Source organism: Saccoglossus kowalevskii, chromosome 9, assembly GCF_978046115.1.
Source record: "Saccoglossus kowalevskii chromosome 9, keSacKowa6.1, whole genome shotgun sequence".
NCBI classification, from domain to species: domain Eukaryota; kingdom Metazoa; phylum Hemichordata; class Enteropneusta; family Harrimaniidae; genus Saccoglossus; species Saccoglossus kowalevskii.
The window spans coordinates 15932814-16076992 of record NC_140649.1 but is presented as its reverse complement, the minus strand read 5'-3'; the positions used below and the strand labels follow the sequence as shown (position 1 = coordinate 16076992).

Below are 144179 nucleotides of genomic sequence, written 5' to 3'. Positions count from 1 at the left end.
TATGTCAGTAGTCAGTTAAAACAATTATGGTGAAGAAACACTCGACTTGAAGAGACATCATCTCCTCAATCGAAATAAATAATACTATTAGTAGTCTTAGATATCATTTCATCCATCACCCATCCCTTGTTATCACGCCTCTGTCGCCGGAGTGTCTTCCAGATAAGACGGGCGAAATGTACAACAAATTGCTTCAGAAACTTTATAGTTTTTTGGCAGGTTCTGGTTCTTGATAAAAATAACTTATTGAATCTGTTTGTACTGATATTTTTACCTTGATACCTAGATGTGATTCAGTGATTAGCAGAAAGGTTGTGGGATCGATTCCTCTCAGTCAACTGTCCATGCAACTATCACAAAATAAATTAGAATACATTCCGACTAGACCACAAAACACACAGTATTAGGGTCAATAGAATGACGTCATATCGGATGGGGGAAACTGAACTCAGTCTCAGTGTGTGCTATCATCCCCAGCGTATTATCGTTCACCGAAGCCATTGGATGATCATGATTGTCAGCCAATCATCACAATATCCATCGCCTGTTGATTTAATTAATAACTAATCTGTAAACAAATAAACAATTTTGTCGACATGCGGGTGATTTCAATTGTATGTGAAAGATGGGTTTATTGTTTGATTATCCGCTGAGTTGTTTTAGCTCGATTCTCACATCATAATTCTGTCGTTGAGTTTATCCTCTTATGTAAATTTTATTGTTTCAAGTTTTGACTAAATTATTCCTTTTTTTAAATACAGAGCCAAATTTATCAAGTGAGGTCAATTCCTCAAATATTGATAAAAATTGTGTTAATCAGTCCATTGGCGGAAGTAGGCGACCGAGGGGAACAGTGATGATATATTGCACTCAGTGATAATAAATAACACAGCCCGCTGTGACCTGTCACCTGCACAGTTAATACTAGAACAGAGTTGTTTTTATCACCTCATGTACGTTGTTTCCCAGATAAACAGTGTGTTTATTGAAATCGTCTTTCAAGATTATTCAATTTGGAGATACTCGTCAAAAGTGTAGGAGTTCTTTCTTTCTTTCTTTCTTTCTTTCTTTCTTTCTTTCTTTCTTTCTTTCTTTCTTTCTTTCTTTCTTTCTTTCTTTCTTTCTTTCTTTCTTTCTTTCTTTCTTTCTTTCTTTCTGTCTGTCTGTCTGTCTGTCTGTCTGTCTGTCTGCCTGCCTGCCTGCCTGCCTGTCTGCCTGCCTGCCTGCCTGCCTGTCTGCCTGCCTGCATGTCTGTCTGTCTGTCTGTCTGTCTGTCTGTCTGTCTGTCTGTCTGTCTGTCTGTCTGTCTGTCTGTCTGTCTGTCTGTCTGTCTGTCTGTCTGTCTGTCTGTCTGTCTGTCTGCCTGCCTGTCTGTCTGCCTGTCTCTCTGTATGTCTGTCTCTCTGTCTGTGTCTCTGTTTGTCTCTATGTCTTTGTGTCTGTTTCTTTGTTTGTCTCTGTGTCTTTCTCTCTGCCTGTCTATGCCAAGCCGGCTATATTCACCTCACTCTACGCATGCAGGTATGATCACTAGTATTTACAAATATTATTATTATTATTTATCTCATTTGTAATAATTAATATATGAGGACATTGGATTAAAATTTGATTTATCAATCGGCAACAACGGCTACATGTGCACATCTTATTTTATCAACCGGGAGATCTTCGTTTGAGAACATTCACAGAATAGATAAATCACATCAAGTACACTTGCAATTTGTGAAACAGTAAACCAACAAGAACGAGAGTTGCGTAATCTGTCGTTGAAAGGGGTGTGGCAAGAAACAATATTGTCATGACCATGAGGGGCATGGATTGTTCAGTAAAGGCAAAGGGGGGGGGGTTCAAATCACGTCACTAAACATTACACAATGTCATTAATTATTCATGAAAAGGTTCGATAAGTTAACAAAAACTGTAATAGAGTCAGCCGAAATTATTATATCTGTAGTGGCGTTGAATGAAATATATCTTAGCAATACGTATTTCGGCAATAAGCTACTGTGCCCTAAAGACTTTTCCGGGGAGTAGGTCCCCCTCCCCCTCTCGAGGAGCTTTTAACGACTCGCATTTCGGTTACCAATTTCCTGAACATTGATAATTTATTTTTAAAAATGTAAAATTCGTTTTCGGTATTTTATAGCTTTCTGAGAACAAATACGTTCTTGTGCTGACACGTGACCTCAATATGTAAAAATGACACTTCACAATGACAATTACTTCAAGTACGCAGCAACACAGGCTAATAGGCATAACTTCTTCTTTAGAAAACTTTAATATTGAAGACACTCTTGCATTTGAAACTCATTGACGCGAAAGTCCAGCAATTACAAGTGTAATTGGGGCGCAATTTGGGATTTCCGCAAGAAGAGACGCCATCGCATTGCAATCACGGTGATTGTTGCCGTTGTCCGATAAATATTTATAATAGTTCAGTAGTCGTGGGGATGAATCGGAGCGTTATACTCCTGGCGACTCCATGCGGGTGAGAACTGTAAACAAAGTCGCCGTTGTCCGCGTCGTTTTAGTGGACAGACTCGTACTTCATACGTACACAATGGAGCGAAGTGGGGGTGCTATAATTACTGGCTCAGTTCCACGGGAACGCATTATGTTTGAAACCTAAAAGGTGCGTATAGGGCATACTTTATGGAATGGTCACCCACGAGTGATAATTCGACTCGAAGATTCGTCTAAATTGGATCAAGGTCATTTAAATGTTTCTTTGTATTGCAAAACCATCGTTGTGTGTGTATAAACGGAACTATTGATAGAAAGTTTGACTTCATTCAAAGTAACAGTACATCAGGTAGAGTTTGTTATACGATGTCTTATAATTTGTCCGTACCCTCACTGTTACGAAGCTTTTAAAGCGGGGGAAGTCGTCACCTGCGCATGCGTCAGGTGGCCATAGCGTGTCATTGTTTACAAACAAGCGTCTACCCATGAACCTTTGTGTTTTTAGCTTTTGCTGTTATCGTCGCTTGGGACTCAATTCCCGCGCGTGCGCAGGTGACGACCCTCCCGCTTTAAACCATACTAATGGGCGTCGTCTGCTGGTAATATCATTTTTTTTTACCAAATATTGCAAAAGTAAATCTGATAAAAATCCCCATCGTACGTTTCAATGACAAAATGACAAAAAAAAAATCCAAATCACAATTGAAGACCCGTGCTTACGTATCGAAGCAATCGGGCCTATTCTTGACCAAACTTATTCGCCAAAAATAGAGAATTGGAGATACTGTCACGAAATACACAAATTGGAATGAGGTCAAGCCACAGACACCTACATACCAAAAATCATGGAAGAAATTCATTTGAGTACTAGTTTAGGAGACGTATACAAATCATTTATACAAGTTTCAGTCATAAAAGCGGCGGTTTATGGCGGCGCCTACAGACAGCGAAGATAATACTGTGGCGAGCGTCATACTTGTATTTGTAAGTTATCAGAAAAGACAAAGTTCAATGAGAACTGTGAAAAATGTGGAAATTTCAAAATTAATACAAATTCTTGATATTATGAAAGGTTCCATTGAATAAATGACAAATAACAAATGCAACAATAATTTTGCCATACCTCTCCCCTATTGCGTAAATCTTATTTTGGTGGCCCTTTTGGGTTACCGTAAATCGGGCAAAATACATATAACAGAGGTTCGTAATTCAAAAAACTGTTTCAGTATCCCAAGTTTATTTCTGCGGATTTTAAAACGGCCACTAGTCACAACAAATAATTTAGCAAAGTTTCAGGTAATTCCTCTCCCAAAAGTGTGTTAGCCGCGACCATCGTTAATAAAGACCTCATAGTTATGCTGAAAAAGTATCAGCGTTCCGCTCTGCCTGTTTATTTTCTTATTTCACCGTAGAGATCCACGAACACGACATCCGTACTAGTTATCTGTCTTCCTGTTTTACTCGGAGATTTTACGGCCTCGCAGTGAATCACGTTTTATTGCGATGCTGATCTGTGACGTCATCACATATTTGTCGTATCGCAACGGCAAACAGATAAGACGTCTTTTGTGAAGAGAAAAAAAAACAGTATTGTCCGTCAATCTTTAGAAATGTGGCAAACAGACAACGACACAACGTAACTGTTTCTTTGCATTGTCGTACGTGTCAATAGTGTGCAGGTATGACCCTGGTGGCACGACCCAAGGATATTAAATAGCATTTCACGTTTACATGTTTGGTATTTTAGTTGAGCGGGGTTTTTGTATGTACATGTCAATTAACAAAATAGGGACGTTAGTTAACATTACTCTTCAAATAAACATTTGTGTTATTTGTTGTATGTGTTTACGTTACACTGCATTTACAGTGGCCATTTTAGCAACCGGCTACGGGACGATGACCCTCGTTAAATGACCAAGATAATATTTCTTAGCGTAACACTTCATGAGTTCGACTTAGCTTGGTCGATTCACTAGCGAACACAGTTAAATACGAAACCACGCTGACCCGCTGTATGGGTGTCACGTCATCATTTTTATAAAGTATGGTCCGATTTCGGTCCGAAACACGCATTGCCAATTTACCTTATTCAGTTGTGAGACACCATTAAAACATTATTTTCTTTTTTATTCCCACTGTATATTGTTCGTTTCACGGTGTCAGCCGCAAGCATGTCATTACGATCTTTATGTGATTCGTGTAGCGATGAAAGGAAAAGAAAATAATAATAAAACAATTATTGCTTGTCACGGACTCCCGTTTCAATGGTAGACAATTCCAGTTACTAGTAATATATACACCGTATATACTTGGGATGATCTATAGCCACCGTTATAAGCAACACGCCGAGGTGAGTCGTAAGATAGGTATGGACACGACATACATGGGGTGTTTGGACCGTCGATATGTAGTTAAATTGAACATTTCTGCAATAATGTCACGCGGTGTACATCATTATTATCATGATCATTTTTTGTTCTGCGTACGTTGGTACGTGATCATGTGTCGGGTCATATGTGTGTATGTAAAGATATGTACGACAACGTTTCCAAACTGATCCTAAAGATTGTCAATCAGGATATTCCCGGGAGGAAAACAGTCTTTGGAAAGGGACGCTCAATATGACAAATTTAAAACGTTTCATATAAGAGAAAATGTGTGTAAATTATTGCCGTGATAGTTTTGTTTAACCGTAGGAGATTGTCAGAATGTGGAGCTCTTTGTGGTCGTGAATCTTAGCTTTCTAACAGCGAGTACTGATGGACATAAAAGAATCCGAAAGAAAAGTGAACCTACAGTTTGATTTCATGATTAAATTACCTGTACAATGTATATTATAGACACATAGTTTGTTAAGCCCCTCGGGAAGGGTGGGGCTGATATTAAGCGGATCAACAATAACTGTTAAAAGTGCACGTGGCCTTGCTCAGTTAACACGTACCTGTTACCTCCATTTAAATGGTCAATTACCGCCTCGTTCTCGGCCGATTCCTCGTCGAAATCTTCACGGCAACAACACGTGCGGAAATTGTATGTCATTTACCCAATGTATCCGACTGACATGAAACAATACGGCGTAAAGTAGCATTTTATTTAATCTACAATTGACTCTCAATTGCGACCGTCGGGGGTCAGCAATATGACAATTTTCGTTTCCACAGAAACATACACCCCATCTTTTTTGGTATTATGTTAACAGACTGTTTGGTTACTTTAAATGTGAAACTTAATGCCCCGGTGTCGAAAGCCTCCTGTGAACAGATTAACCCCGCAAAGACGAGGGCGCCTCTAGCCTGAAGAAATGTTAGTGACTGTTTTCTAACCTAAAATTTTTGTTTGCGTATATTCCTAGTCACGACAGAATCCGTCATTCGTAGTTTCTGGTTATATTTTACGGCTGGAATTAATTTTACGGTTTATGCTCAGTCGTAGTAATATCCTGTTAGTTGATAATTAAACAGGTCAATGAATGAGTCTCCTACGAAATAGTGTATTAAGGGTTTAATGCCGTATTACGTTTCGTATACGTCATCGCTTATATTGAGAAACCACACCGTGTGGATTTTTTTTTTTATTTTAACTTGTTCATACTTTACAACATGGTTATGTATTATTTGTGAGGACGCGTACAGACGTTATTTTGTTGGACACTATCATAACTTACCTGGACGAAAAGAAAATGACTGGGATGACAACGACTGCAAGGACACCTAGTAGTACACAATCGAACCTCTATGTTTTCGATCATGTTGAAACAGGTAACAGAGCCCGCGGTATCTTGGCAACTTTAAAACTTTGTTGGGGGATTTGTTTTCTTGGGAAATGGGGCTTAACATATTTCAGATCGCTAATCTGGTGCAATTCGCATCGTTTTACGAACGAGTTAATTTGAAATCATTACGAGTCCACTCAGCTCCTCTGTTTAATATACTCTACTGTCAACGACATATCGCCTCAATCCAAGATATTCACAGATAAGGGGTGAAATTCCATCAACAACTTTATTTTGAATACGATTCAAGTTAATGAAATGGAAATAACGGCTGCTGACTAGATGATTGATACTTAGTAAGTCGTGTTATCATCGTCGCCCTAAGACCATGTCCGCTGAAAGGTCACGATGGTGACAGCTTTGCAGTGTGCGTTCTAGTTCATCGGCACTCTGCTATAGGCATGATGTCCCAGGGCAATGCTTTACGCCCTGAAACTGATAAATAAATGCTGTCTTTTGAAGTAAATGAATACTTTCTAGAACGAGGCTAAATCAAGCGTGAAGCACTCCTCGACATTTTGTCGTTTCTGTTCCCGTTCTGAACCAACTGATTCTCTCTGTCATGTGACATGGTTGCAGTGGTCGTGGTCGAAAATTGCTACTTTTTTTAAAATGTATTCCCGAAATTTAAAAATATGTGACTTTAACACTGTTTGATGTTTACTAAAATAAGACGTATGATGGCTCCGTCCGCTCATTACCAGACGGGATCATATTCTGATCAGCAACCAATGCATCGACGCATTGATGAAGTTTATCGATACAATTAGTTCACCATGACAACGTATGTCACTATATCCGCTGCGGACAAATGAGCTAACTCGTGACTCCTTCTGCCGGGAAGCAGTGAAGATATCGCTGAAGCACGCACACCATAGCGATTCGATTAAAATTATCGTGTTGCTAAGATCCAAGTTTGACTTCCAATTGTTTGCAAAAGTTGAGGCATCTCGAATACTCGATTTTTTTCTGTTTTCATTAACAATATGAGTCGAATAAATACATACATATTACATTGTCAATTTCCCCGTTGTACTCGGTGCAATTTAAATTACACGCCAACATCCATTCGCCATGGAATCTACTCAGGTTCACGGACAATAGGATTTTTTTATGATAGGATATGGGGCTCATTAGTTGCCATGGTACTAATTCATCATAGTTGACACTGATTCGCGTCGTGTTCTACAGGGTCCCATGCAACGAATTACGTCGAACGCGAGTATAATTAAAAAAAAAATATTTTCAGAAAGTTCATTAGCGCACTGCGTGGCGACTGTATTGGCAACTTAAAAGAGATTTGCGATTGAAAATTTGGCCAATTCTCAAGTTAATATTAAAGTCAATATAAAAAAGATACGTGCTTTGGCCTTAGGTTTAGAGTTTAGGTTGATGCACATACCGTGTTCCCGCTAGAAAAAGTTACGTCGACGTAGTTGCGCCAGGTAAAAACAGATAAAGATTTTAATATATTGCGTTCACACCTACAATTCTTACAAGATGCGTAAAGATGGCAGTCACTTGATAAGGCACGCAATGGCACTGACTTGTAGATAGACAATATATCGTCTCACCATATATTTATTAATGTGTTTTTTATCATTCGATCGGTAGTAATTGACAACAAAGACCATATAAGAACCTAAACTGACTTAAAAATTGACACACGTTGCGTGCCTACTTTGAAGTAGATAAGTTAAGCTTAAATACAATTGCCCGAGCAGTAAAATTCAGTTTAGGACGCCAATGAACATCCTTTTCGAATGGTCTCCGGTATTTCATCCGCCAATTACGTCGGTGTAACGTGCTTTCATCAGTCTTTACGATGATTTTACTATTACGTAACAGTTACGCCGGTGGCGGTGGGGAGAGGGTGAACCCCACTGTTTACGTCGTCGTAACGTGTTCGCGTCTGTTTTCTCTTACGTTGCTAAAGGGGCACGGTACAGATGTAAGCACCGTAATAGTATACCTACCTAGCCCCTCATCAAATGCCAAGATACAGAAGTCTGTGGTTGCGTGCACGCAGTGCGCACTCGAATCTCGCGTGAACAAACAAAGTATTCAACACGCGTTGTGTATACGTCACAGGGGACCCATATTTAATACGACACGGAGCAACAATCACTGCGATTTAACATTTTTTTTTCTTTATGAAACTAAATCGCAAAACTAACACTTTTTCTGGCATGTTCGTGAAAACGGAAATATTTGCGAGTTCGTTAAATCAAATTTAAAGCGCGGCGGTCGTCGCGCAGCGCGTGCTCGAATTTCATGTAAATAAACAATGTATTTTACACGTGTTGTGTACGTCGCTATGAGTCCCATATCGAACAGGACGCGGCACGACGACCACCGTCCTTTAATTTGTGTACTTATGGCACAGCGATCAGCTTGTCGTTTTTGTCTGTCAAAAAATGTTTAACAAGTGAATACCCCGTTAACTTTTGAAGTGAGCTAACAAAAGTAAAGAATGGTTTTTTTGGAGTCCAGGACTTGGCAGTAAACAGCATTGGTGCCCTTGTCCAGTTTGAGCTTCAGCGTTTCGCCATTGCGTTCATCAAACCCAACCAATTGTGACTCCGATGGGAGATCCACAGGCACGTGGTTCATCTTCGAAATCTCACGATCACCACAGGGAGGTGCATTGAGACTATGCATTCAAAAATCAAAAGCATTGTTGGTCGTTCTCGCCTTACATGTTATCCAAGATTGCCAATCTCCGTGTCACGTGACCACAATAAATGCGGCATGTGATTGTGATGCATTGCTACTCCACTTCGAAACTAATTAGTGTTACTAGCTTACATTGTTTCAGTCATGAACATACCTGACGACAGTTAAAAGTTAATTGACAGTATAAGTACATTTAGACAAACACGATCATAGCAGTACTATGTTTACTCTGACCATGACTTGACGGGCAAGTACAAACATCCAAAAGCATTAAATGGCAGCAACAATGTTGACTTAATTTGAAAGTTGCAACCAAGCTAAATTCGCGCATGGTTTCATACTTGAACAAAAACAATCACACACATGCGCACTAGAAAGAAGTATACCAGGTCAGTGTCCTTTCACGACCATCCGTTTTAAATTTGGGACGCATGGACATACTGTGAAGGAGAGCATGGGATCGTAACACAAGGGAAGGGAAAACACAGTCAAAATATTCTTCTTCTTCCTTTATTTTCTTGCTCTTGTAAACTATTTGCCAAAAAAAAATCTTCTGCCCTCGGATTAAAATTAGGAACTCTATCTAATGGAAACTTAAATTTCGACATGTACATGGCAGAGTCAAGGTGTTCTTTATTCAACGAGCGGGTCGTCCAGGTTCAATCACATTTCGTATCAAAGTACGCGACATCAATTTGAATTTGGACAATTGATAATTATGAACTATCGCCAACAACATTAACAACAAACTAGGAGATCGATACTTTTTATCGATTATTGACAGATGTAATAGAGATTTGAGTTCCACGCCCGTGAGTTCATTTCGTTCGATTGTGCCCTAATGACATTATCGCGCAATGTCCTCGGTCACCTGGCAACGGCGATGTCGCGACGATGGCTTGTGGAAACCTGGACAACATCGTCTCAATTCAATCAACCAACTTGGCGTTTCATGATGGATGAGTAATGTTTTTTTTTTTGTGAAACGCGTTATGTACATGGTTCGGCATTGTTAACAATCGCTCTAACGATATCCTTGTGTTTGTCATATTTGGCTTTGGCGGGTTCAGCCAAGACGTTATCTTGTCAGTTGTGATGAGATAGTGAGTTCAATGACTCGTGACCGTTGCTTGAGACGACATTTCTTGATACTAGTACTTATTGTTTATGGGCATAATTGAAGCCACATTTTCAAGATTGGGTACCCAAAATTTGGCTGAATTCATACTGAGATGGCATGAACGACACCATTGCGAGAGTAGAATCAACTAAAGGAGTATTAGAAAATCGATGTCAATGTTTCAATAACTGTACAGAATACATACAGTTTTGAGCTTTTTTTACATGATGAATCTGCTGTATTTTTTTTTTATTTTGCGCACTGACTTAGTCAAATACTTTTCCCTTACTGAGATTTGGGCGTGCAGAATTGTTTCCAGGATTTTTTTCCAGTTCGATACACCTCCATAATCACGTGAATAATGGTTTATATGAGGGCGCTAGGACTTTTGTACTACTACCGGCAGTATGTCACTTTTTGATGTGATTTACAACCCGTGCAGTGTATACGATGTGACACCACAAGTCCCCAGAATACCGTTGAGGGCGGTCGACGTACACGGACAAGAAACACAATTACATTACGAGAGATACTGGTTGCAAAACGAGCCCATTTAACCGCGTAGTGGTAACCTTCCACGCCTCAACTCGGATAAAAATCAACGCCCTGTGTTAAAATAAAACAGTTAAATACAGTTAGAATTGTTCAAGGGAGAAACCTATACTCATGAATACAAATATCCAAAATTTACCCATTTTGCGTATCATAAATTAAGATCCCAGTCATACTGACTTTAGGGTCACTAATTTATTTTTATTTTCTGTAAATTGTTTCAAAACCACGATTTTTTTGTTCTCCACCACCGATTTTCTTTCATATTTCACCCCACACACTGAACAGTGTTTTGTGCAAGATTTCTCATGACCACAACTTTAGAATTACTCGGATTAGTGACTGTTGCCAGGTATCAAACAGTAAATAGTGATTAATAACGTAACTTCCAAAAATTATTATTATTCTCTTCGTGTTTTGAAGCGATCTCAGAGTCGAACTCTACAGCACTGTGAATATCTGTTAGTATTCATAAATCACAATCCTATCGTTTTAAAATATTTATTTGATTTACTAATAACCATATTCGTGATGTTTACTTGAGGCTACTTTACTTGAGTGGTTTGTTAACGTACGCCTTGTTCCCTAACACGAGATCCTATATATCACTTGGAGCAAACTCTGATACAAATCTCCCGATCCTGATCCGAAGTGGCACAAACCGGTGCCTTAAGCTGTATCTATTCACGTCTCGTTTATCTGTTGTTATTGAACCAAGCACGTTCAAATATTAATAATAATTTTCAGGGCCAAAATAATATTTATGAAGTCGCTCAAGAGAGAGATTAATGTCCTGCGAAAAGACCTGATTAGTGTATAACGGACCTAGAGCTAAGGCGACCATAATCTGCAGTCAGCATACAGGCGTCATCTCTGTCACGAGATACAGTAAACCTGTATATTTCACCGTTATTAGACCGAAAACTCTTTCATTTTTCGGCAATTGATAACTATGAATATCTTATATATACTGTTAGCACTCTTATTTTGAATAGCAACGCCCCCATAGTTCCGTCCACGGGATTTCGCGAAGGGCTAAACATCACATAGGATTCTGATAATATCCTGCTACATTTGTGCTAATGTTTAATGATGGGGACAACCAGAACGAATATACGTAGTCTTTTGTCTGTCCCATTTATGTTTTCTGCTACCTCGAGTAATATGTGTTGCTTTTGTTCTGTTTCAATTCACGTCAGAATCGCAAGAACAGAGCTTCAATTATTAAATAGGTCCAGTTTCTGAAATTAATAAGAAGCCTTCTAAGGGTATCTCGACAGATAAAGAAACGTAATTGCGCCGTGGCAATTGTGTTGTTTTGTATGATAAGGCCTTTTTGTCGCGAAATTACCATGGCTGATCTATCCTGCTTACGCGGAGTCAGATCAAAATAAAGCGTACTGTCACGTTACACGTGGTGCTTCTGCATGCTAGAGGGCGCAACAGAATACTAGTAGTCCGTTTCACGTCAGAACCAGCGATTACTGTATTGCAATTGAATGATCAGCACATCGCAGGGGCTGAACCGTCACGCCTGATTTATTATCGGGGGTGGAAATAATTTTATTTACTGAATTGTTACTTTCTCCATATTAAATGATATTCATCCTTTTTTTGCTGACTATCTTGCGTGATGAACGATTATGAACTGAATCATGCAACCAAGGTCGCGAGTCGTTCATTGTAAAATACATACGTTATGTACCAATCTATTCGTTTCAGAAAGTGAATGCCGGGGAGCACGTCCTATTTTGGCGTGCTGCGTTTATCGAATAATCGTTCATCGAAAATCGAGATAAAGTCTGTAGTAATGTCTACAAAATAGTCCATTTCCCTGTTTTTATAACTACAGTCCAACTTTCCATTACACATTACATTTCCGCCTCCTTCTGTAGACGAACCGATTTTTTTATCAAACCACTTGTTTAATTTTATTTATTATTATTAAAAAATACGCTCTATTTACTTTATGATATGTGAAGAACAAAATCCGATCACACTTATTCGACTTCTTATTGCGCCAAAAGCGTTTTTCTGAGGCCTTGACAGTGTCGTAATGAACTTAAACATAGGGTTCGTCGGTGGCAATGGTAAATCGGGAGGTCTGAGAATGAATCTACCTTTATTTGGACTTTCGATGAAATGGTCATCGACGAAATTAAGGATTTTTGACAAAACCTCGAGGACCGACCCGTCAATATATTTCTCATCACGCATCTAGACCGTCACGGCACGCGATGATGTTTTCGCAATATACTGTATTCGACGTACCAGCATACGGACTATATCGTTGTCTTACTTAGCACACTACAACAAATATTACCGCAACATGGAGCGATCTTTAGACGTCACGTTTCAAGCGATATATCCGATTTACAAAGATTTTTGTTTTTGAAGAAAAGTGGACAAATTGTATCATTGAATATCATAAACCGGACATGTCAATCCAGTTAAAAAATCAGCACTCTAGTCATTAATCTTTTGAAAATGAAATAACAATAACCACCGTGCGTCAATTTTTAAAACCCTGTTTGTCAAAACCTCGAGGCTTCTAATCTAGCAAAAGCAAGTAGCATCGGGAAGGGATTGAAACGATTAATATATAATTTCCGGAGAGATTTGTTTGTAATATATTACTGAGAAGAACTTCATCATCTGTCAAGCGGTGGTTGCTACTGGAGATTTGACAGGGACGCAGAAGGTCGGAAATGCACCGGAAATGTGTCTTTTACATGTGTTAACAGTACCTGGAACTTGTTATTAAGTTAAACGCGGCTTTTATCACGACGGAAAAGGTATGGGTGTAATATAAAAAAAAGACCAATAGAGGATCCGACGGTAACACATATGCTAACGCTTTGGTTTGCACGGATACGCGCTGTGGAGAAGATTGGCACCATGTGCGTTATTGGTCGTTCGATATATTGTGCGTTTAGTGGAACAAAGTGTGACACGCGTACAGGGCGGAAATGTCATCATTACAGAGTGGTGATACCACGTGCGACAGTGCGACATTTCGAACGCCCCAATTCAATAGATCGCTAACTAATTGCTTATTACCATTCCGGATTAATCCATCTTAAGAACACACGGCGTGGCTACCTCCATTTAATTAGCCACTCCGCGGCTATCAGTAATCGATTTATAAGTAATGAGTTTGAATCTCGGATAACTATAGAGGGCGGCATGGTAGCGAATTATGGATTTCGAACCTATGTTCGAAAACATGTAAATTTGAATATCGTCGTTTGACACTCGATCGTTCGATGAAACAATTGAATTCTCTACTACGCACGCGCACTGATTAGTTTGGTGTGTACAATACTCACTACGCATGCGTAGCATATATTTATCATTGAACAAATACTATACAGTGTGTCTCAAAAGCAGCATTTTTAGTTAATCTAATCCAATTTGGTGATTAAATTGCAGTGTCAAACAACAACATAAAATTCAATTTTTAAATTATACTTGTTTATTGTTTATTAAGCGCTATAAGATGTAAACAAAAACTATTTATAATTTAAAAGCGTGTTGTATAAGTATAAATCTAATCTGTTTGAGTTATGTGTTATTTATTTAAGCTGTAATTAACGATTTTTACCTCGATTTTTATATTTAATATAAATCATTTCCTGTTTGTAACGGCCATCACCGACATGTGGGCACTAACAGCATAGAGTACACGCTATATGCCGACTTGCAAATTTCAAAAAAAAGATGGGGGTTAACGTCCTGGTCTCCAGAGGGCGCCATCTATTAAAATCAAGTTTTGTCAAGCGATCCTCAGGGATTATAGCACTCTCCACACAGAGCACGTTTTCTCTCAGGATGTACTTGAAACATGGTGGGAGGAAACATCCTCTGTGTGGAGTAAGCAAATAACACCGAATAAACGGCAAGGTAAAGACTATGTCTAATTATAGTAAATACGTACTGCGTGCGTGACTCGAACCGGCGCTCGCGTACGGCACCTCCTCCTCCATCTCCTCTGTGTGGAGATGGAGTGCAAACATATTACTTATTCATCTGTGGTCGTACGGAGAATTGTTCACGAGTGCAATTAAAGAGTGGCCGCGGCCTGTTCGATATTTACATTGTTTATTTACATGAAATTCGAACACGCACTGCGCGACGACCACCACGCTTTAAGTCACAATTTACCGAACGAATACAGGGTGGACAAGTAAATGCCGGTCACAGTCCCGTGATTTATTAACTTACTTGAAGTACAGTTTGTACCGACAGATACAAATGTCGGTTTACACATGGTTACTAGAAGAACGCCGATAGTAAACTCTAATTACCCACTGACGTCACTTCGATGCATGTCCAAGCACTATGACGTCATCACTTATATTCATATATTCGTTCGCTTTCCATGTGTGTCAACTAAATTGCAGAATTACAGCTCATTATTAAGCTGAAAGATCGACGTAGAAACATCGCCGACTTCTGTGCGAATGTTGTGTGGTACTTGAGGTTTCTCGAGAAAAAAATGAAACTACCGATAATTTTTTTTTTATTGACAGATTTGCCGTATGTGAATCGAAATTGGCCATTGGATTTTATATTCGTTACTACGTTATTGTTTGGGTATTTTAATGTGGAGCTGCGATTATCATAACTAGTTTCAATCGTAACTTTAGAAAATAACGTTGAGGTTATCGACGTCATACATTTTGTCTGTCTTTGTCATAATAGTTCTGGAAAATTGCTGAATAATCGGATGAAATTGTATTTTTGTACAACGCATTGTTAAATTAGTATTTATAGTTTACATTGTCATAATTTCTGTAGGTTAAATACTAAGTTGTTGTAGAAAATTTTCATCGTTTCAGTAGGAAGATCGTAAGACTGCGTCTGCTGATGTCCAACATGACGACAAAATTTTGTACCCCAAAATGAATCTTGGAACGCAGTTTCACACGTTCATTTTGTACATTGAATCTGTGAGTCTTTCATGAGAGAACTATGATAGTTTAAACAATGTTAGTTTCATTTTCTTTAAGTTTGCAGACATCATTTTTATTCCAGACAGCAATGTCGACCTTTTTTCTAGTAATAATGGTTTACATGATATGTTAGAAGAAACATGAACGTACTAACACGTACGTCCATGAAAGAAACAATGTACAATTGTAATAAGAAGGTGCGTCTATCTAAGGGTGTGTCAGTAACGTCTCGGGATAATGTCACGCTGAACGATGTGTCCATGTTGTGTCGTCTGCTACCCGACCTCCAACGAAGGTTAGTCCTGATGAAGAGCGCCATCAACGTAGTCTTTAACAGGAACCATCGTGAGGCGGCGTCCTTTCACACGCCAAGCCTTTGCGGGGGAAAAATATTCCTAACGACCTCGGTGATTCTCTGTGTTGCCACTTTCTTCTCTCCTCTATGTTACTCGAATTAAGACGCATTGCTAAGCTCATTCAGTAGATTGAACATCGTAATGTTTCGTGGCATAATCATTCGCGACAGACTACGCAGAACAGAATGGATGTCACAAAATACCAGCCAATCACAGTGAGTGAATTACGTCATCAAAGTGAGTCAAAGGTCTTAAATAAAAAAAAAATGTTGGCAACAATATGAGAAACTATTAAAATATAGTCTTTATATAACTTAAATTTAAAGTGTTGATAATGCATTACCTAGCGTAACAATAATCATTCATTTCTCTTCGATAACATTACTGACATGTATAATTTAAAGATACTACTTTGTAAATCTTGTCTCGGGTAAATGTTATAGCCCCCTCTAGAAGACTTGAACACAATATAATCACATGAGGAATACCACTAATCAGAATTATGTATGGCCAGTTAATGTTAGTGTAGTTTACAATTTAGTATAGCTTGCGTATTGTTTTTTTAAAATACATATGTGACGTGGTATTCAGACCCTTTCTTGAAATTTCAGAGCCCATCAAATTCTTGATTGACACCCCTGTTTGTAAAATAGTTATGTCTTTGATATGTAAGAGTGACGTAATGATTTACTCGATTCTCGGTTTTGCCTGCCGGGTCAGAATATTAGAGTTGAGCTAACAGGGCGCGCGGATTTGCGATGCGTCAAGTGGTTTGCATCACTGCTAAAACAACAACGTGTGCAATGGTCATCATCGTCACTGTCGAGTAACATTTATGCCGGACATCTCGAAAATGTGCTTATGACGAGTACTAACACGGTAACAGCTTAATTTTGTAATTACTAGTAAGTTATATTCGTGTGAAGTGAAATAAACAAATGCTCGTTGCTATTACATTCAACGTGTTTAATGGTTTTAAAATGATATCACTTTCGGGGCTATCCGTAGCCAGGAGACTCGAATAACATTCTAGTTTAGCAATATGTGTCATTTCTACCCATTTCCATTTGGGAAAATAACTTTACGAGGAATATATGCCACAATTAGAATTTAGTCATATAATTGTATTGTTTGATACAATATTTAGCAATCAATTATAATAATATATATTATTATTGTTATTGTTTTTTCAAGACTAGTTTTTGTTTTACTTGCTGTCAAGTGTTTTTTATTATAATACTGTATCCCGGTAGTTAAGGCTACAGGTACGATATAGAAAACAACTTAATAACAGCAAGTAAAATAAAAAAAAATAGTCATAAATAAAGAAAAATAGTAATAATATATATAAATTTAAGAGTGGAGCTTACACCTTTTAAATTTTAAACAGATTGGCCTAAGTTGCAAAAACCAGCTTGTTCTGAAATGCCGGACTGAATCGGCTTCATTTTTGTGATTGTCGACATTTGTGTTGATGCCGTTACAATGACTATTTGATTTTTATAACTAGACAAATCTATTTTCAATTTGGGTAAATTTGTGGATACTTTGAGCGTTAAAGTCAACTTCAGTCACCATCATCAAAATAGTTTGATGTATGGTCTGCTCTTTTCGACATAAAATGTTGACGAACATTTTTCAATCATAAACTACATATGTCGTATTTAGCCTGTTTGGTTCAAAATTAAGACTGAATTCAGTGAAAAATGCACAAAATGTGAACAAATTCACACCAATTGTGGGCATGAAGTAACAAATTGGCGCTGAAAAATTTAACTCATTGCTTTTATGTGTAAAATAACATTTAAAGTTTGTAAGTACATTGTCTTCTAATGGGAAGTTTAATGGGAAGTTTAATAGTCTTTTACTGTGTATTGTACGAAGCAACATGTGAAAGTTTGGATAATAGGTTGAATCAAAGTATTGTTCTACTTTCGACTTCCTCAAAAATAATATAAATTAATTTGTTAAAGCACGTGTATTTGTGGGGACAAGTGTATGCCGCATAAACGACTAATTAGTTTTCAATTCAGAGCATGTCTAAGACCGTCAGTTCCCATCACTTTATGGTGTTATGTGTATAGTGGTGATTCTGCTGCATCTTTTGATGATTACAGTTTTGTTCGTAAGAAAGTGTTGTGTATTTTGTCTATTTTTGTACCATGCAACAGTTCCGGACATCGAATGTCACTGTTGTTTTACTTGATTTTGTTACATGTATATTGAAATTGCAAATACTGACACATACTAGTATATAGTACATTTTGCCAGAGAAATCCATTTCATATTTGGTAATAACACATGACAGGGCTGTGTGACCATCTTTCTATTACTAGTAATGCCCTGTTCTGGTGTCAACCAGGCTCGGTCGAATCGAACACCTGTGGACCTTAACATTGGTTCCCCCATAGCCACTCTCGTAAATAAATAAATAAATAAATAAATATCGGTTAGTAGGTTTGGCCTCCCCATTGAGACTGTGACAAACTCTCTGAGGGTCGGGGTCGACTTTTTTTTTGGTGCTCAACCGAGGTTGGATTTGAACACTGGTCTACCGATCATGTAATGTTATGTAATAAAGTTAGAAATGAACAATGTTTATAAACATGTACAAATCTGAGTAGCTTACGGTTTATTCAGAACCATGGAGGCTCTGTTAGTACCTTCCATGTTTAGAACACAACCCTATTTCACCCGACACTGAGGGTCGGCAAGGGGTATTTTCGTGAGCTGTAATCAATTGTTTATATTTTCGTAATAATGTAATAATAAATAATAAGTAAAAAACGTAAATTGGCAGACATGGGCAAGATGTAAAATGTAATCAACTATTTTATTCGTCCGTATTTTGTACAAAAATCTTATTTTTTGTAAGCGTATAAAGCACTTCCACATTAAATGTCGTAATTCGAACGCAATTTCCAATTTTGATTTTTTAAACTAAAATTATCAAATATATTACTAGCGTAACAATGTGAAATGTAATGAGGAATTTGCTTTATCTGTAAAAAAAACACAAAAAAACAACAACTTATTTTTACTGTATATGGAACTTTTTATTTCCTGTAACAACCGAAAATGTCTTTTTTATATTTCCCGTAACCTGTACTAGCTTCCCCCCTTGCCCCCGACACTGGCGGTATTTATGTTATGTTTTCAGTTTCAAGTTCGATCCGTACTTATATGGACACTTACGGGTCGCGAGGCCCTTTCTCTTCATTATATACGCCACACTCTCGACAGTCGAGCTCTGTGGATCTTAACTTAGGTCCAGTGAAAGTCGTACCGATGAGCTTGATCAGTGATTTTCAAGTTAGTCTCACAACATTTGGCGCGCGACATACTAAGCTATGTGGAAAGGAGGGGTGTTATCCGGTTCCGGAGTTCAGGAGGGGAGTTTGTGATTTTATTTTGAAAATACTGAAAATGTGAGCAGTTAAATGACGTACGGAAGAAATTCGCTGCGATTCTGTGTTTTAAGGATCCCGGTGAAACAGCCACTGTTACCAAATTTCTCTCTTTCCTTATTTCCCTAAAGCGGTTTGCAGTAAGCAACGCAAATTCGCCGGTGTGCGGCCCAGCGCATGACGGAAGTCGCTCCCCTCTCAAGTTCGAGGTATACAACGACACGTTCATTCCCATCCCAATATTGAATTTAAAGGTTGCTTCTCATCCATCCGAATCGATGTGATCCCAATTGTCAACACAGACGATTCAATTAGCCGGCTGTTCCCTAAGTGGTCATCCCAGTTGGCGTTCACATCCATGGCGGATACTCTTACAGAAAGGGCATACGGGGCTGGCCGCCCAAAACATTGACCATGAAATACACACTTCACTCCCTATACGAACAAATCGCAGTCGTTGTAAGAATCGCTTATCATGGCCACTGTGTTCCAACATTTAGATTACTAGTCAACATTTAGCCGATTTGCAATTTATTGAAAATATCAAAAGGCCAATTTTAGATGTAGTCTAAAAATCTAAAATTGGTTGTTGATTGATCACGAATGAAACTTGTTAACTCGAACCAGAAAAAAATGTAGTCACGTGGATCGTGTACTTACACAGCCAGTCATTGTGGAGTCTTGACTCCATATCGAAGTTGGTAGTAGCTAGAATAACAATCAGCAAACATACGAGTAATTGTTTATATATCACAACATATCAGTGACACATCCGTACATTGCGTGAATTCACACGACCGAATGCCGAATAATCGCAGAGTTTCGTAACGAAATGCGTAAGCTTGTCGGTTTGTCGGTCTCGTGGGGAATGGAAGTAGTGCTTGGTTTGGGTTTCGTTCGAATGGCTCACCCGATGTACTCCACTTAGGTACAGTTAGTCAGAACAAGCCCAGTTTTTCCGTTACCAGTAAACGAGATACATACAATACGAGAATCGCCGTTGTTATTTAGCAAAGGTGGCGAATGACAAAGAATGTGAGTATGGCAGATCAGCGGATGAAAATACTGGCCCAATTTCTCCGTCGGCGTACGCTGCACCCCGACAAATGAACGGTAACCAAAATTGAGACAAGCGTGTATCATTTTCGACGATTTGTATAACCCTCCAGGTTAAAAAAACCTTAAAATAAAAATGAACACTTTAAAATGTTGTACTTGTGTCGCTATCACTGTCGATAATTTGACTGCTGTGTGTCACCGGATGTTATAGTAATTATACCAAACTTGTCCAGGCAGGTGTCGGGAACAGGACGGACAGGTGGAAATTTACACGCGTAATGCGTGTGTCATGTGAAAAAAACAACAACAACAACAACAACATGGGTACCTTACTATTAATGCATCGTGTACTTTTTATTTGGATCTTGGTAACAGCAATCTTATCAAGTAAAACAAACTAACGCACGATTTACAAAACAAACTGGAAAAGAATACTGCTTATAGCTGATATAAAATAACAAAATAAACGCACACAAATGCATGCTATATACATTTTAAAAGAAATACATGTAGTTAATATTTGTATTATAATAGTAATTATCTTTATAATATTCAGAACTCTAAAATACACTATTTTTGCCAACGTTGTAGCGCTGACTGACAATATCTTCTACTACCTGTGAGTTTAGTTACATTATGTGTGTAAAATTGTTCCTGTGTCGAAGGGAGAGAGAACTTTCTATATAGAGGGAGGCAATATTAAATTAGATAAAAATAAAATAGCTAAACAACAACAAAATACGTGTTTGGTAACATTGGTATATAGCATATATCCTTTGTATTGACTTTTCAATTTGAGAAAAAGAAAAAAAAAAAAAACGAACTGCAAAAATAGAAAATCGTGTTGACATTTCTGATTGAGTTTTACCATGGAATTCCAAACCTGCCACCCACTTGTGGAACGCTACTTGAAAATAAATGGATTTCAGCCTCGAATTCGGGTATAATTAACTCCGTGAACAATCAAACAGTATTCTACTTGGAATAATTCAGTCAGCCTTGATTTAGCTAAGACATAAGAAGTTATAATCCCCATTAACCGTCTCCAAAAAAAAGTGTAAAAAAGAGAAAGTGCTTTTGGATAGGGTGCGACTGTGGGTAGAGACAGGTAGATCGTATTGCATGGCAAACTCGCACTGTCGCCATGTGTCTGTCTTTGCTTCGCAATCCGTAAATCGAATAAAGCGATTTCGACAGCACAATATACCAGGGACCGGATTATGCATAGTCAGTAGGTTTAAAGGAATTTAAGACTCGGACCGAGTCGTACATAACTGAAGGCGGTGTCTGTGTGAACGTTGGGTGTACATATAATTACACGTTAAACTGAGTAACGAGATACAAGATTGTATAATTTAAACTTGTTAAAATGGAAAACCTGTATTTATGAGTGCATATTCGACAAATGGCAATTATTTGTGTATGTACGTTTGTACATATATAATATTATAGTTACAAGTCAGCGACTACTATAAAGCTACTATTGTAAATACTTTGAAATAAAAAAATAAAACTGGAAAAACTATATTATGTTAATAGTCTCTCATTTACCACTCGGTGATAACAGTGTCTTACTCTGCTTAGATTGATGTCTGGGGAATGAGCCTTTCATGCCCAAATGTATTCTGTCGAATAAAATGATGAGACGTGTTAAACCTAGTCGCCGCAGCGTTGGCGGCGAAGGAAAACGCGAAGTCGTTCTCTACGCATGAACCGGGATACCTAGGTGCCGATGACGTGGAGCTCATCGGTATATTGTTCGCAGTGTGAAGTGATGAATTCGTGAAAATATTAGTACTTGTATCCGGTCCCGCACTTTGTATCGTTGCGTAGGGATATGCTGCGTGTGACGCGAAAGTGGTAGTAGCCCGATCAGGGGATATGTTTGACGGAATGACCGGCGAGGAATGAATCGACTGCGGACTTCCACAGGTGCTCCGGCTTTGATCGGAAGTCGACGATCTTGGAGTTAAATCGATGGTTGACGACGCAAACGCGTTTGGTACATATGATGAACTCAGTCCATGGTGGGATGAAAGAGTACCGTTTGCTAATGGCCCTTGACGATCATGGTTAATTATATTATCTATGGTGAAGATGCGAGGTGCAGATGTTGTCGCCATGGCAGGTGGATGTGCTGTGGCCGTAGTCGGATAATGAGATAGCATCGCTGGATGATGCGTTCCCGGCGTATACGCTGTGTTCTGTTGACTGTATAACGTTTGTCCATACATAGCTTGGTAGTGTGCACGGCCAGTGGCGGTCGGTGTGAAGGCACTATCTTGTATGTAACCGTGTCCGTTCAAATAACCACCCTCAGTTGGATCCGATCGCTTGAATCGTTTACGCCGCCTCAAAAAGCTACCGTTGTCGAACATATCTTCGGCTGCTGGGTCCAACGTCCAGTAGTGGCCTTTACCGGGACGACCGGGCTCACGCGGCAACTTCACGAAACAGTCATTCAATGTCAAATTGTGGCGGATGGAATTTTGCCATTTTTTAGAATTGTCTCTGTAAAACGGGAATCGGTCCATGATGAACTTATAGATGCCACCAAGAGTCAGTTTTCGTTCCGGCGAGTTGGCTATCGACATAGCAATCAGTGCGATATAGCTGTAAGGTGGCTTGCCTCGTTGCGCGGGTCTCTTTCGTCTTCTTCCGCCGGTTTTCCCATCTTCAGGTGATGCTTCTTTACTCTTGGTAGATTCTTCGCCGCCGTTGCTTACATGTGACACGTGTTGATGCGGAGTAACTATTGAACTGTTCGATGTGGTCACTGTCGGACCGGCAATTGCGGAGTTGATAACATCCACGTTTTCCATAACATCGCGCTCAACAAAGCTATTAACAGGCATCTCCGCTAAGCACCAATTCGCCACCATCTGAATTTTCTGGCAATCGGAAGATTTCCCCCAAAACACTTAACAGAAATTTCGGAAACACGTCAGACTGGTGTGGAACACGTTCCTTCCCTCTCAGTGTCGAGTAGCGAACTGCGTGTCAGTGCGGGTGATGTCGTATACAAGAGCGGGTGTGTTTTCTCTCCTATTCTAATTTGAAGTGTAACGGGCATTATGCGTCTACAAGGCGATAACTACTACTATAAAGAGTGTCAATTACTTCGCTACGTGACACCGCCCAACTGGGTGACTTGGACCCCAGAGTGGCAGACACGCGCTGAACTAACCCATCCACGCTGTCCTTATTCAATGACAAATACTGGGGCATTGTTGTTTTTATTGTTCTGTCTCCTAGCGTCATGGACCATGAAAGTGGCAAAGAAGCAAAACCAACCACCATAGATGGATGGACGAGTAGCAATTGTTACTAGTAGGAAGCTAGTAAGTCTTTTTTTTTGGCCCCATGTTAACAGGAAATCTGTTGCACTGAACGATGCAAAGTATTCGAAAAGTGGGAACATACGTAATAAAAACAATCTAACAACACTAATTCCATATCACGCCATTACCAGTAAACGCTTAGAACGAAGACGCTCTTTAGCACCCTATTATTTTAAACATCTCTCCACCCTAACTAATAGCTCACCACTCCCATGGAAATAAAACAAGCCGTCTCCACAAATGAAGCCATCACATGTTTGTTTATGCCATTAACATGAACAAAATTCATATTATATTAAAAAACACAAAGTTTGTCGGCCATCATCAGACTCCCTTACGGACTGGCGCTCTGTTCCGGGGCATTGTACATCTGGAATAAGCCGGACACCTGAACAGTGGGTGGAATTCGCCTCCTTTCAATGTATATTTACTGACACATTTCATGATGGTATGTGACCATCATCGGGAAAAAAATCAATGCAAAAATATGCGCATCGAAATACCTCCTTGTATAGCCAATGTTACGGTTCACGTCGTTCTTTAGCCACCGTGACGTCTGTACCACGACGACTACAATTGTAGAAATACAGTCATACATTCATGGCACGGCGATGCGAATCCAAATGACTTTTACAACGCCACTAAATGAACTAAAGTTAAGTTTTTGCAATCAATCTCACATTTCTCACTCATACCGAATACGACAGTATACCATAACATAATTATTGCCCAAAAAGAAAGCCACGAGACAGAAGAGTCAGTGGAACTAATGCAACTACACGTATTGCCAATAGCATTACACGATCTCGAAATTAAATGAATACATTTCTCCGGAATATGTTTAATCGATATTCAGAGCACATATGAGTAAACCTTTCCTGCTGAGTCACACATGGAAAAGATTTCCTGGTTGATATTATAGACTATCATGGATTGATTTCGTTCAAATCGTTGAGAACAATGAACTAATATTAATGTTTGATTTTATGACATACTCAATCTTGACATAAAAAAATAAACAAAAATAATTAAAATGTAAACATGTTTTAAAAAAACACACACATCAAGTTCACACAGATTGGTCTGGGCCGTAAATTGCGCTAATTCGGACAAAGCAGTTTTTCTATAGACTTCACGGTAAGTATTGTGCGAAACGGAGTCCTCGGTATAATACAGTACTAATAGTGTTAAACGCTACAACAATAGGTCGATGATTTAGTTGATACACTGATTTTGTTCGAAATAACAATGGATTCAAATTTGTCGCTATTAATAGTACAAACAGACAAATTTATCCATAATATATTTAAAGCGAAATGTGTTCTTTACTCGAACATTAGTATAGAACAACAACTTCTACAGATGAATCCAACTTTAATTTTTTTCAATAGGCGACGGAAGACTTGGAAATTCATGCCTCGGACCATCGCAAAGTTCCGTTTAGTAGGAGTCATTGGCAACATTTTTTACACAATGCATACAATTATTATTACGAGCACTGCCACAAAGAACGCCAGCAAAAGAAAAATACACCGACTCAAATGGCAACTAGGCCGATTTGAACGAATGCGTGCGTGTGGAGGCACGTGTATAAGGAGGTTGGGAAATAATCATATTCAGTTACAGTTATATACGTTTTTTTTTATAACTCAGTAGAACCCAGTTTGGTTTTGAACAAAGAACAAATATTTGCATTTAGCCTCGTGTACAGATTGTTGGTAAAAATGCGGAGAATTTAAAAGCATTACACATTCTTGTCTAAAGGTTCCATAAAACAGATGATAAATAAATAAAAAAATAGTGTGGACATCCAAACTTGTCAGACTTCGTATAAACATTTACATTGTGGTTTCCCCATAGCTTTAAAATATACATCGTGAAATGAAAATTAATCATAATACATACAATAGGGATTCAGGATAATTCAAAACATTTTTTCTCCATGCTTTCATAATAATTTAGCAATAGTAACCCAGAACATATCTGTATCAAAAAGGCGTAAATAACATTCACGGCTTACGCTAGCGAGAGTGTTTAGATCCTGTTGCGTAATTTCTGGATATTGATTAAATCCCTGTGAACAAGCAGATGTTTTATTTAGTATTGTCATCTAAGTAGATCAATACATGATCAAATACGTTAATAATTTATCAGTGGTAATAACGGCATATATGTCATACACATCGAATTACGATGAAGTATAACAATGGTAAAAATCCCCCAAAACAAACTTGCATTTGTTCGTTGTTTAATACTACAATGAACAAAACTATGTCACCGTTTGAATATTTTCTGATCCACACTTCGATATTAAACAAGATGAAGTGGTTATGCCTCTAGCTACCTGGACACACCTATTGACACACGGATATTGTAGAGTGCGGTAGACTTCTAGGATATCAAGGGAGCATCCCGGGCCTATTACACTAACGGCTGCACACCGCCAAAAGGCCGTGTCGGTTGCAATCACCTTGAAACCATTATCTCAGTACGTCGGCTTCTGTGTACCGCAACAACAACTGCGGCAAACTTTATAGTAATGTGTGTAATATAGTAATTGTGTATTGATCCAGGCTCCCAACCGAGTACATGCACAAACTTAGTGCATAGATAAACGATTTATTTTTCTTTCTTTTAAGAGGTTGATTTCCGGCTGCTTTGAAGATGGCGATTGGAACAAGATGAATGGTGTCTCTAATTGGCATAATTACTTTTGACCCAAATAATGGATTCGTACAAATGTCTAGCATACAGATAGTGTCCATGGACAATGGTCTGAAACAAAGCACACACACAAGCAATTAATGGTGGCAGTTTCACTACTTTCGTCATTAAAAAAACAACAACAATTTAAATGGTCGTGTATTCACTTGTACGTTGCCGAACTAACCGAAATAAATCAGCGCCCAATTTTGTATTACGGTTACTGTCCAGTTAGTTTAATTCTGTCTTGTTTATCTTGCATTCGATACTAGTTTTAGGACATCTTCTTAATATGAAACAGCTTAGGGACTTTTGAAGTAATCCAACGTGAAGATGGTTATCGGTCAAAGTGTGCGTCATGATGCAATCGAAGAGCCACATTGCCAACCACTTGCCATAACGCCATTCATATGGTTATCACTTTCCATACTGCCATTCATATGGTCATCACTTCCCATATTGCCACTCATGTGGTCATCGCTTCCGATATTGCCATTCATATGTTCATTACTTCCCATATTGCCTCATGCGTTCATCACATCCCGTATTGCCACTCATGTATTCATCACTTCCCATATTGCTTCATGCGTTCATCACTTCCCATATTGCCACTCATGTGTTCATCACTTCCCAAATTGCCTCATGCGTTCATCACTTCCCATATTGCCTCATGCGTTCATCACTTCCCATATTGCGCTCATGCATTCATCACTTCCCATATTGCCACTCATATGTTCATTACTTCCCATATTGCCTCATGTGTTCATCACTTTCCATATTGCCACTCATGCATTCATCACTTCCCATATTGCCAATTATGCATTCATCATTTCCCATATTGCCACTCATGCATTCATCACTTCCCATATTTCCACTCATGTGTTCATCACTTCACATATTGCCACTCATGTGTTCATCACTTCACATATTGCCTGTGTTCATCACTTCCCATATTGCACTCATGTGATCATCACTCGCCATATTGCCACTCATGTGTCCATCACTTCCCATATTGCCACTCATGCATTCATCACTTCCCATATTGCCTCATGCATTCATCACTTCCCATATTGCACTCATGCATTCATCACTTCCCATATTGCCACTCATGTGTTCATCACTTCCCATATTGCACTCATGCATTCATCACTTCCCATATTGCCTCATGTGTTCATCACTTCCCATATTGCCTCATGCGTTCATCACTTCCCATATTGCCACTCATGTGTTCATCACTTCCCATATTGCCTCATGTGTTCATCACTTCCCATATTGCCACTCATGCATTCATCACTTCCCATATTCCACTCATGCATTCATCACTTCCCATATTGCCACTCATGTGTTCATCACTTTCCATATTGCCTCATGCGTTCATCACTTCCCATATTGCCACTCATGCATTCATCACTTTCCATATTGCCACTCATGTGTTCATCACTTCCCATATTGCCACTCATGCATTCATCACTTTCCATATTGCCACTCATGTGTTCATCACTCCCCATATTGCCACTCATGCATTCATCACTTTCCATATTGCCACTCATGTGTTCATCACTTCCCATATTGCCACTCATGCATTCATCACTTCCCATATTGCCACTCATGTGTTCATCACTTCCCATATTGCCTCATGCGTTCATCACTTCCCATATTGCCACTTATGCATTCATCACTTTCCATATTGCCTCATGTGTTAATCACTTCCCATATTGCCACTCATGCATTCATCACTTCCCATATTCCACTCATGCATTCATCACTTCCCATATTGCCACTCATGTGTTCATCACTTCCCATATTGCCTCATGCGTTCATCACTTCCCATATTGCCACTTATGCATTCATCACTTTCCATATTGCCTCATGTGTTAATCACTTCCCATATTGCCACTCATGTGTTTATCACTTCCTATATTGCACTCATGCATTCATCACTTCCCATATTGCCTCATGTGTTCATCACTTCCCATATTGCCACTCATGTGTTCATCACTTCCCATATTGCCACTCATGCATTCATCACTTCCCATATTGCCTCATGCGTTCATCACTTCCCATATTGCACTCATGCATTCATCACTTCCCATATTGCCTCATGCATTCATCACTTCCCATATTGCCACTCACGTGTTCATCACTCCCCATATTGCCACTCATGCATTCATCACTTCCCATATTGCCACTCATGCATTCATCACTTCCCATATTGCCACTCATGTGTTCATCACTCCCCATATTGCCACTCATGCATTCATCACTTCCCATATTGCCACTCATGTGTTCATCACTCCCCATATTGCCACTCATGCATTCATCACTTCCCATATTGCCACTCATGCATTCATCACTTCCCATATTGCACTCATCACTTCCCATATTGCCACTCATGTGTTCATCACTTCCCATATTGCACTCATGCATTCATCACTTCCCATATTGCCTCATGCATTCATCACTTCCCATATTGCCACTCATGTGTTCATCACTCCCCATATTGCCACTCATGCATTCATCACTTCCCATATTGCCACTCATGTGTTCATCACTCCCCATATTGCCACTCATGTGTTCATCACTCCCCATATTGCCACTCATGCATTCATCACTTCCCATATTGCCACTCATGCATTCATCACTTCCCATATTGCCACTCATGTGTTCATCACTCCCCATATTGCCACTCATGCATTCATCACTTCCCATATTGCCACTCATGTGTTCATCACTCCCCATATTGCCACTCATGCATTCATCACTTCCCATATTGCCACTCATGTGTTCATCACTCCCCATATTGCCACTCATGCATTCATCACTTCCCATATTGCCACTCATGCATTCATCACTTCCCATATTGCACTCATCACTTCCCATATTGCCACTCAGGTGTTCATCACTTCCCATATTGCACTCATGCATTCATCACTTCCCATATTGCCTCATGCATTCATCACTTCCCATATTGCCACTCATGTGTTCATCACTCCCCATATTGCCACTCATGCATTCATCACTTCCCATATTGCCACTCATGCATTCATCACTTCCCATATTGCCACTCATGTGTTCATCACTCCCCATATTGCCACTCATGCATTCATCACTTCCCATATTGCCACTCATGTGTTCATCACTCCCCATATTGCCACTCATGCATTCATCACTTCCCATATTGCCACTCATGTGTTCATCACTCCCCATATTGCCACTCATGCATTCATCACTTCCCATATTGCACTCATGCGTTCATCACTTCCCATATTGCCTCATGTGTTCATCACTTCCCATATTGCCTCATGTGTTCATCACTTCCCATATTGCCTCATGCGTTCATTATTTCCCATATTGCCACTCATGCATTCATCACTTTCCATATTGCCTCATGTGTTCATCACTTCCCATATTGCCACTCATGCATTCATCACTTCCCATATTGCACTCATGCATTCATCACTTCCCATATTGCCACTCATGTGTTCATCACTTCCCATATTGCCTCATGTGTTCATCACTTCCCATATTGCCTCATGCGTTCATCACTTCCCATATTGCCACTCGTGCATTCATCACTTTCCATATTGCCTCATGTGTTCATCACTTCCCATATTGCCTCATGCATTCATCACTTCCCATATTGCCTCATGTGTTCATCACTTCCCATATTGCTGCTCATGCATTCATCACTTCCCATATTGCCACTCATGTGTTCATCACTTTCCATATTGCCTCATGCGTTCATCACTTCCCATATTGCCACTCATATGTTCATCACTTCCCATATTGCCACTCATGTGTTCATCACTTCCCATATTGCCTCATGTGTTCATCACTTCCCATATTGCCACTCATGCATTCATCACTTCCCATATTCCACTCATGCATTCATCACTTCCCATATTGCCACTCATGCATTCATCACTTCCTTCCCATATTGCACTCATGCATTCATCACTTCCCATATTGCCACTCATGTGTTCATCACTTCCCATATTGCACTCATGCATTCATCACTTCCCATATTGCCTCATGTGTTCATCACTTCCCATATTGCCTCATGCATTCATCACTTCCCATATTGCCACTCATGTGTTCATCACTTCCCATATTGCATTCATGCATTCATCACTTCCCATATTGCCTCATGTGTTCATCACTTCCCATATTGCCTCATGCGTTCATCACTTCCCATATTGCCTGTGTTCATCACTTCCCATATTGCACTCATGCATTCATCACTTCCCATATTGCCTGTGTTCATCACTTCCCATATTGCCTCATGCGTTCATCACTTCCCATATTGTTACTCATGTGTTCATCACTTCCCATATTGCACTCATGCATTCATCACTTCCCATATTGCCTCATGTGTTCATCACTTCCCATATTGCCTCATGCATTCATCACTTCCCATATTGCCACTCATGTGTTCATCACTTCCCATATTGCATTCATGCATTCATCACTTCCCATATTGCCTCATGTGTTCATCACTTCCCATATTGCCTCATGCGTTCATCACTTCCCATATTGCCTGTGTTCATCACTTCCCATATTGCACTCATGCATTCATCACTTCCCATATTGCCTGTGTTCATCACTTCCCATATTGCCTCATGCGTTCATCACTTCCCATATTGCCTCATGTGTTCATCACTTCCCATATTGCCTCATATGTTCATCACTTCCCATATTGCCACTCATATGTTCATCACTTCCCATATTGCCACTCATGCGTTCATCACTTCCCATATTGCCACTCATGCATTCATCACTTCCCATATTGCCACTCATGTGTTCATCACTTCCCATATTGCACTCATGTGTTCATCACTTCCCATATTGCCTCATGTGTTCATCACTTCCCATATTGCCTCATGCATTCATCACTTCCCATATTGCCACTCATGTGTTCATCACTTCCCATATTGCATTCATGCATTCATCACTTCCCATATTGCCTCATGTGTTCATCACTTCCCATATTGCCTCATGCGTTCATCACTTCCCATATTGCCTCATGTGTTCATCACTTCCCATATTGCCTCATGCGTTCATCACTTCCCATATTGCCACTCGTGCATTCATCACTTTCCATATTGCCTCATGTGTTCATCACTTCCCATATTGCCTCATGCATTCATCACTTCCCATATTGCCTCATGTGTTCATCACTTCCCATATTGCTGCTCATGCATTCATCACTTCCCATATTGCCACTCATGTGTTCATCACTTTCCATATTGCCTCATGCGTTCATCACTTCCCATATTGCCACTCATATGTTCATCACTTCCCATATTGCCACTCATGTGTTCATCACTTCCCATATTGCCTCATGTGTTCATCACTTCCCATATTGCCACTCATGCATTCATCACTTCCCATATTCCACTCATGCATTCATCACTTCCCATATTGCCACTCATGCATTCATCACTTCCTTCCCATATTGCACTCATGCATTCATCACTTCCCATATTGCCACTCATGTGTTCATCACTTCCCATATTGCACTCATGCATTCATCACTTCCCATATTGCCTCATGTGTTCATCACTTCCCATATTGCCTCATGCATTCATCACTTCCCATATTGCCACTCATGTGTTCATCACTTCCCATATTGCATTCATGCATTCATCACTTCCCATATTGCCTCATGTGTTCATCACTTCCCATATTGCCTCATGCGTTCATCACTTCCCATATTGCCTGTGTTCATCACTTCCCATATTGCACTCATGCATTCATCACTTCCCATATTGCCTGTGTTCATCACTTCCCATATTGCCTCATGCGTTCAACACTTCCCATATTGCCACTCATGCATTCATCACTTCCCATATTGCCACTCATGCATTCATCACTCCCCATATTGCCACTCATGCATTCATCACTCCCCATATTGCCACTCATGCATTCATCACTTTCCATATTGCCACTCATACGTTCATCACTTCCCATATTGCCACTCATACGTTCATCACTTCCCATATTGCCACTCATGCATTCATCACTCCCCATATTGCCACTCATGCATTCATCACTTTCCATATTGCCACTCATACGTTCATCACTTCCCATATTGCCACTCGTGTGTTCATCACTTCCCATATTGCCTCATGCATTCATCACTTCCCATATTGCCTCATGCGTTCATCACTTCCCATATTGTTACTCATGTGTTCATCACTTCCCATATTGCCACTCATGCATTAATCACTTCTCATATTGCCACTCATGTGTTCATCACTTCCCATATTGCCACTCATGCATTCATCACTTCCCATATTGCCACTCATGCATTCATCACTTCCCATATTGCCTCATGCATTCATCACTTCCCATATTGCCTCATGTGTTCATCACTTCCCATATTGCCACTCATACGTTCATCACTTCCCATATTGCCAGCCATAGTGTCCTTACAACCATATTGCCACTCATGCATTCATCACTTCCCATATTGCCACTCATGTGTTCATCACTCCCCATATTGCCACTCAAGCATTCATCACTTCCCATATTGCCACTCATGTGTTCATCACTCCCCATATTGCCACTCATGCATTCATCACTTCCCATATTGCCTCATGCATTCATCACTTCCCATATTGCCACTCGTGTGTTCATCACTTCCCATATTGCCTCATGCATTCATCACTTCCCATATTGCCAGCCATAGTGTCCTTACAACCATATTGCCTCATGCATTCATCACTTCCCATATTGCCACTCATGTGTTCATCACTTCCCATATTGCCTCATGTGTTCATCACTTCCCATATTGCCACTCGTGTGTTCATCACTTCCCATATTGCCACTCATGCATTCATCACTTCCCATATTGCACTCATGCATTCATCACTTCCCATATTGCCTGTGTTCATCACTTCCCATATTGCCTCATGCGTTCATCACTTCCCATATTGCCTCATATGTTCATCACTTCCCATATTGCCTCATATGTTCATCACTTCCCATAATGCCACTCATACGTTCATCACTTCCCATATTGCCACTCGTGTGTTCATCACTTCCCATATTGCCTCATGCATTCATCACTTCCCATATTGCCTCATGCGTTCATCACTTCCCATATTGTTACTCATGTGTTCATCACTTCCCATATTGCCACTCATGCATTCATCACTTCCCATATTGCCACTCATGTGTTCATCACTTCGCATATTGCCACTCATGCATTCATCACTTCCCATATTGCCACTCATGCATTCATCACTTCCCATATTGCCTCATGCATTCATCACTTCCCATATTGCCTCATGCATTCATCACTTCCCATATTGCCTCATGTGTTCATCACTTCCCATATTGCCACTCATACGTTCATCACTTCCCATATTGCCAGCCATAGTGTCCTTACAACCATATTGCCACTCATGCATTCATCACTTCCCATATTGCCACTTATGTGTTCATCACTCCCCATATTGCCACTCATGCATTCATCACTTCCCATATTGCCACTCATGTGTTCATCACTCCCCATATTGCCACTCATGCATTCATCACTTCCCATATTGCCTCATGCATTCATCACTTCCCATATTGCCAGCCATAGTGTCCTTACAACCATATTGCCTCATGCATTCATCACTTCCCATATTGCCACTCATGTGTTCATCACTTCCCATATTGCCTCATGTGTTCATCACTTCCCATATTGCCACTCGTGTGTTCATCACTTCCCATATTGCCACTCATGCATTCATCACTTCCCATATTGCACTCATGCATTCATCACTTCCCATATTGCCAGCCATAGTGTCCTTACAACCATATTGCCACTCATGCATTCATCACTTCCCATATTGCCAGCCATAGTGTCCTTACAACCATATTGCCACTCATGCATTCATCACTTCCCATATTGCCAGCCAGTGTCCTTACAACCATATTGCACTCATGCATTCATCACTTCCCATATTGCCAGCCATAGTGTCCTTACAACCATATTGACTCAGTGGCCCGGTTTTCTGGATGAATTTAATCAAGAACAAACAAACACCACTTTGGTGGGGCATCCACCCCACAACCCTAACAGCAGGATTGGATGATGGGGTCATCTTTCCCTTTCTAGTCCCAGTTTAACAAAGTGCAAAAAAACGATGATTGATAATTCAGTTTCCTTCCGGAGTCGCATTTCAGAACTACATCTTGTTTTTTTGAAAATGTTGGTATATGCTTTGTCAGTTTTCAATCAAATTTGGTACACATATTATACATGCTGATATACATGTCCGTGATGATTTGTTTTACAATTGGATCCAAAATGGAAAATGTATCAACATATTTTTTATACATGGTAGCTCAATCCCTTAACACCAGACTTAGTTTCACAATCACAAAGATAATCAATTGGCAGCCATTCTTCGTTGATATTTAGGAATGTCATAAATATTTACACGTTCATTTTGTGATTTGGTTAAAGATGGCCATCTGGCTTGGATCAAAGACGGTCTACTTCTGGTAATATTCCTTTTTGTCCATACTACTATATCTCTGATACCCATGTACAGTCTCATATTTTTGTCAAATACATCATAATACACGTCTGTTTATTTGTATAAATATCTACCAAGGGTTATATTAAATGTTCCTACAATGTATGTTATTCACTTGATTGACTCTAGCTCGTTCTCATTGAATTGTAAAGTGCTTTAATTTCCAGTCGTGAAAACATTGTGTCATTGGGTAACTCCACAACCAATAAGCTGATACATGCTTACTATACCGGAAATGAGCATTTTACTCGAGTTTGAATAGAAAAATTACATGAATACTAGAAATAGCAAAACAGTTTGTGACCATAGATTGCAAATTTAGAAGTCATTTATTAAATCTAATTTTTGTTGATAATAGATTAGTCTATTATTCACTCTCAATCACTGACTTTGCATTAAAAACTCATTCAGAAACACATGACCAGCAATATGCATATCCACTTTGATTGCATATTGTGTACATGCAGCAATTCATGTCCATAATTCAATTTGCTTTTTGGCAGTCTTGCTTTATCTGAGGCATGAATAAGATTTCCCTCAATTGCAACAGAGCGTTGTAACATCAAGTTTAATTTTGTGTCCAGGGACTTGTGAAGGAGACTTTTTATCTTGAATTTAATGTTACTTGACAGAGGAAAATTTTGTTTTGTTGTTTGAGCTTAGCTACTTTAAAAGTAAGAGAGTTAAACTGAAGTGTTTTTGGTTCTGTAACTTGTTGAAGCCCAGCTATTCCATAACAATTGGGTAATTAGAAAAAAGGATGGCATTATTTCTTGGTAGTTATCAATTTTTACAATATTTTTTCCTTGGTGAAAAAACAATGATTGGAAAAGTTCTTTTTTTTTTATGTCATCATGGCAACTATCAGACAATGACAAAAAGCCAACAAGGCATTACAGAATTAACTCCTTGAAGAAATGAGACGACATAACAGATATAAAGTATTTGTGCTTGTGTTTAATTGTCTTGGTAATTGTTTCGGACAAAAATACATCACTTTTGGCAATAAATAACACCCCCCCAAATAGCACATGATGCTACCTTTCTTTACCTTGTACCTGGAATCATGGATATCCCACAGTGCACTAGAGGATCTAAGGACAGATCTAAGATACCAATAGTTTACAATACATTCAACACAAATGGAAGTAACATCAAGGTGCATGAGTGAACTGGCCATAAACAAACTGTACAATCAAATAAGTTAATTTAAGAGATTGTAAATATTAATATCAACTGCAAATATTCTCAATACATATATATTGAACATTAACCTTTAAAGTACCATTACTACTTTTTTTTAATAAAGAAAAAAATAATAAAAAAAGAACGGCAAGCACCAACATAGAAACAATTCTATAATGTCAGCAGATACCCGTCATGATTCTCTAAGTCTACTACCATAATACCAGTGATTTAAGCTTTTTTTTTTTTTACAACAGCACATCTCTTGATATCTTAAATCAATCTAATGAAATAAAATCTTTGTGGGTTATTTTTGTAAATTTTACTTTATTATTTATTACTTTTTATTTGCAGAAACAATTTGTTTTTGTTCGCAAAACTCAGATCTAGACAGACTCAAGAAACAAGAATTCTTGTTCAGCTCCCTATCACTGAGGAAACTACCCACCCAATCACAGAACTTCTTACAAATTGGATGAGACCACCATGAGCACATATACACAACTTGATTTAATTGGATGCAGAGTTGACAGAGATTTTCTATTGAGTTGGTCAGATCTTCACGGGCAGTGATATAACAAATAACAGCAACTAAAATATGGATAGATATAATAAGAATAAAACATAAAACAAAGATTTTATTTTTTTTATTATACTTGAACTGACTAGCAGGGCGTCCAATTGTGAAATCTCAATTTGCTACTTTGCGTATCTAACAGTTCCAGACTTCAATTAATTATGCAAATTATGACATCAAAGCGAAAAAGAATTGAAAAGGCACTCAAATATGTTGGCAAGTCATTTTTTACCAGACCGGGATACGGCTTGTCTTGTGACATAGTTTCTCCCTTGAATAGTTTTAAATGCAAGACTCGGCTATACAAACAAACAGACAAATGGACAGGTTAAACAAAAACTCTAGTTTCTCTACTTTATCCAATATATGTATAGAAGCAACATTTTAAAAATTTATTTAATATAGACTTTTTAGGCACAGTTGTTTGAATAATTTTACACAAGAAGGAAAACTATTCTCAAATTAGACATATCATTTTTTTTAACAAAAAAAAAAGTATGTATAAGTATATTTACAAAAGATAACTAAAGTAAATAAATAAAAATAAACTTTTTCTTAGTCAACTAAAATGTCCTTAATAAACTTGGTACAGATACTTCATAATCTCTAAAAGGTACTAAAAATATAGTGCTATTCTCAGCCACCTGAGAAACACCTTTTCCCCTTATTCAAGAAAGGTACTAAAAATAAAGCACTATTCTCAGCCATGTTTCTCCAGACCACTAAATACCAAAATAACACAAATGTTTTTTCTCCCTCAAGCCTATTTACCAAATCCACACAAAATAAAACAAATGTCACTGTATATACTTTATTTTAGCTGAATTGGGTGTTTTGTATGGAATTTATTTTTTCACTGATTCACTGACAAGCTGAATGTAAAATATAGGAAAAAAACTTGTGTTCGCTGGATTTTATTTTCACTGAATCATTCCTTCAGCGAAAATAGTGAAAATTAATTCCACCAAAATAAAATAAAATATTTTACAGTATCTAAAATAAATTCAGACCGGTGATCTGATTCAAATACAACAGCAAAACTGTAATCCTAGTGCCTAACAGCATGGTACCGTCATTTCAAAATAATATTTCAACCCAAAAATAAATTTGTCAACTGATATACTTGTATTTACAAAATGGTTTTACATAATTATTATACACTTAAAAATAAATAAAAATGGCCTATACAAAAATGTTGATGTTATATAACTACTGACAATGTTTATTGTTGATAAAGACAAAGAAGTTGAAAAGAAAGATGTATATCATACTTAACTTTTGGTTCTGTAATTTTTTGCGATTTGATAGTTTTCATAAGACAAATTTTCGCGAGTCCATGTTGTTAAATTTTTTTTCAGTGCCTTAAAGGGTGGTGCTCGTCACGCTGCGCATGTACAACATTTGTGTTGATAAACATTGATTTTTCCACAATCCAATGTGCCCTTCTAATGTAAATCTGAAGTACGAGTTTTGACAAGGGCGCAATGTGAACTAATTACCATCGGTGACTCTTTGACACCCTCCAATCACCGAAGAAAGTACATAGATAAAACTTGGTAACGTCTCAGTTTGTACAGTTAAAGTTGCCATCTTTGTTCATATAAGACCCATATCTCGCGCCTGCGTGGCGCGGCGTAGCGCGACGCGACGACCACCACACTTTAAAATAGAGGCACACATATTAATATACACAAGTTTTGCAAATCCCCACCCATCTCACCCAATCCATCCATTCATCCTACAAAACTGTCTCCTGAAAGAATATAGAACACATGGAAGCCTACATTTCAAAACAATTGACACAAATTGTTAGAGATGGAATAAGACAACTGCCAGTCTTGTGTGTGGGGTTGTTAAGATTACCACTGTAAGGTAAACAACCTGACCTGGCAATTTTCCTACAGCTCAGTACAATGAGCAAATGTACAATATCACACTCAAACACATGAAAAGAATACAAGTATGCAATAAAGAGCCCTATAAAATCACGTGACCTTAGGAACAAGGCGTTCAAAATCTATTGTTTTCAGTTATATAAATAAAATTTTACCCCTCTCCCAATTCCCCTCCCCCTTCCCCTGGCTGGCAAATGGGCACACTTAAATTTTTGTTTATACATTGAAAAAAAAATATTTAAAATTGCACTCGCTAGTTACACCAAAAGTGAACTTGGTTGACAGTTCATAGCGGTTGATAAGATTCCCAAATTTTAAGATGATCAAATAAAAATTATTCAAGTTACTGTAATAACAAGGGAAGTTTTACGACGACAACGGTAACAACAAGGACAGACATTTCCCCCTCATATACCTTGTTTTTCATCTATGATGATATGGACAAGGAAACAAAATGAATCAGAACGTGATAGATGTCATATTATCAGTTACTTTCTACATGAAACTTTGTCTCATGTTGATCTACAATCAGACTAGCAATGGTAATATACAGCTTTACCATTGTCACCCCTGGCATGTGTTCGGATCTTACGCCAACAAACAATGTGCATTACAGACGTTATATACTGTTATACGTAGCATAGAAACACCACTGAAAATGATATGATGTGATATATGGCATTTTAAAGTGAAAAAAATAAGAGTAAAAAAAAACTAATAAATATTTACATATAATTATTTTTTTCACCCAGTAATAAGTACCAGTATGGACATAGTTGTACATCAATAATGCAAAACTGAAGAGAAGAAAACCTATTGGTAATCTTGTGCAATACAGTGAAAAGTTAGCTATTACGCATATTTAATGCATTCACCCTCATTGTCAACCATTGTTACCTCCCACGAAATGATCCAATCCAAAATTTGTTTTTGAAATTACCGGTAGCAATCAAAAATCCATATAGTGACTGTAAATTTATAGTAAACTTTGAAATTTTGAAGAGAGAACATACATTAAAACACTTATGGAGACACCAAAATATTGTTTATTCAAAAATATCTGTGAAATTTGAATATTAAATGAACTCGCCCTACTCCACGAAAAAAAAATCAAACTAGTTTTCTGATGACAGGCACTTTGATTTTGAACTGCGATTTCAGTACTAAATACATTGATAAATTTACACTGACCAAAATTTACATAGTAACAAATAATCAACACAAAAGATTAGTATAAATGGCTCAAAAGATATTTGAAAATACAACATTACTGACAGAGTGGTTGAATGATTGTAATTGTTCATTCATGTGACATTGTGGGGTATTATATAAATAAAGTATTCTTCGTCAGCCCAAAGTACTAAGGATCCAAGATGAATGAGGTCCTGTCCTGTTTCCATGGTAACTCTACTACTGATATTAAAGATATTATAAATAAAAGCAAAAGTAGTGACAGCTAAAAGAGATATACACACACATATATATATATATATATAAAAGACTTTAGCACCCATAAAATGGTTTTCAAATGTATCCAAAAAAACTCTGAGGGTGTATGGGCAGTAGAGGCCATAGTACATGGGTAGCAGAGGGAATTGGCCAGACTACATGGGTAGCAGAGGGATTAGGCCATAGTACATGGGTAGCAGAGGGAATTGGCCAGACTACATGGGTAGCAGAGGGATTAGGCCATAGTACATGGGTAGCAGAGGGAATAGGCCAGACTACATGGGTAGCAGAGGGATTAGGCCATAGTACATGGGTAGCAGAGGGATTAGGCCATAGTACATGGGTAGCAGAGGGAATTGGCCAGACTACATGGGTAGCAGAGGGATTAGGCCAGACTACATGGGTAGCAGAGGGATTAGGCCATAGTACATGGGTAGCAGAGGGATTAGGCCATAGTACATGGGTAGCAGAGGGATTAGGCCAGACTACATGGGTAGCAGAGGGATTAGGCCAGTCTACATGGATAGCAGAGGGATAAGGCCAGACTAGATGGGTAGCAGAGGGAATTAGGCCAGTCTGCATGGGTAGCAGAGGGAATTAGGCCAGTTTGCATGGGTAGCAGAGGGAATTAGGCCATAGTACATGGGTAGCAGAGGGAATAGGCCAGACTACATGGGTAGCAGAGGGAATAGGCCAGACTACATTGGCGGCAACAAACGTTAGGGCAGACTAAATCTTTATCAAAAGTAGATAATAAATTATGATCATGTAATATTTAGACTTTAGAAATAGATATTAAGCCGAAATTTCCTGGTATTTACATTGCACATATGATACACTTTAGTAAATATTTTAAATAATTAATTCTTGATTGGAAGCTTAATTCATAATCAATGAGTTTTAGGCATTACCGATTGATGCATCATTAATATAACAGATTGCTCAAGTAAAAACACCCACAAGAAATAATGAAGACAATTTAAACTACAAATAAATAAATAAATAACAATAGCTTTGTAAAAGTTTCTTTGAAATGTTTGACAATGGCAGTTTTAGATAATGATTGTATGAGATTCAGAATGACATACAACCCCAGATAACAACATGATAGCCTTAATCACATCACACTCCCCATTGATTACATCACATTCCTAGGGTTGCATCACCACCCAGAGCCACATCAGAACCTAGGGTTGCATCACAACCCAGGGCCACATCAGAACCTAGGGTTGCATCACAACCCAGAGCCACATCAGAACCTAGGATTGCATCACAACCCAGGGCCACATCAGAACCTAGCGTTGCATCACAACCCAGAGCCACATCAGAACCTAGGGTTGCATCACAACCCAGGGCCACATCAGAACCTAGCGTTGCATCACAACCCAGAGCCACATCAGAACCTAGGGTTGCATCACAACTCAGGGCCACATCAGAACCTAGCGTTGCATCACAACCCAGAGCCACATCAGAACCTAGCGTTGCATCACAACCCAGGGCCACATCAGAACCTAGCGTTGCATCACAACCCAGAGCCACATCAGAACCTAGCGTTGCATCACAACCCAGAGCCACATCAGAACCTAGGGTTGCATCACAACCCAGGGCCACATCAGAACCTAGGGTTGCATCACAACCCAGGGCCACATCAGAACCTAGGGTTGCCTCTCAACCCAGGGCCACATCAGAACCTAGGGTTGCCTCTCAACCCAGGGCCACATCAGAACCTAGCGTTGCATCACAACCCAGGGCCACATCAGAACCTAGGGTTGCATCACAACCCAGGGCCACATCAGAACCTAGGGTTGCCTCTCAACCCAGGGCCACATCAGAACTTAGGGTCTGATCACACTTTTGTGGTTGAATAACAACCAAGCTTTATATCAAAGGTCACATCACACTCTTGGACTGCTCGTGGTTTCATCAACCGTCATCAATCGTAGTGTAATTTTAGCAAAAACAACAAATCTACAGACAAGAGTCAATTGAACACATAGTAACGAATCATATTACTGATTTATGCCAGAGATATCATCCCCCATAATGACCAAATATGTCAACAAAGGGGATGAAAATCTATTTCTTTCGCAAGTATGCCTTTTATATTAAGTAAAATGAAATTAAACTAAGGTTTGATGAAAAAAACAAAACAGAATGTGGAATGAAAAGAAATGTTTGTGACTTGGACTTATATTTTGAAATGGGGCACATTTAAGCTTCAATAGTATCATGCTCTGTTATCGTTTCTTGAAACCGCACATTGCGATGATATTTATTCTTCCTCTCTCGCTTGTATTTATCTTGTCTTCCCTTGTCACCATTACCATCTGAGCTGCTGTCCTCGCTGCTTTGATCACTATCTTTAACATCGGACCTGGTATTTGAGGCTTTTATTTCTTTCATGTGAATACCCCCGTTGTCAAGACGTCCGTTCATTTTCTCAATGGGCGATATATCGATAGCGACATGGGGCAAAGCTGTTGAAGACAGAGACAGTTCGGCTAGTTGTAAGAGACCACATTAACAAAACATTCGAAAAAGAAAACATTCAAGCCCAAGAGATGATGAGAAAGAAGGGGAGAAAAGTAAGCGAAAGCCATGCTTGTTTATAATTCCCATGCGAGTTAGTATACTAGTTGACATGCAGGCATGGGAAACTAGTAACTAGTCTCATGTGAGTGATCACATCAAGCTACAAAACCACTATGCCATCTACACACCATCCATCACCTGTGATTGCTACAGCCACTTATAAATGGTAGAAAGAACCCGTAGATAGTCCATTCCTTCTCAGGCCGATCTTTTCGACTGCCTTGAAATCATTGGTATACAATGGTAAAAGTTGCTTCGACCGGCGCAAATCATATTTAGCCTGGAAGAATGGGGAGAGAGAGAGAAAACAAAAAATCAACGAACACAGCTCGTATTGTAAGTGTTAAATAAAATAAATCTCACATCGTTGGTGGTAGGACGACAAAGCGACGTCCGACGGAGAGACTAGAATCCAGGAACTCTCCTCATCTTGTTGATGTTGATTCTTGAAAAAGGCTTCTTTTCCACCGTCTGCCTCTTCTCTGGCCCGCCTCTCATGATAGGCCACCTAGAAAGGGGAACAAAAAGTCGCATACAAATACTAAGATATACACCCATACGCATCACAACCCATAAGCTGCTGAGAGACTGGATGCAGCAGTCAGTATATAGCATCTGTCTAGAATATGAAGTTTACATAGATATAAGAATCAATAGTATTGTAAAACCATTTATTTTCACTGGCATTTAATTTCACTATTTTAATGTTTTGAGCAATTTCACTGGAAAACAATGAGTTCTATTGTTACTGTAAAATACTTTATTTTAGCTGGAATTAATTTTCGCTGAAAAGACATTTTGGGTGTTTTGTATGGAATTTATTTTCACTAAATCATTCTTTAAGTGAAAATAGCGAAAATTTATTCCAAGTTAAAATAAAGTATTCCACAGTATTGTACATGTTCACACAAATTTAATTTAGTGGAATTTACATATCAACGAAAATAGCAAAATTAAAAACCAGTGAATAAATGACATGTACACATAAACTCAAACATATAAATATATGATATTAAAAATCAACACACATTATCTATCATTCAGTCAGGGAAAGGGAAAAATAGCGGGATGGACAAGTAGTGAGGAAGTGAGTGAAGAACAAACATTAATATTTATATTTTATTCCTATTACCATTATTTATTCATTTCCTACAAGCAAATGCTTTATTAAAAGCCCATTTCCAATAGAAGTGCATATAAACCAATAATTGCCCTATTGTATACTCATTATTGGATTGTTAAAATATGACTCATTGTGACCATAGACACAACTTTGAAATTTACACAAGTGTATGTGCTACTAAGACAAGTAGCTTGTCGGCTGAGATAGCTCTGCACTTCAAGAATTGAAAATATCATCACAAAATGAACAAATCTGAGAGAGGTCTACCTAAGGTACCTATAAGTATAGTGTCAAAGCAAAGTGGCTTGTGGTTTTCAACGAAAAGTCGAAAATATCAATTTTTACCAAAACTTCATCAAAATTAAAGAATTACGAAATGAACAAAACTGACAGAGGACTATCCCAAGAGTCTATGTTGAAAATATTCAAGCATTTGGTTTAACGATTTTGAAGAAAAAGACAAAAATGTAAAAAGTTTACAACAGACTACATACGCCAGACAATCAGTAATATAAAGAGCTCCACATCGTCGACAAAGACTACAGTGGAGCTAAAAAGTAAATATGGTATTGTTCATATGATATGTTAGGATATTGTACAAAAGGTAGCCAGGAATATTTGTTTTTAGATGTTAAGTTATTTTTAGAATTATTAATAGCATTGTGAAACTGACAAAGAATTCATACAAATTCCAAAGTCATTTGAATACATAAACACACAAGTCTTTTATAACAAACTCTAAAATTTGATCCTTAAAAACAATAAAACACCTACATCTGTATAAGACTAACTACACATGGCTACAACTAGTTTCTACATGGTAAGTGGAGGCCCTGAAAAGAAGGGGGAAGGAGGAGGAGGGAGAGGTATATATTACCACTTCAAAACAGAAGTTAAAAATCACTTATAATTAAAGAGCGGTGACGAATACGAGTGCAATTAGAATGCGTTCACAATTATGTAACAAAATAGTGTTGATTTGTGTTTACACAAAACTCTGCAGCTTTTTCAGATACAACAACAACAACAAATAACACTCCTAGTAATAAAAACACTCTTTGACACCAAGTAGAGTGCAGTGAATAGTGAAAAACAAACTGTCAGATGTGAAAAACCAACATCATGCGTTCATACAGTGGGGTAATGGGGGAGGGGAGTGGTAATACAAGGTGCAACTTTTTGCTAGTTCTCTTGACAAGACTCTATCCGCTAGAATGTTAATCAGTCAGATTTTGATTTTAACTTGAGGGTTTAAGGGGGGAAAAAGTCATGGTGGTATAGAGTTCGGTGGCGGATAAGTGTGTATGTGTAAGAAGCCAAAACACTCCACATGCTCACAATGGACAAAGAAAGCAATGGTTCTTGGCTTGCCACTCATGAGACATGTCTCTCTCAAAGACAGGATTAGTAACTTGACCAGTGTTGGACCCGCAAACCAATAAAATCGTATAATAAGCCTCTTGAGCCAAGTTAAAACATGCGTGTCTGAAAGCAGCTAATTTGGAACATTCGATAGCGTTGTCGGGATACCTGCCTCACCAACATTAAGACATAAGCCCAGTGTGCTATGAAAAAACGATTAAGATTTTTTAGCCAGTCTTTCAAAGCGTAATTGCCATGCTCGATTTCACCTGAAAATTTGGGTTGCGAAAACAACATCAAGAGGAAGTGTTGTGTTAAAGCTATTTAGCGTTCTTTGTTTGTTCACGTTGTCAGCTATCCCTTTTGCGTTTTAATTTCACTTATTTTCTGGTTCGTTTGCTTCCAATCTCCCATCGGCGAGAACTCTGCAAAACCCCCGCTTTTCTGGCTCAATTTCATTTTTTAAAAAGCTGGGCTAGTATTATATGATTGTAGGCTTGGCTACTGATCGGTGTGCGCTTATGTACACACAGTGCTCAGGCTGAACACAGGTACACAGTCTCGCCTTTTGTACTTTAAGTATCTGGTTATTCTTTTTTCAAAATGCCGTGAAAATGCCCCACTTCCACAACTATCGTTTTATACTGTTAAGGATTTCCCATATATTTTTCTCAAAATAGACAAACTTTGATTTCAATGATATCCCATATATAGTACTTTATTTGCTCTATTGGTAGCACATATGCTTATGTGGGGGGGGGGGGGAAGAAAAAAAAAAATTTCAATGATCAAGCAAAAACGAAATATTCTCAGGAAAACACCTAAAGAAGTCAGGGAAAATTATTGCAAATACATGGCTTCGCAGTGTGCATTCAAGTAATTTTATCAGTAAACCAGAATTGTTTTTCCAATAAATTCACCAGTAAACTAGAATTGCAATTGTAAGGTGTTCTCAGTGGTTTCACCAATGAAAGAGTAGAGCATTTCTGTCTAGTGATTTCACTAGCGAACAAGAATTGTATTCACAGTGATTTCACCAGTGAACTAGAATTGTGTTTTCAGTGATTTCACCAATATTCTTGAATTGTAAACCCCCCCCCCCCCCGATTTTACCAGTCAACTTGAACAATGAACAATATATATATATATTTTTTTCAAATATGTACAATCAACTGTAAAATTAGCCGATATTTTATACAAGTAGGTGGTTGTTTTTTTCCCCTGCTACTGGTTGTATTCTAAATCACTGGACCAGTCCAGTTGACGAGTGACTGCCTGCCTAACTAAAACATTGTAGAATCGCTATTATTATTATTAACTCCAAACAATTTATTAGTAGTTTATTTAGGCCATTTCCGATCAATGTTACTTGTCAAAATGTTGATTCAATTTAACAACTTGTCACACGCTTGAGTGATTTTAGTGATGTAACTGGGACTACTCAGGCACACTCTCAGTATTGACTGTTGAAGCCTTCGTCTGCTGAAATGCAAGGTATTTTGTTTCTAATTACATTGGGCGTGTCTGTCAACAAAAGGCGGCTTGTAAGAGTCAAAGAAACACTCACAATACAATTTATCGGCATATATTTCTTTTAAACCATTGAGTGCCTAAGTCAATTTTTTTCACTGTTCACAAAATTAAACCCACATAATTTTTTTCAATATTATTTGTTTAAATTCTCATTATTATGTTTATTTGGTCAATCAAGTTAATAGAAAAATGCTTAAAAAAAGTAAAATTTTATCAAGAAAATTGATATATGTATATTTGTACGACAGTTACCATAGCCAAGAATTACTTGATTGAAAAAGTACTCAAAAGACAGTCAAAACATTGCCTATCTATGAGTCAGCGCCATTGTGTGCATAATTCTGTAGTCATAATATTTACACCTCTTGTAAGATACGCTGGTATGAATACAAGATTACGAGATCCTTATCTTTGTAATTCCCTGACGTAATTCTTTCTTGCGAGAACACGGTAAAAATCTAAAGGAACCCATTTCTTTGTCTACAGTGTTATGGGTCTTATGGAAGCAGTGTGCCCATTAGTAAAACCTCTAATTGTGCTAATTCGTCATTGAAGCACAGAAAATCCTGCAGGAATAGTGATGCTGAATAACATGATGTTAATGTAATGGAATTTGTAAATAGAAATGGGATGCAAAAAGCGGAGACCTGTGCCATCAAAGTTTACGAGTAAACAGATCACCATGGATACTTCAGAATTGTCAAATAAAATAACTACAGTGGTATAAAATAAACGACATTCCAATGATTACGTAAATGTTTATATATTTACAAAGTCACATTTCAGAGTGTTCTCTTTTCCTTCTTCATCATACTAATAAAAAAAATCCCATCATCATAATAAATACGTTAAAATCACTAAATTATGAAAATGTATACTGAGCATTTTAGAAAATAGTATTCAGAATAATTTCCTATATAAGTATCTACTAATACACAGAGAGTAGAGGGAATACAATAGTTATTATATACTGGATCGAAGAAGGACAGACGGTTGAAAACAAAACATGCCACAACTACATAATATACAAAGACAATAATATTAATATTATACAATATTAACATAATGATAAATATAATGAATACAGGGTATGAACATGGGAACACCTAGGAGAGAGAGAGGCATTGTTATATATCACATTTCCATATTCATTGCATAAAATACAGTCAACAATGAGGGCAGTCTAACACTTGTGTTGCTCTATTTGAACACTGAGGGCAGCATATATTTCTACGGTAAAATCTCGAAAAACGCAGAATAGTGAGAATGCCTGAGTTATATCAGATTATTGTCTAACACTCTAGTTTAGTGAAAGCAATACTGTAAAACGATTTAGTAAAATTTTACTTCACAAATAAGAAACAAAAGTCAACATTCATGTAAAATCTGAAATCATGAACGCGAAAGCCAACTTTCGTCATCTTTCACAAAATAAAACAAAATTGTTTGCGCGTTTTTTTTTCAAAAATGCTAATCAATATTTGTAGGTTAAGGAAAATGATTAAAAAATACACAAAAATGTGTAAAATGCTACATCAAAATTATGATGGGTAAAATAGCAATGTTCAATCAATTAAGTTGGATCTGAGATGACACAAATTTACTGATGCTTCAAGAAGTTGATACAACCGATTACCAGTAGCACAGAATTTATTTGAATGCACTATTCCTTTATAAAGTTACCCGAAATTAATGAATGAAATTCAGCAAGTGGATTTGTCCTTCCCATTGAGTCTGTGACACCCATGGTATAATTGGGACAATCATTTTTTTTGTTGTTGGATCACAGGTAGGATTTGAACCACAGATCATGCTGCTACCAGTGATCACGTGCAAGCGACGAGTGAGAAGAAGTGTAACAGTTTGATTAACGTACAATTTGCGTACTATTCACGTACAAGTGACGTACTGTAAACATTACATTTCTGCTGTTATCAATTTTCAGGATATGATGGCATATCATGCTGATGTATCACCCCCCCCCCCCCTTACGCTAAATTCAGTCAAAATTTAGAATCAACACTTTTTATGTATTTTTTTAACAATTTGTAATCAGATCTTGATCTAAATTTTTGAAAAATAAATTATGGAGGCTGGATTTTGTGTAAGGTGAGAATAGTTGGCATTGGCGTTGTTTTTTGTTGCTTTTGTTTTTAGGCAAACTTTGCCAAAAAGAGAACATCTTTTAACAAGGTAAATGACTACGGTATAGCATATTTTATAAAGTATGAAGCTTACCTTGTTATAATATAGCACTCCTAGTATAGCGATAAGCATCCCTAAGACATTGTAACGAGTGACGGGGTTCTGTAGTAGTAATAAAGATGCGGATATCACAATGATTCGTTTGGTTGCATTCGCCACTGAATAGCTGAGTGGAGTCACCAAAGATAAGACACTGAAGGCAACAATGTTTTGTAAAAAGTTGAGAAATCCAGTTGTAAGAATTAAAAATACTGTAGGAAGCCATTCGATCCTGTTTATCTGCAAAATAAGATATGAAAATTTTTAGGCCCGGTAAAAATCTGTTACTTGTTTTTCGTTGGCAGCCGAAAATAAAACAGTATGCCTATGACATTTTTTTAGTTAAAAGTAAAAAATTAAAATGCTCTTGCCTCATTTTTAATTTCCAATGCTGATAGAAAAATTATTTTCCCTGGTCTAAGCATGCATGGACCAAATACATGATTCCTGATTTTTCTCAGAAACAACAATTTGTGATTATCTGATTGAAAGCCTATTAACAATGAAAATTCATGTAAATAATCAACCATCTGTCACCGTATGTCAAATGATAATGTCAAGCAAAATGTCAAATCACGTTAAGGAATCAGCTTTTTTTCCCCCCAACCTGACCTCCCCTGTTTTACTACTTCATTGTCAATAATATGACTTTTTTTGTGATTTGAAGCATTCATAAAGTTTACGCAAACAAAAAATTCTATCTCAACCTCAGATATATCAGTGTGTATGCCTGTTCAGGGGCCTCATCACCTCACTGTTTTGCAGCGGTGAGTGTGAAAGGTGATTTCAACCACAGATCAATTTTGTGTGGATGCAAATTTTGTGGTTACTAATATGACACTCTGGTATCATGAATTATAATACCATACAGGCATAATACACACTATAAATAAACTACTGAAAATATAATTCTCTGAAAATATGGATGAGAATAGTTTCGTTAAAACTACTGGTATGTGCTTAAAACAAAAAAAATCATACCGAATTGCAATAGCAGTAGTATTCACACACAGCATAATGGCGGTAATAATGGTATCCCAAAATACTACGCAATGTTTTGATATTTGTCCTGTTTTTACGTTTGATTTCAAGTATAAAATGAGATCTTGCAGTGAACGAAGAAAAAGCAAAATATCACAAACCGATTCACCTTTGCATGAACATAATTAGCATACGAGTCAGGAGCAGTGATATTTGTATTGCGTGTATAATTCAATATTTGACCGCTTTACATCAATTCTAATACACTTTACAACAAACACTTGTCTATGGATTCATACAAAACACTAGCAGTAATCATTCCAGTCTGCTGAAGTCCAAGCAGGAGTAGATAACATTGGATGATCTATACTGTAACCCTGTAACCCCCCCCCCCCCCCCCCGCTCTAGTCATAAGTGTTGGGGTCTCAACATGTACAATCAGGAAAGACCCCAACATGTACAATCAGGAAAACTAAGGGGTGAACATATACCAGAGAGGAATAGACAGAATTTTTTGTTTAACATTGTTAGAACGTCTACCCCTCGAAAAATTATTCTATGTTTATTATGACTCGTATTGGTGAGAATATTATGTATCTTGGGAAAAATAAAATTGCTAAATGATTTACGTGGTCATTGATTTGCATAACATTTTTACAAGTAAGAAATAAAAATGCTCACCAAAAATATGCATATTTTATTACAATATTATTTTCAAACCATTTGAACTTACGATGTAAAAATTATTAGGGTATGTGGGGAAAAAACAGTCAAGGACAAGATCTTCATTATCTTCATTGCAGAATGTTTTCGATCATGTGCAAACTCTTGATGCAATACAATTTCTGTCATGATGTTTTTCTGTAAGATTTGTCTTCTGACCTGGTAGAATGCTGTGCCATACTTATCTTCTGGAAATTTCTAAATTTTGATGATGGCATTTTTTTTATCAAATTACTACAATGTTAAACAAGCCATGCATGGCACAGTCCCTGTTAGTTATCAAATTTAAGATATATAGTTATGTTTATAGTAATATAGCTGGAATATAACCATGTCAGGAATATGATTTTTTTAACATTAAAATGATTGACATTTGTATCTGATCGTCAAACAAGTACTTGTCCATATTGAGAGATATTGCTCTGGAACAGCATTCAAAATCAGCCATTTTGAATACAAGTATATATATATATATATATATATATATATATATATATATATATATATATATATATAACATGATGTATAACGAATATATAAAATTTGAATATAATCAGTCAAAGCATTTAAGAGATATGGCTCTAGAAGCCCAATCATTAAAACAAAATGGCCGCCAGTCAGCTATTTTGAATCCAATCTGAAAAATAAAATGACATGCATCAGGAACCTGTAATGTCTAACGTGTGTTATAAGTTTCAACAAAATCCATCCATAAATGCAAGAAATGTTTGATATTCGAGGATTTTTTCAGCACAAAAATAGCACACTTTGAAAAAGATCATCAAACCAATATATCCGTATATCTGTGACATGATGTATAATGAATATTAACAAGCAGCCTGTCGGCTGAGATAGCTCTGCTGGCAATTAAAGAACAGAAGATATCATTAGAAAATGAACAAATCTGAGAGAGGTCCACATGTACCGGTAGTACCTATATGTATAATATATCAAAGCAATTGGACTTGCGGTTTTTAACAAGAAGTTGAAAATATCACTTTTTACCAAATATTACAAAAATATTCACCAAAATTAGAGAATTAAAAATATCATTATGAAATGAACAAATCTGAGAGAGGTCCTCATGTAGTACCTATATATGTAATATCAAAGCAATTGGACTTGCGGTTTTCAACAAGAAGTCGAAAATATCACTTTTTACCAAAAATGACAAAAGTATTCACAAAAATTAGAGAATTAAAGATATCATTACAAAATGAACAAATCTGAGAGAGGTCCACATGTAGTACCTATATATGTAATATCAAAGCAATTGGATCTGCGGTTTTTAACAAGAAGTTGAAAATATCACTTTTTACCAAAAATGACAAAAATATTCACCAATTTGAAGAATTGAAGATATCGATTGAGAATTGAAGATATCATGAAATGAACAAATCTGAGAGAGGTCTACCCAAGGTACATATACACCAAGTATCAAAGCATTCAGGCTTGTAGTTTTCAAGAAGAAGTCGAAAAAGTAAAACATTGACACGGACGACGACGGACAATCACTCATATGATAAGCTCCGCTCGACAAAGTCGACAGCGGAGCTAAAAATTTGAACATAATCAGACAAAACAAGTCACACATATGGGTCTGGAAGCCCATTCATTAAAACAAAATGGCCGCCAGACAACCATTTTGAAACTGATCTGAAAAATAAAATGACGTGCATCAGGAACCCGTAATGTCTAATGTATTGTATGTACCAAGTTTGAACGAAATCCATCCATAAATGCCAGAAATGCTTGATATTTGATGATTTTTTAGTACAAAAATGACAACCATTCGGCCATTTTGAATAGGATCATCAAACCAATATATCTATGATATGATGTATAATGAATATTTAAAATTTGAACATAATCAGTCAAAACAAGCTAGAGATATGGCACGAGAACCACATTGATTAATACAAAATGGCCGCCAGTCGGCCATTTTAAATGTTATCTGAAAAACAAAATTATTTGCATCAAGGTCCCATAATGTCTAATGTATATACCAAGTTTGAGCAAAATCCATCTATAAACAGCAGAGAAATAGTTGCTTTTTATGATTTCTTAGCACAAAAATGGCCGCCATTTGGCCATCTTGAATCAGATCATAAAACAAAATGATGTGCATCAAGGTCCTATAATGTCCAACGTATACACAAGGTTTGAACAAAATCCATCTGTAAACAACTGGGAAATGCTCAATTTTGATGATTTTTAGCACAAAAATGGCCACCATTCTGCCATCTTGAGTCAGATCATGAAACAAATTGACGTGCATATGTATGATATCATGTATGATGTATGTGTGAAGTTTGATTGTGATTGGTCCAGGCATTTCTAAGATACAGGTCCGGACACACGCACAGACGCATGCACGGACGTCAAAACATAAGTCCCTGCGTCCGAACGGGGACTAAAAATGTGATCTGTTTTGCCACCGATTTCATCGAAAGAACAGCAACATTTATTTACAAAATTTAGTTCTAAATTTTTGAAAGGTACAAAGAAGTATTTAAAGGAGAACCAATACTATAAATCGGGGAAAGATGGCCACCGCAAATAGTATGCTAATCTGAATCAAGCCACTCACATCGTGGCGGGAGCTCCGTGAAATGTGCCATTTACGATGTTTAGAGATCAAGCTGTGATTCCAAATACATCTCTACGGGGGCATGAATATGTACGCTAGCGATTACACTCATCTGGTTGGGCTTTTGATGTATAAATGTTGTTTGAAATGTGCTGCAACAAGTAAAAATCCTGAGTTTAAAAAGGCGACTAATGTATGCAAAATGCCTGTCAATCACAGTTTGAGTAAGCGAGCATAATAAGCATTCATATACTTAGTGAACAGAGGCGAAGTTAATTAACCATGATCATGTGGTGCAATCCATGAGATTGAGCGGTTCCCCTTTAACACCTTTCATAGTCATCAACCCATTGTCAACCCCTTGTAAAAAAAACACCCAGGGATGCCCTCACCTCGTTAAATGTCAAAAAATAAGGTGTAGGCTTACATCCGGGGAGGGGCTTATGACGGGGAAACAGTTATATTTTAGCAGTTCGAATTGTGTGTAAAGTAAACTTACCGTTTCCTGATCGTTTATAATGCTGAATACGTCTGTCAATAACCAAATTGGTACCATCCCCCAGCATGCTAACTCTCCCATTGTAAGTAACAGCCTAAGATGGTGTACATTCGTATCTCGTAATGCCTAGATGAAGCAAATAACAATTATATCAATATTTGTCTTGTTGTAAACAACACCATCACTGGTGGGGTGTTATGTTCAGGTTTTTTTCTAAACCGGGGAACAGGGATGCAGCACCCTGTTACTCTCGGTTGGCGCCCTGTTACCAAATTGCCGATTGAACTTTCAAGTCGTAAATATATTTCTTGAGCTGTGCACTTCCGTGCTGTCGTACAACATGAAATCTTTCTCAAATATATTTTTCTTCGGGAAAACTTCCCAGCAACACCAGCTGACAATGTGTCTGGACACCAAATACACTAAAATGACTCCAAAAATATTTCAATAGCGATAGATATACCGTTCAAACGACACAGAAACTTTCCGATATGGCGTTTCCAGGTTGATTCGTCCTTCCACATCCCCCAACTCCACTCCTTCGCTAGTGTGTGCTCCCTCTTGTTAATTTTTACTAGAAAAACCTTTGATGTTACATTACACATGTATGTATATTGTTACATGTCTGTTAGTGTTATGGTACATTATGTTCTCAACCAGTGTTTGAAACTGCTGCCCACTCTTATGCCTGAGATTGATAGTTTCTCAGTTGGACAAGTAAAAATTGAAACTTAAATCATCCACTATTTAGATTGGCAGATTGTTGAGTTTTACAATGAGATGAAAGTTTTTCAAAATAATCTTCAATGCAGGGCTAGTAAAATTTGAAATGTATGTGCCTTAGTGTCTTGTACACAGTTTTGAAGGAATTCACACACGGTTCTCAACAGAGATTGGCATATTGCGATGAATGCATATATTGATTTCAAGAATACTCGCGCATGGTGAACAGTATACTCGCTTGAATATCTCTAGTGCTACTCAAAAACACTAGAAAGCAGAATATTAACCAGCCTTAGCCAGAAAATGTCAGATCAGTTCCGTGTGCTTATTAAGTTCGTTCCAACAAAATTACATTTCTAATTGCATTCACACAATTTCGTTTTCCAAAGAAAGCATCAGTACAACACCACATCACATCACACCACTGTATGAATGGACCTACTTTTTCGAGTTTGGCTATGTTTTCATGACTACCGGTATTTGTCATATTTTTTATTCATCTAATGATTTTCTTTTTTTTTTAAATATTTGAAAAAATACTGAATTCCACAAATGGCACCTGTGGCATAGACTGACTCATGGATTAATTAGATAATGCCCCACCAACAAGAAATTCTGTTAAGGGAGAATGTACGTAACAAAGGAAGAAGTTATTTTTGCAATGCCAACCTTAACTCTAACATATCCCCCACCCCCCCGGTTATGCATATGTCCCCTCAAATAACTATAGATGTCCTCAGGAGGGCCATGTAGAATTACAATGGGTAGCTCTAGAGGGTAGTGTTAGCAGTGGTTGGTGACAATTCATACAAATTGAGATGTACGAGTATATCCTGTGACAAATGAACAGATGTGTAACACCAGTATTATCGGTATTTTATCTTCTGATGTGAACAGCACGTGTATGCAAGCGAACAAGTGCGTCTTCTTACATGTTGACCTAATACGAAGATGTTTGGTTGGCATTGTAATTACTTTCAAATTTTACCAGTCCTGCCTGCAAGAAAATTACCAGATTTATGATGGTGTTTAAATACTTTGTTACCATTGTGAGTACACAGTATGAAAAGATTAATTTAAATTTCCCATTTTAAATTGCTGTGTTCTTTGTTTCACACACTTCTTTGTATCAGCAGCCATCAACTGCATTCAACTTTATTAAATTTTATAGAAAAATTGCATTTTCCAAATTGTTATTGGAGCAACCATAGAAAAATTTTACCAGACCATCTGACTTGTAAATTTTAATATTTAACCGGCCTGTCTGGAGGTTTCGGGGGTACAGTATTAAATTACAAACACTGTAAAACATGTATATAATAAATCAGAAAAACAACATGTGGATGACTTGTAATAAATTATGAAACCAAGATTCACGTAAAAAATATTGGCTTTTATCAGTATATTTCACTTTGAAATTTCAAACGTGCCATAATGGCTCTATGCTGTCGTGACAACTGTGACACCGCATACATGCACCTTATTAAAGTCTACATACCATCCCAATACACACGCACACATTCCATTATTACATGTATATGCCAGCTAGCACCAATTTCTAATTTTATTTTTAATATCACGACAAATAAACCTGTAGAATGTAACCATGAAATGAACATGTTGGCACATCGTCACTGTACTTATTGAGCATAACTGCGGGGGGAAATGACGACAATTGGTGAACAGCTGTCCACAGTACCTGTCAATAAGAGCGCATTTAATCCCCAGCAATCCTAAACAGCTGATGCAGAACTTTCTTTTTTTATTTCTTTGGAATACTCACTGGTAGAATAATTTCATAATTATTGAACAATTATCGACTTTGATTAATTTTATCATCGATTAAAAAATGAGTTTTTGTCATGGTGACCATGTGGGGTTAAAGGTTATTTCATTGAATGGTATAATCTTATGTGGTTACTATTACATTGTATTACACGATATCCTGTGTTCGTAAATCTGGTCGATACCAGTGACGTCATGGGATGTATTAGCTACTAGCTGAAGACTAGTGGATAAAACCTACGATGTCACGAGTATCGACCAGGTTTATGAATAAGTTACATCATGCTATAACCTTTTATGACCCATTCTGACAAGCAGTTTGTAATTTTTATTCTAATATGATGAAAATAGTACCCAACATGGGATTTGTTTTTGTCATGCACTGTATATTCCAACCACTATAAAAATTAAGTCCCTGTCATTTAACATGCAGTAAACCGCTTTCAGTATGCAAATTTTTGTCAGGGATAATCGCAAAAAAATGTAGCTGTGAATATTATTTCACTGGTGTTCTTCAGAAAAAGAAGTCGCTGTATAATGGCCATTTTAATTATGAGAGTTATTAGCGTTATTTGGTCATTTTATAAAAATGGTTTGGTCACACAATTTGTTTTATTATCATCCAGTTTCTCTGTGTACTGTAGAATACTTTATTTTCGCTGGAATTAATTTTCGCTGAAAAGGCTTTTTGGGCGTTTTGCTTGGAATTTATTTTCACAGATTTTTGATGAGATTAATGTAAAAAATAGGAAAAAATGTATATTCGCTGGATTTTATTTTCACGGAATCATCCCTTCAGCGAAAATAGCGAAAATAAATTCCAAGCGAAAATAAAGTATTCTACAGTAATACACCAATAAGACGTACATACTTTGTATATTGTGTATATGGAAAGTGTTTACCAGTACTAATAATAGGTGTTGATATCAATACAGTTTAATGAAATTGCTTAAAAATTGCTGATACTTTGTGAATAGACTGTTTTTATTACTATATGAGCTAATACAGTATGATGAAAAAATGGTAATGGGCCAATTTTTTAAATAAACATGAAAACGAGGGGAAACAAGTAAAACATGAAAAGTTCTACCACTGTTTTAAATACTCAAGACAATGAAACATGTCAGGGATTATATTTTTAAAAGATACAAAAATAAGGTTGCCATGGATATATAAATATATGCCAACTTCAATGGTTGCCCTTATACGAGCTAATACATGGAGGAGAGAACATGTTATCCTGTGAGAACTACACGTTCACTTCAAACACTCACATTCGTCAAAGTGTATTGATCACAGAATAACACTGCTCATCACAATATCTTACCTTTTTTGAAAAAATATTTTGTAAAGCAAAAGCTATAGTTGCTGAAAGAGATGATAATAATCCCAGAAGATCAAATGATATTTCAGTTGCTGTGGCTAAAAGTACACCAAATATAATAGGTAGTAAAGATAAATAAACCTGTAAAAAATGAAAAGAGACAAGGAGTCAATACATATAGTGTACACAAATACTGTAAAACATGTCTTTTTTGCGAGCATGTTTTTTTAGCGAATTTAGCGAGAGAACTGATTCGCTAATTCAAGATGTCTCTAATGACTTTAAGTCTTGGTGTTTTGTATACAGTAATCTGGAACATAACACTTCCTAATTACACTTGGCAGTTTTTCTTTGTTTTTATAGAGATGATAACTGCGCATTTGTTTTGGCACGCGACAGACAAGTATTGTGAAAACAGGAAATCAACAATGGGATATTCGCTAAATCAAAATTTCGCTATTACGTCATTTCACCACAATTCGCTAAAATTGCAAGTATTGTGAAAACAGGAAATCAACAATGGGATATTCGCTAAATCAAAATTTCGCTATTACGTCATTTCACCACAATTCGCTAAAATTGCATGTCGCTTTTTCAACATGTTTTACAGTATGGTAAGTTCATTGTAGCTGTGGTGTTTCTGGAATGATATAGATTGTTAAAGGGCAGTGGTTGCCACGCAGCATGTGTTCGAATTTCATGTGAATAAATGATGTACCGGTATATGTATTTTACACGCGTTGTATACGTCACATGACGACCATCGCCCTCAGGCGGTTAATTGACTTAATGTACATAAATTTGTAACTATTTATTGATTAGTGTTTGTGTCTTTTCATATCTGGACAGCAAATCGAATACAGGGATCCAAATTTAAAGCATGTCCCTCTGTCCCAGGTAAGCAGATAAATATATATATGTCCACTTGCTCGTTCCAAATTTGCCAATTTTAAATGGCACTGATGGTTGCAGAACTTGCTTGCCAATTGTACCAGACAGGTGGATTTTACCAAGGACAGATGGCAGACAGACGGGCAGATTTTACCTCGACAGATGTTTACTGAACATGCATGTCCACCTGTACCAGACTTTATCTGGGACTGGTGGTTGCAGAACTTGCTAGTCCACCTGTACCAGACAGGCAGAAATTATCTGAGATAGGTGGTTGCAGAACTTGCTAGTCCACCTGTACCAGACAGGCAGATTTTATCTGGGACATGTGGTTGCAGAACTTGCTAGTCCACCTGTACCAGACAGGCAGACTTTATCTGAGACAGGTGGTTGCAGAACTTGCTAGTCTACCTGTACTGGACAGGCAGATTTTATCTGGGACAGGTGGTTGCAGAACTTGCTAGTCCACCTGTACCAGACGTGCAGATTTTATCCGAGACAGGTGGTTGCAGAACTTGCTAGTCCACCTGTACCAGACAGGCAGATTTTATCTGAGACAGGTGGTTGCAGAACTTGCTAGTCTACCTGTACCAGACAGGCAGATTTTATCTGGGACAGGTGGTTGCAGAACTTGCTAGTCCACCTGTACCAGACGTGCAGATTTTATCTGGGACAGGTGGTTGCAGAACTTGCTAGTCCACCTGTACCAGACAGGCAGATTTTATCCGAGACAGGTGGTTGCAGAACTTGCTAGTCCACCTGTACCAGACGTGCAGATTTTATCTGAGACAGGTGGTTGCAGAACTTGCTAGTCTACCTGTACCAGACAGGCAGATTTTATCTGGGACAGGTGGTTGCAGAACTTGCTAGTCCACCTGTACCAGACAGGCAGATTTTATCTGAGACAGGTGGTTGCAGAACTTGCTAGTCTACCTGTACCAGACAGGCAGATTTTATCTGAGACAGGTGGTTGCAGAACTTGCTAGTCCACCTGTACCAGACGTGCAGATTTTATCTGAGACAGGTGGTTGCAGAACTTGCTAGTCCACCTGTACCAGACGTGCAGATTTTATCTGGGACAGGTGGTTGCAGAAATTTTCTCTGGTGTCCTAAGACATATAGAATTTCGCAAATTTTATTTTCACAAAAAAAAACAATTAATCCTGAAATTGCAAAAATTAGATCAAGAAAAGCATTATCTCCTTATCAATCCCTTTTACAACATCTGATCACTTTCAGCAATATGTTAAAACTTGGCACTTTCAATCCTAACAAACCAAAGCCCCAACAGTCGACTACAAATAACAAACACCACTCTCAATGTTATTAAGAAATATTAATGTTGCAAGGAAGATTAATAGTAAGATATTAGTTTTGTTGATCAGTTTATTTCGGTGCTGTGCCGTGACGTAAAAAAAAATAATTTGAATTAAAATTTACAACATGTTTATAAAACTTTTACATGTAACAACATATTGGCATATGTTACATGCAAAAAAGATCTACTATGCAAATACTACAAAATAATACAGGTAATTAAGCACTACCACAAAAAACTACAAGATAAAACGTGTTCTACATACCTTTGTGGTTTGTTTTTCATATAAAATGATTCTAGATAAAGTTACTGTAAATATCGGCATCATTGCTTTCACTATAAGAAAAAAAAAGACCATGTTATGACTTGAAATTCTTATTGATTTCTATAATACTAAGTTTTGTTATTCTCTTGCACAAATCATGAACACAAAAATGTACAAATATAATTAAAAGTCAGGAAATATTTTTGTAACATTTTCACAAAGGCATTTTGCAAGGATATGTAATGGAAATATACTAGGGCAGACAATTATGCATTTATGTAATTATAAAGAAAATTGATATGAAAATTTAACATTTACTGAGCATAAGTGCAATGCATTATGGAAGAGAAATATTTATCAAATGGAAATGACACCATTTTTTATTAGAACATATTGAAGATATGAATTGTTCAATATTGGAATTTCTGGAGAAGAAACACTTTGTTACATGTATGTAAATCGTGTTGTAACAAGCCAAGCAAGGCACAGTTCCAGTTAGTTATCAAATTTAAGACATATAGATTTGTTTATAGTAATACAGTTAGAACATAAACATGTCAGAAGTATGGATCCAGAAAATGATGCTTGATTATGATAATTTTTTAACATTAAAACGATTGACATCTTGAATCTGATCGTCAAACGAGTACTTGTCCATATTGAGAAATATTGCTCTGGAACAGCATTAATTAAAACAAAATGGCCACCAGTCGGCCGTTTTGAATACATCTATATATCTATAACATGATGTAAAACAAATATATACAATTTGAACATAACCAGACAAAGCATATCAAAGATATAGCTATAGAAGCCAGTCGACCAAATATTAATTGGATCTGAAAAATAAAATGTGTATCAAGTCCGAACGAGGACTAATAAACTGTGTGTATTTTTATGAGCATGTTTGTTTCTTCATTGCTTTGCTTTTTTATTTCTTCAAAATAAAGCAATATTCCCCCTAGCCCAGCATGGAGAACGAAAGATGTAATATGGGTAATTATTCGTGAGTGGTAAAATGGCTAGAATGTTAAACCTTCTAAAAAACATTTTTTCTGAGGTGGGTCTCTAGTATAAGCCACCCATTACTTTCCCTGATTTTACATGTTGAAGCCTATGGCCTTAAGATGGGGGAAGTACAGTACTATAGTAAAAAAAAAAATAGTTTTTTTATTTTCCTCTCAAAAAATAATTTTATTCAAAAGACATAAATAATTGGAAATATGAAGAAATAATGAATTTTCAATTCAGTCACACTTAATTTTCAATTCAGTGTTTGATTGAAATTCTCAAATCTAGAATATTCAATGAGAAAAATGTTCCATGTACATGTATAGACACACAGCATTCTTTAGTTATAAAAATATACATGTAACAAGTAACCTGTAGAATGCTGTGTGGGTAATATTTTTATATTGATTTTTGATGCATTTGCAGCAAATAGTTACCAAACAATGAGAAATATATTGGATTGAATATACCTCTCAGGTGGCTTCACATGCATAGTTCAAGCCTGCCTAACCGGTGCTTATACCAGGATTTAGTTACAGCTTCATGTTCCCAGTAATCGCAAGAAATTGACATGACAATAGAAATTCATGAAAGACTGGCACTCCCATGCAATTAACAGCGAGTTAAATTCTTGGGATTGAAACATATATTTTGAAGTCACTGATGTAGGCAATGAATAACTTAAAGTTGACATAAAGACGAGGTAGTTTATGATTTAATCAGTGCTCAACTAGAGGCTGAAATTATAATTAATTTGTTTATTTCAATTTCTCCTGAAGTCAAATAGAATACACTGGTGAAACACGATAGTACCCATGGGCGAAAGGATGTTTTGGGGTGTAGTTTACATTGTGTATGGAGTGGTAGGGTCGGGTGTAATTTGTTCATTTCCAACTCTTATGAAGTCACGTAGAATTTCACTTAATTTATTTTTGCTGACATGTTTTCAAGCATTACATGTGAATCCAATTTTCACTGTGCTGTGTCTCAATAGAGTGTGAGGGAAATGGCATTTTCACTGGAATTTATTTCAGGGGGAAAATGTTTTCAGTGATAATGAAGTATTATGACAGAACCCCATACCCTCCCCGTGGCTTTCATTGCGTATGGAAGTTATTTTCACGAGTGATGCGGTGTATCCTGCTGCCGTACTTTCACGAGCGAAGCCACTGGGAGGGTATGGGATTCTGTTATTATTACATATGTCCCATATTTGATTATTTCATATTAAAGAAAGAACGTGCAACAAATCGGGATAGAAATTTAGGTCGGGGAACCCAATTGCCCATTAATATGCTCCAAGACAGTGCTGCGACCTAGCAACGCGTGTCAGTGTAGAACGCATGTCACTGTACGTGTGGAAATAAAATAATCAGACGTCTAAACTTGAGTCATTGTCCGAATAAATACTGCTCAAATTGACTAAGTGTTCAAAACGTCATAAAAAAGACGCCGCCGATGATGCGCGTCGCACAATCTTTTTGCTAGCTGTCAAACAACTTGTCAAGTCAAAACATCTACGCGCCAAAGTGAAAAGGCTGATTTTACTGCGGGTCCAGGCTGCGGGTGGATGTTCAGAGAGCCCTTCAAGATTGATAAAACTCAGTTTCCAGGTGGTCAACATACATTAAGTTCTCCCAATCCTAGTATTGTATGTGATGTACATCTAACATGCCAAAAATGAACGATTGGTGAACGATTTGAACCTGACAAAAATAGCAGACGAAAATGTGTTTACAAAATAAAAATAGTGATTACTTGATTTAGATACCAGGAAGGGGAGTGGGTAAAAGAAAAGTTATATAACATTTTATTATTCAATAATTTATTAAAATACATAAGTTTGTCCAATTCCCTGTGATACAACACCTCAGACATAGCTCATTGTACTTGGTTTGAGTGTGGGTACAAAGTTACTATTTGAATTTGTTATATCTTTTTTCATTAATGAGAAATTTGACCCCAAAGTTAGAGTAACTGTTCACCAGGAATGGCTTTTTAACTCTTCTGTGATTTTTTTTGGCTTGGCTGATTTTGTTCAAACTTGATAGGCAGATCGTACCATCACTAATTGGAAAAACAATCCTGACCCACCGCTACCATGGCAACAGCCAAAATCTGTTTTTTTAATACTTTCGCCCCAAATTTATTACCTCCTACCAGTCTTGTAATAGCAGTGGCCAAACGATCATGCCTTTTATTCTGGCTACGTTGCGCACTGGTAAGAGAACACTGGCGCCGACATTGTTACACTGTCAACGTAATCCCAATTGAACTTTGAATAAAATCTAAATGCTGCCTCCAATCTAGAAAATACTATCGCAAAACGGTTGGAAATAATACATTTAATGGCTGAATACGTCCTAGCAATACAATAAAGTGACTTCTAAAGACTGAATGTTATTTTGCGAACCTCGTATAAGGTGCCTGGTTTTAGTTATAAACCGACGTTAGCTTCACGTTCATGTCCTACCATGGTAACAGCCGAAAACATATTGCTTGTTTTTTACCGGCTTGTTTTCATTGGCAACCGAAGTATTTTTATTTTGTAAATAAATGTTCGTCTGCTATTTTTATCCAGTTTAGCAACATTTTTTGCATATTAGGTGTACATCACATGGAATGCTACGATTGACAGAACTTGGTGTATGTTGACTGAGTTTTATCATAGTACGAAGTACCAGGAGGTTTCTGCTGGCGACGTTGCGGCGTTACCCAGTTCCAAATAAAGATTACCAACGCCAAATGAGCAACATTTTAACTGGTACCGGTAATCAAGATTCATTCAATCCACGGCTAGCAAGCAACATCAGAAGCGAAGTTGTAGCATGCAGTACTAGTAAGTCATCCCGTCAGTGGAGTACCACAGTAGCACGGCATGCTTGCCTTCAGCATTGTATTCAAATGAATCACGTGGTGTGTCGTTCTCGTTCAAACCCGGAATTCGATCAATAGGGGAGTTTCAGTAAAAAAAACACATTGCAAATCATGCAAGTTCAACATTTTCAAACCAATATACTAAAACAGGAATGCTCAGAGTGCAAAAGTATGATAGTTATTACTTTCCAGTATACACATCTCTGTTAATACTATCCCTCACATATTCTACTCCCAATTACTCCTGCGTATAATGGACTAGCCTCTTTTCATGTTGACATTCAGACTAAAATCATGTGACAGGCTGTTAAAATTGGCTGTTGCATACTCTTTCGCCGGTCTGGGAAATGTGTTTAATTAGCTCTCATTCAAGCAACAATGCAGATTTCCCAGTGGGAGTGAAACTATTCGACTCTGCCATTAAAAAATAGGGGTGTTTTCAGCAAAAAACGAATAACCCTGGAATGCACACAAAATACTGAATTTCGGAACAAATCGTGCATTACTTACAGCAGCAGAATACCACAGAAATATCAGACGAAACATGAAAACACTATATATTGAATTTCGGCCTGAACCCTCTATATTGCAGTTCAAGGAATTAACCCCTTATGTGCATCCATTTCCCACCTTGGTATCACCCACCCCTGAAAACAAACTATTAATACCACGCTAAAGCGTTTGGTAATGACATGCAAGCAGTTTACATCAATGGTACATCATTTGTCCGCTAAAGGCAATAACACATATGAATATTGATCATCATTTTTCGAAACCATAGAGACATATGTCGTCAATAACATACACAATGAAAATTATATGTGACCCTAAATAATGCATATCCATGGCAACAAAATGTATTACATTGGGAGATGAGTTTAAACTCAAAATATGGTATTCGCAGGGGTGGATCTATGTCACAAAACGTTCTATGTTGCTAAGATGCACACCACTCTGCCATGTATTTTTAAGGGGTCTGCAGGAGCTGTTGTGGAACGTCGTTAAGAGTCTGTGAAAGTCGAAGAATCAGCAAAAATCCAACTTTAAGGCAGCCAAATTTATATATGTTGCACATGTATGGGGTAATATTGTTACACTGTTTAGTAGAGTCTCAATAACTATCCTGAAGTACAGTTTTCTGAGAGTTTCGGTCTTTGTTTTCTTCACCGTGATGATTGCCAGGATGCCCACCCAAATAGAATACCATGTGTACTACATGAATGCAAGCCATTTCCTTGTCATCATACATGTACCATGATGGAAAAGTAAGCTATGATCCTTATGTACATACATATGCATATATGAGGTGGGGGGGGGGGGGGGGGCTTTGAATTCTTGCTTTATCTTGTCAATTTTGTTTACATGAATCCAGATGTTTTTTTCACACCACACAGTGTCAGACTTATCAACTCTCAAGATTATAGATACGAACTCGAAACGACCTTTGACACAATAGGATTGTCAGGGGAAACCACTGTCTGTGTTCTGTCTACCTCAATTCAGCCTGTGCTGCTTAATAAACAATTAGAATGGTTTGTTTTTCAGTTTCTCCTACCTACATGTAACAAGTTATAATGAGATTTCTACACATACATGTACATACATATGTAGGGATTCAAGGCTGTCCAATTTCAGGGCAAAAACTTCTAAAAATGCTTTTTTAGAATGATTGAAATTATGCACGAAATATTTTATTATTCAGAGAACATCAAGACTTTTCAAATGGCATATGGAAGCAATTTGAGCCACCTTGTTACATTTTCTCTACTTTCAGTGTCTTGCTATAACCTATAGATTATGCAACTTGTAGAGCTTTAACAATTCAATAGGTGATTTTCCGTACAATTGCGAGATCTCGCGAGATGCATGAAAGACGCGCGTCGAACGTCTGCCGCAAAAATCGTACGATTTGATTTTGAACTCGAATTTCCTTATTTCGTAGCTCACACCGACCGGCCGATCTTCGACAGAGGAATATTGCTTCCGAATACCCTCACTTAATCGAAATTGCCTATCATCAAATGTGGACAGCACATTATTAAGCATGGAAATGTCCCCCAAAATACTTCGTGTTTGTCGAATCCCACGCGATGTTTGACGCCACTACGACGCTATGACCTTTGTTTGTCCTGTTTTTACGTTCCATTTCACGCATAACGCGTGATTCTCGCAGTGTACGGAAAATGGTCTATTATTATAACATTTTCCACTAAGAGTAAACTATAGTTTCTGACTCAGTGGCTGATAACACAATGCATTTATCACCCAATTATCAACTTGTTAAATAAAGGGTAGTGGTTGACGTGCTGCATCATGTTCGATATTTACATGCAATTTAGAACACACATCGCAAGGCAGCCACCACCCTTTTATCGATTTGGTAAATAGGGAGAAAGGGATATTAGTAGATGAGGAAAATGTCAAATTCAGATTCGCAAATTTAAATATGCTTAAGGAAATGCATCTACAGAGTTACAAAATGGAAATTTCCAGAAATTAATAATTTTTCCTCTAAGATGTATAACAAATAAACCTTAGAAACAACTCCCATTTGCTCTTACATCTTATTCTGAAGATATACTTGCCACTATCATTTACGCTTGAGCACAAGAACTGTGAACTGTTCCTAGTATCTATGGTACATGTACAAACAAATATATGATGTACTGGTATTTTGGTAATATATTTTATCCAACAGCATCATTATAGCATTAATTACATGTCTCTATCTGCAACAGTACTTAGGATGTTACATGCAGTTATGCTTATTGATGAGGTAACATGACCATATATGGTCATTTGATACATTTGTCATATCTTATTAATGAGATAACATGGCCATATATGGTCATTTGATACATTTATCATATCTCTTGTTAGATGCCCCGTTATAGCACTGGATGTATGCCCCCATCTGTATCCCCAATATATTACAGTTTATGCTTATTAATGAGGTAACATGACCATATATGGTCATTTGATATATTTGTCATATCTTATTAATGAAGTAACATGACCATATATAGTCATTTGATACATTTGTCATATCTCTTGTTAGATGCTCCGTTATAGCACTGGATGTATGCCCCCATCTGCATGCCCAATATATTACAGTTTATGCTTATTAATGAGGTAACATGACCATATATGGTCATTTGATACATTTGTCATATCTTATTAATGAGATAACACGGCCATATATAGTCATTTGATACATTTGTCATATCTCTTGTTAGATGACCCGTTATAGCACTGGATGCATGCCCCCATCTGCACCCTCAATATATTACAGTTTACGCTTATTAATGAGGTAACATGAACATATATGGTCATTTGATACATTTGTCATATCTCTTGTTAGATGCCCCGTTATAGCACTGGTTGTATGCCCCCATCTGCACACCCAATATATTACAGTTTATGCTTATTAATGAGGTAACATGAACATATATGGTCATTTGATACATTACTCATATCGTATTAATGAGGTAACATGACCATATCCTCGGGGGCGGACATCCGGGCATTTTCACCGCCTGGCAACCCGCGGCGGTGAAAACAAAGGCCAACAACTCGCAGAAAACGGTACTTTGGGATGATTGTTGAGCCTCCTCTGAACAGTGTAACAAGATTAGCCCTGCGTGTGTAACATATATAAATTTGGTTGTTCGGTATTACTGTAAAAGGGTTAATTATTCACTGGGTTTTAATTTAGCTTATTTCGCTGACTGGAAAATGCGTTAATTAAAACCCAGTGAATATGTAAAATTTAGCATAGAACGCATTATCTAAATGACGAAACCGTGAATTTAAAACCCACTGAATATGCCTGAAATGGTAAATCAGTGAAATTTAAACCCAGTGAAAATTAGTCATTTTACAGTACTTAAAGTTGAGTTTGTGTTGTCAACATGTATTTTGTTTACTGGGATAGTGGGATAAAGAAGCATGTGAAATGAAAGAATAAATTATTGCACACGTTGCAATGACGCACATGGGAATTCACCTTAATCCATTGACATTGTTAATATTTACTCACCAAACAAGCTGTTGAAAGACAACAATTGTACTTGAACACTAAAAGAGTGCAGTAACTGTTTTTCTGATACTAGTATTTAAATTCAACTTAACATAGATAATTTTATTCAATGAAAATGTCAATATTCTGTTAATACTAAAGATCTTCAATAATATCAAGGAATATATCAAAAATGAAGAAGAAAAATAATTTTAATAGGTGATTGAGTACATAACTATAAATATTGACAATTATCGATAACTAAACGTAAATATTGACAATTATCGATAAATACAGGTACCATAGATAAGATACGTAGTTATTTATTGAAATAGTCTGTACCAGGAAAAAATCGTATCAAAATATGTGCATTTAATTTTTGTGTAAAAACTACTTCATTAACAATTTGATACATGCATGTGATTACAAGCATCTGCACTACGTTTCTTGAACAGATAACATTGAAACTAAGAAAGAAAAATGTATTTATTGGCATATAAATTCACAAGTTTTAATATTTGGTCTTACACTCATTTGGATTACCCTGTAACTGTAAATTTGTTTAAATGTGTATAAATGTACTTCAAATTCAAACAAAGAGGCTGTGACACAATTTTTGATGCTCTTTTGTAAAACCTTTTATGAGTGAAACTAGTAGCTGATTGGATCATGTACTGTAGTATGTTGCTGTCCCTTTCCCTGCGGAATTTATGTGGTGTCGTCACTGGCCACAAATGGCATTATGGGAATGTGCTGCCCTTGTGAGTCAATATTGCTTGAATTTAACCAAGAATTGAATGCATTTGTTTGACCTGATCATGTTTGTAGGTTTAGGATGGGGAAGCTTTTTCAATCTATAGTTCTCTGTATTTTATTACCTTTTATTGGAAATGTATTCTGGGTGACCTTGCATTGATCGCCAACATAGTGGAGCATTATTTTCTTCTATGGTAAGTCCCACAATGCATTGTGTTAGTAAATGAACGCATTTACTTAAGTTAGTCTGTAATGGGGGAAGGTTTTTATGGTGGAAATGCTTTATATTATGGTAAGGTTTTTATGGTGGAAATGCTTTATATTATGGTAAGGTTTTTATGGTGGAAATGCTTTATATTACGGTAAGGTTTTTATGGTGGAAATGCTTTATATTATGGTAAGGTTTTTATGGTGGAAATGCTTTATATTATGGTAAGGTTTTTATGGTGGAAATGCTTTATATTATGGTAAGGTTTTTATGGTGGAAATGCTTTATATTATGGTAAGGTTTTTATGGTGGAAATGCTTTATATTATGGTAAGGTTTTTATGGTGGAAATGCTTTATATTACGGTAAGGTTTTTATGGTGGAAATGCTTTATATTATGGTAAGGTTTTTATGGTGGAAATGCTTTATATTATGGTAAGGTTTTTATGGTGGAAATGCTTTATATTATGGTAAGGTTTTTATGGTGGAAATGCTTTATATTACGGTAAGGTTTTTATGGTGGAAATGCTTTATATTATGGTAAGGTTTTTATGGTGGAAATGCTTTATATTATGGTAAGGTTTTTATGGTGGAAATGCTTTATATTATGGTAAGGTTTTTATGGTGGAAATGCTTTATATTATGGTAAGGTTTTTATGGTGGAAATGCTTTATATTATGGTAAGGTTTTTATGGTGGAAATGCTTTATATTATGGTAAGGTTTTTATGGTGGAAATGCTTTATATTACGGTAAGGTTTTTATGGTGGAAATGCTTTATATTATGGTAAGGTTTTTATGGTGGAAATGCTTTATATTATGGTAAGGTTTTTATGGTGGAAATGCTTTATATTACGGTAAGGTTTTTATGGTGGAAATGCTTTATATTATGGTAAGGTTTTTATGGTGGAAATGCTTTATATTATGGTAAGGTTTTTATGGTGGAAATGCTTTATATTATGGTAAGGTTTTTATGGTGAAAATAACAACACCGGAGCTCACAAGTTTTTTTAGGTAACAACAAAACTTGAAACTTGCCTATTGAAAGCGGAAAAAAATTGCTGGGAATATATATACATTATTATGTGTCCCCGTTATGATCATTTTTGATGCAATAATACACTGTATGGAGATTTGGCTTATTCACAACATTTACTCCAATTTTTATTTTATTACATGTATTTTCAACTGATTTTTTAATTGAATAATAAATTTTAAAAAACAAACTTGCCAAAATGATTCTTTATTACTATTATCTGGAGTTATCAGACATTATACAAACCCAGAAAGATCCACACAACATTCTCACAGTGCTTACAGACAAAGCATATGACATCAAATTATGTACATAGATTTTTTTTAATCTCTCCTACATGACATGAAGCTACATGTATGTACACTATTCATGCGCTCGTCCATCGTAGCAATTGTATTGGAATGCTACTTTGAATGTATTGAACTATTCAAGGTGTTGAGGAATACAAGATAACATCAAAGTATGAAAGCAATTTAAAATCATACATGTTGTATCTACTGTTCAGATTTACATATTTTTTTTTATAAATAATTAATGACTAGAGACAAATATTTAATTTTAATCTTTATTATTATAATTTGTTTAAAAGTAAAAGGAGAATTTAAATACTGTCCTTTCAGACAAAATATATACACAGAAAACGAAATGTAACCACAATTCTCCTGTGAGAATGTAATTTATTCCACAAGTCAGAAAACAGAACTATCATATACATACAGCTATCTTTAACCAAAGTTGCTTGAAAGTTGCTGACAAATAAGAGGCATTACTTTGTTGTTGTGATGCAGAATCACGTCCATGTTTAATATTTAAAATTGCCTTGAGATATTAACTGCATTGACATAGATAGTCAATATGTGGCATATTTCTATTTTTAACTAAATCCTCTGATTGACCAAAAAAATACAGTGGAACAAACAAAATGATTTACACACAAAAACGGTGTTTGCAGGAGATTTTGAGCACAACAAAGAAAGAATTAATCGGTTATAAAGATCTTTGGCAACACCCATGAGTTTTGATTTCTGGTGTTTGTGTATAGTAAATTTTTTTTAGAATTTTAACTGACAAGTGGCAGAAATGAAAACTGCGTAAGTAATAGTAGAAGACTACCAATGACTGAATGATACTGCCATTAAAAAAAATAGGGAAGTTGTCTTAAGGTAATCAAAGATGTCACACATTGGACATTAGAGGCAACAGATTAAAACTCAGTGAGCGGTCGAAAAATTATGCAAAGTACTTTTTACTTCTCTTTATGGGTTTTTCTCTCAAAATGTTCTCAGCGTAAATTTGTTTTTTTTTTCAAAACATTACCAAACTCTGAACCAAAGCCGCCCATGCATTATGGTAAATATTTCACCAACACAAATTTTATAAACAATCTTCTTTTTTTAGTTTTCATTTATTTTTACTTTTATTTAGTTTGTCAGTTTTGTTGTTTTTCTTATTTTGTTTGTTTGTCTCTTTCTTCACATCTATATTGCATTTTATAATCAAAATCAAAAATAAGGATACAAACACAATAAAGACTATAATAGTATACATACAGGGATACTAGCTGAACCGTCCACGATAAACACTAACCAGTTCTTCAATCATTTGTAGTACTTATTAGTAGTATTTTTTTAGAAATATGGGTCGTCCGATTTTGTGATCATCTCGCATATCGCGACTCTTCAATTCTCAAGAGATTGTCAACGCATATCACATCACCTGCATACCCTTATCCTGCCAGTTCTGTGTATTTACATTGACTAGACCAGATAATAGCTAATCCTTTTTTTATCGTAATTTTTTTTTATTATACTCACAATAATTAATACAGAAAAAAGAAAAGACTTTAATAGACAGTTAAATATTCTTAGATTTTCGTCTGCCACGTTTACGTCTAGTGTAATGTATACGCTTTAAAGCGTATACTAGACACCCAATCAAATGTCACTTCCGTTAAACGTGTCAGCGTTGAATGTCAAGCGCAACACATACACACTGTCACTGTCTTTCGTTACAGAAAAATAGAGTGAATAAACAAGTTTTTACTTACCAGTATGAGCATATGATACAGACATTTTCCATATACTAAAATGTGACGACACAGAGGCATAAAATTTTCCAAACGCTAACGGAACAATAACACTCCAGTAGTATTTTCGCTCTATCGGCTGAGCCGTGGGAATGTTCCAGGCTTTGAGAATTGGTCCTAAATAAAGAGCTAATGAAAACATGTGTGACATTGTGATAGTCATCGGATAAGGAAAATAGTCCAGTACTTGCTTTCCGATGACATTCTGTCCCGCGCTACTGGCGTACCAAATAACACACAGAAAAACAATCCGACAAAACTCTTCGAACAGCTTAGAGTCATTGGTCAACGCCATTTTGTATCTGAGTTCGTGTCAAACTCCCTGGAAAAATTAGAAGAACTCGCTCTATGCGTGTAAGCGATTACCACAAACAGCACCAGAGCACAGAAAGAAATCCTTTTTACGATGAACCGGTTTTCGATATAGTTAAATACTACTTGGCTGCGGGAAATTAAAAAAAAAATTAGTCATATTCAACTAACAGAAATAAAAAAAAGCAAACTCGTAACAGCCGGCATATGTTCAAAAGCAAGCTTAGGTGGTATGACGCAGATAGAGTTCCCATGAGTCAACGTGTAAACACAAAGATGGCGGCGCCCATGGTCATTCATTCACCGAAACATTCTTGCTCGTTAGTTTTTCCAAAACAACAATAATTGCAAAATCGACAGACTTATATCTTGCGAGGTCGTCAAGAAAGAAACATTCTCACCTCGGTTACCATCGACTTTGTATGAAAATCTCCAATAATCGTTTGATTAGAATTTAGAAATTCATAAATCGATCAATCAAACGAAGTGAGTTGCCAGGCACTGAGTACTGCCACATACACGCGGCGCGTTATATCAATGTCCTGTCGATGTCTTTAATGGATGGAGAAAAAAAACAGTAGTGCAAAGAGGAAAAAAATGGACATGTGTGAAGATTGCAGTCTGGTGCATCTCTGGTGATCAGTGAATAGAAAATGAAGAGGGCGGTAGTACTATCATCTCTCCTAGCAATAAGTGTCATATTCATGTTTTTGCAGATATACTTTTTAAGTTTTCACAATCGGTCCAGTGGTCGTGTAAGTATACACCGGATTATAATTCAGTGAAGTTTATCTATCTATTTATTCGCTGGCTCTATTCTCCAACAGGAGACAAGGAAATGATCTATTTAAAAAAATAATAAAAGTAACAAATTTATAAAATAGAATATGTAACAGCAAGGATCAATAAAATGAAGGCACATCAATGGTGTCATATATGCAATGAAGATCTAAATACAAAGTCACACAAAATGCAAAATGATTACGAATTGCAAGGACATTCCTAGTAATAGTACCATCAACACAACAAATCCATTCCCTTCATTTTCATAAATATTTATACAAAGTCACGCAAAATGATTACGAATTGCAAGGACATTCCTAGTAATAGTACCATCAACACAACAAATCCATTCCCTTCATTTTTGTAAATATTTATACAAAGTCATGCAAAATGATTATGAATTGCAACAACATTCCTAGTAATAGTACTATCAACACAACAAATCCATTCCCTTCATTTTTATAAATATTTATACAAAGTCACACAAAATGCAAAATGATTACGAATTGCAACAACATTCCTAGTAATAGTACCGGTACTGTCAACAAAACAAATCCATTCCCTTCATTTTTATAAATATTTATACAAAGTCACGCAAAATGATTATGAATTGCAACAACATTCCTAGTAATAGTACTATCAACACAACAAATCCATTCCCTTCATTTTTATAAATATTTATACAAAGTCATGCAAAATGCAAAATGATTATGAATTGCAACAACATTTCTAGTAATAGTACTATCAACACAACAAATCCATTCTCTTCATTTTTATAAATATTTATACAAAGTCACACAAAATGCAAAATGATTACGAATTGCAACAACATTCCTAGTAATAGTACTATCAACACAACAAATCCATTCCCTTCATTTTTATAAATATTTATACAAAGTCACGCAAAATGATTATGAATTGCAACAACATTCCTAGTAATAGTACTATCAACACAACAAATCCATTCCCTTAATTTTTATAAATATTTAGACAAAGTCATGCAAAATGATTACGAATTGCAACAACATTCCTAGTAATAGTACTATCAACACAACAAATCCATTCCCTTCATTTTTATAAATATTTATACAAAGTCACGCAAAATGATTACAAATTGCAACAACATTCCTAGTAATAGTACTATCAACACAACAAATCCATTCCCTTAATTTTTATAAATATTTAGACAAAGTCACACAAAATGCAAAATGATTACGAATTGCAACAACATTCCTAGTAATAGTACTATCAACACAACAAATCCATTCCCTTCATTTTTATAAATATTTATACAAAGTCACGCAAAATGATTACAAATTGCAACAACATTCCTAGTAATAGTACTATCAACACAACAAATCCATTCCCTTCATTTTTGTAAATATTTATACAAAGTCATGCAAAATGCAAAATGATTACAAATTGCAACAACATTCCTAGTAACAGTACTATCAACACAACAAATCCATACCCTTCATTTTTATAAATATTTATACAAAGTCACGCAAAATGATTACAAATTGCAACAACATTCCTAGTAATAGTACTATCAACACAACAAATCCATTCCCTTCATTTTTATAAATATTTATACAAAGTCACGCAAAATGATTACAAATTGCAACAACATTCCTAGTAATAGTACTATCAACACAACAAATCCATTCCCTTCATTTTTATAAATATTTATACAAAGTCATGCAAAATGCAAAATGATTATGAATTGCAACAACATTCCTAGTAATAGTACTATCAACACAACAAATCCATTCCCTTCATTTTTGTAAATATTTATACAAAGTCATGCAAAATGATTATGAATTGCAACAACATTCCTAGTAATAGTACTATCAACACAACAAATCCATTCCCTTCATTTTTATAAATTGTTGTACAAAGTCATGCAAAATGCAAAATGATTATGAATTGCAACAACATTCCTAGTAATAGTACTATCAACACAACAAATCCATTCCCTTCATTTTTGTAAATATTTATACAAAGTCATGCAAAATGATTATGAATTGCAACAACATTCCTAGTAATAGTACTATCAACACAACAAATCCATTCCCTTCATTTTTGTAAATATTTATACAAAGTCATGCAAAATGATTATGAATTGCAACAACATTCCTAGTAATAGTACTATCAACACAACAAATCCATTCCCTTCATTTTTATAAATATTTATACAAAGTCACGCAAAATGATTACAAATTGCAACAACATTCCTAGTAATAGTACTATCAACACAACAAATCCATTCCCTTCATTTTTATAAATATTTATACAAAGTCATGCAAAATGATTATGAATTGCAACAACATTCCTAGTAATAGTACTATCAACACAACAAATCCATTCCCTTCATTTTTGTAAATATTTATACAAAGTCATGCAAAATGATTATGAATTGCAACAACATTCCTAGTAATAGTACTATCAACACAACAAATCCATTCCCTTCATTTTTATAAATATTTATACAAAGTCATGCAAAATGCAAAATGATTATGAATTGCAACAACATTCCTAGTAATAGTACTATCAACACAACAAATCCATTCCCTTCATTTTTATAAATATTTATACAAAGTCATGCAAAATGCAAAATGATTACAAATTGCAACAACATTCCTAGTGATAGTACTATCAACACAACAAATCCATTCCCTTCATTTTTATAAATATTTATACAAAGTCACGCAAAATGATTATGAATTGCAACAACATTCCTAGTAATAGTACTATCAACACAACAAATCCATTCCCTTCATTTTTGTAAATATTTATACAAAGTCATGCAAAATGATTATGAATTGCAACAACATTCCTAGTAATAGTACTATCAACACAACAAATCCATTCCCTTCATTTTTATAAATATTTATACAAAGTCACACAAAATGCAAAATGATTACGAATTGCAACAACATTCCTAGTAATAGTACCGGTACTGTCAACAAAACAAATCCATTCCCTTCATTTTTATAAATATTTATACAAAGTCACGCAAAATGATTATGAATTGCAACAACATTCCTAGTAATAGTACTATCAACACAACAAATCCATTCCCTTCATTTTTATAAATATTTATACAAAGTCATGCAAAATGCAAAATGATTACGAATTGCAACAACATTCCTAGTAATAGTACTATCAACACAACAAATCCATTCCCTTCATTTTTATAAATATTTATACAAAGTCATGCAAAATGCAAAATGATTATGAATTGCAACAACATTCCTAGTGATAGTACCATCAACACAACAAATCCATTCCCTTCATTTTTATAAATATTTATACAAAGTCATGCAAAATGCAAAATGATTATGAATTGCAACATTCCTAGTAATAGTACTATCAACACAACAAATCCATTCCCTTCATTTTTGTAAATATTTATACAAAGTCATGCAAAATGCAAAATGATTACAAATTGCAACAACATTCCTAGTAATAGTACTATCAACACAACAAATCCATTCCCTTCATTTTTATAAATATTTATACAAAGTCATACAAAATGCAAAATGATTATGAATTGCAACAACATTCCTAGTAATAGTACTATCAACACAACAAATCTATTCCCTTCATTTCTATAAATATTTATACAAAGTCATGCAAAAATATGTCCATCAGCCAATAAAAACATCTTGTTCCAGTCACAGTTTGTATTGGGAAATATTTCTAAAAATTGGTTTGTTGTGTCGGTAATAATGTGAATGAGCAACTCTGAAAGAACAGATTAGTTTCATCTCTGGTTGTCTTTTCTGGTACTCTTGTTTGTGCGCAATCTATGTGTTATGTGCATTTTTTTTCAATTCTGAATACAACAATAATCTTGTTCATTTCTGTTAACACAGACATTATGGCTATACAAGAAACAAATCAAAAGTCCAATCTTTGTAGGAAATAACTTCATGTTTGAATTCATGGTATGATTGTCTTGGATAGTTGGACAGAAAAAAAAACCCTGCATGACATTCAGTGACTCTACAGACATTTAATGCCCAGTATAAAGCCATTTACTTATATGTTCTTTATTTGTTTAAGCACAGGATCACACAGAGTTGACGGCAGAAATAAGACACCATGAAAAGTCTATGGCTTCACCCTACGTGAGTTATCTTTTCGACTTGTCTTATATTACGCTCAATGACAGAATCATTTTTTTTATCATGATTCATCGCATAATACATGTATACAAAAATGACAAGAGAACTGGTGATGGCTGTGAACCATAACTGCCTCAGCACAAAGGCTGTTGTGTAATACCAGGGAATGTAAAGGGAAATGTATTGTAGTGTTACCTCTGTGTAATTCACAATATATCTGTAACCTTCACTATTAAGGACAATATGGGAGTAGAAGCAAGTTAGTTAGAATTACCAGACATTTTGGGATATAAAGAAGTGGCCTATTAACCCATGAAACATACTAGCACATATTCATACATGTCTTATTGTGTGGGGCAAAGCTGTCATGTACACAATCATAATAACTGGAAATGGTTTCATAACTGAAATTTAGAAAAACTACGAACAAAAAATAATGAAAGTCTGTGATTTTCTGCACAGTTTCCAGGAAATTATTAACCGAACCATAACATTTATAAAAAGCACAGTGCTGAGATTCACTTCGAGTATATCAGAAATATAATCTTACAATTGCATACGAGTCGTCAAAACGTACAGTTTGGTGACATAATTCAAATTTTGTATAGTTCAATATGCATACAACTACCCATATACTAGTACATTTTGACAATAAACCTCTCTTTCACATTGTGCAAATACAAACAAGACATTAAACCTTCCTGACAGTAACATGTAAGCGTTGTATAAACCCGAATGAAAAGTCTTGCTTGAGTCATGGCGAATACTTCTATCGAGTAGGCCATTTAAAAATCTCTTCAACTATCCAAGGCCAATCACTAATGTGCAGGTCATTAATTAAATAATATTAATTTTATTAACACATTACCACAGAGGGATTGGCAATGGCTACAAATGTTTAAGAAAGAATAAAAGGTTAACAAAAATTAAAATAAAATAAAAATATACAAAACACTAAGCTAATACATTACTGTAACAGAGAAAGAAAATATTAAGACTAAATTATTATACAATAAAAAGATAGAAAAAATGAAAAACTTAACTGGGAAAGAAAATTGACACTGGGATTGCTGTCTTATTTCAAAACACTTCTTTAGGTATCTTGCTACAGGGAGTGTTAGACCTCTGTTGTTTAGCAAGACTATGAATTGTGTCTTTGGTGACAAATTTTTTTTCTTGCCATTTCAAATAAGACATTTCTATCGGGGGTATAACTTTTGCATGACATCATTAGGTGTGCTCATCTTCTACTTGATTCTGATCACAAAGGTTACATAATCTATTAGCAAGGGGTATTCCGTTGTGTCTGTCAGTCTCAGTTTTCAATTTTCAAGTTATGGTCACTAAGGCGGAATTATTTAAATTTTCGCGCATCTCATTATTTTACAGGGTAACAAGGTAGGTTTCAAAAGCAAAATTGTTTTTTTTTAATTCTCTGTATGTTCTTAATTTATTTATATTTCATTTTGTTTTGATTGATTGTCGTTTTGTAATTCACTTTTCCAAGTTCATATAAATGATGTTTGTATATTTTTATTAATTTGTCCTAATTGCCTTGCTGTTAGAATTTCATTGTTGTCAACCAGGTTAGACTGGTTGATGTTGTTCAAAGGGGAGTCTACCATTTACTATTAATTTCTTAATATTAATAATTTACTATTAAACTCGAAAACATCGTAATGTTATTACTTCTACACCAGGTAACACCAATTAAAACCAACATCGATTTAGAATTACTGTGGCCAATGACATTGAAATTTGGTCTTCCATAAAGCAGCAGTTTCCCTCTTCTAATAATCAAAACTAGCCTGGATACCCTAGGGAAGTATGTCAATTGTTTCACAACAACGACTGTCCCAAGAGATTTTCGTCTTCTCAATTTCTCAAGATAAACGTCCCAGGGTTGTTTTGTTTACTAGAAGGAAATGTCCTTTGACAGCATTTCTTGAATTATCTTCCATTGCACAAAAAAACAGCAAATACTGTTACTGAAGCACAGAATTGGCATGAATTTTGTCCCCGGCCATTCACGCAAACTGCAAATCAAGACTTTTACCGCATCCATAGTTAATTGATGATGGATGTATTGTGATGTATTTTGACCCCCGGATCCTGACCTTGCATTTTTGCCACGTTTACTGCCCTTTCATACCCATTCAATTTCCTTTCATTATTTCATCCAGATTCCATGATATTTTATATTTAAAACCAACCTTTATTTCACAGTCACTCTAGTCTTCACTTTTCTAAAATTATCTTACTGATCAAAAGACTTTTCACTCCCATGCAATCTCCCATAGTACTTCCACAGATACAGCAGCGATCGCCAACATATCTACAAATAACCTCGCTCTCAGGAGCTGAGGAATAACAAGTACATGTATTTTCAATTGCTTTCTATTTTACAGAATGTTATAAAATTATTTGTAAATATCACTGCTGCCCACAATATTCCAGTGTTTTTAATTGACCCCAGTATCCTACAAACCATTGTGAACTACCAGAAGTCTGGTACAAAGACAGTTGGCAAGTGTAAATACCTCTGTCATAGCAGACTGGTCACCACTTTCGCTATACTACACAACCATTGGAATCCCCAGGTAAAGTATGTGTAACTTCATTGTTGTGTGATATTTTTGTTTTACACAACGCAATGCAAAGGAAAATGGCAACAACCAACAAAAACAGGCAATATGGGATTACAATGACCTCTGTTGTGCATCATTTAGTACAATCCCTGCATATAATACATGCGATAAATTCACATTAACTGGTGATATATGAACGTGGTGCCACGGCGGTCCCTTGGAATGTTTGAAACTTACTGACAACATACGCTGTCTTCACACATGGTCATTCAGTGCGTGGTTCAATATTGGTGACATGAAATCTTGGTGCATCATGAATGTATCAAAATAACTTTTATTGTAGCAAAACAACTTCAATAAACATTCAGAGCAATTGCTGTACATTTACTAGCAATGTTGATAATAACTTACTGCAGTGTAGCTACATTTATAGAAACATTAGCATTCAAAGAATGACTGAAATGGCGATGGTTGTCAACAGATGAACCACCTCTGTCATAATTTTGCTGTACTAACTAATCCTTATACTGAGTCTCGGATTCAGCCCTTCAGACTCAGACAAGCGCAAAGAAACAAAGGTCCTTTAACACATTGTCTGCTGACCTGTTCAAATGCTCAAAATGATCAAATCACAAGAAAATAAAACAGTTCAGATAACGAAATATAATAATCATAGTCCAGTGCTGTCAAACAACAATACTAAAAATAACATATTCTCATCCATCTTCAAGGATATACAATTGTTTTTTAAGTATAAAAACAAAGTAATTTTTGTATCACCATAAGATGGCAGTATTCATGTTACCTTAGATATTCTTTGCCTATCATGGTACATAGATATCTAACTTGCATACGCTTATCTTATGAAGATGGAGAAGATTTGGAACACAAAAAAAATTGACGGATTTATTTTATTCTCATTTTCAGACTCAATTTTTAGTCACACTCAAAAAGAACGGCTTTACATGGACACATACAACAGGGCAAGATCCACGCTTGCTATCAGTACCGAGTATGAATGCAATAGACGTGTCTCTGCATTATTTATTCATTAATAGTCATCATGTTATACATTTAGTCATATTCTTTGAGAGAAATGACAATTACTGGTGGCATGGACCAATTACACTGCAGGATACGTTTGATTCACATATTGAAACAATAGGACTTAATCTATCAGCGGTTTTGATTGGTCAACATGCTGGTGCTTATGACAAGTAAGAAATTACTATTTATTTATAATGCTGCTCCAGAGAATTTTCGTTTTAGACATATTTGACTTGAAAACAAGAGTATGTATGTGTTTGACCTCTAGAGGGCATATTCAACTGGGAATATATGGAAGGTGACCAAAAACTGAATCTTGCATTGCATGGCACTGGGCTTTTGAATTGTATGACTTTTTCTTTGCCAGCCAAGGTTCATTTATTCTGTCGCCACTTTTTCATTATACCTTGGCATAATTTCCACTATTAGACTGAATCACTGTCAATGAAATCAAACACAATAGTGCATACTGTGTTGTGTTTCCTTTGTAAATGGAACACAAAGTCAAGTGGGAAATTGAACGCAGGTTGTGTGTTTTGTCAGTTAAGATATGACGTGATATGATGGCAAAATCAATGGGTTTAAATTTGAAATTGATGCGAGTTCTAGTTACAGAAATGCCAATTGATAGATTCAGCTCATTGGCACACCCAATCAAATCATTTAATTTAAGTGATCTCAAATACAGCTTTTCCCAACACAATCACACACAGGGATGTAGGGATGGCCATGAATGGCTAGCCCTAGAGAAATAGTGCAAATCGGACGATTTTACTTTACATGTAAGGAAAATAAAAGCAGAACTGACCACTAATTGAAACATTTAAAAATCTTAATAATGAGTCTAATGAGCATTCATAGACCTTCATAGAATCTTGGGATTACTATGTGAAATATTTGATGCTTTGAATTGTGGGTAATATATACTGGTACATTCAAATTTTAATGTTGAATGCTGGCAATCAAATTGGCTTCCCATTTGATTGTACACATGTATATTGAAATTTCTTTCTTTTGAACACTTTTGAATAATGTTCAAATGCACATGGATTCACAAAAATTCACTTCTGTTCTGAATTACGGTACATGAATCGAAGCATCAAATAAATAGTCTTAAGAACCCAATAGAGCTCCATGAATGCTACCAAATGTACAACATTACTACAGAGACAAAAATTACCATTGTGAATACACAGAGGATGAAATCATTGGATGCTTTACATTAATAGCTGGAAAATAAATTCTGGGTTGAAAATTATTTTCCTGGTGGTTTTCATGCTATTGTATAAACTATTCACCTTGCTGCAGGACATATCATCATTTGTTTCCCCTTTTTTGTACAACAAAAGGTTATTTTGGCTCTGAATTTCATGGATTAAAAAAATATGTACTAATTTGTGCATACACAAATACAGCCAATGCCCCTTTAATTTGTTTTTCTCATACCGTAACCTTGGAAATATATTCTCATATGAAACGAGGACCAATTTTACATAATAGAAAAAGAAACTACTGTTATGTAACTGTTTCGACTGTTATAAGCATCTTTTCTAAAAAGTTTTTTTTTCTCCTATTCACTGAAGGTAGATAGTCTACCGGGTATTTTGAGAATTTTTAGTTTTTAATCAGATGATTCATACTGTAACTGCTTTTCTCCACTTTCAGAATGGAAGTTATGCAATTCAAAGCTGACGGATTGAAGATAAATGTTCCAAGATATCCAACCTTATTTCTGGAACAAGTTCCGCATTCACAATTTATAGAATGTAACTACGCAAGGGCCAAAGAATTCTTGGATAAAAACGGGGACGATAACAGCGCTGATGCTGTACATTTTAGAGTCAAAGCCAAGAATTTACTTTCCAAGGCAAAAGAGTTGCTGGACCAGATTGGAATTCAGTTTTGGTTGAGTAGTGGAACTTGCCTTGGTAAGTTTGTTTGATAACTTGTGACTATTTTAAAGACACGATATCAACAAAAACATAATATTGCTGTTTGATATTCTATAGTGTAGAACAAATCGAATTATGATTTATCAAAATAAAATAAACTACCGATAGCGTTGTATTTGCAGGACACACAACAATGTTCATTAGATGAGAAATCAAAACCGCTGCTATGCATGTGCTGTGTTTGTTATTGTATGTACAAAAATAGCTGATGCAATGCGTATTTAGAGAATTTAATTATTTCATCAAATGAATACCCTGATGTATGCTACAAGAACACCGTTTTCAGGTCATGACATAATTCAATGTAATTATTAATATCGAATGACAATACTAAAAGTTACATGTTCTTGTCCATATTGTATCTTTAAGGGTGTACAATTGTTTTTTTTAATAAATATGTATAAAAACAAAATAATTACTGTATCACCTTAAGGTGGCAGTATTCATGTCTAGGCGTATTGCAGAATCTATTGACAGTGCTCACTGTCGTGTGATCTCGATTCAGTATTTAAGCCAGTTTATTCATTTTCGCAGCAGAATCACAGGTCTTCTAGTGTTAGATACCTTGCATTCATTTGTCCAAATCCAATCACCTCGTACATAATCATGAGGTGATAATGACACAACTCAAATCAATGCAATGGGTTAGCAGAAGACCAGTATGCAAATACTCTAAATCCTGTATCTAGGAAATAAACTTTTGTTTTTGTTTCTGTTAACAGTTTGTTTTTATTGAAAGATGGTTTCTTTATTTGTAGGTTGGTTTCGAGAATGCAACACTATCAGTCACAGCAAAGATGTTGATATCGGTATATGGATAAAACATTACGATGTACGATTAATACCAGCATTACAGATGAGTGGATTGCATTTAAAACATATTTTTGGCAAGGTAAAACAGACTGAATTTATTTCCTCATTGACATTACTGTTACCAACTGACCTGCGGGTCAAACATGGCATTGAACATAGAAAAGTACAAACTATGTATTGTGTTTGATTTCCAGCGGCCTCGTCATGTCTTCTGAGCTACTGTTGATTATACATTTTTGGGAACAAAGAGACACGAAGATCTGATTAAAGTGGGGGAGTTGTCACCTGTGCATGCGTCAGATGGCCATAGTGTGTCATTGTTTACAAACAAGCGTCTACCCATGAGCCTTTGCATTTTTAGCGTGTGTTGTTATCGTCGCTTGGGACTCAATTCCCGCTTTAAATGAAATAATGTCCATCCATGTGCCACTGTGTCTTGTACTAACTTCGAACAAAATCTGAGTGTCTGCGAAATAAATATCGGCTGATTTGTAATGATCTTAACCCTTGTGTTATTTAAGATGAAATCCCTGCCAAGTACAACCGTCATGGTTTTAGATAATTGTCTCAATTATTACCTTTCTTAGCAATGTGTTAAATATGTTTCTGCTGTTTGAACATACACCAAATGATGACGTTAATGTGAATAACTAATAATACTACATCGTATCACAGTGATCTTTGACTCTAAATGTCATTTTTGTGTGCCAAGGCCATGTGATGAAAAACAAAATTATTATTACACTTATAAACACCTCACAAAACTGTCTGATAATCTCTTCAAAATGCTTGTCACCTTGAGAAAATGTTTGTATATTATGTACTGTAAACCATTTTACGTTTGCCACTAATAATCTTTGCAATTTGAGAAGAAGACGAATCCTGCAAAAGTCCATGTGACTTACCAGAACTTCAATGAAAGTCACTGTGACTCACTAGAATCCCAATGTAACTTTGACTTACTTGGACCCCAGTAAAAATCACTGTGACTCCCTAGGACCCCAATGAAAGTCACTCTGATTTCCCTAACCTTTTCACCACTTCCTCGCCTAAATTATTCTGCACTTTTTTGTGCATATTCTCAATTATTTCTGGAAATGAACCCTAATTTTGGAGCCAACAGACAAAATTTGTGTCAATTTTCATTTTTTTCTAAAAAAATTGGGCTATTTTTTGTCCCAATCTTCTGAAGGAAATTACATACTATAAACGGGACTATTTTATGAATTTGTGATGAAAAAAAGGGAACTGGTGGTGAAAATGCTAAGACCCTGTGACTGTGACTGGTTCTCTTGGGGAGCCTAAATGAAATGTTCACTGCAACATAATTTTGCGACTTTCCTTGACAGAAATTTGTCTCTTGTGAAATTGAGTATTCTTACAACACCTTAATTTTTTGAATAGCATAATTTTACTCCGTCAACATTCTGCACACTTTTATGAATTTTTCAACAATTTCCCAGTTATTTTAGTCAAACGGGAATAATTCTCCATTTGCTACAGATCTTGATCAAAATTTTTAAAAATATGTCATATTTTTATAACATTACACTTGTAATGATAAGTTCTAATGTTTCTTATTCAGAGAGAAGACAGTTTTGAGCTATCTTTCTTGGAAGGTGATATCAAACTTGATATTTTTTTCTTCTATGAAGAAGGTAACACTATGTGGAATGGTGGAACACAAGTGAAATCAGCAAAAAAATTCAAGTAAGTGCTCATCGTGCATGTTTTTAAATATTACCTCAAGGGGGCGCTGTTTGCATTATACTGTACTAGAATACATGTATATCATTGGGTACTCTCATTCCATGGAATGATTCCATTACACTTCTTTCATTCAACAATTTTTGTTTGAAAGTGTAAAAATATTTTTTCACCATTGTTTATCAGTGATTATAAACAAATAAATTGCATAATTTGTATTTCAAATTCTAAAACTTTAAAAGTCATATGGGAGCTATCTGCCTCATAATCATGATTTGACTTCAAATAAACAAGCAGCCTTCATAGTTATGATACAAAGTGTTTGCCATGTTTATAATAATTAACAAATCCTGTCGCTGCATGTGAAAGTGGAACAGAAGTAACCTAGCTCAGTTTGCACGAGGTACTGTGCCCTCTTTGATAGATTCACTCAGCTCATGTGGAAGTGAAAAAATCAGCGAGGGCGCTGTACCAACCAATAGTTTGTCCAAATGTTCTTCCAGAATATTTTTTATGAAATAAAATAATTTTTATATCTTATTCTATACAGCAGAAGTCTATTATTATTATTATTGGTGGTCTAACTTCACCTGGGCTTCCACTGCAGCCATTATTTTTTATTTAGTTGTGTATTATTCAGCCTTGAACCCCAATTCTGATTCTGACATTCAACTCATCAAAAATTTACGTGTAACAGTGACTTTTTATTCTTTCTTTATGAGCAGGCTTTCTGTATTTCCTTATATACAGTACGGCACTTGCACGTAGTCAGTTAGCGGCATATTGAATTTGAATAGCGACACCTCCATAACATTTTTTACAAAGCTGATTTATCATCTTCATATCATTCATATTTCCTAGGTACGTATTTCCTCGATTCACACTCTGTTGGACGGAGTTTCTGGGAATGAAAGTACGAGTGCCGTGCCAAACTCAAGCATATATAGAGGCAAACTACGGGAAAGACTGGAATACGAGGGTCATGGAATGGGACTGGAAAAAAAGCCCACCAAATGTGCAGGAAAATGGGTATTGGGATTCTAATGAATGGTCTCAAGTTATGCAGATATTTGGCTGAAATTATTTGTATTTCCGAATCTCTGTTCACTTCGAGATCCCTTGTTATGCATGAAATCGAATGTAAAAGGTCATAGCATCGTATTGGCGTTAAAACATTGTGTGGAATTCTGCAAATAAAAACAAGTATTTGCACTCTTAATATTGTTAGGGTATTTCAATGCCATATTCCTCCTCTTTAAGATAAACATTTCAAAATTGAACTATGAAAAAAGAGTAGCTCAAAATCAAATCATTTGTTTTTTTGCGGCCAACGATTAAAATGCGTCTTTCGTGCTTTCTCGCAGTGAATGGAAATCACCTATTCATATATGAAACATGGTCAAAGCTTGCATTTACTGTCACTGAATAGATAAAAAAATATCAGAAATATTTTTAATAACAATTTACCATTCATCTGTCTTGGTCTATTCATATTACTGATTGTCCATTAGTGTCAACTTCAAATTTTTTTTTTTTTTTAAATCAGCCGTATGGTTTTCATATTCACTACAAATGTAGCTTGAGTGATTCTCTCCGTTTTGTTCATTTTAAGAAAACTTTTAATATCTATTGATATTATTTTTAAAATTTTGTTTAAAATTCTATTTTCAAATAGTTATTGGAAATAGCTATAGGACCTCTGTTCATGTTGTGGTAACTTCCAATCTTAGTAAATATTTTGGTAATTTTTAAGTAAACAATGCTATTTTCAACTTCCTGAAAACAGCTAACCTGGGTACCTAGGATGAACCTCCATCTGGCAAATTAATTCATTTAGTAATGATAACTTCAATTTCCTGAAGACTATTGTTATCATAAAAACAGCTATTCTACTCGCATCTTAAACAGCAGAGCTATATCAGCCGACATGCTGCTAGTTTTAAAAGTCCTACCACTAGATGGCACTGTCAGACATACAGATCTGAACTTGCTAATCACACCTAACCAGTGCAAGAAAAATATGCAATTGCATCATTTGCATTTTATAATAATTAATTCCCTCCCCCAAGGTAATAAATACCATATATAAACCCGGTAAAACAAATATCAGGTATTAAAAATATTGTGAATGATATTGTGAATGATATTGTAACATGGTGTTTATAAAATTACAAGAAATAGTCCATGTTGGAAGCCATGATGCTGTCATGCATAGTTCCCCAGCATGCAACATACAAATTTTATTACCATGGAAACCATGCTTACAATGCAATTCCATCTAAAATTTAGATATACATGACAAAAAAAAAACGTGAACTGAATAAAATAAAATTCCTTGCAATGAAATGAGATAAAGTATACAACAGACATACACTGCATTTTTGCTGAGAATCTGACAAGCCATATAAGACTATATTTAAGTAACTACAAGTGATACAAAATTCTTTTTTAAAAACTGACTACAAGACAGTACAGGCAGATTTTGAGCAAATTGAAAGACTTGGATGTGTTGGAAGCACATATGCAAAAGACCAACAATAAGACCTAACCCATTGAGCACCATAATTTTTCCCGCCAAAATTTTGATACAACATTTGGTCTGTTTTTATGAATTTTTTTACATTTTTTTTTGATAATTTTGGACCAAATAGACGTAATTTTTTATTGGCTACATGGTTTTATCAAAATTTTGAAATAAATTATAAAAACTTATTCAGTTTAAAATTGTGGTGACAAAAACTGACTTTTTGTACTCAAAGAGTTAAAATTACAACAAAACTAAAAACAATCTATTTGCGATACACCTCAAATATAGGAATACAGTAACTAGAAATTTACAAGCTGATGCCATTTGAAAACAGCTGTTTCCATGAATTGCCAAAATTATGTAATATATATATTGACACAATGTATAAGTAAAACCATTCTATATACACAGTAAAACCTAATCTTGAAAAATGACCAAAATGTCACCATAAAAGTAAATGTGATTTGTACACATAAACTGATTTCTCACCTCGCTGTGTTGTCTGATATAGGTCCCATAGAACGTGTGTAAAATACATTATTTACATAAAACCTGAAAAACATAACGGCCACTTTAAAAACACACAATTTTTCTCCCCTAAGCCCCAAATAAAATATAATCTATGTCTGTTACTATAGTAACCATGGTGAGGTTTAAACTACAGATGTTTCTAATATGTTAATAAATAAATTAAATGTTGTTTAAAAAAAAAAAAAAGCCCAGAAAAATGATATATTAAGTTTCTGATCAATTTGTATTTCTAAAATTTAATTATGGATTTAGTTTTAATGAAAATTGCATTTTTTTGATACCCAATGATGAGTAACATGTTCTTTTTTTTTGGTTCCTATGTGAAATGACTGGAGTGATAATTGAAACGATATATATACCAACAATAAAATAAACAGATATCATATTTGCTCTATTAAAAGCATATGTGAAATAGAAGTGGAAGTAACGTAATACCAAAAACTGCATTTATTGTTACTTTGTAACTTAAATCATTAAAATGTTACTAGTTTTGACCATAGACAATTGTCACTTATAAAAGAGCAAACGTTTGGTAACAGAACACATACTGTATGAAGAGTTCAAGTTCTACTGCTGTAACAAATTAACACATTTATTCAACTGATATGCATCCCCAATATATACAAATGTGTGATATTACAAATTATATTTAGCTTTCTGTGTAGGAAATCTAAATTTCACAAAAATACAATTTTAATATATATTTCGAATATATAATGCATTTTTCATGGTAGACGTGTGAGAAGGCATCACAATAAAGGCTTATTAACCTGCCAACATTTATATTCCCATAATTCATTGCACTTCACATGCATATATAATGAACTTCCTGTTCAGTTTCATCTGATCAAAGGCCCTTTAACCAGATTGATTTTTTTTTAGGAATTTTAAATCATTTGAAAGATATTCAAAAAAAAAATAATTATTGTATGTTTAGAGATTTTGACGGCATGAAACTAAAAAGTGGTGACACCTGATTTTCTTTATTTTTAAACTTTGTAAAAATTTTGCATCACAAAGAATCACTGTGGATTACTAAAGCATAATGGCTTAGAGGGCGCACTGCATATGATCTTGAGTATTTTCCTTGCAAGCACATTACCCAAGTATCTCCTACACTTTCATATCATGCCATACAACACCAGTTTTTTTCAGTTTGAGTTTTTTGTTTGTGTTTGGTTGACAAATTATTTGAATGAAAATGACCACTGTCAAATACTTTGTTTTAGCTGGAATTAATTTTCGCTGAAAAGACTTTTTGGGCGTTTTGTATAGAATTTTTTTTCACTAATTTTTGACGAGTTGAATGTAAAATATAGAAAAAAAAGTATATTCGCTGGATTTTATTTTCACTGAATCTTTCCTTCAGCGAAAATTAATTCCCAGTGAAAATAAAGTATTTTACAGTATTTATAACGGCTTTGCTCATTGGATACTACAAACTATAAATCCCCTATGTTAGCCAATAGTATTCAAGAATACATCTTGGTTTTGGATAATAATCAAAGACAAAGTATATATACTAACGCAGAATTTGATAGGTTGAAAAAATCTGTCTACAAATAAGCTGCTCTCTGATTGGTCTCACTGTAAGGTGTTAGAATTGGTTAGAAAATCAGGAACAATTTTAAAAGAAAAAGATAATACTTCAATCATATGCAAATTAGCTGTGGTAGTGGAAAATTGGTTGGCAGAACTGATTGGTCAAGAAGTAAGAATTTTATTGTTTTATAAGATAATTCTATTTAAAATTTCTGGAATTTGTAAAATTCCTCTGCCTGCTCAATTCTACTGTGCTTTCGTAACGTTGATGTAAAAAGCACCAAGAAATGTATGTTGATGCTTATGCTAATGAGGAGCGCAACTGACAAGCTGCTAACCAATGAGAAGGCAACTTCTGATCTGACATTTTCTACGCAACCCTCATTTGTAGAATTCTTAGCGAAACCAAGCGCAAATCTTCTTCCTTTTCTTGGATAAGTTCCATAACATAATAAATAATTGAAAGTAATGAAAGTTTGTGTCGGATCATTTTTTAGAAGGAATTATCATATAAAACAATAAAATTGACAGCTTTGCCAGCTTAGACTAGAATATTACGATGTCAATATTTACTTCACAGAGGTAAGCCAATGTACAAACAAATTTCCTAAACAGGACTCGTATAATCAATTCTTGAAAACCCAAATGACTGAAGGATGAAAAAAATATGGAAAATCTAATCAGACTACAAATTCTTGTAATTTTGTTGAGCTAACAATTTCACTAAATATATAAATAAGTGAAAATAAAAGAGGAGGGGGTAGGGGCATCTCAAACTTATTTTAATGAAAATGAAACATTTAGCCCTACTGCTATGGTGGCCATATTACCAGTACATTACATCAACTGAATTTAATAATTTGGTCAAAATGATACAGGAACAATAACATTTGACAAATTTTCAAATCAATCTTTAAATAACTGGAAAAATAAAGATATTCCCAAAACACCTAATAACCATGGAAATAACATTTAATATAATTTTTTTTTAAATGTTTAAAATATAAATGTATAGACACACTAACATACCATAGATATTTGGCTTACTGACCACTTGTGCTTTTTAACAGATGGTTGATCTGTAATTTGCTTGAAAGCATTTATTAGTTGCATATGACTTTGCACAGAGGTCCATTTATTAATACATCCCTTACTGACACTGCTTTTTTCCCATTCATTTTGGCAATCCAAGGAGGTTTTCAGAAGATTATGTTTTAAAATCAAGTTACCAATTAAAAATTATTTTGAAAAGGGTGCGAAGTGTTTTTATGGAAAATAAACACAAACTTTGTATGCCAAATTTATTCCATTGGATCAATCAAAATGTCTTTTATAGTAAATGAATTTCTTCAGTCAGTATGACTTACGCAGATTTCCCAGGGATTTGAGTTTTACCATCTTACGTTTTGTATCAAACTGCTGTGATGATAGTCGTACTATTCAAAATAGTTGATTTGAAATTGATCATATCTATCCACACTAAGGTTTGTGTGACTACACAGTGATTCATAGGTAACGTTATTCTGTAGCTAAATGACAAATTCTTCTTTGGAATCAAATGTAGCACAAGGGTCTTCTGGGGTAAATGTTTTACAAATTTCCATAAAAATACTCAAACCTTAAAAGTTATATTATGCGTTGAGTCAGGCCATCAATAGTTTTGATCAAAAGCAAGGTGCTTAGTAACTAGTAGTACCAGCTGTTTTTACAAAATTATTATTTCTGATTTAAAAATATTTGTAATTATAAAGGCACTATGAAATCCACTTTGTGTACTGTTGTAGGGATGATATTTACATTGGGACTTGACCACACTCCATCATAGGACTTTGCGTGGGTGCTGACAACGTCTCAATGAAAACGAACACACGTCCCCATTAACAGACCTGTACACAGAGGTGAGCTATATGAATGCTATTAAATCACATGTTCCCATGACAACTAACTCAGACCACCATCTTCACTGGGGTCAACTTCGCCATCGTCCTGTTCGGAAATTGAGAAATTCCTTGCAATTGTATTGTTCGTGAGAGGCTGATTCCCCGACGCATCGCTGTTGATATATTGCGGATGTTGCCTGGGCAACGTTCTCTCCTCTCGGTGGGTATTGGTTACGGATTTCAGACTTTCCGCCTTGGTCATGGCAGCAACCAGTTTTTCCAGTATTGGTTTACTGAGGCACAGCTCGTCCAGTACTTGGCACCGCTGTTGCAGATGGGCGATCAACGCGTCTTTTTCGCGGTTCGTCGCCAACATCCGTTGCATGTGAGCTTCGGACGACTCCAGTGTTCTCCGGAGCTCGTTGATCTCCTTGTCCTTCCCACTCGCGACTTCCTTCAGTTTATTTTGCATCTGTACATCTTTATTGATCATCGACTCGGCTTGTTCTTTTATGGTGTGTTCAAGTTCGTTGACCTTTGTGTACAGCGCCTGTAGATGATCGTTGGCCTCCCGTATGGTCGATCGTGACGGCGAGAACATCTTGGCCACAACGCTCACCGACTCATTACTCCTTCCCGGATCGGTATATTTCGAGAAAGAGCGGCTCATTCAGACGATGTACCCGCTTGTTTCCTGCAAACGGAAGTGGGGACTGATCAGGACCGTGTGCGCAGACACGTCAGAGATCGTGGATTACATACACATGGACGTTGGTGGCGCCACCGTACACTAAACGTCCCTGGTTCATTCATAGACCACACAGTTCATCGTTCTACCCATAACAAATGGTTCCTAGTATTGCGTTAATAACAAACACATTTACAATAAATACTAGTATACACCGGCTGTACACTGATTTAATAAATGACCCATATTGTGTTTAACGTGTACGGTGGATGGGCATTGGTAGATCAATAATACACAAATTGTACAATTTCATTCCAGTATTTAAAAAAAGCCACCCCTTCATGCCGTTGACATTTTCGTGAATGTGTGAACGTTTTAATTCAAAATGAATAATTGCACGTGCTTAATTTATTCATATACCCCAGAGAAGACAGTCTAATTGATTTATCCGATCATCAGAATAAATTTCCTATAGTAGCAATCCTAAGAGCTATGGTTTTATTCAGCGGATCCAGCAAAATGTATTGGGGGGGGGGGGGGTTCAAGCTTCGCTTTGGATATACGGAGCGTAAATCGCAGAGAAGCTATGCGTAATCCAGATAATATGAATCGTCATGCGTTTGGGAGGGGCCATGGCCCCCCTGCCCCCGTGGATCCGCCACTGGTTTTATTGTCAATAATGCCAAATGACGCCACACATATTGTCTTTGTACTTCATTGATCAGACCAGCCAGCTGAATTTTGCAATTATTTATTGACTTGGGCAGAGTCGTTTTCACATATATGCCATTAAATGGACGCCTAACTAAAGCACCTGACGTTAAACTGAGTTCCGGTTTAGTTTCTCCTTGATACTAGTAGTGTGTTATGTCATTACGGTTTCAAGGCAGATGGCATTCGGCCATGCTGAAAAGAAATATCATTGTCGAAACGGCTTAATTATTCTGATTCAGTCGCCACTGATTTCTTCCTATTCTGGTGTCTGGTCATCGCACATCTCGTTTGACCCCCAGGGTTTGTTAGTTTTCGAGACTCTTTCAGAGACAAATATTTAATTTTCATGGAAAATCAAAATAAGGCACAATTAAATGACAATCAAAAAACGATAATACTTAATTACTTCATATCACGCATGAGCCGAAGAAGATGTTAATAATACATGTAATATCCGAAGAAAAAATGTATACGGGTCACCGAAAACAACTGAATTATTAAAAAATGAAACGAGTTAAAAAAGACAATTTCATGACTTTAAAATATTTGCATTGGCAGTCATTCTGTTCTAAATCTCAATATTTTGATTTATGTGAGGCAGCTGTGTCATATTTTATATGATGATGTATTTATTCCTTCCCGGTAAGGTTCCTGACTGTTACTTGTCTGTGCACGGAGTCTACGCTACATCACGTCTGGGATCGAACTCAGAGCTTTTGGGCCAGACGATTGTTAGTCATTTCATCAATACAAAATGTCGACGACGACAAAAGATGTCATAGCTGTTATAAACTACACCTAATAATTTAAAAATAGAATATGCACGCGTCGGAATAAAATGTGTTCAAACTTCATATACTTAGAATCCATACAGATTTTTAAAATCTACCAAAACTTCTCGACTAAGTGAAATGCGCCATCGCTGCCTTGCTTTCGGCACTTTGTTTCACCGATCAAGTGCGCCCGCTGGCGGCCAAGTATACATTCAAATATAATAATTATCATACATGACTTACATAAAATGGCGACAACTTTAATAGAGCTGAAAAGATGAAACTCGCCATTAATACTGAGCACTTAAAGATTTGTTTGTGTATTATTTTAATTATCCTCGGTAGCTCCTCAAGTAACAAGCACCATTTTTTTCCGAAAATTAAAACACATACATTATAACAATTATTTGAAAGATCCTCTTTTAATTGAGCTGGCATAGCCGTACTATAATGGAAGCTGTGTAAAATATATTGAATGATTATGGATTTGATTTCTTGTTAAAATGTATTTAAATAGTCAGGTGCCTTATCCCTTGTTATTTTTTACATCAGTACAGCTTTAGGCCAAAAAAAAACAAAAAAACTTATGTTGCCCTCAAGTTGAAAATTGGTTCGGTCGGTCGGTCGGATATTTTTTTTAAAATTCGTGAAAACTAAGGGTATCGTAAATAGCCGAGGTATATGGACTTCATAGTATTCGGAACATGTCAGAGAAATACAGATCAACAGATTCAAAGTCGCCACTTACCCCCCGGGACCCTGGGGATAAAACAACGGTCCGGGATCGTACATTTTCAGAGGAAACACTTTTTTTACTGCTTAAAATGGCGAGTTTATAATATTTGGGCCTATTTGAAAAAAAAAAAAAAAACGCGACCCGATATTTCATATTTTTTGGTCGGTCGCTGATGGCAACAAAACATTTTTTTGTTGGCCTTATGCAGTTTGTTTATGATTACAAAAAGGCAGCCAGTCTGGTATATTTTTCATTCAACATATTCACTCTGTGTGCCATTTTGCCAGCTCCTAGTATTAGTCTCACCGCTTTGTTTTGAAAGATTTGAAATTTATATGTCAAGATATTGTTTAGCTGCATTGTCAATGATGACATCACACTAGTAAATCAACAATAGAATGAAACAACAATTACTAGGTACTGGTACTGAATTCACCACATAACACCAATTTTTGATGAAATTATATTACCGGTACACATTAGTTCGATATTTTCTACACGCCTATTTTATTTTAAATTGATCGAATTCTGCAAAGTTTCAATAAAAAAAGTACCTAGGAATAAATGCAAATACTAACAATTACAAAACGCTGCTCGTAAACTGGTGACCATGTGACAACGAATTGTACAAAGTAATTTGTATAACTAACCTGTGGTGGCGCCCTCATAAGTCAATACGCATGAAACCGCGACGCCGGATTCGAAATTTGGTAATGGATAGGCGGGAAAGGTGTTCATACATCAAGAACTATCAAACTGTGTAACTTTTAAATTTAAGGGGGGCTCCCGCCCGGCTGCTAAGTAAGACGGCCACCGACCGAGGCACACTTGCCATGTGTGTTTAATTAAGGAGAGGTTCATCATCCTGACAGACTAATGCCGATTTTTATACTGATTCAATCAAAAATATGACACTTGTGAAAAAACGGCGGACTCGTTATTTCAGCAACACGGCGGCCCAGTAGTTAATTTGTGCCTAGTCCAGTGATGTACTTTGCCTCCAATTACACAGACAACTGTAAATAAAAACGATTAGAGCCTTGACCTACATTTGATTATTATCAGATTGTTACGCTGATCTAATAGTATATATCAGGTTGCATACATATCTAATGTCAGTATTGACATCATTGCTTCTCAAACTGTGAACACTGGAATTGTCACCGTATTATTATTTATTTGATATAAGAAACGTAAGTTAAAAGAAACTATTACCAAATTTTAAGAATTTCTGAACACACTTCCAAGAAAGAAATGGGTAGGAAAACTACGACAATTAGAGCTTCGAATAAAAAATACTGTAAACCATACCAGTACGTTGTGGAAGTTGAATTTCAGTGTATAATCAGCGCATTGTTCAAAAGAAAACAAGAGAACGCTTATTTGCTATTTTTAAGAGAGGCAATTCATATTTTTCAACTTTAAGTGATACTGATAATTCTATAAAAATCTTCAAATCAGATCACAAATAGCCCCTTCTGGTACTGAAAAACATAATAATGATCTTAATCAGCAGACACATGTTTGTATTAATTGTCATATTTTCTTGCTATACCATGCTTTTCAAAGTGTGTTGTTTATGCAATAAAGTTGTTACCACTTTGTTTGATTGTCTATCATATACCTGTCCCGCCTGCGATTAAAATGCAGACTATTATAAATGCAATATCAGCGCCAGACTCGGTTCCGGTTTATGTGTGTCTCAGGCTGTAAAGGCGGCTCAAATGCCGTTAAGGGCAGCATAACAAACATGAACACCGACTGTATGCGCAGCCTCAATATGAGCCTCCTGGAATGGCATATGATTAATTGCGTGGTATGTATCTTCTGAAAGCTCTTAAAGAAAAGAAAATGGACATTTCTACAATCTATCGAACAAACTACTGGATTGCTGCGTTTCGATTTTACTCTTAACATGAAACTCCAAAGGGGGGAGGGGGTGTCTATTATTCTGCTGTATATATCTACTATCATGTTGGTCACGGTGATTACGTATGCCGTTCGTGATTACATTTTTGCGCGATGGTTTGGTTCTACCTCAGACAACTAATACAAACTAATGTATTAGTTGTCTGAGGTTGTACGGAATCTTGATAACATAAGGCGTCTGAGCTTCAATTCTACAGACTTTTGGAAAAGGATGTATTTGTCTAATAAGCATTGTATATTTAAAAACTATTGGGTGCCGTTTATGCATTTATTTATATAACGTTTTTTTTTATAGATTTAAGCTTAAGCTTTTTTATTATTAATAAATATTGAGATTTAAAATAATTATATAGAAATTATTATTATATCTGAAATCACAATTGAATAACATTTAACCAAAAGTAAAATTATTTATTAATAATAAAGTGTATATGCAGATATTGTAGATATAATAATAATACGATTTTGATTATTTATAAACAAACTGTTGATTCAATATAATTGATTTGAAATAAATAAATGCAAAATTTGGTTGAAAATTTTTAAAGTTATCTTCACATTTTTCAATTTTCGATCATAATTTATACAGTCGTGTGGCAATTTTGGTAATTTATACCCTTCAACAAAAATCATCATCTACCCCTTGTCTACAACGGCAGAACTATAAATCGCTTGCGTCAAAAATCGTAAATCACTGCGGGTAATTGTCATTGCGTAATATTTATGGCGTTCTATAAATACCGGTCTTTATATATGTATCAACCTTTGGTATGGCCGATTTATAGCGTCAAAGTGGGTTCGACATACCTGTTCGCGTTCTATGAATTCAATAAATTTTGTTTACTCTAGATTTTAAACATTATCGTCCTGGTATGGAATAGATCTCATGGGTGATATAGTATTAAGTGTTTCTAATCGTCGGCAACGCATTAAGCGAATATATAGTAATAGTATGGGCTGAAAATATATTATAAAAATAAAATGAATAATCATTATACTTCAAGTTGTTATATATGGGGCGGATACAGGATAACTGTGAAAGGGGATACAAGTTTCAATAATAAAGATGACAATGTCTTGTATTGCCCTTGTTACAGCATAATATGTCTGTTAAAACTCACAATTTTATATTAAGGTGGCGACGAGAAGAAAAACTACATCAATTTTGTGATTGGGACGTTTTTTAACACATATACCGGGTATATGGCGCTGATTTATAACACCAATATTGAATCGCCGTATATTATCTTGCCATCCATCATCCTTCGCAATTACTACTAGTTTGGGGATTTTTTTTATTTTTTCTACGAATTTACTTGCGAATGAAGGTTCGCACTATTGTATTGTGATAATGATGATTTATAATATTTAAATAGCATGTCAAGACGAGGATCATGGAGGTAATAATTATTATACCTCCATGCGAGGATGTACACTACTATAATTAGCGTGACGCAGGCCATTGTTTGAGCGAACATCCTGCCCAAGCCCCGTCATTACCGAAAAATTGAGTATATACCCAGTGGTAGTAGTGAAAGTAATAGTGCGGTATACGCGCCGTGAACGCCCGTGTTTCAGTTACTGCTCTAGAGTAGCATTGGCGTATACGTAAATTTACGGTACAGAACATTAAACTTCGAACCTAAAATCGTGTCAGGTGATAAAAAGCACTACAACGATATTATTATCACTTTTAGTAAGACGGGTAAACAGTGAAAAAAACACGTTTCGTCTATGAGCGTCAAATGTAGTAATGTTGGACGATACAAACATACCACTAACGCTACAATCCCGGGCAGTCCAAGGAATGAACGAAATGCGTTATTATACCACAGTCCCTCTATCATGATAGAGGGACTGTGATTATACGCAACACGGAGATCATAAATACCTTTACGATTACCGGTATATTGGAACAAAAGCTGTGAAAATGACCAGGATTCGTTTCGTCAAGTACAGTAGACTGAATCCTGTTCAAATTCTGGTTTCGTTTCAAGACAAACGTACATTTGATCTCAAGCAATGTCCAGTTATCTTTTGGCATGGGTCATCTGATGGCATGTGATATCGATCGACCAAATACGGCGCAACAACAGTTCGCATCGTCCCATCTGTATCTATGCCCGCATGATCCGTTCGTTACTTTGCACTCAAAACCCCGACGAGACACATCCCTGGGATCTGGAATTGTGGTCGGGTTGTTATAGCAGCCATTTGTACAATTTTACCCCTCCCCAGAGTTAATAAAGGTCGAACCCTTAATTTATTATTATTGTTAGCTCACGTGCTCTGTGACTACCCGTATTTAGGTGTCTCGTGTTCGTGTCAAAGGTCATCATTTATGTTTACTGCATGGAGCTCCATGGTTTACTGGTACACGGCATGTACATAACAGCGCGACGTGACACGGAACAAAATCAGACAGCTAAATGTCCACCGCCACGATAATATAATGTCACCCGAAACCATGGTTGATTTTGTACATTTTTTGCTGTAATCTGCATTGACAAACGTATCTTTAATTGAGATATTGTTCATGATACAATAATTATGTATTTTAACTTTACGAAGTTATTATTATTATTTGTGAAATGTGTTTAAACATATACCTTATCATAACAATTTTGAGGTTTATGGTTTCAAGTTCCTTTCTGGGGTCTGTGAACCAATCTAGCGAGGAGCTTGGTTTCCGAAAAACAAGTAGAAAGGGGTGATAGTTTATTCTAAAGATAACCGTTAGCTCCACCGATGTAATCAATCTCCACCGTCGCGCAGCACGTTCCGTCTGAGTCCGAATAATGTAGTAATACATGGAAAAACATTATATCGTTGAGTCAGTACGCTTGCCGATCGGTCGATAACCTGAAAAAACAATGGCGACCTTGAAAATGTAACCTTGTGAGTTTTAACGGGAGGGAAAGTGGTCGTTGCTCGCGGACAAGAGCCAGTGCATCAGCTGATGGCGTAAACAAGGGGGTGTGTCAGCGCCGCACGTTATATGTTCTCCGATTGGTTGACCGAACTGTGATCGGTCACATGATCATGGAACGTGTCACATGACTTGGATTGTTCATTACTTTGACACACTCAGTTTCCATCGTTCCATTTTAAACCGGAGCGCAGCTTGTACGGCTGAAAAAATACTGTTCTCTCGTTGAAAGCGGGCGGCAATTTCTACCATCTGTCAATTGCAGGCTCTGTGAGATACCACAATATGTACAGAACGTCGAAGTTTGCCGTGGCCTCGCGGACTGTACCGCAAATTCGCGGCCGTCTGAGCAAGGGATTTCCCGCGAAGTTTACATCCATCCATTCTGTGCGTAATTTCAGCTGTTCCCCGGCGTCGACGGGTGTCGACAAATTATACCCTCGACACGATAACTTTAGCGATAGGCACATCGGGCCCAGTGCCGCACAGAGGAGCAAGATGCTTGACATTTTAGGCTTAAAGGTAAGATGTTTCACCGGTTCTAAGCGGTTTTGCGCACTGCGCCAATTACCATCATCCGATATTCCATATTAGGGAAACAATGAGTCTGACGTGTATTGTTATTCACCGCGATCGTGGTCTGCTTTGCAATGCCGACCTATTTTCTCTATCCTTCACTGCAGTCACCGTCAGTACTACAGTACAAATACAAACTCCAACAATACCAATGAGAAAAAAAACAAACACTCACACACGCACAAAACGAAAGTGTACGCAGTTTGCTCGAAGTTTTGTATCCACCTATATGTACGTAACAGCTCTGTTATGCTAAATAAATGTTGAACACTGTTTTTAATAATCAATTTTCGCTTTGTGGTTGAATATACGTGACTTTACTCTGATAAATTCATTGCAGAGCACGGATGAGCTCATACGGAAAGTGGTCCCTGAAAATATACGCCTTGACCGAGAATTGAACTTGGAGCCTCCCGTATGTAAGTATCTCGCATGAAGGTGATTGGAATATGTGTTGCAAGTGTACGTCATTCCCAGTGCTTATAAAGGTTAAGACTGCCAAGAGTCGGAGCAAACGAGCGTTTCCGTCGACTACCTAACCTGTAGTTTTTACACATTATGCGTTATCACGGAGACATTCTCCTAAGCGCCTGTAAACGTTTGTTTGACGCTACCGGCGTAACAGTGTTGCAACGGTATTGTGACGTTCTATCGCAATGGTCTTATTACGCGTGTAATTTAATGTTGCTGTTTGAGAACTTGATATAAAATGTAGGTCAGACTGAACATGTTTGGCTGAATGTGTTTATGTGCAATACTGATTATGGAATTGTTGATGTTTACTAGCTATGACCCTCCCCTCCCCTCCCCTCCCCTCCCCTCATCATTGATTTATTTTTATATTCGAATAAGCACGTCAACAACCCATATATAAGGCTAACTATAACTTCGTAAATAGTTGATTTTTCAAGTGATTGGAACACTTCTAATCTTGTTTATCATGTCTGATTTGATGTTTTTGTGTATCATGATAGTCCATTGTACTCGCCAGACAGTTTAAACAAGGTGGTATTACCATGCTTCAATTTGCCCACTGAAATGCTATAATTGAACTTTCAAAAATCAATAATTATTGATGTGGTAGATCATTGTAACTAAATACATATGCAAATGAGATTTTAAAAATCCAATGTAAATCCTAAACTAAATTGAACATAATTTGCATAAAGCTACAATTACCTTGTTCACATCTACATGTATTTAGTGTTCTTTTATGTTGACACAGGCGGGCTGCCAATGTGTCAATTATTGCTCAATGTTTCTTGGAAATATTGCTGTGAACACAAAATGACAGAATCCTAATCTTTCAAATTACCAGGCACAACCTTCTCCAGTGCTACTTTTTCCCGGTGGAAACACTGTAAAACTTGTAATGTCAATGTTGTAATTGTACGTTGTTGGACTGTTAAATTTGTAAACTTAAAAAACAAATTGAATAAATTTGAAGAGACTAGTATAAAGTACATGTACATGTCATTTTACTGGCCACATAATAATGTGAATTAATAATTTTTAATTTGTTTTTTGTTTTCCCATTTGCTCTTTTTCTGTGAAATCGTGTGTTGGGTGTCGAGCCTTAGACTGCTGGCATATTGAAATAGTAGGTCATTGGCCTGTATGTATGCATTGTATTCAAATCAGCTTAGTCAACAAATTTTTTTTTTGTTGATTTCTCTGACAAGTGGATTGGAAAAAATTTAAGCATTTTTTTAAACATGTGGCATTTATCTAGCCAAAACATTTCAATCTGTTTATTTTTATAAATTATATGCAAGCCATTCACTCATCAATATACACACCTTATAGTATAAAGTTTATTTATTTCATCATATTCTACATGTATAAATGCATCGATTAGAATCGAGAAAAACCACTGGCAGTAACAAGATTACAGAAACACCAGCTTTATGGATGTCGCTCTACTGTCGGTGCTAAATTTGGTGTAAATTTTAAAGAAAAAAAAAGCGTGTTATGATGCGTGTATTTAATACCGTATGTTGGCTGAATCATCATTGATGCACGTGTTCCATCACAATGAGTCTCGAATCTGCTGCTTAAGAGGAAAGCTTACATTTTCAATTTTTGCAATTGACAAAACTACTAAATCCCCGTGACTGGTGAATTTTCAGCAAAATTACATTATCTTCAAGGTCCAAATCTTCTGATAGCAATTAAGCTTACTTATCCTGTCTCCAACAATCGGGCATTGCACAATTTTGTTTTCTCCTGACGAGAATTTAGTTTTCAGAGATTACATACTGCAGCGCTTGTAATATTTTGATGGTTTTCACAATTAGACCAGTCATTTTCTTTTCTCGGAAATCCACTTGTTAGTATAGTTGTGAATGTTGATAATAACACTGGTCATTGCCATGGCAACCAGATTAGGCTGATTTATCATTTAAGCAGTTGCGGATTTTATGTTTCGAGCTATTAAAATAACTGCAGATGATAAAAATGGCTGCGAGTGTCTGAGACTCTATATTACTGAACATTGTTGACTGTTCAGGTTGAAATTGGCATGTTGCAGTATAAATAGTTATAGTTCAAGTTGAATGCTGGGAAAAATCTGATTTTGTTGCAAGAATACCCAACTTGTTTTTTCAGTTGTCTCGTTTGTATAATTTATAATAAATAAAACTGACAAAAAAAATGTTAATTTATTCATTTGTAGATTCACACACAACTCAAATTATGGTTTGCTCAATTGTATACTGTAGAATACTTTATTTTCGTTTGGAATTTATCTTCGCTGAAGGGATGATTCCGTGAAAATAAAATCCAGCGAATATACTTTTTTTCCTATTTTTCAAATAATACTCATCCAAAATCAGTGAAAATAAATTCCATACAAAACGCCCAAAAAGCCTTTTCAGCCAAAATTAATTCCAGTGAAAATAAAGTATTCCACAGTATACATATTTTATATTTATTCACAAAATCTGTAAATCTATTTCAGGTAAAACTAATGTTTTGGTAGGTTAAAGAAATGTTCATTGTCTTTGTGAAAATCTTGAATGTACTATATAGGATTGTATTTTTTTTTTTTGTAAAATAAAAATGAAAATTTAACAATAAAATGCATACGGTAGTTTTACTTACAATACAAAACCTAGTGAATATCCTTGTATCCATTTTTAGTAAAGCTAACAAGACTAAAAACCTGCTTTGTATGCCATAAATTGTACAAAATTGTCAAAGTTTTGGAAGTGTGTTCCTACCTAATGTATGAACCTTGTAAGATACTACAGAAGTTGTAGCCATGTTTAGGGCAAGATCTAGTGAAACTCTGGCCCTTAACAAAATGGCTGGAGAGTGACAAATAGCTCTCCTAAAAACACTGAGGCAAGTTATGGGAGGGATTTCAAATGGCTCTCTTTAAGCTTAACTTGTGCAATAAAAATTTGCTGAATAGGTGATTTTCCGTACAATTGCGATATCTCGCGAGATGCATGAAAGACGCGCGTCGAACGTCTGCCGCAAAAATCGAACGATTTAATTTTGAACTCGAATTTCCTTATTTCGTAGCTCACACCGACCGGCCGATCTTCGACAGAGAAATATTGCTTCCGAATACCCTCACTTAATCGAAATTGCCTATCATCAAATGTGGACAGCACATTATTAAGCTTGGAATTGTCCCCAAAATGCATTTGTCTAATCCCACGCGATGTTTGATGCCACTACGACGCTATGACCTTTGTTTGTCCTGTTTTTACGTTCGATTTCACGCATAACGCATGATTCTTGCAGTGTACGGAAAATGGTCTATTTGGATTTTAAAAAAATTGCACAAGCAGATTACTTGAGTGAGGTACCAGTAACTCTCCTTTAATAAAAAAAGAAGGTCTGAAAACTGAAGGAAATTACAAAGTTCATGCCATCTGCCAATCAGACTTAAACCTTCAAAATGTGTGCTTCAGTGGATTAAGCATTCTTTGTTGAAAAAGGCTGACATTTACTTATTAAGTTAGAGTTGTATCAAATCGTGATTTGAATTGAGAATGTTTTCGGAATATGCTGATTCCTGTACAAAATTCATTTCTGGTATTCTGTATCATTTTATTGTCGAATTTTATTTGTGAAAGTATTGCTTGTCGATGGGTTTCACGATAGTTGTAAGAAAAAAAAAAGCATTTCGCAGAATATGAACAGTATCACAATTGTTCAAAATGTGGAAGTTCTGGGAAAAAAAATAAGTGAAAGTGAAACTGCTTTTTTTACCTTTTACAAAGTTAAAGTAGAGTATGACGCATTGAAAAGAAAGTTTAGTGATGCGTTACCCCAAGTGCCGCCAAATATTCTTAGTTCAGCTTGATAACAGAATATGCCTCTGGAGATGGGAAGTAGAATTAATAGCACTCGCAAATGAATGAATTAGTGGTGTATAATATTATCTTTATATAGTTGTCTGTCTCGATTGTACAGAACCACAGTCTATCTAAGATGGAGGGACTGTGATAAGATATTGTACATAATGGCTAATTTACATATGAATATATCATAGTTTATGCATCAATTTGAAGGGCTCTGGGGGAAAAATTTCAGTCTGAAATAAGGAGCTACGTGTACATATAATGCACATTGTAGATTGGAATAATGAAATTGACCACCTTTCTGTTTCAAATGAATCCTCATAGCAGTGAGAAAAATATTGTGTAAGGAAAGTTTATAATGCTGTAAATTCTCCATTAGATGAGTAAAAATTTGTTGCCATGGAAACTAATATACTCTTCTGTAATAAATTATTGAATTTTAATATTTTAAACTAATGATTTATTTATTACAATAATCTTATGTGCACTTTATTTGATATTCACACTCATTTCTGAACTGGATCACATTTCAGAACAGCCCGGTGCAATCGTTGTTAGGCTGAATTCAATATTTGCCACTTTCACAAATTTAATCAGGACCTCATAGCCAATAGGAAATGTTGTTAATTTGGTTCAAAATCAACAACAAAACTAGAGAAAATTTTGCTTCAAAATTTTGTAAGAAGAAACCTAGAATTAACACGTACCATATTACTACTTCAAAAGTCCGAAGATGTTAAAACATTTTCCAATATTTCAGATATTCAAATATTATAATTTTTTCTTCAACAGGTGAAAATGAAGTTCTTACCAGGCTATACGAAATAACATCACAAAACCAAACATGGCGGAGTTACATTGGAATGGGGTACTACAACTGCAATATTCCAAGCACGATTAAGAGGAACATTCTAGAGAATCCAGGCTGGTAAGAATTCATTCTCTGCTCCTGAAAATTCTCTGGTTAATATTTTTCTTGGTAGTAAACAGTGTCAATGTTGGCACAGGTCCTGTACTAGACAACTCAGTGTTCTCCCCAGAAAAATGTATCAGAGTGGCGGCTAATTTGCATATAATTTACATATCATTAGCATTTGTCTGAAGAAAAAGAAAACAATAATGACAGGCTTGCATGGATGAAAATGTGTCTTTATTTTTTAACAAATTCATGTAGAAGATTAAATGAATCTGCTGCTGTGTGATTTCTATGTAATGTTGATTCTTCGGACTTTCATGGAAGCCCAGTGATCTGCAGCTTTTGAGAACGCCGTGATTTTCTTTGCTTCCCACTTCTATTAAATGACATGGCCTTCTTGTGCATCTCCGAGTGTGCGTGTTTATCGATAGCATATTTCGTAATATTTATACATGGCATAGAATTCCATACCAAAGAACTATTTCTGGATGTTTTTAAGTTGAATTTTCCACATATGTGACACAGCATTCCTAAAAGATAAGAAATAGGAGCGAATCAATACTTGTATTTAAAAAATATCGTCACGATCAACACGAAAATAAACAAATTGCCGCCATTTTGAAAAGTCGCTAAACTTAAAAATTGCCACGATAAACTTTACCCAACTATTTCAAAACACAATACTAGTATTAGTTACTTTGATAAATCGTAGCCAACAATTTTTGAACTTCCAGAAAGAAGGTCGTTTCCAAAAAAATCTTTCGACGATCGGCAAAAAATGAAGCCATACAAAAATTTACTAAACTAGGTCAAAACTCGCTTCCAAGTAAAACGCTACAAATAAATACTTTTTTTACCTTTGCCATCGGATGTTTCTCTCAGCCACGTATATTTTGTTGTCCATTGTGCATCAAATCTAGAGTTTATTTTTTTGCACTTTTCGTTGTAACATCATCTTGGACACGTTTAGTACCACTGCCGACAGGGGTACCGGTGACCGCGTTGCTGGTGGGTTTATCGCTCGCAACCAGGGGCCCAGCAGGGCGTTCTACGCGGAACCACAACGTAATATTTCTGCTGTTTGACATCGTTGCTTCTTCCAGCCAAAAATGCTACTGAGAAAATACTCGCTATTACCCCAATTAAATAGGGCGAAAGTGTTTATTGTCGAAGTACGAAGCTGTATTAGTCCATTGTCTTTGCGTAAGCACTGACATGTTTCCATTCACACCTGATTTGGCTCACAGTACCGGACGCTGATGACGCTGACTAACAGATTCGCACGTGTATTAACAAGCTAAAAGAAAGAGTAACAGGAAATGCCACAGAGTAGCGGGCAATCTCTCAGAGTAGCGGCATAAATAATGGAGTAGCGGCCCCGCTACGCTAAAACGCTTTGGGGAGAACACTGCAACTGTTTATGATATGTTTGCATGGTGTACTGTGAAATACTTTATTTTCACTGGAATTAATTTTCGCTGAAGACTTTTTGGGTGTTTTGTATGGAATTTATATTTTCACTGATTTTTGACGAGTTGAATGTAAAATATAGGAAAAAAAGGTTAAAAAAGGTGGATTTTATTTTCACTGAATCATTCCATCAGCGAAAATTAATTCCAAGCGAAAATGAAGTATTTTACAGTATTTTACTTTACAAATGCTGGAATTAAGGGTTTGTACAGAAAGGTTTGGGAAGCAAAGGGTACTTCAATATATAAATTTATGGTTGGAAAAAAAGATTTTATGAAAAAATAAGAAAAAGAAAATGTCAATTTCCACAATTTTTTTTTTTAGCTCCGCTGTCGACTTTGTCGAGCGGAGCTTATCATATGAGTGATTGTCCGTCGTCGTCGTCGTCGTCGTCCGTCGTCGTCCGTGTCAATGTTTTACTTTTTCGACTTCTTGAAAACTACAAGCCTAAATGCTTTGATACTTGGTGTATATGTACCTTGGGTAGACCTCTCTTAGGTTTGTTCATTTCATCTTCAATTCTCTAATTTTGGTGAATATTTTTGTCATTTTTTGGTAAAAACTATATTTTCGACTTCTTGTTAAAAACCGCAAGTGCAATTGCTTTGATATTACATATATAGGTACTACATGTGGACCTCTCTCAGATTTGTTCATTTTGTAATGATATCTTTAATTCTCTAATTTTGGTGAATATTTTTGTCATTTTTGGTAAAAACTGATATTTTCGACTTCTTGTTGAAAACTGTAAGTCCGATTGCTTTGATATTACATATATAGGTACTACATGTGGACCTCTCTCAGATTTGTTCGTTTTGTGATGATATCTTCAATTCTCTAATTAATTTATTTTGGTGAATATTTTTGTAATTTTTGGTAAAAAGTGATATTTTCGACTTCTTGTTAAAAACTGTAAGTCCGAGTGCTTTGATACTATTCATATTGTTCATTTTCTAATGATGTCTTCACTTCTTTAATTAAAATGTGCATTGCTAACAGCGGAGCTATCTCACCCGATAGGCTGCTTGTTTTTTGCCTAGTACTGGTAGTCTTTCCATCATAATGCCCTTTCCCCTGTGTCTATGTATATGATTAAAAATAATCTGCACTCTTTCATTATGACCTCCCATCTAAATATAACTTTGTACATCGGTTCATTTGATTCATCCGGCATTGTTTACTGACCCTTGTGACAATTGACAATTTTTTAAACTGTTTGTCACTGTCAGCTTAAAAAAATATAGAAAGCATCATTTCCTTTTGTTTCATCCTTGATCTAAATATACTATTGCTCACGAGTTTGTTAATTTGGTCCAGTTACCTTTGGTCTGATAAGAATCTTGTTAGTATGTGTAAAAATGAACGCGCATGCACACGCGCGGCACGTAGATAGCTAGTTATGCGATTGCAAAAAGCACCTAATTACAGTAAAACCTTTTATTTTCGCTTAGAATTAATTTTTGCTCCTTTCGCTGAAGGAATGATTCAGTGAAAATAAAATCCAGCGAATATACCTTTTTTACTATATTTTACATTCAACTCGTCAAAAATCAGTGAAAATAAATTCCATACAAAACGCCCAAAGTCTATTCTGCAAAAATTAATTCCAGCTAAGTATTTTTAATACAGCAGCTATAAAATGAATTCTTGGTTTGTGTTAAATGTATTCATATTATATGGCTTAGTACCATACGGTTACTACGGTTTGGTACCACTTTTACCAATAGCATCACAGGGCTACAAAATATTAACCCTTTGAATCCATACTGGTATTTTTTTTAACGTCAAAATTCCAGTGTAACATTTTTATGTAATTTTCTACAATTTCTTGATTAATTTTAGACCACATAGTAAGATTTTCTCTTTGGCTACAGATCTTAATAATTTTTACAATAACGTGGGAAAAACTATTATGACAATTTATTTCGTGAAAGGTGATCGAATTCGTCTTTGGTGTTCAAAAAGTAAATAAACTTTTTGTTAATTTTATCAATATTAATTATGTAATTTGCATACTGGATGTGATTTATTTTGACGGACCTTTTATTAGCTTCGCTGTCGACTTTGTTGAGCAGAGCTTATCATATGAGTGATTGACCGTCGTTGTCCGTGTCAATGTTTACTTTTTCGACTCTTCTTGAAAACTACAAGCCTGAATGATTTGATACTTGGTGTATATGTACCTTGGGTAGACCTCTCTCAGATTTGTTGATTTTATGATGATATCTTCAATTCCCTAATTTTGGTGAATCTTTTTGTCATTTTTGGTGAAAAGTGATATTTTCAAATTCTTGTTGAAAACAGGAAGTCAGATTGCTTTGATACTATGCATATTGTTCATTTTCTAATGATGTCTTCAGTTCTTTTGTAATGTGCATTGCTAACAGTGGAGCTATCTCAGCCGACAGTCTGCTTGTATTTATATGCGCATATACTATTTTATTTGTGGTTAATAATTCAGCCGCTGTCTGTCTGGATTTAGATACTCTTGGCTTATCAGATGGTTTGCCGAACTAATTGTTTGATTTTATTTGCGATAGTTGTAGTTCCAAATTCGATACAAGCTTTCAGTAATTAGTTGTATGCTTTTAGTTGGAGTGTATTCTGAGAGGATAAATATCCTCTTGATTTTCACGGCCGTTCATTTCAATGCGCGGCTGTATATTCCCTTGATGCGTTAATTTGTTTGTCTCGGTGTGAAATTTTCTTCAAAATCGAGTTCATTACCACCAACAACACAAACTTGCACTTATAAATGGCTGAGTGCATGAGACAAGGTGAGAGAGTGGATGCATTAGTGGGTACTTAAAAGCTGGAGAATGTCAGTGTTGCGACTGAAATGGTGATTTAGGTGTGATTCTATCAGAATTCCGTCGCTTATCAGGTTAGTGTTAGATGAATCATGTTGTCAAATTTATGGTCGTGTCATAAACGATTTTATTTTTATGAGGCGTCATTTTGTTAGTGTGCGAGAATGGAACAACTTTGTAGCTGTGGATAGTTTACTGGCGTCACTTTGACATTTGCAATTTTTTTTTCTTCAGGTATCCCAGTAAATGATCAAATAGTGGGAAGATTTTGTCTGTGTTAGCTTCTTAAATATTTCTCAGTTTAATTTTCACTGATAATAGAACAATAAAAACTACAAATCAAACATTTACGATATTGCCAAATCTTGACTTGAGTTTCATTGGATGTCTATCAAAAATGTTTGGTTTGCTGGTAGGGCGTCATTTTTCACTCGCCGACTGTGATTAGCTCCTGAAATGTATATATGCTGAATGCAGACATTTTTTTTTTAACCACATTTGCGAGTACATGTCGCAACTTCCCCAGGTAATTTTAAAATAACATAGCAACTTCATTGCGCTATAGAGTGACACTTGTAAATCGTGTTGATTTTCGTTGCTGGGAATTTTGCCAGTTGTTAAATTTATGGCTTTCATAAAGACAAAATTTAACAAAAGGCACCAACACTTATTGACATGAGACACTAATTAAAATTCCACTGCTCCAAAATGTCATGATTTTTTTTTTTTTTTTTTTTTTTTTTTTTTTTACGAATTTTCACATTTTTTTTTTTGCAAAATTATTGTGACCACAAGAAAGAAAGAATGGAAATACTGGAGTATGATGCATATTTCTCACAATGTAGCCATTACTTTCTGCGGCAATACTTGTAATGTAATTATTAGCAAAACAGTGTCTAATACTGCATTATTGCTATTCCATTTTCTTCCGGTAACAGTGAAGTGGTTCTTAGTATACTGACAGACATGTCGATAACCTGCACTGCACGCATTGCTCAGTCAACGTTTTTTTTTTTATTTCAAAGGTCAACACAGTATACTCCATATCAACCTGAAGTTGCTCAAGGTAGGCTAGAAAGCTTGATGAATTACCAGACAATGGTCGCTGACTTGACTGCCATGGATATTGCAAACGCCTCTCTATTGGATGAATCTACAGCTGCTGCTGAAGCTATGGGACTGTGCTACAGGTGGGTGCTTTTCCCATCATGCATCATTCACAACTCTTTTCCCATCATGCATCATTCACAACTCTTTTCCCATCATTCATCATTCCCTAATCATAATTTCATATATTCCTACTGGGTACATGTGCTGAAATATAAGAGGACTGAGGGCTAACATGCACTGAAGGTTATGTCTGATCATCAAATCAAACGGGCTTTTCATTGTTTTATTCACTCGAGGCCATTTAAAATTATTTTAGGAGGTGCTTCTAAATTTGATTTCAGGATTCTCTTTGACAAGATTTCTCATGAACTGTACGAAATCCCATTCTCTTGTATTGTGATGCTCCCAGGGGTTCATGAGAGACTTTCTACAGATCATACAAAGTGTAAAATGCAATTTGATGAAGTCTTGTAATACATTTTGAAAGGAAATTGTCAATCAGTATTACAGTTCAATATTTAAGTTTATTATATATATATATACAAGACTGAATGCCTTCTTTATTTTAATAGTTACGGTACTCATGATGGATCTTGTTAAGCTGATGTAGAAACATTAAAATTGCTTTGATTTGTAAAATGTTGTATTAGTCTAAGCTGTAATTTTTTTCTTTCATGTAATTTTGTCTGCAATTGTTTATTTTGTTGAGTTGGATAAGTTCCCGGATGCGTTTTGGTGATCCGCTCAATTATTGTCAACTAAAATAAGCCTAAATTCTAATCCTTGTTGTCGATTGGTTCTCGGGTATGACTTGGCAGATTGCGTTCCAACTCGGTATGGTGACGTAACAAATTAAATTGCACTTTCATGTTTGTTTTTAGATCTGATTCAAGATTGTTGCCTGGTTACCATTTTGTCTCTTCCTAATTTTGTTCTGTGATATTTGTCGGGTGTTTGATCTTAATATAGTTCTTTTGATAAAAAATGTGCTTCTGTGTTGGCAATATACAGTAAATTTTTCATTCTTGTCGACTTCAAAGGTTTTACGACCTTTTATTTTTGCATAGAATTTATTTTAACTGTAAATAGGCAATTTGCAAAGCTAAAATCAAGTAACTGTACTTTACGGTTTGCTTGTAATTTATAACAATTCAACAAATGAAGTCAAAATTCAATTGAAGCATAAATTAAATCCAGTGAAGAAGAATGTAATTCACTGTATAATTAAGGAAAACAATTTCTAAACAAATTTGTATTGAATTTGTTTTTTTATTAGCCCGATTCTATGATTTTTCGACACAAATTTAATGTGTTCAATGATTTGGGGCATAGTGATGCAATTTGACAGTACATTCAATTAATCATGCGTCTATTACAGTGCCCATTATTGCATGGATATTATTTATATTAAATGTTTATGAAGGAGATATCTTCATCAGAATGCCAAGTCCATTTTATTTATAATAGTAACTATTTTGACATCTAGTTTCACCTATTGAGCTGATTTCAATAAAACTTTCTTTTTTATTCCTTATTAAAAGCTGGATTAGTCTTTTCTGATGTCCAATTCAGACGAATAGAACGTTGAAGGTGGTAGATGTCAACAGTCGATCATTGATTTCTGATATCCTCGAGTCAGGGAGAAAAAAAGAGAAAAAAAATAACAAATGCAACTGTAGTGTTATCCATGCGTTCATTTCACTTTACAGATCATCTGACTAATTTGGCCAATCCCTGCCTATATCAGCAGCTGTTAAAAAAAAAAAATCTGAACTTTCATAAAAAAACATTATTCTTTTAACCACCAGTTCCCTCTTTTCATCATAAAATAGTCCTGTTATAGTCAGCACTTTCCTTGAAAATATTGGGACAAAAATGGCTAATTTTTTTTTTACTATAAATTGAAATTTTTTTTTGTTGGCTTTAAAATTAAGGTTCATTACCAGCAATATTGAAGAATTTAAGAACAAAGTAAAAATAAACGTGGACGAGAAAGGCAGGTGGTGGTGTACTTTGCACAGTACCTCCAGGGGTTGAAATACTCTGGTGCACACTGCACTATGCACATAGATTATTAGCTAGTGCAAGTAAACTCAAAATATAATGTGCACGCTGTGCATGAAGAAATTAACACAACATTTTCTCATTATATTCACTAAGCCTAAATTAAGTTCAACAAATATTGTAAGGTAACTAAAAAAAAAAGCAAATTCTTTCGTGTTCACATTGATCGAGAACCCGTAAATTGTATCATAACTTTAAAAGTGGTGCATTTCACAACAAGTTAGTGCAGGTAAATTTCAAATTCAACATGCACACTGTGCATGCAGGGAAAAATTCTATTTCATTCCCTGACATCTCAATATCCGATGAAATGAGAGTGTATTCTATTTAAGTCCTTAATGAGTGCACACTTGTGTTAAACACAATATAGGATAAGTATATATATATATATATACTTATCCTATAAGTGTGAATTACTTTGTGGCTCCTATGTGTAGAAGCTTTAGTATATACATTCAAATTTAGTTTTCGAAGAGAAAAAATATCTTATACCTTTATATTGTTGTATTTGTTTTCTCAAATACAGATTAAAAAACAAGGCAAAAGATTTAAGGTGTTGAGTTAACTTAAATTGGGATATCATTTTGTCAATGTTAAAAAAAAAAAAATCGAATACTGTACTCGTGCTATTACAAGCGTAACTCCAATGGAAACACGTATTAACCCAAAACCACATTTGTTGTTTTTTGACTGAATCATTAAAATATTACTTATTTTCACTAAACACCTGTAATTTACATAAATTGAATTGGTGGGGTTATACATGCATGTATATTTAGTTTCTCCCAAGGACCCCCTCTGCACCTCTACCCATCCCTCGCATCCACCCTTGCCCCCCACTCCAGCTGATGTAAATTCTTTTTTTTCAAAGCCAATTCTATGTACTATCTGTGTATCATATTTTTTAATGAAAAAGCAATCATCAATTTGTAAGATTTTAGATAATGGCGAAAAAAATAAAAGAAACTTGATACAGTATTTATGCCGTCGACGGGTACATTAAAATGTAATGTTGCATGTTGCTCCAGGCTTGTCACAATAATCTTATAAAAGGCAGGTTTACAAATCGCATTTCGTTGAGATAAAAATATATGCACTAGGTGCATCTGTAAGTGGTCGGTCGCCTTGCAAGAATGTATTGTGGATTTAAGTGATAGACTTTTCCATTGAATTTCCCTTGTCTGTTTGACAGGCATGATGATGATGATGATAAAATTTGGTGTTAGGAGGTGGTTGCTATGGAAATCCCGTTGATTGGTCTTATGATGTTACTATGGCTAACAAAGGCCCTGAAATTGACGATGCGTTCATTATGCTCAGACTTTCTTTATATCATCTGAAATGTGATGTACGGTTTCCTGTTAAAATTTATTGCACAATCAATGCAGGCCACCATCTTTCGTACTAAGGATATTATATTTGGAATTAGAAGAATAAAAAAATCCTTATTTGTGTTTCGCTTTGTTAAATTTTTATATCGCTTTACATTGCCTCTAGTGTCAGATTTAACAAGCACATTTTGAATAATAATACCTGTAGGTACTATTAAATGTTATGGTAGTTTTTGATGACTGTCACAGTAATGCTTCCATATCTCCCAAATCTGAATAATTTGCTCCCAGAGTTTATGTGATACCAATATGATGAAAACATAGTGTTGACGAAGGAGTTTCTAGTCTCGAACCAGGTTGATTATTTGCATATGAAATTGATTTTGTGTGGTTTCTATATAACCAATTTGGCCATGTATCGAAATGACCATGCTAAATATGGGCGGTGGTCTCTTCCCTACACCGTGTCTTGCTGGACCAGACCACTAGGACTAGGACTAGGACTAGGACTAGGACTAGGCCAGACCAGACCAGACCAGGACAGGACAGGACAAACTGAATCAGCTGTGCTGCACTCCACTCCTCTGCATCGCATTCAATTCTCCTCTACACCCTTTCATGTTTATTTCTGAAGGGAAGAGTCTTAAATGAATTCTGATTTTATTTTTATTTTCAGACAAAACAAACGTTCCAGGTTTTACATGGATGCCAAGCTGCATCCACAGACAATTGCGGTGGTTGAGACTAGAGCAGAGTAAGTAACTAAAGAACTGATCAAAATACACTGTCTGTATTCATGCTAGAAATTTGATCTGTATTGATCAAAATAAGCGAGATGTCATATTTTCACTGACTGATCGCATTTAATCTCTTGCATGTTTGCCGAGAATATTTTGTTACGCCTTGCTGCTTCAAATCCCTTAATTTTGAAGGAATGCATTTTTTTAAAATGGGTTAACGAGTTGATGACTATGGAATATGACTAGAAAATATAATAAATTTTCTTCCTTGAAATTATTATTATTGAAATTATCCTGAAATTTTCTTTCAAAAAAGATAATTCAAACACAAGAACCAACATTATAAAAAAAAAAGGTCAGTTTTGAACTGACCAGACTTCTTAATTTTGATAATGGGTGCCTTCAAATAACCTTGAATAGTTTAGTAACCTTGTCGTATTGTGTTTGCATTGTATTTTTTTTTTTTTAAGAATACTACTTCCTGTTTCTTGTCGTGGGGAGAATGAACACAATTTCCTCCTACACTCCCCTTTATTCAGCATAGTGATTTATAAAACTTCAACGTAAGCCTTTCGTTGATGTCTAATTCTTGTCGACAAATGAAAAGACCAATTTGTCATCTTGTGTCTGACGTTTCCATTCAAATACATTGATTTGTTGGCTCGTGACATTGTAGAATTACCGTTAATTGAATTAACCTACAGGGAAATGTCGCTGTGAATATGAATCAGTCAGTTCAGTTTTTTTAACCCATTTTTAAAACTATTTTCAGTTACCGGTACATGCGACACTTGTGCATGCAGTGTGCATGGTCTGTTTGTCCAGGTCTCTGTCTGATCTTGTATTAGCTTGAGTCAAGATTATTGTAAACCGCTTAAATTTCATGGCCGGCCAAATTTCATTTACTTTGAGAATAAGTGTGAAATGGAAGTTAGTGAAGATTATGCGATTCTTAATAGGCTGGCAGTCAGTGATACGTCACAGCAATTTTCTTAAATATTGTGATCACGAACGTCGTATTAAAAAATCAACAAATCATAATTCCTAGCAGCGAAAATTAAACTGTTTATCGTACTAATAACCTCCCCCTCTTTACTCTCTTACTCTCTCAATAAAATGTTTAAATTAATTTTATTGCAGTTCGTTTTTGATGCAGCCTTAAAATCATAACAAATTTGATTGCCAATATTTTATTAAAAAAACGAAAATTGCAGCTAATTGTCATGTCTGGCCGTTAAAGAGTGATTGCTTTTTGCAAATCTTCATACTTGTCATAAATTACAAAATAAACTTGACAGATCTTTGATACAGTTATTTAATTTTGCATTTTCATAAACCTGTCAACCGTTGTGATGGATTGAAGAATTATTATTTAATATTAACATTTTCTGAAACGCTGAGAAAGGAACAATTTTTTTTTTTTTGAATGTAGTTTAATAACTGTAACTATAGATGTATGGTGCATGCACCTCTCGGCTTTGATTGTCAAAATTGGTGACTTTTTGATATACAATAGATTTTCTGAAATTAATACAAACTAAATTTCAGTTTAAAGGGAAACCGCTCAATCCCATGGATTGTACCAATGAATCGTGGGACACTATTGTTTATGTTTACAATGTTAATCTATCTTTTGTTATCCATTGTTATTTTAATCCAGAAAGTAAATTTGTTGTGAGATTAGGCTTAACTGGAAGGATCCATTGATGTCCCGGGGGGGGGGGTAGTTTATTTTGTTATTGATATAAACAGATAGTATACATTTCAAGTTGCTGGAAAAATTTGAAATGTACCAATGCATGTACCAATAACAAAAAAAAAAAATAATACTCTCAGCACAAATAGATATTTTTTTCTGCTGCATTTATAAACCTTCAAAAATGTACTTTTTCAAATAATTTGTCCATATTTTTTCAAACATTCTAATCAGAACCATATTTTATTTGATTCAAATTTAACTAAACAGTTAGAAAAGGGAAGGGGAAAAGTGTGTGTATAATAATCAAAAATGTGTTAATAATTTATTTTTCAAGGTCTCTTGGTGTGGACATCGTTATTGCCAATCATAAAGATATGGATTTCAGCAAGAAAGATTTCTGTGGGATGATATTTCAGTATCCGGACACTGAGGGGAATATTGAAGATTTCACTCGTCTCGTCGATACAGCACATGCTCATGGGGTGAGTAATTTAAATATTCTTCTCCATTGGCCAGAATGAGTCATGTGATGTAATGATTAATTTGAATACATTTGCATATAGTTGATTTACACATGTAGATGATTTTAATAATACTGTCCCTATGGCATGACATTTTTTGAATGTTAGAAAAGATAATTATAATGAATGAATTAATGAAGTCATATTGGGGGATAATTTTAAATGAAACTAAATCAGCATTTGGAGTCTTTATAAATTATCTTTTTGTTTACGTCTTTCCATAATTGTTTTCAATGAATTATTGAATTGTACCCGACTGCAGTAATCAAAACAGATCGTACAGTCAAGAATAATGACGTAAAACTCCATACCCTAAAGCACCTATTTTAATTGGATGAGATTTGCGGATGATGCTTTCTTGTGACATGAACAGTTGTCGGAATGATGCATGCGTCTCTTGAAGTGTTGAATCGAGGATACAACACTGTCTACCCTCCCAGCTTAAATTGAAAAATTGTCTGTCGTAATTAGAAAAATATTATTTCTGACACTTTTCCCTTGAAATCTAATGCTGCAGCAACAGACAGCTAATTTTAGTTTCAAATTGGAATAAATTATTAATAGTTGAGTGCGAGCATCTTTAATTTACAGGGTTCTGTATAGAATCTTAATTATCTTAGATTAGGTATGCCGAGTGTTGCCTTGTATATTGAAACTTCTCGTTGGTCGATCGATACAACATCTAACCCCATCAGTGAGAGGTCAGTGTACTGAACCATCACATGATTGAACCAAACCAAATCATACTTAACCAGACCGGACCAAACAAACAATTGTGTGTGAAATGACAGCATTCCACATTTTGGACAAAATACATCAAATCATTGATTCTTTCACACTAATAATTTTAATCATTAAAATACTGAATGTGAATTCTTGGGTGTGCATGTACTTGTAGGTAAAAAGTCTTTTGCATGCTGAACAGGTGATATCCTCAGAGCGTATTTTATGACATATTTTTGGAGTGGCAGGGATGTGCATCTAATCTTATTTTTAGCTCCGCTGTCGACTTTGTCGAGCGGAGCTTATCATATGAGTGATTGTCCGCCGGCGTCCTTGTCAATGTTTTACTTTTTCGACTTCTTCTTGAAAACTACAAGCCTGAATGCTTTGATACTTGGTGTATATGTACAGTATGTATGTACCTTGGGTAGACCTCTCTCAGATTTGTTCATTTCATGATCATATCTTCAATTCTCTAATTTTGGTGAATATTTTTGTAATTTTTGGTAAAAAGTGATATTTTCGACTTCTTGTTAAAAACCGCAAGTCCAATTGCTTTGATATTACATGTATAGGTACTACATGTGGATCTCTCTCAGATTTGTTCATTTTGTAATGATATCTTTAGTTCTCTAATTTTGGTGAATATTTTTGTCATTTTTGGTAAAAAGTGATATTTTCTTGTTAAAAACCGCAATCATTTATGGTGAAAAATGATATTTTTGAATTCTTGTTGAAAACAGCAAGTCCCATTGCATTGGTACTATGCATATTGTTCATTTTCTAATAAAATCTTCTGTTCTTTAATTGAAATGTGCATTGCTAACAGCGGAGCTATCTCAGCCGAGAGGCTGTTTGTTTTTTAATACATTTCTTTCGTTATTTGTGCACGGTGTCGGACAGTGTCCCCTGCCTTTGCCCTTTTAACGCACATCAACTGACAGTGTGGGGTGCCCCTAATACCCAAATCTTAATCTTATCTAAGTCATAATTAGGCGTTTGTCTGAGATAATGTTCCATTAAAAGAGATTTGTTTGGGGTCAGCTACTATCTCAGACTTCTTATCTGGGTAAATAATGTATGTGTGTATATTTATTGACTAGGTACAACAGATAGTATATCTTGTCATAAATAGATTTTTTTGAAATTGATGCTTTCCAAATATAAATTTTAAAGTGCATTACATGCATATTTATTGTTGACTTGTTTCTAATTTACACAAGTTCATAGATAGGACAGATATTATTCCAGATTTTATTTTTTTGAAAACTTGATTGAACTGTAGATGTATGTATGTTTGTACAACACTAATTACAGTGTAGGTTGTTTAAGAGAGAAAAATTATTCTACCATTCCAAATAACAAATAGTGTCTAATAGAAATCTGATGTTGTTAATTTGTCATACATAATTAATTTATTTTAACTCTTTTAAATTGATTAGCCTCTCTGAATTTTCTGTTTAAAAAAAAAAAGGCTTTGTTGTTTTTCTACACTACAAATCCTTAGAACATACTTGCTGTGAACTGTTTAAATCTAGACTTGTTTTTTTTTTATCTTTTTTCTTCAGTCATTGGCTGTCTGCGCAACTGATCTCCTTGCACTGACCATCTTGCGTCCACCTGGTGAGTTCGGGGTGGACATTGCTCTCGGTAACAGTCAACGATTTGGTGTTCCCCTCAACTATGGCGGTCCTCATGCTGGATTCTTTGCTGTTAAGGACAGTTTGAAAAGAATGATTCCTGGACGAATGGTTGGCTTAACACAGTGAGTATTTTGATACACTTTATGAAATAAGAATTACATCAGAGTATTGATATTAAAAGTGCAACAGTCGTTTCGCAGCGCATTTTCAAAATTCGAGTAAAGTGTTTGTTGCATGTATTAAGCATATCGTATGCATGGAACCTACCTTGAACATAATGCTGTGCAATGACTGGTATTTTTATTTCTTGATTGTAGATGTTTTTTTCTTTCAATGCTGAATTTTCTTTTTTTGTGGCCATTTGGATTATTCTTTTCAAATGCCCTAATTTGAAATTTTTTATTTTATATTCTGGAAATTTTAATTTGGAACCAAATAGACCTTATTTCTGATGGAATAAAAATGATGTTCAAAGTGCATTTACTGCATACTTTATTCAGCACTTCAAATTCTCAAGTCTGCACATTTCAGTCTGTGCATATTAATTAGGTAATTTGCATATCATCAACCTTTTGAGTAGTTGCCTTTCACAAACTAAACCTGCGGCGCTTATCATATAAGTGATTGTCTGTTGTTGTTCAGTGTTGCCAATCGTCGTCTGGTGTCAAGTTTTTACTTTTTCGACTTCTTCTTGAAAACTACAATTATTTTTGCTTTGATACTTGGTATATATGTACCTTCGACAGACCTTTTGTAGATTTGTTCATTTGGTGATGATATCTATAATTCATGAATCTCGGGGATTTTCGCCTTCTTGTTGAAAACAGCAAGTCGGATTGCTTTAATATTATATTTATAGGTACTACATATGTAGACCTCTCTCAGGTTATTCATTTCATGATAATATCTTCAATGCTCTAATTTTGATTAATATTTTTGGTAAAAAGTAATATTTTAGACTTCTTGTTAAGAACCAAGAGTCAGATTGCTTTGATATTATACATATAGGAACTACAGATAGACCTCTCTCAGATTTGTTCATTTCATGATATCTTCAGTTCTTTAATTGAAATGTGCATTGCTAACAGCAAAACTATCTCAGCTGAGAGGCTGCTTGTTTAATATTTGTAGTTATACAAATGAGATGAAACGTTTTCCTGCATGAAATTGCTTAGTCTTCGAAAAGTTCATGATGTAGAAACTATATTAGTCATACTTGAGTATATTCAGAATTTTCTATTGCTTTGCACACAGATTTATGAAGCTATATTTAATACATATAAGAGGAAATAAATAAATAAATAAAAACAAAATTAAATTATACAGTTTTTTCCAAATATTTCATACAAGCTTATATTGGAACTAGCAGGGATTGTGGGCTCATCGGTGAAAGTGAAAGTATATCGATCATTCTTAAACGTGTCTCTGAAAAGACACTTTTGTCCTCACCTTATCTCTTGATATTGTACACAATAAAATTGCCCATATCAAGAATATGACTTAGAATGAGAATTTTTCTAAGAAACCTGTTTTCTTTTGTTAAAAAGCTTAACAAATCAATTTTTCGGCAGGTGACTCAAATATTTTTATGCTTATTTGTCAAAGTACATACTGCAATCTGTCAATTTATCCACTCAAGCCTACATCCTTTTGTCTCACTCGTAATGTGTTTTCATTATTTATTAATTACGCTCTTTAAGTTTATTAATATCTGATGACTGAGTGGTTCTTTTCCCACCTTAATGTGTTTGATTCAATTATGCTTAATTAAAATTTAACGAGCAATGCTTATGTGATATATTTCAATATATATTTTCAATAAGACTTTCATGCAATATTTCACTTATTAATACATTTTTGATGTAAATTGCGCTAATAATGAAAAATTCTGACAGTTTTGAAAATTAGATTTGAAATGCTTTCATAATTGCTAGGAATGTGTCATTTAAAGCTTCCAAAAGGAAGGGTGGGCAGAAGCAAATTAAATGTTATTGTCGGCAAATTTAATATTGCTTTCAGTTTAGCTTGAGCTCTGAATAATGTAATCTTGTTATCAACTAATATAGCAGAATACACTGTAGTGGTATGTGATCGTTGAAGGTAGTGCACCTTCGGTGAAATTAGACACCCATTGTTTTGAAAATGCTAATAATAAAAAAAATACAATTACGTGACTTTGACGTGGTGATGCTGATGAAAAGTTTCATCATCAATTGGCACAATGCCAATATGTATTGTCAGAGAGAATGCTTTGCTCCTTACTGAATTGACATGTGGTACGATCTCGTTATTTCCCAAAGTACACATGAAAATGCATGTTCATGTGACGCACAGTGCTAAGCTCGTGATCGCAGTATGTTGTTGCATAATCGTATTCTAGCGACAGCCGCAAATTGAAATGTAATTTTATACCTTTCACTGATCTTTTTTTTTTTTTTATTTAACAAAAAAAAAAAATGGTTTCTATGGAAACTGTTAGTGACGAAAAACCCTGAGGTGGTATATGATTGAACAACACTGTAATACAACTTTCGTTTGCTGACTTCGTAGTGGGAAATTGTGTATGAAACTGAATTTTCTGGATGTATCACACGTATTGCACCTGGAGAAGACCTTCCATTTCCTCTTTTATTCAGAATAGTGTATTAAATTTCCATTTGGTCAGGAGGGCATGGATTCCTCGTTGATTTGATGTTTGCTGACATCCTAAAAATTGTGTCTATGAATAATACGGTCGAGAGTTCGGCAACTTGAAACTGATCAGCAAGCAAATAACATGTCTGTTTCGCTGATGATGCATTATTAATCATCTCGCTTTGAATTTTTTTTTTAAATCCGCTGCTGTTCTGAATCCTAATTAGATAAGATCAGATTAGGGCTTTGCTGTTATCACTTATAACTTATCACTTATCACTGATAAGCCAAACATCATAATTTTGTCTTCACAACTGTATTAAAAATAAAAAGAGCAGAGAATAAAGCACCTTTTTTTTGTTTAAGGAATATTAAGGAAAGTTCTACTTCCGGAAGCTTTATTTGGTATCATGCATAGGAAGAAATGGTTTTTAATTATTTGTTTTAATTTATTCAATTTGTAAAATGTTTTGTTGAAAAAAAAATGTAGTTTTCTATTGAATATGCAGGCAAATAATTGTATTAAAATTTAATACTGGTAGTTGTCTGGCAATCAGCAATCAGAAAAAAAAAAAAGCAGTAAAACATTAATTGAATTTTTGTTTTATATATATTTTTAGTTGGCTTCTTTTAATTTGCCCAGTATTGTTTTGGACACCATTCGGTCTGCAAGTCATGGTAAATAAAATGCATTTTTTTTTATTGGTAGGCTCATTTTATTGTGGCCAAACTTCAATTTCATTCCCTTCACATAAAAAGTAAGCAATTTCTTTCCAATTACCGCCTAAGTGACATACAATGGTGACCCTCTTATTTTGAAATGAATCTCTTGTTGCCGGCAAGTTTACTCTGACCTGAATGGTTGTGAATAGATCCTACTGTCGTCGATTGTCAGTGTACTTTATCTGTGCGGTGTTTACTTGTCTTTCTAAATGCAGGTCATGGCAGTCCTGAAGTTGGTTGACCTCATAAATATTTGCTGAATCATCAAATTTCAAGTTAGATGTTTTTTCCATTGCAGTTTATTGCATGGTTGAATGAATATCGTAAACACATAGTACCTCTGCCCAGTGTTTCTACTTAGTATCTTTGCCGCCGGTGTATGGCTGTTGCTTTAGGCCACTCAAAATTAATTCTTTCCCTGATCTTGATCAAAACTCACTTTGTACTTCAATAACCTGCCCCTCCAGCCCCTGATGATCTATCACCCCTCCCCCAACACCAGACAGTAAATAGTTTGATTGACGGGTACTTTTTGGAGTAAACAACTCGGCATTGCACTGGAATGCAAAACCTATCCATGACCTGCACTGTTTACAGCTTGCTAAAGGTCAGTTACCTTTTAAAATCAACACGTCTTGTGTAAGATTTCTTTAATAGGAGGTTGACTTTATAAATTCCGTGTGGGTGAGATCTCTTAGTTGGGGGTTGGGAGAAAAAAAAATTAGCAAATTGTTTCATTTGGAGCTAGATTTCCAGTGCGTTCTTTTTGTTTTCATTTCTCTGCCTTTTTATGCAGGACCCCCCCCCCCCCTTCCAATTTTGTTGGTGAGCCCGACATGCACTACTTGGCAGTAAAGTTTATATCAATGCTATTAAAATTGGTACAAAATAAGTCTGAGAATGCGGAGACAGCACTGATGTCATACATATGTGGATAGTTTTTTTAGTATGGTCTATTCAAAATGCAGGTGGTTGTTTATTGTAAACCATGCATGCATGCTCCCCGCAAGATCTATAAATACTGAGAATTTGTTTGTTTTTTTCTATCTAACATAACAGCATTGTTTATGTGATTTCTATGTTTGCATATCATATGTTCATTCAAATATTCCAACTATGTGAACATTAATTTTGCGGAAGAAAAAAAAAAGAATTAAACAAAAACAATTGAATATTTTTTTTTTGTCTGAAAAATTATTTAATCATTTATTTTTTTTTGTCAAACAAATTTAGTAAAATTCAGCAGTAATTTTTGTTTGTACATCTCGCAAATTTTTATGTTTAACTTCGAATATCAAATAATTTTTGAAAATTTATATCTACTGAGCGAGTTCATGGCAGCTACAAGTGTGCATCTGTATACATGTTTTCTAACATAATCTCTTAATATTTAAAAATAAAATGACGCAGACACATTATTGTCAGATATTGATTTGTTCTTTAGCTTTTCAATTGTATACGGCATAAATATTATGAAATCATTTGTGTGCTACGAAATCCCATACTAGCATTGTCAATATAATTCTTTAAATGACTATACATTCCTCGCTCCCTAGTGTATCGATATTTAAAAAAACTAAATTGCGGATATTCATAATTTGACAGAACAGGCAGGTTAATGTAGAAGCCTACTCATAAATGTAAATCTATTCATTTTACAATGACTTAAAGTGTAACTGAATTGGGACAATTGACTTTTTTTGTGTGCAAAATTTATTTATAAAAACATTATGAAAAAAAATCAAGTGAAAAATGTACATAAATTAAGTAAACGATCAATAATAATGTTCTGGATAAGGACACGCCCACGTTCAGTTTCTTGGTCGACTCAGAGCGAGGCTCCAACTAGAGTACCTAATTAGCATACAAGGGTACTTTGTGACGTCACGGGGGGAACTTGTCATCGTCTCACAATGGCTGCTATACGTATGCAGTGCTCGGAAAGCGACACGGAATCTATGTTATCGTCTGACGAGAGTTATGAAATCGAAGAGTATGATGACAATGAGAGATGTCACGATTTTGTTTTAGAGTGCCAGGGACAAATTGGCCCATACAGGTTTGAACCTGCAAGAAAAGTACGCGATGTTGGTGATCGTGTACCTTCCCAAAATTGACCTTGACACAGAGTTTGAACATCGTGACCGGCTTGGTTTCCAGTTTCTGTCTTTTGTTCATCCAAATTCTAAACACATATCAGTGTGCAATTTTCAGTTTCTTGATCTTCTGAAGAAATCATGTAAAGACACAAAGTACGTGAACGGTGAATGCGTCCAGTGCTTACATTTTCCAATCGCCATTTTGTGTTTTGTTGTTGTTGTTCCACGATCGATCTAGTTATTTCGACTCTGGCATAATAACATGAATACATTCTAAACTTTTCAAGCAAATTAATATTCATATTCTACATGGAAAATATTATTCTTCTGGTTATTTACACAGTTATTCCCGAAACCCAAATAATTCATAACGAATCCAGATGGTGGATCAACAAATGATTCGGGCGTAAAATGGACACTGCAAATAACGGTATATGGAGAAGGTCCATCCCAATGTTTCCTGGTGTTCTTGACGGCTTTGGTCCACTGATGTCATAAATTCGAATCTTTTGGGAACCCATAAAGACTTACGCGATCGCCGTGTGTGTTACTACACCCGCCAACAACACAGCGTTTCCCCATGAAAACGATCGTGGTAACTCGTTGTATATGATGGTAACTCGTAAGAATTCTCGATCTTGGTAACTCGTTGTATATGTTTACGAAACGCGTGCGTATGGAAAATGATAAACAATCCTGTCTGCTAGCTAGCTCATGCTTTATGCTCCCGTTGGTGGCGCCATTTCGGTTACACTCGTAATGCCGAAAAAACTCGAAGGTGATGGGAGAGGGGGGCGTGGCGCGATTTCGGAATATCATTGACTGTTTACCCAATTTATATACCCTTTTCACTTGATTTTTTTTCATAATGTTGTTTATAAATAAATTTTGCACACAAAAAAAGTCAATTGTCCCAATTCAGTTACACTTTAAAAAAAAGAAAAGTCAGTGGGCACCAGCCTGATTTTTGAGAAAATTATGGTTGTATTTTAGTGGATTTTTGCCATTTTGGCAGTATTATTAGCCTTTCACCAAGGGTTCCATGCAGAGATATTATGATGCAGTGTAGGCTGGTAATGTATACAGACAAAATAATACATTGCAAATGATAAGTGTACTTTTTGTTTGCTTGAATTATTTCAAAAATCATAGTTTTAAAGTGTCGAAAAATACAGTTTTTCTTTAACACTGTTCTATGGTATTGTTCTAAAAATTTCATTTTTGAAATATTTTTTGAAAGTTTCTCAAAAACACAAAAGAATTGATTATGCCATGGAACAAAAGCTCCATGATTTTTTTTACCTTATAAACCAATGAACATTGTCATGTGATTTATGACCATCTTTCTCAAATTATGAGTAGGCTTCTATCTTAAAACATTAATGAGCGAATAGATTGAATGTAGAATTTTCATTTGGAAGTATTTAGAAGTTGTGAAATAGTTCTAAATTATTAGGCCTCATTGTTCATTAACCTAATAATTATTTTATGAAAGTAGTTCAAGTAGTAGTTGTCAAAGATTTAATCACTTGGGGGGGGGGTGGTAAGTAGAAAAATCCAATAATAAATGATTTGTGTAATATAATCCTATTTACCATGCATTGGGCTTTGCAGCAGTGTGCCTTTAATGTGGCTTCCATAATGTACAATTTTCAAGAATTTCGGCAGTAAATCAAAAATTATTCGAACCTAGATATAGTAGAAATAAAAATGTTGACTTGTCTTGATGTAATAATTGTTCTGTTTTTCAATATGACAATGCTACATACAGTTGCACCATTTTGCAGATTACCGTAGGATAAAACAAAAAATTGGCATTTTGATAGCTTTATCCATAAATTATAATCAAATAATTTTCTTGATTCTGTGCAATTTAATGGATGCTGCAAATGATAGTACCGGAAATTCCATTTCCTGTCAATTTTATGGCGAATGTATCAAATATAATGATGGCGCAAATAAACTAGATTTCCTGTCATTTTTATGCGTGAACAAACTTGATAACATTCACAGAATACTGATTTCTCAAACGTTTTGTACAAAATGTGATAGAGGCAGTTTGAAATGAACATCCTGAACAATATTACTATTTCTAATTTATCTGATATTTGGGGGGGGGGGTGTATTTTCTATGATACTGAAGTTGCTGGCGGCGGAACCTTCACAAAGAGAAATTTTTAAAAACTTGAATCTTAGTTTCTTTAAATCTAAATGTTCTGAAAAAGTGATTTTTTTTTTTTTTTTATAAACACTAGTATTGTATAATGAAAATTAACGATTTCATAATTATTCTAACCAAAAAAAAAGCGAAAACATTTAAATTTAAAAATAAGTTTTTTGGCATACTTTTTTTAATACCTTTATAATATTGATATTTATTTCATTCTTAGGGACTCTGCCAAGAACAAGTGTTATCGATTGGCTTTACAAACAAGGGAACAACACATAAGACGTGATAAAGCTACAAGCAACATATGCACGGCACAGGTAGGTCAAAGGTCGAAACTTAATCTTGTATAAAACTTTCAAATTTTTATTCTTAAATAAAATATAAAAATCTTCGTCAGTGTGCTGTAGAAAATAATTTTGATGCTGGTCAATTTGTAACATGTATACCGCCCTCTATTGGTGTCATTTTTTCATTTCGCGGATTAAAGCTTCATCCCTCTGATTTTGCTTTTTATTGCAGGCTCTTCTTGCAAACATCTCGGCCATGTTTGCTATATATCATGGTCCTAAAGGACTCAAATATCTAGCGACGAGAGTCCATAACGGAACACACATCATAGCAGAAGGTACGTATATGGATAACCTATAAAGCTGGAATCTGATTGGATTAATTTACAGATAGATTGTTACGTACAGACGCTAGCACTCGACTCGTATAACGACTCGTATAACAAATAAAACGGCTGAACGCAAGCAGTGTGCAAATAGGCAGATAGGGTTGGGATGATCCGGATTAATTTAAATTAATAATTAGTGACATTGGTTTGTACTATATTTCTCACTTCAATCTAATAACCATTTTTAATATCAAAGGCATAGTTTAAAAAAAAAAATAACCTGCGTAATTTAAGACAAGTAGCAAATAATAACCTTAATAAAATTTGCAAAAGAAATTTTCAGAAGAATGATAGAACGGTTAGTAAAGACTATGTTCTTGGATTTTGTGCAAGGCATCACTATTTTAGCTATGTTTTATTCAGAGTTAAGGTAAGGTCATTTGCTGTCATTCGACTCTGATTAAATTAAACTGAAAATTCATTTTTTTGTTTCAAAAGTGGTATGTAATTGTTATCTCACCCAATATGTATTATTTCTTTTTTTTTGGCAAATAATTGTCTGAAAACATCTAAAAATGGGCTTTTTTGGAACTTTTTCCCATAGGAAGTGTTATTCCATAAACTTTCAGCAAAATTTCCCATTAATTCGAGACAACCCATCTTAGAACTAACTACATATGAATGAAATTTTTAGATATGACAACTTTATTACCATAGCAACTAATGGTGAAGGGCTCAACAATTTCCCATTTGCATGCATGATGACACATTTTTTGTGTATGTGTACGATAAGTAGTTTCATGGTGACCTCTGATTATCTATATATGAGGGAAAGCTAGCGTTAAGTTTTAATGGTAGCCAAATACCTTAATAGGGAAAAACAAACATGTTTTATGGCTGACTGCATTTTTATTACAGTTTTCTCGTTTAGTATTTGTGTTTATTTCGACTGATGATCTACGCTTAATTTCTCGGTAGCAGCAACAAGGGTATAAATTAAGTTAAAAATTGAGCTGTGGTTCGGACATTCTCAAAAAGATACTAAGCATGCTACTATAAAAAGTTTAGGTGCAAGCGAATATGGTGGACGGCCTATGGTGTACCTATGTTTGTCCAAGGGATTACCTGATAGTCAATTTCGCTTTTGTCATTTTCGTCTATTGAGAACGGCGCTTTCTTTCAGTCATGCGAATTATAGTAGTGCATAATAACGTTTAAAGAATTTCTGAATCACAGATCAATTTTTAACCTGCTTTTCTGCTGTTCACCTGCAATGAACCATAAAATATTGAATTTCCGTCTGGGAATCACACGACTGTTCAAAATTGTATGATCTTGTTCAGAATCAATCTCATTGCTTGATTCAGTAAGTTTTTTTTAGCTCCGCTGTCGACTTTGTCGAGCGGAGCTTATCATATGAGTGATTGTCCGTCGTCGTCCGTGTCAATGTTTTACTTTTTCGACTTCTTCTTGAAAACTACAAGCCTGAATGCTTTGATACTTGGTGTATATGTACCTTGGGTAGACCTCTCTTAGGTTTGTTCATTTCATGTTGATATCTTCAATTCTCTAATTTTGGTGAATATTTTTGTCATTTTTGGTAAAAAGTGATATTTTCGACTTCTTGTTAAAAAATGCAAGTGCAATTGCTTTGATATTACATATATAGGTACTACATGTGGACCTCTCTCAGATTTGTTCATTTTGTAATGATATCTTTAATTCTCTAATTTTGATGAATATTTTTGTAATTTTTGGTAAAAAGTGATATTTTCGACTTCTTGTTGAAAACCGCAAGTCCAATTGCTTTGATATTACATATATAGGTACTACATGTGGACCTCTCTCAGATTTGTTCATTTTCTAATGATATCTTCTGTTCTTTAATTGCCATGTGCATTGCTAACAGCGGAGCTATCTCAGCCGACAGGCTGCTTGTTTAATAAAACAATTGTTTTTTTTGTGTCTCCAAAATATTAACGGGACTTTTTTTCTTTCTAAATTTTGTAGGTTTAAAAAAGGCAGGGCATACGATTGAACATGCCATGTTTTTTGACACTATCAAGGTGCATTGTGGGACTGACAGACAGACAGTTCTTGACAGAGCCCAAGAAAAACAAATTAATCTAAGAACGTTTGAGGATGGGACTGTAAGTAATGTACATTTCAACAATTAATTTATAGTTCAAAGCAGGATTTTCTTTTTTTCAATGTGATAGTTTTCGTTTTATTAAATTTAAAACTTTTTTTAGTTAAAATTTGTGGAAATTAAATACAAACACAAGTGAAGAACATTTGATGGTGTGATACCATTAATTCAAACATGTCTGTATTTGTAAAAGCTGACCGGGCTTCTGTGATTGCTTGAGTGTTCTTTTCGTGTGAAAGAGTTCTACAGCAAGATCTTCTTTCAAGCGTAGTGTAAAATGTTCTTGTGAAGGTGTTTGCCATTTTTCAGTCGATAGTGATATCGCATTCGCCATTCTTGTTGCCATGGCAACCACTCATGATAGCTAGTGCGTGGGATTATTTCTGCTTCCCTGCGGAATCAAACCGGGCGTTATCTTGATGCACTTCTGCATTTTCTCATAAAATATTTTTCCGATAATTATCGTAAATTGTATCAGGTGATAAATTTGTAATGTTATCACAATAATCATGGTGTTTTAAGTGTGAACTTGCGCAAGTTTTTTTACTGTCGTTATCCCAAGCGGCTGTGTGAAATCTTTGCTACAATTTAATGTGTTAATGGATTTTAAGGAGGTCTACTGTGTGCTCTTAATTTTGGTGATTAATTACCGTAGTTTGGTTCTGTCGGCGGCCAGTTCATTTGTCAAAAATGTTTAAATGTAGCTTTACTTGCACTGTATTTGCTTTATTAATATGACATGCATTTATGTAAATATCATAGTTGTGCTTACTGGTTAAAATAAATCATATTTTAAATGATTTAAGAGTACATATATACAAATTTATGATCTATAAAAGAAATTACATTTTATTCTACAAATCCAGACTATTGATCACTATTTGGTTTTCACTGAAAGTGTATAATTTTACGAAAGTTTTGTGGGAAAAATCCCGACTTTCATCAATTAGCGATTCCACGTAGTTGAACACGTTCTAGATATAGTGCACTTATATCTGTGCCGACACATGACTTTATAAATATGCAATTTAAATTTAAATGGATTTTGTAACGAACCTTTTGAAATGATGCCATGCATATCAATTAGATTAATTTGCATACCAAATACTGTAAAATGCTTTATTTCAGCTGGAGCTAATTTTTGTATGTAACTTATTTTCACTAACTTTTTGAGTTGAATGTTAACTATAGGAAAAAAGGTATATTCACTGTATTTTATTTTCGCTGAATCAATCCTTCAGCGAAAATTAATTCCAAGCAAAAAAGGCATTTTATCGTACATGTCCTTTGTGAAATTAAAAGTATGCATACACATTATGGGACATTAAATATTAATGCTTGTAAAACGAGTGAGTGTCCACAGTGGTATGTATTTTTTGATTAATAAATTTATTTTCTATTACTAGTTCGGTATTTCTTTAGACGAGACTGTGAAGGAAGAAGATATGGATGACATTTTGTGGGTATTTGGTTCAGATTCAACATCGGTAAGTAATATAATAATTATATAATATATATCTCAATATATTTGAATTTTCTGCAACAATCAACACGGTTCCATCTGTCTTGCATCAAATATTTCTAATCACACTGAATTATTAATAGAACTGTAATGTAATTTGAAGGTGTTAATTTTCTTGTTTGTACCCAATGTTTTACAATATGCAGATGTATACATTGTATTTCGCCAAAGATGCATTTGAGATGAGGAGCAGTCTGTTAGCACTGCAGTTCCTTGGGATAGTAAGAGTCGGTGTCTTTAATGGATTTTCTAATTTTCAGGAAAAGTTTAATTTTTTTGGGGGTTCTTATCATTGTTTAATACAAACCCCCTGGATATATTGGCAAGGTTTACATAGTTTCTCTGTATTTTCCTTCAGGCAATGGTTGCTGAAAGTATGGGAGAGTCTCCTCAAGGTAGTATTTCTAACAGTGGATTTAAAAGAAACTCGGAATACCTCACACATCCGGTGTTCAACAGGTGAGAGAAATATGCAAATTAGACTAATAAATATGCATAATTTTGTTGAATTTCAAATAGGTGATTCTGCATTTGATATGTGCATGTAGATATGCATTCACTGAAACATTGTCACTGGCGTCATTACCACAGTAAAGGCCTCCTTTAATTACTTTAAATCGGTCAACTATCTTGATATACTGGAAAAAGTAAACTTTGCTGACTGGACTAGCGAAAATACACTTTCCTTGTTATTGCAAAGCTGTTATTGGTTGGTAATTGAGAAGCTTGGAAGTAGTTTTTTAGCTCCGCTGTCGACTTTGTCGAGCGGAGCTTATCATATGAGTGATTGTCCGTGTCAATGTTTTACTTTTTCGACTTCTTCTTGAAAACTACAAGCCTGAATGCTTTGATACTTGGTGTATATGTACCTTGGGTAGACCTCTCTGAGGTTTGTTCATTTCATGTTGATATCTGCAATTATCTAATTTTGGTGAATATTTTTGGTAAATAGTGATATTTTCGACTTCTTGTTAAAAACCGCAAGTGCAATTGCTTTGATATTACATATATATAGGTACTACATGTGGACCTCTCTCAGATTTGTTCATTTTGTAATGATATCTTTAATTCTCTATCTAATTTTGGTGAATATTTTTGTCATTTTTGGTAAAAAGTGATATTTACGACTTCTTGTTAAAAACCAATAGTCCGATTGCTTTGATATTACATATATAGGTACTACATGTGGACCTCTCTCAGATTTGTTCATTTTGTAATGATATCTTTAATTCTCTAATTTTGGTGAATATTTTTGTCATTTTTGGTAAAAAATTATATTTTCGACTTCTTGTTAAAAACTGTAAGTCCGATTGCTTTGATACTATACATATTGTTCATTTTCTAATGATGTCTTCAGTTCTTTAATTGAAATGAGCATTGCTAACAGCGGAGCTATCTCAGCCAATAGGCTGCTTGTTTCAGAATTAATGGAATAAATAATACAAGTCACTATAAGAAAATAATCTATTCCAGTCTATTTCTATTTAGCTGCTTGTTTATTGATGTGTACCTGACCCGGATTTGTGTTGTTTATTTAAAAAAAAAAAAAGATCTCACCTACTTGTGAATGTACTTTCTATCTGAATAATTGCAAAGTGTCTGGACATATTTGCAAAGTTTGCTACCATTTAAAAAAACATACTCAGAAATCTTTGAAATCATACAAAAGAGGTTGGGTTACTGTAATGTTCAAAATTCTGAAATAAAAATATATGGTCACTGAACTACCGGTAATTTTTTCACAAAACGACAACGAAAATCAAAAATGCCTGTTTACAATTGGTTCCTATTGTAGAAACATTCAATTGTACGTCAAAGTTTTGTTCAGTTACCCCAGCAAAAAATTTTTAGTGTTAGGAATAATTTGAATATTACTAAGTTATTGATGAAATAATGTGTTTACATTGATTCAAAATTACCACTTTTTGGGGTGTGTCGTCTGATTTATGATTTAACTTTATAATTTCTATAGTTATCATTCGGAGACCAAAATTGTGAGATACATGAAGATGTTGGAGAACAAGGATGTTTCCTTGGTGCATTCGATGATCCCATTAGGCTCGTGTACAATGAAGCTGAATAGTACAACGGAAATGGAAGTAAGTTATCGATTTGCATGTACCCATTTTACCAGGATGTAGCCACAGTCCCTAGACATAGCCCATCATTTGAACATTTGATGCTTAAATTTTGAACTCAGGAGGGGGGGGGGTGTACATAAAAATGCATTTTAGGCAGGGTTATATGATGTATATTACGTGAAAAAAAATAGAAAATTGATCAAAAGTGTACTTGCTTTGTGAACTGTATAATACTTCATTTTTAACGCTTGAATTCTAAGAAATGGACAGATTTATTTTCCTTTTATGGTTTCTGTGTATCAGTTTATGCATCTTGAATTATCTAGCTGAATTAGATGTGATTATCCAGATTACAAAAAATGTTCCATGTTCGCTGTGAAAATAATGTTCTGATTTTGTATTGCAGCCTATTACGTGGAAAGAGATCGTCAATATTCATCCATTCGTGCCAATTGACCAGGCTCGTGGATATCAGCAAATGTTCGCTGAGTTAGAACGTGATCTGTGCGAGATAACCGGTTATGATAACATCTCGTTTCAACCCAACAGTGGTGCACAAGGGGAGTATGCAGGTCTTCGTGCTATTATGGCCTATCTTGCATCCATAGAACAAAAACATCGGAAGGTAACGTTAATTCATGTTTTTTTTAACGCAAATTGACATTTGAATTAGGATTACCATATTTGAATAGCGATTACCATATTTGAATAGCGATTACCGTATTTGAATTAGGATTACCGTATTTGAATTAGGATTACTGTACTGTATTTGAATTAGGATTATCATATTTGAATTAGGATTACCGCATTTGAATTAGGATTACCGCATTTGAATTAGGATTACCGCATTTGAATTAGGATTACCGCATCTGAATTAGGATTACCGCATCTGAATTAGGATTACCGCATCTGAATTAGGATTACCGCATCTGAATTAGGATTACCGCATTTGAATTAGGATTACCGCATTTGAATTAGGATTACTGCATTTGAATTAGGATTACCGCATTTGAATTAGGATTACTGCATTTGAATTAGGATTACCGCATTTGAATTAGGATTACCGCATTTGAATTAGGATTACCGCATTTGAATTAGGATTACCGCATTTGAATTAGGATTTACCGCATTTGAATTAGGATTTACCGCATTTGAATTAGGATTTACCGCATTTGAATTAGGATTTACCGCATTTGAATTAGGATTTACCGCATTTGAAAGAGGATTAACCGCATTTGAAAGAGGATTTACCGCATTTGAAAGAGGATTAACCGCATTTGAATTATGATATACTGCATTTGAATTATGATTATTGCATTTGCTTCATTAGGAGCACATCTATAATCGAATCGCACACTAATTTATTGCGTCATGCACCATTAAACCTGTATCATTTACATCAATTCCTGCACTACTAATAGAACGAATACTGCACAGTATTATGATGGAAACTTTTATTTTCAATTTTATCATATAGTTCATAATGAGAGGGAGGATGTTTAATTCTTGTAACTTTCTTTTTTTACAGGTGTGTCTAATTCCTAGAACTGCTCATGGAACCAACCCCGCCAGTGCACAGATGAGTGGTATGAAAATCTGCCCAGTGGATTCTGACAAGCAAGGCAATATTGATGTCAGACATTTTGCCAAGTTGGTAAGTTTTTTTTGTAATAATTTCAGTAAATTTAAAACTTCCTTGTAACAATACTGAATTTTATTGGTCTGCTAAATTTTCACTCCTAAAAATGTTCTCACAATAATTCCAGGGATTTTCATGTTTTTTTAGCTCCGCTGTTGACTTTGTCGAGCGGAGCTTATCATATGAGTGATTGTCCGTCGTCGTCCGTCTCCGTCGTCCGTGTCAATGTTTTACTTTTTCGACTTCTTCTTGAAAACTACAAGCCTGAATGCTTTGATACTTGGTGTATATGTACTTTGGGTAGACCTCTCTCAGATTTGTTCATTTCATGATGATATCTTCAATTCTCTAATTTTGGTGAATATTTTTGTCATTTTTGGTAAAAAGTGATATTTTCGACCTCTTGTTGAAAACCGCAAGTCCAATTGCTTTGATATTACATATATAGGTACTACATGTGGACCTCTCTCAGATTTGTTCATTTTGTAATGATATCTTTAATTCTCTAATTTTGATGAATATTTTTGTAATTTTTGGTAAAAAGTGATATTTTCGACTTCTTGTTGAAAACCGCAAGTCCAATTGCTTTGATATATTATACATATAGGTACTACATGTGGACCTCTCTCAGATTTGTTCATTTTCTAATGATATCTTCTGTTCTTTAATTGCCATGTGCATTGCTAACAGCGGAGCTATCTCAGCCGACAGGCTGCTTGTTTTTGTTTCTCACCAAATTAAAGTTACATATACCCACTTTGCAAATCTGTGAACATTATACAGAATCTAATTCTGACATTTTAAACGGGTATTGGGGAAAATTTAACTGCAGATTATGAATTTAAGTGAGCCTTTTAAATTAAGCTAGATTTGTTAAAAATAGACACCTGAGTTAAAAGGCTTTGCTTGTCTTCGAAAGTTGATTTCACTATTGGTATGTTTGTCTACACGATAAGATCTTTCAGTACTTTTGAAATAAAATACTTTTAATGTATCATATTATTTTTTAGCTAAAACTATGTCATTTTAATGCATTTTGTTGTCTGGCCTGTTTGCTAAGTGGAAATGTAATAATAATCGTCTGTTGCTGAAAAAAACTTTATCTTGAAAATAATTCATTCTACAGTATATATCAGCACCGAGGGCAGCATATGCTGAAGTGTGAAAACTGTGAAAAAAATGTAAGATGTATACTGCCCTCTACAGTCTGTTTTTGATTTTGTATTCTTACAGGTAGAGAAGCACAGGAATGATCTTGCGTGCGTTATGCTGACGTATCCATCCACCAGCGGCGTGTTCGAAGAGGGTGTCCGGGAGATGTGCGAGATGATTCACGATGCTGGTGGTCAAGTCTATCTCGATGGTGCGAATATGAATGCACAAGTGGGTCTCTGTCGACCGGGTGATTACGGTTCTGATGTCTCGCATCTTAATTTACATAAAACATTCTGTATTCCTCACGGTGGTGGTGGACCAGGAATGGGACCCATAGGAGTGTAAGTATTTCATCCGTGTAAATTTCACTCAAAGTGATTTATAAAGATGGTAAAATTAATTCTCAAATTATAATTTGTCTGGTACATGTAGTTGCAATACCTTTATCAGAATTCCCTCAGAGGTCTTAACAGTTTAAAAAGTCTTGTTCTGGCTTTTCAATTTTTGGCAGTGTCTTCAAAAGGTCTGACAAACCAGAAATTTTAGTAATTCAATATATGTTGATTTGTTCCTAAAACTTAAAACTTTCTTATTTTCATGAAGAGGACCTTAAAAAGTCTATAATGAGAAAATAAGATTTTAAACTGATACGTGTAGTCTTTGCTCTGTTGAAGGCACTTTCTTAATAAAAACCAACGAGTTAAACTTCAAAACTCATTTATTTTTTGTCAGTTTAATTAAAATAAAAAATATAATTGCGAGTTTTTTCCACACATGCTGGGGTTGTAATAATTTTGTCAATCATGCATAGAATTTAAGCTTTACCACTGTTTTCATCTTTTTGCAGAAAAAAACATCTTGCGCCTTTCCTACCAGGTCATCCTGTAGTGTCCCCGAGTGGAACATCCGGTCCAGGAGCCACTCCATTCGGCGTTGTCAGTGCGGCACCATGGGGTTCCAGTGCAATCTTGCCAATTTCATGGGCATATATCAAGGTATGGTCTATCTCATAAAATATTTTATTGTACGACTCGAAATGCACTAATGCCAATTAAGGGATATTTCCTTCAATACTGTATAATAATATTTGAGCTGGAATTAATTTTCGCTAAAAATACTTTTTGGGTGTTTTGTATGGAATTCATTTTCACTAATTTTCGATGAGTTGAATGTAAAATATAGGAAAAAAGGTATATTTGCTGGATTATATTTTCACTGAATCATTCCTTCAGCGAAAATAGTTTTTTTACAGTATACTCTCTCTAAAACTGACAACTTACTGATGAACTGAAACTGAGAATGCCGTGAATTGTTGATAAAGTCATCTAACTGTTATTGTCTGTTATTTCCACTGTACATTGACCTTTTCACAACCAGTTACCTCCTTTCATCACAAATTAACAAAATAGTTCCACTTATAGTCTGCACTTTCTCTCACAAGATTGTGACAAAAATGGCCACATTTTTTTGAGTAAAAACTGAAAATCTAATTTTGTATGCGATTCTATTATTTCCGTTCCATTATGACCTATGACCTCTACAAGCAAAATAATTTGTAAGTAATATCAAATTCTATACATTTTTGTCTTTTTAGATGATGGGGGCTGTTGGATTGAGGCACGCAACTACGGCTGCTATTCTTAATGCAAATTACATGAGCACCAGACTCTCAGACTATTATAAAACTGTATTCAGAGGAAAGTATGGTAAGTTGTCCCAGAATGCATTTCACTCGAGTCATGCTAATGATGAATAATAATTGACTTTTTGGAATGTTGTTTTACTTTATTTTGTTCACAAAACCCAGATTAAAAAAAAAAAAAGTATGGTCATTGAACGCAAAAAAAAAACGCAAGTCTGATTACATTGTTATTACATATATAGGTACTACATGTGGACCTCTCAAGATTTGTTCATTTTGTAATGATATCTTTAATTCTCTAATTTTGATGAATATTTTTGTCATTTTTGGTAAAAAGTGATATTTTCGACTTCTTGTTAAGAACCACAAGTCTGATTGCTTTGATTCTATACATTTTGTTCATTTTCTAATGATATCTTCAGTTCCTTAATTGAAATGTGCTAACAGCGGAGCTATCTATACTTGTTCATTTTTCCAGAACAATTTAATGTATTTTTCACACCTGATTGTTTACAACATGGTGGTGTTTATTTTATTTTATATACAATTTGCTCTTAGATGTGCAATAAATACAAGTTATGTACAAAAGCACATTCTGTTATTGAAATGCACAACATGATTTCATTGTGTGTGACAGTTATTTCATTTGTACGTAATGTCCTCGTTGTAGGTTTCTGTGCCCATGAATTTATTCTTGATTGTCGCGAATTTAAAAAGTATGGTGTTGAAGTTGCTGATGTCGCCAAAAGGTTACAAGATTTTGGTGAGTTTTGCCGACAAATCTGTCTATATTTTTTCGAGCATGCCAGTATAGCAGACAATTAAAATCCTTGTTTCCATGAGAACTAGTGTGGACCCCCCCCCCTCCAACCCTTGTATCATGGACACTGTAAAAGGAGATAAAGACAATTTTCATGTTCAGATTTGATAATTTACAAATACTATTATTTTGTTTTTTAGGCTTTCACGCACCAACCATGTCGTGGCCTGTACCTGGCACACTGATGATTGAACCAACAGAGAGTGAAGACAAAGAGGAGCTTGACAGATTTTGTGATGCTCTTATACGTGAGTAACTTAGTTTTAAAGTCTTCACCTCACTTTTCTATTTTTGACAGTGTCATCTTTCTGTGTTTTTTTTGTTTAATTTTTTGCTGAAGCAAGGCCTTTTTACGTCCACAGCCAACAATGATCTGCATAAATAATGTAAAACTTGTTATTTTAGCAAATCTGTAATTTTGTTAATCTATAAGAAAGTAAATTCCCACAATGAGATTGTTAGCACTTCAGCTAAATTAAGATTCTACCTTTTCATAAATTGAGCCTAGTTTGTTAAAATGGCATGTCACTATTTCAAGGTGTTTCACAATATGCCGGGGCCTGTTGTACAATGCTCAAGCCAAAATATCTGTCTTTCTGACAGTTTGTCTGGCTGTCCTTCAGTCCAGCTGTCCACCCATCATGTCTGTCCATCTTCCTTCCATACACACTAGTTCTAGTTTACCATGAGTACTGTTCATCCAATTCAAGTAAAGTTCAAGAACGCTATGCACCAATCACAAGATGTGACTATCTTCTTTTGCACGTGTAATTTACATCTCATTTGAATATTAAACCAGAACAGTTTCCATCCACAAACTGTAACTGTTGTAACATGGCATTTTTTTCTTCTAATACAATGTTTTGGTTGTCGTGTTACCTTTCTCAACCACTTGTTAAAATTTACAGTGAACGCCTTTTTCATTTTTCACAATAAATTTGTATACTTTCAAACATTTTCATCAAAACCTCTGTAGCCATTGGGAAATTTGACAATTTAGTTCAAAATGACCATGTTACACCAATATTTTGGTAGGGAAAAAATGACTCCTTTTGTATTTTTTTGTTCCAGAAATCCGACTTGAAATACGTGATATTGAGGAAGGTAGAATAGATGTAAGACAAAGCCCTCTGAAACATGCTCCTCATACCATGAATGTGGTGATGAGTTCTACCTGGGATAGACCGTACAGCAGAGAACAAGCCGCCTTTCCTGCAGTGAGTATTTAAGCTTGTATCTAACACAATAGACAAGTTGCCATTTTACTGTGCGCTTAGCATTTCAAATTTTTAAATTGCTGTATTATCCCTCAAGTATGAGACAGACAATTTTATTGGTCAAAAGCGATCACCTGATCGTACCAAACTGATGCTGAAACAAAAACAATCTCTGCATAAATTGTTAAATATTTTCTAAAATTATCACAATTACAGGATTTTGTATGGTGTGAAGACTAAATATGTCAAGAATTTTCACTGCTACACAGAATTTTGTGATTTTCACCAACTACTGTAAAATAATTTATTTTAACTGGAATTAATTTTCCCTGAAAAGACTTTTTGGGTGTTTTGTATGGAATTTATTTTCACTGGTTTTTGACAAGTTGAATGTAAAATATAGGAAAAAAAGTATATTTGCTAGATTTTATTTTCACTGAATCATTCCTTCAGCGAAAATACATGTAGCGACAATTAATAATAAAGTATTTTACAGTAGTTAAATTAAATGGTTTACAGTATTTTTGATGACTACCATAGAAGTGTAGTAAACTCCCTCTATGGCATTACTTTCTTTCAATGTGTGTTTCATCATTTAAAAAATCTTTTCTAAAAAAAAAATAATTTTAAGGTTTGTAAACATTTTGGAGAAACACTTTTTGAAAAGTGTTTCAAACATTGACCACGAGTTGCTACTTCAAAGTTTTTTTTCCCTTCTGGATTTTTAAGTTTTTTTCAAAGCCCATATGCTGTATCGTCTCTCAAGTATGAGACAGTCAATGTTATTGGTCAAAAGTCATCACATGATCTTTTGGTAAATATTGATGTTGGCCTCTCCCAGCATATTTCTTGCCTCTAACATAATTTTGTGTATTAATTATTGCCCTCTGATGTCATAACATCCAGACACTTAGATTGTTTATAATGATAAAAAAAATGGATGATACTTTTAAATGAATTCCTCCAATGGTTTATTATATTGTTCCCTTTCGAAATAATAAATCAGTTATTGTCCTGGCTTTGGCCAATACCAAGTATTATTGTCCCCCAAGTGGCTTTTAATAACAGTTTCTCAGGGACAATAATTCTAAATATTGACCTCGGGCCAGGCCAATAATTATATATTGGCCTGTATATTATACAGTAAATTGTATGTATTGTATACTAGATCATCAAAATACAACTTAATCCTGTCGCTTTTGTGTGCACGTGTGCTAATAATCAAGGAAATATGTTAATCATAATTTTTTTTTTCAATTTTCATCGATATTAAGATATTATCCATTTTTTGTTTTCAGCCATTTGTAACATCAATCAACAAAGTCTGGCCGACGTGTGGTCGCATTGACGACGTCTATGGAGATCAAAATCTAATCTGCAGCTGCCCACCCATGGAGTCTTACAGCTCTCCGTACCTTGAAGAGTCGGTATCCGAAGAAAGCAAAGAGAAGATTGCTGCGTAGCTAGAAGATGTGTACGAAGGATGATGTCAATAAAACGTTTTAATCCGCACACGTGTGATATGTGAACCTTCTCCCCCTTGCAGTACAACCAATTATTGGTGCAATCCAATTTGTTTTTTTATTCTTTTATACAAGGTGGGGCAAACCATTTGATAAAGGGGTGGAAGGCTGAAGTATAAAAGTACATTGCATTTGGGTGGGATTTTAATACAATTCACAGAGTGCCTGCAAAAGTGGTTGTTGTAGCAGCTAAAATAGAACTATTTTAAAAGTGATTTTGTAGATGGTATATAATTTTCAAAACTGCTGGTTTCGGCAAAAGTTTGTTTTAATCTTGTATACATGTGGATATGAAGGTGTACATAAGGTAATTTGTGATAAATTATGCAAAGATGTTTTTAAGATATGCACATTTTTATGAAAATTCTTCTATCAGAATTAAGTGTTTTAAAGATTGATTTTTTTGTTGTTGAATGGATGACATTGACTTTGCTTGAACGCAGATGGGTGTTTTTTAAAATCCATGTGTACAGTCAGTCCAAACAATACTGTAAAATGCTTCATTTTTCACTTGCATTCTATTTTAAGAAATTATGGGAAGACATCCTGCTAGAATCTTTGCTTCATGAATTTTACCCCCTCCCCATTCTACTAAGAAAGTCTTTTGGGGTGTCTTAAACTTACCGTGCAATAGCTCTTTATTTCCTCAATGTAAGGCAGCTGCAGTTTTTTGCGAAGAGTTTGGTTATTTGCGGTCAAAGACTCATTTTTTGTTCAGAATAAAGACTAGCTTGAAGTAGATATTTAACTAATCTTGTGTATATAGCCAACATATGCTTGGTTCTTAACTAACTTTATACACTGGTTTTAATTCTGGCTTAATGTTCGTATGATGAATTTTGCTTTGACTACTTTGGCTTTCTATCGTAAAAGGTTTAGTATGAAAAGGATAAACAAAACTCAGTACTGAGAAAAGTCTTCCTTCTTTAATAATTATTTAATCAGGTAATTTGTATTCATTGCGCCTTTTTTTTTCTAGAAAAATAGTGTGACATAGAGGGTGCTGGTCTCATGGGGGTGGCCTGTTTTCTCATGGTTGTCAGATGTGAATTGGTTGGTATAAAAAAAAAAGCTCTTAAAATATTGTTGATCTATGAAAACATGTGTATTGTGCAGAGTTCCCAAAATAAACAACTTTAAAGTAGACTTGTATTGCCATCGGTTACCATGGAAAAAATATTGTTAACCTGTTTTTTTTTAATGACTAATCGTGTATGGTAATTATATTATAGTCATTTAAATATTTAATTAGTGGTGTGAATTTCATATCATGCATTGTGTGAATTACTTTATAAGAATTGACACCGAAGGCATACTAATTATATTATTGTACAACTTTTGGATGAGATATTGATGAATTAGATTGTTTATATAATCACGTGTATGACCTGGCACAATTTGTTTCTGGTCATTGTGTACGTCTACAAAATTATCGTACATCAACTCTTTTATTTGTATTGCGCCCTCTATGGCAGAAACTACAGCAGTGTCTTAACAGGTAAATTATTAATGCAATTTCCAATAGATGTTTGTCAATTAGGATTTACAGTAATTCCCGCAAAGAAAAAATTACTTTTTATTTTTGGGGGAAAAAATGTCATTACTAATAAATTGTTTCAAAATAATATATTCGAAATATGTAAAGTGTAACTATTGTAAAAAAAAAAAATAAATTACAGTATTCATTATAAAATAATTTTAAATTGTTTTGAAAAGCTCTGGTTATCTTGCGAGTGGGTGGACTTTTTTTAACATGTCTATATTTTTGGAGGATGCAAGGAATAAACTGGTGAATTTTCAACAAAGTACTATTTGACTCGCTTATTTCTTGTTCGGACAATGTTCAAAACTGGAACTTGTAATGTCACCGCTTTACGTCCACACCTGCATCTCCAATCAATTAAAACTACACACATGCAGCATACACCTTGGAATACATGCATCAATTTTTGTGATTCAACTCATGATGGCCTACTAGTGGCCATTTTAGTGATAACAATTCATTAAAATCTAGCATTTCTGCCATTATAGATCATGATAGTAAAACTACTAGTACTTTTGTTCAAATTTGGTACATTTATGGGACCTTGATTCCCCTAACTTTGTTGTCGGATTCAAGAAAGGCAGACTGGTGGCCATTTGTTAGTCCCTGTTCGAAAAAAGGGACTTGTGGATTGACTTCTGTGCATACATGCATTCCAAACCATATCTTAGTCATGTCTGGACCGATTACATTCAAACTTCACACATACATCGTGCACAATATTATACATGTACATGTGCACATCAGTTTGTTTCACGATCTGATTCAAGATGGCCAAATTTTGTTCAAACTTGGTACACACACTGGAAATTATGGGACCTTGATGCACTTCGTATTGTTTTTCGGATGGGTTTCAAAATGGCTAACTGGCCATGATCAATGAATGTGGTTCTCGAGCCATATTTTTTACATGCTTTGATTATGTTAAAATTTTCATGTCGTATCGATAAACTGATGTATTGGTTTGCTGATTTGATTCAAAATGGCCGACTGGTGACCATTTTGTTTTAACCAGAGCAATATCTCTCAATATGGACAAGTACTCGTTTGACGATCAGATACAAGATGATTGAATGTCAGTCATTTTAATGTTAAAAAAAATCATCATAATCAGCTTCTGGGATCAGATCTATTTAAAAAATGGCTACCATTTGGCCATA

The 144179-nt window shown here is 35.5% G+C and overlaps 5 protein-coding genes and 1 long non-coding RNA gene across 6 annotated transcripts; 2 read left to right on the top strand and 4 right to left on the bottom strand.

The window, feature by feature from the left end:
• Window positions 1-20689: 20689 nt before the first annotated feature.
• Window positions 20690-23344, bottom strand: foxE1 (forkhead box E1). The gene is given in 1 exon segment (NM_001164964.1): window positions 20690-23344. A coding segment is annotated over 1 exon segment (1302 nt). The 5' UTR covers window positions 23243-23344; the 3' UTR covers window positions 20690-21940.
• A 12531-nt stretch (window positions 23345-35875) lies between these two features.
• Window positions 35876-72524, bottom strand: LOC102803295 (solute carrier family 35 member E1 homolog). Its single transcript, XM_078006508.2, has 7 exons — window positions 71948-72524; window positions 59998-60068; window positions 57527-57664; window positions 53692-53817; window positions 48893-49138; window positions 43000-43144; window positions 35876-42521 (listed from the first exon to the last, which is right to left on the bottom strand). The coding sequence occupies exons 1-7, from the start codon at window positions 72279-72281 to the stop codon at window positions 42256-42258; spliced, it is 1326 nt and encodes a 441-aa protein (XP_077862634.2). The 5' UTR covers window positions 72282-72524; the 3' UTR covers window positions 35876-42255.
• LOC100367602 (ribitol-5-phosphate transferase FKTN-like) lies at window positions 72502-86537 on the top strand. The gene is made up of 8 exons (XM_006825985.3): window positions 72502-73053; window positions 77155-77214; window positions 79620-79811; window positions 80727-81016; window positions 82512-82774; window positions 83557-83690; window positions 85197-85321; window positions 86180-86537. Exons 1-8 carry the CDS (start codon window positions 72952-72954, stop codon window positions 86394-86396), a joined length of 1383 nt encoding a protein of 460 aa, XP_006826048.2. The 5' UTR covers window positions 72502-72951; the 3' UTR covers window positions 86397-86537.
• A 968-nt stretch (window positions 86538-87505) lies between these two features.
• On the bottom strand, window positions 87506-92549 carry LOC100367448 (vimentin-type intermediate filament-associated coiled-coil protein-like). The gene has a single exon (XM_085503199.1). The coding sequence runs from the start codon at window positions 92466-92468 to the stop codon at window positions 91860-91862; it is 609 nt and encodes a 202-aa protein (XP_085359325.1). The 5' UTR covers window positions 92469-92549; the 3' UTR covers window positions 87506-91859.
• Window positions 92550-99715: 7166 nt separating this feature from the next.
• LOC100366996 (glycine dehydrogenase (decarboxylating), mitochondrial-like) lies at window positions 99716-143284 on the top strand. Its single transcript, XM_002742373.4, has 22 exons — window positions 99716-100089; window positions 100484-100562; window positions 105252-105387; window positions 110681-110845; window positions 114837-114914; window positions 116934-117081; window positions 119412-119608; window positions 127333-127429; window positions 127632-127737; window positions 129739-129878; window positions 131284-131364; window positions 131758-131858; window positions 133372-133498; window positions 133887-134105; window positions 135009-135134; window positions 136353-136615; window positions 137122-137269; window positions 137869-137980; window positions 138587-138679; window positions 138877-138984; window positions 139808-139953; window positions 141252-143284. The coding sequence occupies exons 1-22, from the start codon at window positions 99853-99855 to the stop codon at window positions 141414-141416; spliced, it is 3072 nt and encodes a 1023-aa protein (XP_002742419.2). The 5' UTR covers window positions 99716-99852; the 3' UTR covers window positions 141417-143284.
• LOC146738909 (uncharacterized) lies at window positions 105593-106478 on the bottom strand. The gene is made up of 2 exons (XR_014930558.1): window positions 106233-106478; window positions 105593-105905 (listed from the first exon to the last, which is right to left on the bottom strand). It is a non-coding gene; the product is annotated as an uncharacterized LOC146738909 (long non-coding RNA).
• Window positions 143285-144179: the final 895 nt, after the last annotated feature.

Bases quoted from the DNA above. Each gene is read 5' to 3' on its own strand.
- LOC100367602 (XM_006825985.3), top strand. From the start codon at position 72,952: ATGAAGAGGGCGGTAGTACTATCATCTCTCCTAGCAATAAGTGTCATA. The intron at 77,215-79,619 runs GTGAGTTATCTT...TCTATTTTACAG, and splicing joins AGTCTATGGCTTCACCCTAC to AATGTTATAAAATTATTTGT. The intron at 82,775-83,556 runs GTAAGTTTGTTT...CTTTATTTGTAG, and splicing joins GAGTAGTGGAACTTGCCTTG to GTTGGTTTCGAGAATGCAAC.
- LOC100366996 (XM_002742373.4), top strand. From the start codon at position 99,853: ATGTACAGAACGTCGAAGTTTGCCGTGGCCTCGCGGACTGTACCGCAA. The intron at 110,846-114,836 runs GTGGGTGCTTTT...TTTTATTTTCAG, and splicing joins GCTATGGGACTGTGCTACAG to ACAAAACAAACGTTCCAGGT. The intron at 131,365-131,757 runs GTAAGTAATATA...ATTTTCCTTCAG, and splicing joins TTGGTTCAGATTCAACATCG to GCAATGGTTGCTGAAAGTAT.
- LOC102803295 (XM_078006508.2), bottom strand. From the start codon at position 72,281: ATGGCGTTGACCAATGACTCTAAGCTGTTCGAAGAGTTTTGTCGGATT. The intron at 53,818-57,526 runs GTAAGATATTGT...TGCTTCATCTAG, and splicing joins AAAATATTTTTTCAAAAAAG to GCATTACGAGATACGAATGT. The intron at 49,139-53,691 runs GTAAGTTTACTT...CTTATTTTGCAG, and splicing joins TTATAAACGATCAGGAAACG to ATAAACAGGATCGAATGGCT.
- LOC100367448 (XM_085503199.1), bottom strand. From the start codon at position 92,468: ATGAGCCGCTCTTTCTCGAAATATACCGATCCGGGAAGGAGTAATGAG.